Here is a 143,832-nt window from a genome sequence, read left to right as displayed (position 1 = left end):
AAAGTTTACACGGAGAAGGGGGAGAATGGGGTTGCGCGAGTAAATAAATCATGATTGAATGGCGTAGCAGACTCAATGGGCCAAATAGCATTATTCTGCTCCTTTGTTTTTTTTCCTGGTTGGCTACCGGTGACCGATGAAACAGAAGAGTGCAGTTGGAAACACTGAACAGGCTAGGCAATGTCTGTGGAGAAAAAAAACAGAATTAACAAGTCCAGCACCCTTTGTCTGACCTGAATCCATTAACCCAGTATCTCTCACCACAGTTGCTGCCTGACCTGCTAAATATGATAACCATCTTGTAGCAAAAGCATTATTAGTTGGAGAGGGTTATTGCTTAAGACCCTGGAAGAAATCTATTCTCTGGGATCTTTCAAGTTGCTTGATTAATGTAGCCCTGGTTTTATTGTTTGCGGTAATTGAATTCAATCACGTGTTGATCTCTGGGAGGGAAACCTGTGGCAAAGTTGATTCCACTCTTTAACAAGGCATTTTCCTGATAAAACTCCACCTGTTTTGTCTCCATTCAGTGCCACAAATGAAGCCTGGAGGCTGCTGTCCTCTTACCTTGACCGCTTCCAGTCTAGCAGTTCACAGTACCATCGATGTGTAATTAATAAACTACTGTCGCATGGAGTGCCACTTCCCAACTGGCTTATTAACAGCTACAAGGTAAAATTGCTGCTCACTTCTCATTTTGTCTCAGGTGACTTAATGAGTTACTTCCTTGCTGGAAGGTAGAGGATGGATTGTGAGACTCCAGTCATTTCTAATATCTGTATATCAATGTATAGCAAAGGAAAAGATTCAAATGTAATGTTTAAGAGAAATTTGCATAGATACATGAACAAGAGGGGTATAGGACTATGTTCCAGGTGCAGGTAGATGGAACTAGGCCGAAGACCGGGTCAGCATGGCTAGATGGACCAAAGGGTTTGTTTCTATCTTGTTGTGCTCTGTGACTCTTAAGATTTCCCTTTACAGCTGATTAATCTGTATCTATCTTGTATTTATAAATTTAAGATTATGAGCAGGTCACCAAAGGGCGCAATATGTCACCAGGACGGCATGATATAATTGTAGGGAATGGGATTTATAATCTGTAAAATAATGTACACGTGGACGCAAGAAAATAGAAATGGGAGTAGGTCATTCAGCCCTCATGTCTGCCCAGTGCTAGCCTCAGCTCCTCTTTGCTATTTCTCTATACTTCTCTGTTCATCAGTCTGTCTGCACTTTAAATGCTTCTAATGGTTCTGTTTCTACTGTATACCGGTGCAAAAAATTCCAAAGATTTACCATACTCAGCTAGAAGAAATTTGGACTTAGCTGTTCTAAATCTTTTAATCATGTCCCTTGTTCGAGGCTCATTATTGAAAACATTTCAACATTACCCTGCAAAACTTTGCATTTTTTTTGTTTGAATAAAGTTATCCCTCATTCTTCTAAATTCCATAGAACACAAGTCGAAACTATTTGATTTCTTGTATTAGGACAACACTCTCACCCTAGGAATTATCTTGGCAATTCACAATCACAATTCAAAAGATTTTCCTTGGCTGGGAAGACTTTGGGCGGACATGAGAAGTACCATTGAACTCCATATCTGTTTTAATTCTAATGTTCAGCATGTAGTTAGATTAACTACAGACAGAGTTATCTGTACTTTGGGTGCTTGTGATCAAGTGTAAACAAATGTACCAATTTAAAGGAGTTTTTTTAAACCAGAAAGAGGATATGGCTGGACTCCTGCGTCTATACCTGAACTACGACCTATTGGAGGAAGCAGTGGACCTGGTGCTGGAGTACATCGATGCATTAATGGGGAAGGGGCACCAGTACTTTGGCATTGAGGTGAGAGTGGCGTATGCCCATGGGGTTGTCTGTGTGGCAGCTCTGGGGAATTTCCTTTGGGTGCCAAGATTGCATGTAGCAGATAAATCCAAGCTGATCACCCTCTCTAAATGAGTAATCTCGCCTCTGGACTTACTGCTAGTCCCCTTCCCATTATTAACCCAACAATGTTAGGGATTATTGCATTCATAATAGCAGGCTCACTGTGTAGGTCTTTAGAAAGTTGTTGCTGACAACCTTTCAGACAACTCATTCCCAATGAGAGCAGCTGTTCCCTGTTGACCAGTGTTTAAACTGCCACCAGTAAGTCAGCCAGTTCTTCCATCTACTTTCCATTTCACTTCTTCCATTTCGGATTCTCTTTACCATTGCCTTGAGGCAACAGCCAGTTTGAGCTGACAGTTCTTTTTCAGCTGCTATTCTACTGTTTTAGGTATAATTTGATATAATCAGGTATAAAACTGAGATAGCTACACTGACACTCACGTGTTAGCCTTGTTCTATACTGGAACAGTTCTGGAAGTCAGTTTTTTCTACAGTTTCTAAAGCACAAAATTAATTTGCAACCTAACAAATTAACTGCTTTTTGGAATAATTCCTCAAAATATCCATGGTATTTCTTTGTCTGACCAACATGTTATTGTGTTTGTTACATTGATAGCTAGGAGAGCCATTCTGTTGAAGTGGAAGGATATGTCAGCTCCCACTCTGTCACAATGGTTCTCTCAAGTGATGCTATGTCTTAATTTGCTCGTTACTACCATTTGAGTTAATTGATAGATTTCCTCCACGATCTAATTGTAAATTTTGTTTTTTTTTTTGCTGGCAGTTTGACGTTTATCTTTAGATGCTTTTCATCTGACGCATGGCTCTGGGGTTGAACACCTAATGGGTTTTTTTTCTCACATTGCTTTAGTAGGGTTTTTTTTCCTTTTTTTTGTCAGCAAAATTTTTAAGTCTTTAAAACAATGCTTTTTTCCCTTGAGACAGTGTAAGTGTTACCTACTTTGATGTATTCTTGTTAATTTTGGATAATAATAAAAAGATTTGAAGAAGAAAATATATAATTTGGGCCATAAAATGTCATTGTCCTCTCCTCTTCCTCCACCCTCACAACCTGCCTGTCACTTCCCTTAGGGTCCCCCCTTCTTTCCTTTATTCCATGGTCCTCTATCCTCTCCTGTTAATTTCCTTTTTCTTCAACTCTTTACCTCTTCCACATCACCCCCACCAACTTCTTGCTTCACCCCCCCCCCCCCACATCACCTGGTTTCATTTAACACATGCCGGCTTGTACTCTTTCCACCACCCCCCCCCCAAACCTCCTTATTCTGGCTTCTGTCCCCTTCCTGTCCATTCCTCATGATGGATCTCAGTCCAAAACATCAACTGTTTATTTCCCTCCATGGATGCTTCCTGGTCTGCTGCATTACTCAAGCATTTTGTGTGTGTTACTCAATCCACAGTATCACTTGGTCTCATAGTCTGTCTAACTCTGACTCTACAGTGTGCCAAACATAACTAATTTCATCCGATGCCAACCCCCCCTTAGATTGTATGTTTTCAACATGTTCCTTTAGTTGAGTGAAAGTACTCAGTTGACCAGATATTGTAAAAGCCCTTTTTAATTTCTCCTCCCCACGGCATCTTCCATCGCACTGATTGGGGCCATGACACTGGAGATGGAGCGTGTACTGATAACTCAATGTCTTGAGGCATCTTCCAAACCGCAGTGATCCACAGCAGAGAATAGGCGGACAGATCAGAGCACAGGAGCCATCCACAAACTCACTACTCAAACCTGGAGCACATCCACCGGGCCTGTGGTCTTAGCTGAAGCTAGTAATTAACATAGAGCTTTGGCCATTTGGTTTACGTGCAGGAGCAGTTCTTCTAATGTGTCATGCACATCCTCTCCCTTTCCCCCCAGTTTCACAGTACTGTGGGTTTTGGACAGAGGTGGAAGAGAAAGCTACTTCAGTGGCTTGTCAGAAATGGAAGTCTCAAGTAAGTAGGGTGTTATTAATGAACATTCTGAACGAAGGGTCTTGAACACAGCCGACTGTGTTTCCCTCCAGATTCCAGCATCTGTGATCCCTTTTGTCGTCGCTTCAATTAGTCTGATAGTGTGCTGAGAATATAAAGCAGACACCCAGGTGTCAAAGACTCACTGGAGATTCCGGAGCCGCCCTTGTGCAATACTTTCCACGCACATTATGGTCTCAAGAACTACAGCCCACCCTTCATTGATTGAAACTTGCACTTTCACGTAAATTAAAATCAGGTGGCAAGACAGCAGGATTATATAATAGGACATTAGCAGTAACTGCATAGAGCACATGGTTTGATCCACTCAGTTTCTGAAGGGAGGCAGATTATTTTTAGTACATGAAGCTAATGGTTGCTGTGGATGTAATATTCATTGGTTTCTACAGGATATCACTGCTGCACTCTGCTTTATTTCAATACTGGTTTGTCAGATTTAGGGTTCCCCAGACACACCAGTGTTGTGTGCAATTGTTCTTTTCTGTGGAGCATCAGAGGCTGAGGAGTTTATAAAATTGAGAACCATAAATGGGTTTCACAAAATCTTCTTCCCAGATTTCCCAGTACTGTCAAGGACATGGATTTAAGGTATATATTATGGCTTTTAGATGGGCACAGGATATGCAGGGAATGGAAGGATATGGATCACATGCAGGCAGAAGAGATTTAGTTTAATTTGACATTGTCTTTGTCACAGACCTCTTGGGCCAGAGGGCCTTTTCCAGTGCTGTACTGCTGTATGTCCTAAGTAACCCTCCTTTGGCTGGCACCATTTTCCTTCACCAAGTCCTCTTCCTTCATCCCATGAACTTTATCAGTGTATTGTCTCTTTTATTCTGAATACTGACTGCTTATTGCTATTTTTCCCACCATAATGATACTTTTATCAATGGAACATGAGGAATAGAAACCATTTAGGCCCCACAGTCCCTTCCCCAAACGATGAGCAAGACTAACTATCACTGATGTTCAGAAGCAAACATTCTGTTCCCCTAACACCAGTTGTCCTTGCCTTGCACTGGAAATGACTTGCACTTTGAGTAAGGATTAATGAACTGAACTGTGTTTGCAGAGACCACTATCGGCAACAGCCCCACTCATCTGGCTCCCTTACACTGCCATCGACCAGCTGCTGCAAGCACTCAGAGAGAACACAGGCAACCTGAGCAACATGAGGGTGAGTGTGAATCAGACCGCCTACTGGAATTGACCAGTGGTGTGATCAGTAGAGCTGGTCAGGGAAATGGCAACCCAGGCATTCTCTCGGCCGTAGACGAGCGGAAGTATTGTCATACGCATCAAGATTCAGTGAAGGCCTTTGTTTTGCCTGCCATCTATACATCACAACATTGAGGTAGTACAAAAGGGAGAAACAGTAACAGATTACAGAATATAGTATTAACAGAAAAAAGTACACGTGCAGGTAGATAATAAAGAGAAGGAGCAAAACTTCATCTTTATTGTACAAGTGGTCCTTTTATAACAGTGGGATTGAAGTTGTCCTTGAGCCTGGTAGTATGTATTATCAAGCTTTTCTATCTTCAGCCTGATGGAAGAGAGAATCTCTGGGGTTTGGAGGGGTCCTTAATTATGTTGGTTGCTTTCCTGAGGCAGGGTCCATGAAGGGGAGGCTAGTTTCTATGATGGGAAATGTGTGCACAGCTCTGCAATTTTTTTGTGGCCATCTAAGTAAAGATGTCATGATGTTAAGGTCCATGAGTGAATGTGTCCAGTATTTACCCTGGCACATTAATGATATGCTGAGCCACACTAATATCGGGAAGTGTAACAGGCCTTTCCCTTTGTTTCCTCAGTTGTGTGAAAAGCTACAGATTAAGCTGGAGGATTACCATCAGAAAGTGGACCAGGCAACCCGCGACATGAACACCTACCGCAGGCAGCAGTAGTTGTGAGGGACAGGCATCCCCTGAGAGCCAGCCTGATTGCCAAGGCTGCATGATGAGCGATGGCAATGGGCACCTCGGGATGCTCCCCTGTGCAGAATCTCAATCAACAGAAGTGTCTCATCCTGCCATTACGCCATAAATCACTGCTTTTAAAATGTCCTGATGGCCAGCCTGTGTTTTCTGACCACCTGACGGGAGGGGAGTATTCACACAGAAGGGCTCCTCGAGACCAGTGTAACTGCAGCTTGGACTCTAACTCAGCTTAGAGCTTTGGATTCCCTAGAGCTGTCTGGGTGGCCTGACCGGTAGAAGACGGGTGTCCAGAAGTCCCTTCTCTATGACGTAGGGAAGGCAGTTTTCAAGAGAACACTAGGGGTGGAGGGGTTAGATGGGAATTGGGAGGGTTTCCAGGTCACACATGCCCTCTGAATATCTCTGAACCAGAAGTGCTCTGGGTAACAGGAGCTGCAATCCTGTTTCTTTTTTTGTACCGAGGATGGGAGGTTAGCACAGAGTTGGTCTCCAGTGCTCTCTTGATAGGGAGTGACTTTTTGTATTGTACATGATTGCTAAAGATTTGCCTTTTTGAGGTTTTTATTTATTGGATTTTTTCCAATCACATTTAATAAAATAACATTCTAATTTGTTTCTCATTTATTATTTGTCGCATGGAAAAGCAGCTGACTAAACCACAGTGTACAGCACAAACAGGCCCTTTGGCCCATCTACTCCATGCTGAGCCATTTAAACTGACTACTCCCATCAATCTGCAACAGGACCTTAGCCCTCCACGTACCAATCCATACTTCTCTTAAACATTGAAAGCAAACTCATACGCACTATTCCACACTCTCATGACCCTCTGAATGAAGTTCCCCTCACTTTTCACCCTTAACCCACAACTTTGGCTGTATTCTCACCCAACTTCAATGGAAAAATCTTGATTGCATTTACCCTATCTACACCCTTCACAACTATACCTCTATCAAATCTCCCCTCATAAAGTCCTAACCTATTTATTCAATCTTTCCTTATGACCCAGGTCCTCCCGTCCCAGCAACATCCTTGCAAATTTTCTCTATACTCTTTCAACCTTATTTATATCTTTCCTGTAGGTGGGTGACCAAAACTGCACACAATACTCCAAAATAGGCCTCACCAATGTCTTACAACTTTAACTCAACATCCATCTCCTGTACTCAATACTTTGCTCTATGAAGATCAATGCGTCAAAAGCTTTTTATGATCCTATCAACCTGTGGCATCACTTTCAATGAATTGTGGACCTTTATTCCCAGATCCTTTTGTTCTTCAGTACCCTGCCGTTGGCTATGTTAGACCTACCCTGATGGTCCTACCGAGGTGCAACACACCTTGCACTTGTCTGTATTAAATTCCATCTGGTCCAGATCCCACTGCAAGCTTTGATAATCTTCCTTGCTGTCAACAACAATGGACCTGCAGCACTCTACTAGACACAGGCCTCCAGCCAGAGAGGCAGTCATCTGCTACCACTCTGGCTTCTCCCACAAAGCCAATGACTAAGTCAATTTAACCATCTCATCTTGAATGTCGAGCAATTCAACCTTCTTGACCAACCTTGTCAAATGCCTTCAAGTCCATGCAGACAACATGCACTGCCTTGCTTTCATCAACTTTTATTGTAATTTCTTCAAAAAAAAACAGTAAGATTGGTTAGTCATGACCAATCAGAGAGTCATGCTGACTATCCCTAATCCATATCCCTATCCATGTCTATCCAAATACTTGTATATCCAGTCCCTTAGAATACCTTCCAATAACATTCCCACTACTTGGGTCAAGCTCATGGGTCTATAATTTATTTTTAGTCTGTCTGAAACAACATAAGCTATCCTCCAGTAACTCACCTGTTGCTATGGATGATTTAAACACCTGCTTGGGCTCCTGTAATTTCTGCACTTGCCTCCCACAGGGTCTGACAATTTATCAACCCTGATTTGTCTCAAGCCAGCGAACGCCACCTCCTCTAATCTGTATCGGGTCCATAAAGTTGATGCCGCTTTGCCTCACATATTGACTGTCTGCCTCCTGAGAGATGAAAAAACATCAAGATCTTTTTTGACTCCACAAATGAATACCATTCTGGTCTTCCAAAGAACCAATTTTGCCCCTTTCAATCCTTTTGTTCTTAACATAACTAGAATCCTTTGGGATTCTCCTTCACCTTGTCTGCTAGGGCAACCTTGTGCCTTCTTTTAACCCTCCTGTTTTCTTAAGTGTTCTCGTGCATTTCATATACTTCATAAGCACCTCATTTGTTCCTACCTGCCGATACTTGCTATGCACCTCCTATTTTTTTCTTAACCAGGGTCTCAATATAGATAACCAAGGTTCCCTGAAACTGTTGTTACCTTTTATTCTCAGTTACATACAAGCTTTCTACTCTTAAAATTCACTTTTGAAGGCCTCCCACTTATCAAGTGCATCTTTGCCAGAAAACAACTTGCTCCAATCCACACTTGCCAGATCCTTTCTAATACCATCTAACTTTCTCCAAGTTAGAATCTCAACCTGTGGACCAGACCTATCTTTTTCCATATTTACTTTCAAACTAATGGCATTATGATCATTAGATATGAAGTGTTTCTCTGCACAAATTTTTGTCACTTGCCCTGTCTCATTCCCTAGTTGCAAATCAAGTATCACACACTCTCCTTGTACTGATTAAAGAAACTTACTAAACACATTTGATTAACTCTATCCCATCTAGACCATTTAAAGCACTGGAGTAACAGTCAATATGTGGAAAGTTAAAATCACCTATAACAACCATATGTATCTTGTAACCATCTTTGATTACCATGAGCTCATCTGCCTTTTCTCTGAAACTTCTTGCATTGAAATACACAGCTCAGGACACTAGCTGCACCATGCTCAACCTTTTGATTCCTGACTTTGTCTGAGGGCTTAACATTTCTCCACAACCTCTTCCCAGACTGTTAATGGCATTCTGGTTCCCATCCCCAGCAATTCTAGGCATGTTTCTCTAGACTGGAATCTGTGGAGGAAGGAATTAAGTACGAGAAGATACTCCACCAACGTTGCTCCGGGGTTTAAGGGGGCTTGTGTGGTGAGTTTTGCCAGAACCTATGATGGACCAGATATTTGCAGGGACAACTGTTGAAAATGCTAATTCCCTTAGATCCTTTTTAATTCTTTCCCTTCTCACTATAAATCTCTGCCATCTGGTTGTAATCTCCCCACCCCAGGGAAGTGTGTGAACATTTACCTTACCTACACCCATCATGATTTTATAAACCTATCAGGTCACCCGACAACCTTCTGCACTCCAGGTAATAAAGTACCAGCCTCTCCTCATAATTCCAGTCCCAGTAACAACCTTGTGAATCTTTTTTGCACTTTTCCTACCTTAATGGCATCCTTCCTATAGCTGGGTGACCAGAACTATGCACAATAGTCCAAGTACTGTCTCCCAATGGCTTATACAGTTGCAACATGACACCCAAGCCTATACTTGATGTCCTGACTGATGAGGGCAAGATACCATATACCATCTACACCCAGTCAGTGTGAGGAGGTAAAAATGTAAGAGCTGAGCCTTGGGCTTGAAGATTATTAGATGTACTGGAGAGGCAGGATATTGCTCATCTATGAGAAGTCTAATAATCATTTTTACTTTGCTGAATTTGCTTTTATTTGTTATCCAAGATCAGAATTCCAAAAACATGTCCAGGTCGTATTAGTAACAGACACCTCTACTGTGGTCTATAACAATCTACGTAACATAGAAAACCTACAGCACAATGGCCCTTTGGCCCACAAAGCTGTGCCAAACATGTCTTTTGCTTAGAACTTCCAAGGCTTACCCATAGCCCTCTATTTTTCTAATCTCCATGTAACTATCCAGGAGTCTCTTAAAAGACACTATCATTTCCACCACAACCACCATCACAGGCAGCCCATTTCACACACTCACCACTCTGCATAACGAATTCACTCCTGACATCTCCTCTGAACCTACTACCAAACGCCTTAAAACTCTGCCCTCTCATGCTAGCCATTTCAGCCCTGGGAAAAAGCCTCTGACTATCCACATGATCAATGCCTCTCATTATCTTGTACACCTCCATCAGGTCACCTCTCATCCTCCGTCACTCCAAGGAGAAAAGGCCGAGTTCACTCAACCTATTCTCATAAGGCATGCTCCCCAATCCAAGCAACATCCTTGTAAATCTCATCTTCACCCTTTCTGCAGTTTCCACATCCTTCCTATAGTGAGGCGACCAGAATTAATCACAGTACTCTAAGTGGGGTCTGACTGGGGCCCTTTACAGCTGTTACATTACCTCTCAACTCTTAAACTCAGTTGGTGAAGGCCAAGGCTCTGTATGCCTTCTTAACCACAGAGTCAACCTATATAGCAGTTTTGAGTGCTCTATGGACTCGGACCCCAAGATTCCTCTGATCCTCCACACTGCCAACAGTCTTACCATTAATACTATATTCTGCCATCATATTTGACCTACCAAAATTAACCACCTCACACTTACCTGGGTTGAACTCCATCTGCCACTTCTCAGCCCAGTTTTGCATCCTATCAATGTCCCACTGTAACCTCTGATCCCCGGCCTCCATGCAGAATATGACCCAACTACAACCACTCTTTGCCTTCTGTGGGTATGCCAATTCTGGATCCACAAAGCAATGTCCCCTTGGATCCCATGCCTCCTTACTTTCTCAATAAGCCTTGCATGGGGTACCTTATCAAATGCCTTGCTAAAATCCATATACACTACATCCACTGCTCTTCCTTCATCAATGTGTTTTGTCACATCATCAAAAGCTTAATTCAGGCTCGTAAGGCATGACCTGCCCTTGACAAAGCCATGCTGACTATTCCTAAACATATTCTGCCTCCCCAAATGTTCATAAATCCTGCCTCTCATGACCTTTTCCATCAACTTACCAACCAATGAAGTAATTGGTCTATAATTTCCTGGGTTATCTCTTTCTTGAATAAGGGAACAACATCTCCAGTCCTCTGGAACCTCCCCCATCCCCGTTGATGGTGCAAAGATCATTGCCAGAGTTTCAGTAATCTCCTCACTTGCCTCCCACAATGGCCTGAAGTACATCTCATCCAGTTCCAGAGACTTGTCCAACTTGATGCTTTCCAAAAGCTCCAGCACATCCTCTCAATGTATATATGCTCAAGCTTTTCAGTCCGCTGTAAATCATCCCTACAATTGCCAAGATCCTTTTCTGTAGTGAATACTGAAGCAAAGTATTCATTAAGTACCTTTGCTATCTCCTCTGGTTCCATACACACTTTCCCACTGTCACACTTGATTGGTCCTATTCTCTTACATCTTATCCTCTTGCTCTTCATGTACTTGAAGAATGCCTTGGGGTATTCCTTAATCCTGCACGCCAAGGCCTTCTCATTGGCCCCTTCTGGCTCTCCTAATTTCATTCTTAGCTCCTTCCTGCTAGCCTTATAATCTTCTAGATCTCTATCATTACCTAGTTTTTTTAACCTTTCATAAACTTTTCTTCTTGACTAGATTTACAACAGCCTTTGTACAACATAGTTCCTGTACCCTACCACCCTTTCCCTGTCTCACTGGAACGTACCTATGCAGAACGCCACGCAAATATCCCCTAAACATTTGCCACATATCTTCCGTACATTTCCCTGAGAACATCTGTTCCCAAGTTATGTTTCCAAGTTCCTGCCTGATAGCCTTATATTTCCCCTTACTCCAATTAAACATTTCCCTGACTTGTCTGTTCCTATCCCTTTCCAATGCTATGGTAAAGGAGATAGAATTGTGATTACTATCTCCAAAATTCTCTCCCACTGAGAGACCCGACACCTGACCAGGTTCATTTCCCAATACCAGATCAAGTACAGCCTCTCCTCTTGTAGGCTTATCTACATATTGTGTCTGGAAACCTTTCTGAACACACCTAACAAACTCCACCCCAACTAAACCCCTTGCTCTAGGGAGATGCCAATCGATATTTGGGAAATTAAAATTTCCCGCCACAACAACCTGTTATTATTGCTCCTTTCCAGAATCTGTCTCCCTATCTGCTCCTCGATGTCCCTGTTACTATTGGGTGGTCTATAAAAAACACCCAGTAGAGTTATTGACCCCTTCCTGTTCCTAACTTCCACCCACAGAGACTCCATAGACAATCCCTCCATGACTTCCTCCTTTTCTGCAGCCATGTTATTACTGACATATGTCATGAAATTTGTTGTTTTCTGGCAGCAGTACAAGATATAAAAAATACAGTTACAATTGGAGTAAGGGGAAATATAAGGCTATAAGGCAGGAACTTGGAAGCATAAATTGGAAACAGATGTTCTAAGGAAAACGTACAGAAGAAATGTCGCAAATGTTCAGGGGATATTTGCGTGGGGTTCTGCGTAGATACGTTCCAATGAGACAGGGAAAGGATGGTAGGGTACAGGAACCATGGTGTAAAAAGGCTGTTGTAAATCTAGTCAGGAAGAAAAGAAGAGCTTTTGAAAGTTTCAAAAAACTAGGTAATAATAGACATCTAGAAGATTATAAGGCTGGCAGGAAAGAGCTTAAGAATGAAATTAGAGAGCCAGAAGGGGCCATGAGAAGGCCTTGGTGAACAGGATTAAGGAAAACCCCAAGGCATTCTACAAATATGGCTTGGGATAAGACATGAGAGAATAAGACCAATCAAGTATGACAGTGGAAAAGTGTGAAAGGAATCAGAGGAGATAGCAGAGGTACTTAATGAATTCTTTGCTTCAGTATTCACTATGGAAAAGGATCTTGGCCATTGTAGGGATGACTTGCAGCGGCCTGAAAAGGTTGAACATGTAGATATTAAGGAAGAGGATGTGCTGGAGCATTTGGAAAGCTGAAGGGCCTGTATTGTGCTGTAGGTTTTCTATGTTTCTAATAAATAAACAAGTAAATAGCACTAAGGATGAATAACGAGAAAAATCTTCCTGGACCATTCAGATGTCTGATGGCAGAGGGGAAGAAGCTCGTTCTAAGCAGTGTGGCTCTTTAGGCCTCCATATCTCCTCCCTAATAGGGGTAATGAGATGCTGAGGGTCATCAGCGATCATGCTGCCTTCTTGAGGATGTCCTCAGTAGGGGGAGCATTGTGCCCGTGATAGAACTGACTGAGTCTACAAACCTCTCCAGCCTCTTGCCATCCTGTGTCAAGCAGTCGGAATGTCTCCACCGTACATCTCCCCAGGAATCGCCCCGGCACTGTGTCAATGTGTGAAATAAGTGGAGAAATAACTTCCTGTGTTGCAAGAGGCAAAATAGTTGCTTCCCGTTTTCTCGGTCACAACATCAAAGCGGAGCCTGAAGATCTCACACCTGCTTCATTTGGGCAGCAATCGTATCAGTGTCTGTGAAGAGCAGGGTGAGCTGTCTCAATGACTACCACCCACATCTATTGTAATTCAGTGCCTTAAGACGGGGTCACCAACCTTATTGCACCGTGGAACGGTTTAATATTGACAATATTCTTGCAGACTGGCTGACGGGGGGGTGGGGTGTTGATCATGACCGGAATATAGGTGTTAAGTCAACTATAAGTCACTTATAAGTGGCTAATACACTCAATTTCGTTTCTAAATGAGTTTATCTAACAAATTTAATATTAAACACAGAGCATATTTTCCTCACATGAACATAGTGATAATTCAATTGTAACTCACTTATAAGTCAATAGCATCTTAACATTTTAAGTAACATTTGGATATTAAACACACAGCACATATTTTCCTCGCATGAACGTATAAGATCATTGCAACACACCAGACAGAGGACAAGGTAAGGACCGGAAGTCCCCACGGCGGTCGCAGTCCGGAGAGAGCGACCGACTGAGCGAGGAGTGCCTGCCCCTCTGTATCTATCAGCCGAGAAAAGTTTGGCTCAAGGGATGACTTTCAGTAGATCGCAGCAAGGTAGCTGCTCTGCTACTTATGAAACCCTGAGCCCGAATTAGGTCATTTGTGAATATTTTAGCACCGGGTTCCCCACGAACGTTCGGTGTGCTGAACAGGTTTAGAGGCGGCACCCATCTGTCTGTGCTCCAGGCCAATAGCAACGGTACTTCTCGCCGGCCACACAAGGCTGCCGGTTACCTGAGGCCAACCAGTGATCCCTGGTGCGAGGGTGTCACTGCGTTTAGGCGACTGATGACCTCACGTGCATCAAGTTCAACAGTGGGCATGACAGGGAATGTGGAAAGGTGCAGCTGACTCATATCGCTTCATATCGTCAAATCATATCGTTTCCTTATGGCCCGGTGGTTGGGGACCACAGCCTTATGAAGTTAGTCATGGCTAGAACCAACTGCTGCCTGAGCAAGGGCAAGGACACTTTTGCCTACTGTGGCAATAGGCCTGTCGTGGCTGTAACCTCACTGGCTCTCCACTGGGCTTTGGGGTACCTAGTCAACAGCAAAACATATGTCAGGCTACTGTTTATCAACTACAGCTTGGCACTCAATAAGATTATGTCCTCAGTACTAATCTACATGCTTCAAAACCTGCACTTTGTAATTCCCTCTGCAAATGGATCCTTGACTTCATCATTGGAAGACCACAGTCAGCATGGATCAGCAATAATGCTTCCATCTCACTGACAATCAACACCGTTGTGCCTGAAGGATGTATGCTTCGCTCTCTGCTCTGCTGTCTCTACACCCACAAGGCTGTGGCTAAGCACAGTTCCAATGCCATCTGTCAACACTATTGGTAAGATCTCAGAACAGACAAGGGGAGAGATAAATCATCTGGTTCAGCGGTGTCGCAAAAACGCCCTCGCAGTCAGCATCAGCAAGACCAGGAAATTGCTCATGGACTTTGGGAGAACATACACCAGTTCTCACTGAGGGGCAGTGGTGGAAAGGGTTTTACAGCTTGGGGCATTGGAGTTTGGCGTTCAATCTTGGTGACCCTGCAAGGAATCTTTGTACAACCGCCCCGTGGAATTTGTGGGGTTTCTCAGGAGCCTCCAGTTTCCAAAGAAGAACCAGGTAAGTTAATTGGTCATTGAGAATTGTCCTGTGAGTAGGTTAGGATTAAATTTGGGTTGTCGTGGGCGCCAAGCGGTGCAACTCAAAGGGCCAAAGGGGCTTGTCCCATTCTGTGTCTAAGTAAAATAAAATAGAACATCTCAAACGATCTGAGCTGGGCCCAACTCATTGATACAGTCATCAAGAAGGCACCACAATGACTCCACTTTGCTAGGACGTGTATGTTGTGGTTTGTAACTTCAAATGAACGTACAGAGTCAGTAACTTCCAGTTTATTTGAGATGTGCATGTTATCACGTGATAGTGTGATGATATATACAATTCATGTATTTATACATATAACCTGTAATTAATTATTTAAACAAACAAGAATGCTTAATCAAGCAATATATATTCAAGATCACTCAAATCTTACTGAAATATTAAAGACACAACACTCCTCCCTGCTTAGCCATGAACTCCAACTCAACAGAGAATGCATCTCATCTCTATACACAGTATATTATATAACACAACTAGTGTATACAGACACAAAATGCTGGTGGAACACAGCAGGCCAGGCAGCATCTTGGAGAAGCACTGTCAACGTTTCGGGCCGAGACCCTTCGTCAGGACTAACTGTGAGTGGCAGATTAATTAAAATAGAATTGGACACTGACTTGGCTGTTTCAGTCGACCACAATATGAGTTGGAAAGGCATTTCAAAGAAACTGAACAGAAACCTGCAGATATCCAATGAAGAACTTACATTGGAGAAACGATAACTCCTTTATGACAGTGAAATACTATAACCACCAAACCACAGAGAGCTCGGATGTGGTAAAAACAGGAGAACCAGCATTGTGGGGACACGATTGGCTGAGACAACTACAACTTGATTGGAGATCCATCCATCATTTGCATGCCACATCCCCTGCAATAGAGTCAACTGAAAGTGGCTACTGATGATGCCACAGCTGTCTGCATGCCGAATGTCTGCCCAACAGACAGGTGTTGGTGCCACCCTCTGTGCCTCTGGTTGCAAAGCATTTTGGACCAAGGAAGGACCATGCTGCTCAGAGGGATTGTGAAAGTGATGAAAGCAGTGGTCCCATCTTGTAGGTGGCCCATGTCGGCTCAGCACACTTCCAGCAATGGGGGAGTGCAAGTGCAGGGGATAGACGTGATGTGTTCCAGGCAGAGGCACAGAACCGTGAGGATGAATTGAAGGCAGTGGAGCTGGGGTCACAGGATGCTTGGATGAAATGGGATCCTCCCATGTACAAGATCACTTGGGCAAAGCTTTGGAGACTGCAGTCCTTCTGCATTTCTTTCCTCCAGCAGTCTTGTGTACGACACTCTCCCTACATCGTCACTGCTGCACCCATGGGGGGCTGAGAGAGAACCCTATCTGCAAGCTTTGTGCTCAGCAGGGTTCACTGGCACACACACTGTCAGGATGCAATTCAGCTTTAACACAAGGATGGTATAGGTGGCACCATGACAAGATCCTGCTGTCCCTTGCTGACACACTGGAGCGGGACACAATGAGACCAGTTGGCAGGGAGGCAAACAGGGCAGTCATTTTCATCAAGAAGAGGGCCACACCAGTCATTTCAAAGAGGCCTAAATCCAATCTACTGCAAACTGCCAAATCATGGGAGATGAGGGTTGATGTGGGGAGGAAGCTGCAGTTCCCGGAGGTGGTGCAAACCACACATCATACTGTGGTCCATCAAAGACAAGAAAATCATCCTGGTGGAGCCGACAATGCAAAAATCTATCCAACCTTGTCTTAATCTATTTACTGAGGTAGCCTACACTGCTTCATTGGGCAGGGAGTTCCACAGATTCACCACTCTCTGGGAGAAGCAGTTCCTCCTCATCTCCATCCTAAATTTACTTCCCCAAATCCTGAGGCTATGTCCCCTAGTTCTAGTCTCACCTACCAGTGGAAGCAACCTTCCTGTCTCCATCTTATCTATTCCTTTCATAATTGTATATGTTTCTATAAGATCGCCTCTCATTGGTCTGAATTCCAGTGAGTACAGTCCCAGTCCCAGGTGATTCAATCTCTCTTCATAGTCTAACCTCATAGACAATAGACAATAGACAATAGGAGCAGAAGTAGACCATTCGGCCCCTCAAGTCTGCACCGCCATTCTGAGATCATGGCTGATCATTCACTATCAATACCCATTCCCTGCCTTGTCCCCACATCCCTTGATTGCCCTATCCATCAGATGTCTATCTAGCTCCTTCTTGAAAGCATCCAGAGAATTGGCCTCCACCGTCTTCCAAAGCAGTGCATTCCACACCTCCACAACCCTCTGGGAGAAGAAGTTTTTCCTCAACTCTGTTTTAAATAACTGACCTCTTATTCTCAATCCATGCCCTCTGGTACTGGACTCTCCCAACATCTGGAACATATTTCCTGCCTCAATCCTATCAAATCCTTTAATTATCTTAAACGTTTCAATCAGATCCCCTCTCAATCTCCTCAATTCCAGTGTGTACAAGCCCAATCTCTCCAATCTCTCTGCGTAAGACAGCCCTGCCATCCCAGGAATCAACCGAGTGAATCTACGCTGCACTTCCTCAATTGCCAGAATGTCCTTCCTTAAACCTGGAGACCAAAACTGTACACAATATTCCAGGTGTGGTCTCACCAGGGCCCTGTACAAATGCAAAAGGACATCCTTGCTCTTGTACTCAATTCCCCTTGTAATAAAGGCCAACATTCCATTTGCCCTCTTCACTGCCTGTTGCACTTGCTCATTCACCTTCATTGACTGGTGAACTAGGACTCCTAGGTCTCTTTGCATTTCTCCCTTACCTAACTCTACACCGTTCAGACAATACTCTGCCCTCTTGTTCCTGCTTCCAAAGTGGATAACTTCACATTTATTCATTTACTCATCTCTGGAATCAACCTGGTGAACCTCCTCTGCACCGTCTCCACAGCCAATATATCCTTCCCCAAGTAAGGAGACCAGAACTGCACACAGTACTCCAGGTGCAGCCTCACCAGTACCCTGTACAGTTGCAGCATAACCTCCCTGCTCTTAAATTAATCCCTCTAGCAATGAAGGCCAACATTCCATTGCCTTCTTCTTGGCCAGCTGCACCTACAAATGAACCTTCTGTGATTCATGCACAATCACTCCCACAGTGTTTGCAGGACATTCTGCACTGACCACTGCCTGATGGACTTGTGGTCCAAAGTGTTTAATTGGAAAAACTTTTTCACAAAGTTTAGCAACGACCCACTGACTGGGGAGCTGCAATCAGTAGAGGGGCTAGGCCTAGGCCTATCTTCTACAACACCAGGAACAGGTAGAACGTAAAAACATAGTTGTACTTGGTGCCCATCTACTTTGGGCCAAACACCACCTGTACAGCTAGCTGCACACGGAAGTAGTCATCAGGATGGGGGCAATGTTGGGTACACTTCACCCCAGTTCACTGGGAAATTGCGTATCATGTCCAGTCCATCAGATCTGGAGCTTACCATCAGCTTCCTGATGCTGGCCCAGTATGCCAGTGGACTGTCCCTCAGAGCTTTCTGAGGCATGATGTGTTGAAATCCTTCACTGAGAGCACCTGGGCCTGTAACTCCCCCATTTACCACTTCCAGTAAGACGGTGGTGTTTGGTTGCAGCAGCTTCGACAGGGCTAACCAAAGTAGAAGCTGAAAGCGCCGGACTTGGTGCAGATCGCGGTACTGCCTGTGTTGGAGGAGTCAGTAATCGTCTTACTCACTTCTCCTGTGATCGCAACATCGTTGGATGATGCTGCAAGTCCCATTCATTAATTTATTGTCCGACAGCAGGGAGCGTGGCTTCGGTCACAGTGAGGACTAGGCACAGCCACAAAGGAGATGGGCATTGGAGGGGTTGTGCTGGAGTCTGTGCTGACTCCTCCTCCAGTGTTCAGTCAGAAGAAGATAAGCTGTGTTGTGTTTGACTGCTGAATCATTCATAGGACCCGTGGTCTTGGACTATATTCCTTTTGTGTGACTGTATTTTACTGATCTTGCATGAGCAGTGTGTGACTGTAGGTTCTGTGTTTTGCATCTTGGCCTAGGAGCAACGCTGCTTGATTGTATTCACATACGGTTGAATGACAATTGAGCTTGAGCCAGATGTGACATGGATCGCTTGGTTAGTGGAGAGGGTCATTAGTTAGTCTTGCTACACCTTTTCACAGCTGCTGCCATCTAACAATGTTCAGAATCTAAGATTCTTTTGTCTCCTTGATTTTTTTTAAAAAAATCCTGCTATTGGGGAGCACTGTTTTGTGGCAGCATACAATGCAAAGACAAAATTACAGAAGAAAGAAATAATGCATAAATAATTCTTCGTGGACCATTCAGAAATGGACTATTGGGAGGATTTGGCCTGGGCCCAGCACATGGGCATTCATAAAGAAGGCATGTTAGCAGCTCTCTTTCATTACGAGTTTGAAGAGATTTGGTGTGTCACCAAAGACTCTTGTAATGATGCATCACACTGGTACACAGGATCGCAGGAGGGTTGTAGGCTCAGCTACTTCCATCAAGCAAACGTTGCTTCAAGAAGCTGTGCTCTAAGGTAATGGCATCCATTACCTCCCCAGAAAGTACAGGATACTGAACATCAAGGTTTGAGGAACAGCTTCTTTCCCTCCATCAGATTTCTGAAAGGTCCATTAACACTTATTTTTCCACTATTTATTTTATGGTAATTTTACTTCTTCGAAAGATACTGCAGCTGCAAAACTCATTGTGTGTTATACAAGACAGTAATAATAAACTTGATTCTGATTCAAAAGGGTGCCCGGGATACAGACATGCTCAAGGCTTGCTCATCGAGCATGCCATATGCCTTCTATACCACTGCCAAGGAACAATTTGACCCACAATGTTGCACCCATCTAAAATCAATCTAACCCTCACACCACCTACACTCTCATCCAAACCATTCACATACACGGTAACTATGACTGGTGTGAGGCATCTGCTCACACCGTTAGGTTATGGGGGAGTACAAGTTTACTGACAGTGGCTCACAGCCCAGTTTTGAGCTGTCCCATCCAGTGCTGTGTCATCAAGAGATTTTTCAATGCCCCAGCAAGGGGCAGGATAAAAGGGATTCTCCTTCATCTTCCGCAAGCCAACAATGTGACTACTGCAGTCTTGTCACTATTATTCTGAATACGCCTTCGGTTACCATAACCACACAGAAAACCCTGCTTTCCCCAAAAGGCTTTTATTTGTCATCAATATTGCAAAATACAGTACAAAAGCATCAGCCAAGTGTTTCTTACAATGTACAAATCATTTTTACCCCACATCATTGTAAATTAATAAGCAACCAAGCTATGATTAGCTGCTGCTTATACTTCTGGGTTAGGCAGAATGAGGACAGATTCAGTCTGTCCATTCCAGTTACTAGTTAAGTCAGCCTTGGGATTACAAGCGAGAGGGGGTAGTAAAATAAACCGCAATGGGATGGTTAGATATCATTAGCACAAGCCTGGGCTGGGCCACATGACAAAAGCCATTCACACTCCCAAATGATATGGAGTTAGATGCTGTCCAGTGCAGGGAAGCAGGCTGTGTTGGTTTACTGGCAGCAAGCACATGACCCCGATCTTCTGGACAGGGACAGTGCTGGCTCTTTTCAGCAGCAGGCCAGATGAGAAAATGAGGACAAACACAATGCTGCCACAGAGACCACATACGCTTACTGGCTTATTTGTAACTCAGCACAGGACAATTCTTCCTTCCTTCATTGTGAATTGGAAAATGTGATTACAGGAGGGAATGGAGCGTTTTCAGCTTCTGAAGCAGAACAAATGCAGACTGGCAAAAGTCGAGAGCAGCCCCAGCAAGGAATGTACAGGAGCTCCGGGGGCGACACCACTCTTGGAGTTGCAGAGGTCCCAGCTGCAGCAGGATAAACTCAGACCCGATTCGATATTAAACTCCGATTGGATATCTTTGATGTTGCACTTACTCTTGTTCCAGCAGCGACGGAAAAACTGTTTGGCTTTACGGAAATAAGAAGAGATGAACAAGCTTGATTACCGACAGGGCAATGAAACTGGCCTAGGGCCCAATAAGTTTCTGAACATGTCCCAACTCAACATATACTTCAAAACTCTTATACTTCAAAACATACTTTAGCCATGAAAAACAATCCAAAGTGATGAACCTACTGATCAAGAAGTGTAGCAGGCTGATGAAAGCATGGCAGGAACCACTCTCTGGCTGAAAGTGAATGATGTGAGGATGGGGTGGCAGGAAGTCTAACATGAGGTGGGAGAAACTTTCTGGCCCAGTTACATCTAAATGAAGGCATTGGTTAATTCTGATCCACAGAGACCAAGTTAGCAACACTATGGAAATCTGCAGGAAGACACCTGGCTCGATATTGCAAACAGAAAGGGAATTCCACTGACATCTCTTACCTTGCTCACTGATCTGCAGCATTATAAAAAAACATTTTCTCTACTAATTTGCAACTTACTGGGAGCTGAATTCTCCTGATGTATACAAGGAATCAACTTCCCCAAAGGCCACTGATATTTGCAAGATAATTGAGGTAATTATGCAAATGACACAACACCCAATGATTTGAGAGTCCCTTATTATCAAATTTATGCCTCATGATGATTATCTGACTGACAGTGATCTTTGACATTTCATTGTCCTTTCAGAAAACCTTAATGAAAACTTCCACTTTTCCAGCACATTTGAGTGATTATGATCCTCAGCTGAATCTCCTCCACCCCATCTGATGCCCCACAGGCGGTAGCAAGCAGTGCTGAATTACTTCTAACAGTAAGAGATCAACATTGCAGCATTGGAAAGAATCCAAAGCATTACAAGGCAGAATCCGCAGATTTCTTTCACACTTGACGGAATGTCTGCAGAGTTGGCAGATCCTGAAATACTTACTGTGGAAGGTGACGTTGAGGCAGGCATTCTGGCCAGTGATACATGACTGTGTTTTGCACAGAGAGTCTTCCTCAGTTTCACACACGTAGCACTGCAGGGCAGACCCTGTCGACAAAAGAGGGAATCTGATTTACTGAAGCAGTGTACGTGTGTGTGTGTATACAAAAACACACACACACACAGGAATATCCAGCATAACCCACAAAGAGTCTGCACTCTCTAGGTATACACTGCCTGGTGTGGAGGCTATGGTCCCACTAACGGGGTTTATACTGTCAGAATATATATATATATCCATTGCAGGTGCACAGCTTCTGCATAAACACCCACAGGAAGTGTTCTCTGTAGATACAATGGCCTCCCAGAAAGTCTATACTACGTAAGTTTACAACCCCCAGTCACAGATGGGTACACAACCCCGCTCACACTAGAGACAAATACCTAGCTCCAATGCCCACATTGTGTATGTATGCACTCATTCCAGTGACCAAACTGCTAAAGGATCCCTACTCTTTAGATATGCGATGAGTACATGGGTCTACAGACAGTCTGTGCTCTTTGGGTATATGGCCCCATCCAGCACAGGTACAGGCTCCTTGGGCCACGCCAAACAGCCTCAAGTCCAACGCAACTTACCAAAGGCTGAGCAGAGTGAGACGAGGAGCAGAAACTTCAGAAAGCTGTGTTCCATGGTTCTTGAGCACCTAAACAAAAGATGTCATCCATTGGTACAAGACCATATGATATAGAAGCAGAATTAGGCCACTTGGTTCCTTTACCATAAACTAATTCCAGTTCATTGCACAAAACCCAATCCAGAATAGCCGACCCCCTAGTAGACTCAACCACGAACTGCTTTAAAAAGCCATCTTGTAGACATTCTACAAACCCCCCTCTTGGAATCCAAAATCAGCACCAACCGGATTTTCCCAATCTACCTGCATATTGAGATCCCCCATGTCTTTCGTAATATTGCCCTTTTGACACGCACTTTCTACCTCCCGTTGTTATCTGGAGCCTACATCCTGGCTACTGTTCAGAGCCCTGTATACAACCCCATCGTGGTCTTTTTACTCTTGCAGTTTCTTAGCTCAACCCATAATGATTCTACACCTTCCAACCCTATGTCACCTCTTTCTAATGATTTGATTTCATTTTTAACCAAAAGAGCCCTTTGGCCTAACTACCTGCATGGCCGTTCAATACAATGTGTATCCTTGAACGTTAAGTTCCCAGCTATAATCATCTTTCAGCCATGATTCAGTGAAGCCCAGACATACATGCCAGTCTGTAACTGTATTACAAGTTCAACTACCTGATTCTGTATACTGTGTGTACTCAAATATCACACTGTCAGTACTCCGTTCATCACCCTTTTCGATTTTGTCCCCCTTTCACATTGCAACCCATCCTGTTGACTGCAATTTTGCCCTATCAAAAGCCTCTCCTTGCTAGCAGTCTCACTACACACTGCTTCTGTTTGTAAACCAACTGCCCCACCCTCAGCCCTATAAGTCTGGTTCCCGTCCCCCTGCCAAATTAGTTTAAACCTCCTGAACAGCTCTAGAAAACCTGCCTGCACGGATATTGGTTCCCCTCGGGCTCAGATGTAACCTGTCCCTTTTTGTACAGATCATTCCTTCCCCCAGAACAGATCCCGATGATCCAGAAATCTGAACCCCTGCCCCCTGCGCCAGTTCCTCAGCCATGCATTCATCTGCCAGATCGTCCTGTTCGTACCCTCACTGGCATGTAGCACAGACAACAGAGATTACTACCCTGGAGGTCCTGATTTTCAGCTTTCTTCCTAATTCCGTAAAATCTCTCTTCAGGGCATGCTCACCTATGTCATTGGTGCCAATTTGTACCAAGGCTTCTGGCTGCTCACATTGTGGACCTGATCCAAGATATTCCTGACCCTGGCAAGTGGGACAACAGAATCACATCCCTATTCCCCTCACTACAGAATCTCCTCCCACTACTGCAGTCCTCTTCACCTCTCTGTGACCTGCCTCCTGCAACCTCGGGCTGACTACCTCCCCGTAGCTCCTATCAATCACATCCTGAGTCTCTCATATGAGCCGAAGGTCATCAAGCTACAGTTCCAGTTCTTTAACACGTTCTCTGAGGAGCTGCAGCTCGGTGTACCTGGTGCAGATGTGGCCATCCGGGTGGCTGGGGGTCTCCCAGCCACGGGAGCCAATCTCACTACTTTAACTATGCCCTAACAGGCAAAGAATATAGAATAAAATTAGAAACTTACCAGATACTTGCCTCTCCCAAGCCTGATGAGGCAAAGTGACCAACACCAGCCAGCTCATACAATGGCATTGTTATTTTTAATGAATCCGTCTCACTGGCTGGATGCAGTCCCACTCTAAAAACTGTCAGTTCTGTACATAGTCCCTTGTAATACTACACACACTTGCCACCTCAGAGCAGCAGCCTTCCAGTGAGCACTGCACCCTCCCCCTGTTCCTGTTTGGTGATCTTACAGGAGAACCTGTCCAAGCCAGCTCTATTAATTCCTCCCTCCTCAGTGAATGGGGAGGACATGGGCATGGGAGGAATGGCGATAGGGTGTTTGATGCTGGGGTAACACCAGCACAAGAGGTGAGTAGGGGCAGTGGCAAGGGCAGGGTTGCTGGCACACTGAGGCCAAATTTGCTGTAAGGACATGTTTTGTTCCAGATATACCAACATGAACTGCCGGCTGGTGGTGTAGAGGCACTGGCTCCACACTTCAAAGCGAATGGTCCTGAATTCAAATCCAGTCGGCTCCCAACACACGTTCCATCGTGCTAGCACTCAGCCTCATAAAAACAGTCAAATGCTACAGAAATGGCAAAAATGCTGCCTGATGTGTGAGAAAGGAACAATATACCAACATGAGGTTCAGGCGCTACAGTTAAAGGTCACTGAACTATCCTGGGTGCCATGGTAGCAGTGTAGTTAGCATGATGCTGTTCCAGCTCAGGCCACTCCAGAGGTCGGACCTCACCACTCCATAAGGTGTCTCCGTACGTCCTCCCCGTTGAATGCACGGGTTTTCCTCTCACTGTCCAAAAATGTACCGGGTAGGTCATTGTAAATTGTCCCGTGAAGATTTGTCAGAGGTTGCTCAAAGAGCCAGAATAATCTACTCACACTGTTTCCAATGTGGAGAGAAACTGTGTTCGAGAACAAACTTTCAAAACAATCTGCAAATATATGACAGGGATTCATACCAAGAACAAGATTAACTCAAGGCCACAACATGTACTTCTCTCCCCCCACCACAGTCTCTGCATATCGACATACAAGGAGTTAAGTGGTTAGAATTTTATACAGTGCTGATATCTCTCCTATCAAAGCAACTGAAAATTGTCTACTAAATTTGCAAGTTTCCCGGTCATTAAAATAACTGATCATATAACCAAAAGGATTGGATCGCATTACTCAATATAAGATTTTTAAGTATGTACAGTGGATTTGATTCCATGTTATTTAGTCCCCCATGTGAATGTACAGTGGAAATGACAAAATCTCCAAGTATTCAACATTCTGGGATAATCAAGCTGTAGTACATGGCACACTGGATTTACAAGGGATCGGCTCCAGTTTACAGAAGAAATGGAGATTGCATGGAGAAATATGGGAACGCCTGGGGAAGGGCTCGTGCTTCCAAACCTGCCCTCAGCAAACAGTGCAGCTTGTTATCACTCTCTAATCTATCGTTTTCAAGCTGATTGCTAATGTTTCAGTAAGTAGCACTGATTTCCTTCATGTGTTCCCCAGAAAACCTGCGACACTGCAGACGCAACCGTGTCCCAACGGCCTGGCAAGAGATTGCTGAAATCCAGTGCAGCATCTAACCAAGTGTGGTTTCCTGGGTAAACTGGTCAACGGGCAGTAAAGGCTATGGGTGGTTCTGTACCTGCCAGTCATCCCAAAATGTTCTCAAGCCAGCCACCTTCTGCTGCTTCATCAATAATCTTCTGCAAGGTGAGAAGTGAGGACGTTTGATGCTGAGTACAAGATTCCTCAACAGCAACCCATGACACACAACCATACCTGAACAACTTGGGCTGATAACGGGACAAGAAAGTAGGTGAGTTTACGGATGGCACCAAAATTAGTATAGTAAGCAGTAAAGGGCATCCAGGTTACCACAGGATCTACAGCAATTGGTAAAGAGAGCAAAGGAGGGGTAGATGGATTTAAACTCAGACAAGTTAAACCAGGGCAGGATTTGTACAGTAAATGACTGGGACTGAGGAAGTGTCGTAGGACAGATTTGGGGGGGGGGGGTGGGAGGGAGTGTGAGGGGGTACAATCATTGAGTTCCCTGAAAGTAGCCCACATGGTAGTGATAAAGATTGCCAGCAGATGCTAAAAATCCAGAGGGACAAATGGAAAATACTGGAGGAACTCAGGAGGTCAGGCAGCATCCATGGAGAGGAATAAACAATCACCATTGCAGGCTGAAACCGTTTGTTCACATGGTAGTGAAGTGCCTCATCACAATTTTCAAGGTGAGAGGGGAAACATTAACAAAGGCAAGTTTTTCCAAAGGTGACAAGGAGCCAGAGGAGGGTACAATGACAACATTTGGACAGCTCCAAGGTTTAGAGGGGTACAGGCCAAATCGATGAAAGCCACCTTAGTCAGCATGGACAAGTTGAGCCCAAGGGCCACCTGTAAACCGTTCAATGATAAGCAGCCCGCTCTTACCCAGCTCCAACAAAAGTCTAATCTACCCCTTCCTGCCATCAACTGCATGGTCACTGCCCAGTCGTCCACGGTCAAGAAAGGGGGTGGGGGGGGTCATCACTGACCAGAAGGACTAAGGAGAGCAAATCAGAAACTTGAAATCCTGCAGTAACTCAGTCCGAACTCCCCACAGCCTGACCGTCATTCACGGGGTTAAGTCAGAAGTGCGAGGGACACTCTGCATTCGCTTGCACGCAGCTTCAGCAAGCCCAAGACACCGCACAGAGTACAGAGCCACCGCCAAGTCTACCAGATGAACCCGCCATCACCACCACCATCGCTCACCTACATGGAGGGGCACCTGTCACCCCACAAGAGCGGGGCGTGAGGACGGGACGGGGGGTACCTGCAGCTCTTCCTCTGATCCCACTGCATCGCCGTCAAGGGAGACGGTCAGCACCGCACAGCCGAGACCCCGTCACCCAGCTGAGACCCCGTCACCCAGCACCGCACAGCCGAGACCCCGTCACCCAGCACCGCACAGCCGAGACCCCATCACCCAGCTGAGACCCCGTCACCCAGCACCGCACAGCCGAGACCCCGTCACCCAGCCGACACCCCGTCACCCAGCTCCGCACAGCTAAGACCCCGTCACCCAGCACCACACAGCCGACACCCCGTCACCCAGCTCCGCACAGCCGAGACCCCGTCACCCAGCTCCGCACAGCCGAGACCCCGTCACCCAGCACCGCACAGCCGAGACCCCGTCACCCAGCCAACACCCCGTCACCCAGCACCGCACGGCCGAGACCCCGTCACCCAGCCAACACCCCGTCACCCAGCACCGCACAGCCGAGACCCCGTCACCCAGCACCGCACAGCCGAGACCCCATCACCCAGCTGAGACCCCGTCACCCAGCACCGCACAGCCGAGACCCCGTCACCCAGCCGACACCCCGTCACCCAGCTCCGCACAGCTAAGACCCCGTCACCCAGCACCACACAGCCGACACCCCGTCACCCAGCTCCGCACAGCCGAGACCCCGTCACCCAGCTCCGCACAGCCGAGACCCCGTCACCCAGCACCGCACAGCCGAGACCCCGTCACCCAGCCAACACCCCGTCACCCAGCACCGCACGGCCGAGACCCCGTCACCCAGCCAACACCCCGTCACCCAGCACCGCACAGCCGAGACCCCGTCACCCAGCTCTGCACAGCCGAGACCCCGTCACCCAGCTCCGCACAGCCGAGACCCCGTCACCCAGCTCCGCACAGCCGAGACCCCGTCACCCAGCTCCGCACAGCCGAGACCCCGTCACCCAGCACCACACAGCCGAGACCCCGTCACCCAGCCGACACCCCGTCACCCAGCACCGCACAGCCGAGACCCCGTCACCCAGCTCCGCACAGCCGAGACCCCGTCACCCAGCCGAGACCCCCATCACCCAGCACCACACAGCCAAGACCCTGTCACCCAGCACCACACAGCTGAGACCCCCGTCACCCAGTTGACCCCCCCGTCACCCAGCACCGCACAGCCGAGACCCCTGTCACCCAGTTGACATCCCCGTCACCCAGCACCGCACAGCCGAGATCCCTGTCACCCAGTTGACACCCCGTCACCCAGTACCACACAGCCGAGACACGTCACCCAGTTGACACCCCCGTCACCCAGCACCGCACAGCCGAGACCCCGTCACCCAGCACCGCACAGCCGAGACCCCGTCACCCAGCCGACACCCCGTCACCCAGCACCGCACAGCCGAGACCCCCATCACCCAGCACCACACAGCCGAGACCCCTGTCACCCAGTTGACACCCCCGTCACCCAGCACCGCACAGCCGAGACCCCTGTCACCCAGTTGACACCCCCGTCACCCAGCACTGCACAGCAGAGACCCCTGTCACCCAGTTGACACCCCCGTCACCCAGCTCCGCACAGCCGAGACCCCCGTCACCCAGTTGACACCCCCGTCACCCAGCACTGCACAGCAGAGACCCCTGTCACCCAGTTGACACCCCCGTCACCCAGCTCCGCACAGCCGAGACCACGTCACCCAGCCGAGACCCCCATCACCCAGCACCGCACAGCCCAGGCCCTGTCACCCAGCACCACACAGCTGAGACCCCCGTCACCCAGTTGACCCCCCCGTCACCCAGCACCGCACAGCCGAGACCCCTGTCACCCAGTTGACCCCCCCGTCACCCAGCACCGCACAGCCGAGACCAGTCACCCAGTTGACACCCCCGTCACCCAGCACCGCACAGCCGAGACCCCTGTCACCCAGTTGACATCCCCGTCACCCAGTACCACACAGCCGAGACCCCCGTCACCCAGTTGACCCCCCCGTCACCCAGCACCGCACAGCCGAGACCCCTGTCACCCAGTTGACACCCCCGTCACCCAGCACCGCACAGCCGAGACCAGTCACCCAGTTGACACCCCCGTCACCCAGCACCGCACAGCCGAGACCCCTGTCACCCAGTTGACACCCCCGTCACCCAGCACTGCACAGCAGAGACCCGTCACCCAGTTGACACCCCCGTCACCCAGTACCGCACAGCCGAGACACGTCACCCAGTTGACACCCCCGTCACCCAGCACTGCACAGCAGAGACCCCTGTCACCCAGTTGACACCCCCGTCACCCAGTACCGCACAGCCGAGACACGTCACCCAGTTGACACCCCCGTCACCCAGCACTGCACAGCAGAGACCCCTGTCACCCAGTTGACACCCCCGTCACCCAGTACCGCACAGCCGAGACACGTCACCCAGTTGACACCCCCGTCACCCAGCACCGCACAGCCGAGACCCCCGTCACCCAGTTGACACCCCCGTCACCCAGTACCGCACAGCCGAGACCCCCGTCACCCAGTTGACACCCCCGTCACCCAGTACCGCACAGCTGAGACCCCTGTCACCCAGTTGACACCCCCGTCACCCAGTACTGCACAGCCGAGACCCCCGTCACCCAGTTGACACCCCCGTCACCCAGTACTGCACAGCCGAGACCCCCGTCACCCAGTTGACACCCCCGTCACCCAGTACTGCACAGCCGAGACCCCCGTCACCCAGCAGCCCAGCCGCACCGACCTTCGGGATCCCCTGCCCCGCCCCAGGCCGCCTCACAAAGGAAAGCCCCCCCCGTGACACGGCCGCCTGAACCCGCCCCAGGCCGCTGTCCGGAGCGCCGCGCCCTCGCTACCACTCACCGACCTCCGTCCCTCAGCCGCCACGATGATGTGCGGACACCGCCCCGCTCGGCAAGTGAAGCGGGCAATTGGACCCGCCCGCCGGAGCCGTTACCCCTGACGTCACTGCTACCCCACGTGTCCTAACCACGCCCTCTTCCTGCGGCACCACCTTCTGGTATCCATCTCACCGTCATTTCTCCTCTGACTGAGCTGATGATCTCAGCCCGCCTTCTTCCCTCCCACAGCGCCACCATCCGCCCGAGCGACCTCCCTGTACAGCGACCACCATCCAACAGCGCCACCATCCGCCCGAGCCACCTCTCTCCCACAGCGCCACCATCCGCCCGAGCGACCTCCCTGTACAGCGACCACCATCCAACAGCGCCACCATCCGCCCGAGCCACCTCTCTCCCACAGCGCCACCATCCGCCCGAGCCACCTCTCTCCCACAGCGCCACCATCCGCCCGAGCCACCTCTCTCCCACAGCGCCACCATCCGCCCGAGCCACCTCTCTCCCACAGCGCCACCATCCGCCCGAGCCACCTCTCTCCCACAGCGCCACCATCCGCCCGAGCCACCTCCCTGTACAGCGCCACCATCCGCCCGAGCGACCTCCCTCCCACAGCGCCACCATCCGCCCGAGCGACCTCCCTCCCACAGCGCCACCATCCGCCCGGGCGACCTCCCTGTCCAGTTCCCCCAAACACCAACGAACACCTTTCTTCCCGTAATCACAGCGCAGCTGGTCATTGTGTTTGCTAAATTAATTTATTATTGCAAAGATTTTATTTTGCATGCCATCTATACAGATGCTTTCATCACTTCAGTGCATTGAGGCAGTGGAAAGGAAAACAAAATGCAGAATAAAGTGTTAAACTTTCATAGTGCACGCAGTGAGGTACAAGGTCAACACGTCACCAGGATGTTCAATAGTCTTTTACAGTGGCGTAGAAGCTATACCTGAGGCTGGTGGTACCTGCTTTCCAGCGTAGGTATCTCCAATCAGACTGAAGTGGCAGATGTATCAGAGGGCACGGTCTGCAGGGGTGGGGGCTACTGCACAGGATTGTAATAAGCTGCAGGAAGTAATAAGAACCACCCACCACCCTGCTCCATCTGGCAGAACTGGCCCTCAACCTGAACAACTTTTCCTTTTGCACCTCACACTTTCTCCAAACCCGAGGGGAAGCCATGGGCCTTCGCATGGGCCCCAGCTATGCCTGCCTCTTCATCGGCAACGTAGAACAGTCTATGTTCTAAAGCTTCCCCGGTTATACTCCCCAACTCTTCCTCTGCTACATCAATGACCCCAATCATGTTCCCATGCTGAGCTTGTCAATTTAAAAATCTTTACCTCTGAATTCCACCCTGCCCTTAAATTCACTTTGTCCATTTCTGAAACCTCTCTCCCCTTTCTCAATCTCTCTGTCGCCATTTCTGGAGACAAACTGTCAGCTGACATCTTTCATAAACCTACCAATCCCACGGTTATCTCAACTCTACCTCTTCCCTTCCTGTCTCCTGTAAAAATACTCTTTCCTTTTTCTCAATTTCACCTCCGCCACATCTGTTCTGAGGACACAGCTTCCATCCCAGGAATCAGAGTTGTCCTCCTTCTTCATTGAATGGGATTCCCCTCCCTCTACAACTGATGCTGCATCTCCTCCATTTCCCAGACATCCGCAATCTCCCCATCTTCCCACTGAATAGAGTTCCTCTTGTCCTTACTTACCACCCCATCAGCCTCCACATCCAACACATCGTCCTCCACAACTTCCACCATCTCCAAAGGGATCCTGCCATTAAACCTATCTTTGCCTCCCTCCCCTTCCACTTCCCGCAGGGATCGCTCCCCCCACGATTCCCTTGTCCATTCGTCCTTCCTGGCACTTACCCTTGCAAGTGGCCTAAATGCTACACCTGCCTATTCACCTCCTTCCTCACCTCATTTAGGGCCCCAAACAGCCCTTCAAGTGAGGCAACACCTCACCTATGAATATGCTGGGGTCTATTGCATCCTGTGCTCCCAATGCGGGCCTTGGTGAGACCCGTCATAAACTAGGGGACCGTTTCGGCGAGCATCTCTGCTCCATCCGCCATAAGCAGGACTTCCCAGTGGTCAAGCAGTTTTATTTCCATTTCCATTCCCATTCCCATGCCCATTCCCGTTCCCATTCCCATTCCCGTTCCTGTTCCAACGTGTCAAGATGAGGCCACCCTCAGAGTGGAGGAGCAACACCAGATATTCCATCTGGGATCTGGGTAGCCTCCAACCTGATGGCAGAGATATTGATTTCATCTTCTGGTAAACAAATTCCCCACCCCCCAACCCATTCCTCTGTTCTCCACTCTGACTTCTTAATTCTTCTCCTCTGCCTATCACTTCCCCCTGGGTCCCCTCCTCTCCTACCAGATTCCTTCTTCTCCAGCCCTTCCCCATCCACCAAGCTTCACCTGTCACCCTACAGTTAGCCTTGAAGATTTTATTCTGGCATCTTCCACCGTCCTTCTGTCCCGAAAATGGGTCTGACCTGAAACATTGACTTTTCCAGAGATGCTGCCTGATCTGCTGAGTTCCTCCAGCATTGTGTGCGTGTTGCTTTGGATTTCCAGCACCTGCACTCCTTCTCGTGTTTAAGGGAGCTGTAAACTAAATCCGCTCTATAATGGGCACTAGTCTCCATTGTATCAGAATCAGAATCAGGTTTATTATCACCGGCATGTGACGTGAAATTTGTTAAATTAGCAGCAGCCCTTCAATGCAATACATAATATAGCAGAGTGAAAAAAATAATAATAATAAATAAAATAGAACATATTAAATAAACAGTAAACAATTATGTATATTGAATAGATTGTTTAAAAAATGTGCAAAAACAGAAATACTGTATATTAAAAAAGTGAGATCGTGTCCAAAGCTTCAAAGTCCATTTAGGAATCGGATGACAGAGGGGAAGAAGCTGTTTCTGAATCGCTGAGTGTGTGCCTTCAGGCTTCTGTACCTCCTACCTGATGGTAACAGTGAGAAAAGGGCATGTCCTGGGTGCAGGAGGTCCTTAATAATGGATGCTGCCTTTCTGAGACACCACTCCCTAAAAATGTCCTGGGTACTTTGTACGCTAGTGCCCAAGATGGAGCTGACTAGATTTACAACCTTCTGCAGCTTCTTTCAGTCCTGTGCAGTAGCCCCTCCATACCAGACAGTGATGCAGCCTGTCAGAATGCTCTCCACGGTACAATTATAGTTTTTGAGTGTATTTGTTGACATGCCAAATCTCTTCAAACTCCTAATGAAGTATAGCCGCTGTCTTGCCTTCTTTGTAACTACATCGATATGTTGGGACCAGGTTAGATCCTCAGAGATCTTGACACCCAGGAACTTGAAGCTGCTCACTCTCTCCACTTCTGATCCCTCTGTGAGGATTGGTATGTGTTCCTTCGACTTACCCTTCCTGAAGTCCACAATCAGCTCTTTCATCCTAGTGATGCTGACTGCCAAGTTGTTGCTACGATGAGGTGCAATGCCTCAAAAAGGTGGTGTCCATCATTAAGGACCTGCATCACCCTGGTCTGCCTTGTTCTCATTGCTCCCATCAGGAAGGAGGTACAGGAGCCTGAAGGCACACACTCAGTGATTCAGGAACAGCTTCTTCCCCTCTGCCATCTAATTTCTGAATGGACATTGAACCCCAAAAAAACTCAATACATTTTATTTCAATTTTTGCACTTATTTAATTTAACTATTTAATGTACACATACTTACTGTAATTCACCTGGCCAAACAGCATCTATGGAAAAGTGTACAATCAATGTTACGGGCCGAGACCCTTCATCAGACTGGAGGAAAAGATGAGGGTTTAGAGTAAGAAGGTAGGGGAAGGGGAGGGATAAGCATGAGATGATATGTGAAACCAGGAGGTGGGGGGAGGGAGGGATGAAGTAAAGAGCTGGGAAGTTGGTTGGTGAAAGAGATACAGGGCTGGAGAAGGGCGGAAGGTCATGGAAGGATGAAAAGGAGCGGAGCTCCAGAAGGAGGTGATGGGCAGATAAGGGGATAAAGGGGGAGAGGGCACTGCGTTGTGCCTGTGATGGACCTGGCTGATTCTCAACCCTCTGCAGCCTCTTGCAGTCCTACACATTGGAGCCTCCACACCAGACTATGATGCAATTAGACTGCTCTCCACTCTTGTATGTTCAGTATTTCTATAATATTTAAGTGATCTTGTATATATATTGTTTGGTTAGGTGTTCTTGTTCATTTAAATAATTAATTATGTAAAATACATGAATTGCATTTGTCATCACACTATCACGTGATACCTGCGCGCCTCACTGAAGGTAAACCCGAAGTTACACCTGCATTTCGGACTTCGTATCTTCCTTTGAATTAATTTCATGTTTTGAAATTACAAAACATAACATTGGTGATGAGGTATTTTTAAAACGAACCCGACTCGGAGATTGACCTGTTGCAGAGAAACGTTCAAACTAAACAAAATGCAAAGGAACGGTCAGTAAAAGATGGAATCCAGCACGTGTAGTGAAACAGTTGAGTTAAAAAAAACAGCGTAGCACATATTCTTTGAAAGGAAAGACATGATAGAGATTTATTTTAAAAAGGCCATGAACGGGAAAATTCAGGGTTCATAAAGAGTGAGCACCAGGTGATAATAATCAAAATAAATCGGAAATGGCTGGCTGCATTGGAAAGATTGACAAGCTTGATAACACAACAGATAATTGGCTCATGAGTACTGAGCTGTTGGAACAAAATTTTGAAGTAAATAAAATAGCCAATGAGAAGCAAGTGCCAATTTTGCTGAGTGCATTTGGGTTAAAGGCATACAGTATGCTTCAATGTTTGACCAACCCAACAGAAACGAACTTTGCTGATATTGTCAAGGTAATGCAGCAACACTTAGAACTAAAGCCACTGTTCAGCTTTTGTAAGCAGAATCAAGAAGAAGGGGTGTCTATTTCAGTGTATGTGGCTGAATCGAACAGGTTGACCAATCATTGTCAGTTTGACAATGAGTCAGTGAGAGATTGTTTAGTTTGTAGAATCTCAAAAGAAAACATTCAGAAACAGCACCTAAATGAAGCACAGTTTACATTCAAACGAGCAGTGAAAATCACTGTTTCAATGGAAACCCCACACAGAGGTGCAATTGGGTCAGGAATGACAGTGAGCTTGAACAAACTTGCAAACATCAAAATAGAAACCAGCCTGGCTGAACAAATTGTGTTGGCATTGTGGCCGGGACTCACATACACCAAACAAATGCAAATTTAAAGGTGGAACTTGCAGAAAATGCAACAAAATAAGACTCACATAAAGAGCCTGTCGGGCAGACAAAAATATAAATGGGCTACACAGGGAAGATAAAAAGTCAAGTTTCCGCTTCAAAAAGAGTGCACACTATTGTTGAAAAATCTGATAATGATGAGAGTGACACAGGACTGCGTAGCTTTGAGATTTTCAATGTGAAAAATAACAAAAGACAAGCAATATGGCTTACACCACTGACTTGGCTGTTTCAGTCGACCACAATATGAGTTGGAAAGGCATTTCAAAGAAACTGAACAGAAACCTGCAGATATCCAATGAAGAACTTACATTGGAGAAACGATAACTCCTTTATGACAGTGAAATACTATAACCACCAAACCACAGAGAGCTCGGATGTGGTAAAAACAGGAGAACCAGCATTGTGGGGACACGATTGGCTGAGACAACTACAACTTGATTGGAGATCCATCCATCATTTGCATGCCACATCCCCTGCAATAGAGTCAACTGAAAGTGGCTACTGATGATGCCACAGCTGTCTGCATGCCGAATGTCTGCCCAACAGACAGGTGTTGGTGCCACCCTCTGTGCCTCTGGTTGCAAAGCATTTTGGACCAAGGAAGGACCATGCTGCTCAGAGGGATTGTGAAAGTGATGAAAGCAGTGGTCCCATCTTGTAGGTGGCCCATGTCGGCTCAGCACACTTCCAGCAATGGGGGAGTGCAAGTGCAGGGGATAGACGTGATGTGTTCCAGGCAGAGGCACAGAACCGTGAGGATGAATTGAAGGCAGTGGAGCTGGGGTCACAGGGTGCTTGGATGAAATGGGATCCTCCCATGTACAAGATCACTTGGGCAAAGCTTTGGAGACTGCAGTCCTTCTGCATTTCTTTCCTCCAGCAGTCTGTGTACGACACTCTCCCTACATCGTTCTACTTTTTGTAGATTGAACCAACACAAAAGTCCTCCTCCCAGATCATAAACTTTCTTTGATTCTGCAATAAGAGATGGATGATGATACTTGAGCATTCAAAGCAGAATTTGTTTTGGCTCCAGCTGTTTAACAATAAGGAGACTGTATCAGTGCCAAGAGCTTTCTGTGAGCCAGTGCACAGTGGGAAGGACACGGAGGAAAAAATGTGGAACCAAATTTCAGAAACATCTCCGAACAATCAAACTGTGGATGCGGAACACTTCATCGATTCTAACTGTAGTCCGAGGGAAGCAGAAAGATTAAAAGGGCAAGGAGGGGGAGGAATTCCTGACATTAGTACAAGATGTATGTTTGGGATGCTTCCAGGGCAGGGGTGGATCAAGTTCGGGAAACCACAATAAATCAGGCTTTAAATTGTTCTGGACAGGGCCCTGTAAACAGGGCAGACTTACTGAAGCTGGATATGGCAGAGGGTGTAGATAGATATGGTGACTGTGGGCTTCAGAGAACAAACAGATGAGGTCCAGATCAAGCCCATCCTTGCCTGACTCTGGGCACAGCAGATTCAGTGAAGTTCTGATAGTCCACTGTCCAACTGTTCAGGAACCCGATGTTTGCTACAGCACACCAAGATACATCCCCCCCTCCTCTCTCACTCTGCGAGCTCCTCTCTGTGCCTCCCACCAGGACCCCTTCTCCTCCCTCTCACCAGGACACATCTCCTCCTCCTCAACTCTGACACTGGGAACCACCCCCTCCCTGCCTCACATTGAGCTCCGTCTTCTATCCCTCGCCCTGGGACTCCTCCCTCCCTCTCTCACATCAGAACCCTCTCTCCCTCTCTCACATCAGAACCCTCTCTCCCTCTCTCACATCAGAACCCTCTCTCCCTCGCTCACATCAGAACCCTCCCTCCCTCTCTCACATCAGAACCCTCCCTCCCTCTCTCACATCAGAACCCTCTCTCCCTCTCTCACATCAGAACCCTCTCTCCCTCTCTCACATCAGAACCCTCTCTCCCTCGCTCACATCAGAACCCTCCCTCCCTCTCTCACATCAGAACCCTCCCTCCCTCTCTCACATCAGAACCCTCTCTCCCTCTCTCACATCAGAACCCTCTCTCCCTCTCTCACATCAGAACCCTCTCTCCCTCTCTCACATCAGAACCCTCTCTCCCTCGCTCACATCAGAACCCTCCCTCCCTCTCTCACATCAGAACCCTCCCTCCCTCTCTCACATCAGAACCCTCTCTCCCTCTCTCACATCAGAACCCTCTCTCCCTCTCTCACATCAGAACCCTCTCTCCCTCTCTCACATCAGAACCCTCTCTCCCTCTCTCACATCAGAACCCTCTCTCCCTCTCTCACATCAGAACCCTCCCTCCCTCTCTCACATCAGAACCCTCTCTCCCTCTCTCACATCAGAACCCTCTCTCCCTCGCTCACATCAGAACCCTCCCTCCCTCTCTCACATCAGAACCCTCCCTCCCTCTCTCACATCAGAACCCTCTCTCCCTCGCTCACACTAGGTCGCAGCTTTAAAACATGAACTAACATCCAGTAGTCCGTAAATTCCTCCCGTCCAGTACCACCATGGTCTCGAGTGTGCCAGATTACCGAAGTTTGCGGAGGCTGAAATCTCTCCTGTGCACAGTTGGTTGTGCTGAAGTGACAATGCAAAGGTAACGCAGACTGTTTCTGATTCTGGTGGAAGCGCGTAATTCCCCGCACAACAGTGAAACCAAGGAATCGATTGTGGACTTTAGGAAGGGAGACTCACACCAGACCTCCCTAAGGAGTCAGTGGTGGAAAAGGTGAGCAGATTTAGGTTCCTGGGCATCAACACCTCAGAGGGTCTAGTCTGGTTCCAATGTACTAATGCAATGATGAAGAAGGCAAGCCAGTGGCTATACTTCATTTGGAGTTTGAGATCTGGTATATTACCAAAGACTCCAGCAAACTTTGACAGATGTACAGCGGAGAACATTCTGACTGGTTACATCACGGCCTAGCATGGAGGCCCTGACGCACAGGATCAAAAGAAGGTTGTAGACTTGGCCACCTCCATCATGGCCCTTCCCACCTCCCAGTGGGGACACCTTCAAAAAGCAGAGTCTTAAGAGCCAAAGATTCAAAGTGAATTTATTATCAAAGAATGTATAAACTATACAACCTTGAGATTTGTTCGCTTACAGTCAAAGCAAACAAATCTCAAGGTTGAACATGAGGAAATCTGCAGATGCTGGAAATTCAAACAACACACACAAAATGCTGGTGGAACGCAGCAGGCCAGGCAGCATCTATAGGGAGAAGCTCTGTCGACGTTTCAGGCTGAGACCCTTCATCAGGACTCGAGGTTGTATAGTTATGTGGTGAACTATGTGCCTGTCTGGACACGCCCCCTGCTGACTGCTCCTGTGGCTCCTCCCACAGACCGCTGTATAAAGGCAATTGAGGCCTGACGCTCGGCCTCAGTCTCCAGGACATAGTATGATAGACACTCACTCCTGGTTCCTCCTTCCAGTCAATAAAAGCCGATATCTCGCCTTACGTCTCAGTGTGAGTTATTGATGGTGCATCAAGTTAATACATTCTTCTGGTGAACTACATATACCTGTCTGGACACGCCCCCTGCTGACTGCTCCTGTGGCTCCTCCCACAGACCCCGGTATAAAGCCGGTTGAGGCCTGAGCCCGGCCTCTCAGTCTCCAGGATGTAGTATGGTGGTCACTCACTGTTTGTTCCTTCTTCCAGTCAATAAAAGCCGATATCTCGCCTTACGTCTCAGAGTGAGTTATTGATGGAGCATCAATTCTCAAGAAGGTAGTATCGATCATTAAGGACGCTCACCGTCTGGGACATGCTCTCTTCTCATTGCCACCATCAGGGAGGAAGTGCAGGAGCCTGATGACTCACACTCAATGTGTCAGGAACAGTTTCTTCCCCTTCACATCAGATTTATGAATGGTTCATGAACCCCATGAACACTACCTTGCTCATCTTCTTTTTTCACTATTTATTAATTTTATTTCTTATTGTAACTTTTAGTAATTTTTATATCTTGTACTGCACTGCTGTCACAGAACATCAAATTCCAGGACGTATGTCAGTGATAATAAAAGTGATTGAAGGAGCACAGGAGGTGCAGCTGTTTGGTTACCCGGAGAAACCAGCGGTAACAGAACATGGCTTTTTCAGCGACGATAGCACTAACTTCAACGGCACCAATCTACTGTGCCGAACCAATGGCTTTTGAGACTCTGGTAAACGAAGCCATTGAGATAAAACAGAGGGAAAGAATTTTATCAAAGACGAAGGTCTCACTCTAAGTAAGAACTGGAATTTGATTGTAAACAAGGTGGGACTGCAGAAAACTGATTGGATAAGGACTAACCAATCAGGAGGGACGGATTACAGGGGTGTAAATACCACCGGACTAAAGATGTCCAGGCATCATCCCTGATGAAGATGGCAGTGTTTGTCATTGAAATGTCGGTTATAATCAATACTTGTACCCGGCTGGAAGCCTGAGAAAAATTTATTCGTAATATACGCCGGGAAAGCACTAAATCCTTTTTCAAAACTGATTGTGATGAATCCTTTCCATTGGGACAGGCACCATTGTTTTCTGAATGTTTGTCCTATAAGCATGGGTCAGGAAAGGTACACCACACACCCCAGAGTGTTAATCTGCACCATTTAACACTCTCAGAGAGGACAGGACTGGAACATTATGGTAGCGTGCTTCTGAGGGACATGGAGTAGGTTCCAGGACCACCAAGAAATGAATCAGCCTGCAGGGGAGATCCACAAGGGATGAAAATCCCGCTTCGGGAGAGGTGGGACCAGCTGTATTTGTTTCCCCTGGAGCAGAAGAGGCTGAGAGGGGAGACCTGATGCAAAGCTCCAAGAAGCACCAATGAGGTGGAGCAAGGAAGTTAACATTAGACGGTACTCAATACCTTTCTGGTGAGGGGTGAGAAGGTTTCGAGATCAGGGAGAGGGGCTGGAATCTGAAGCACTCTCCGAGAGGGCTGTGGAGGCATTGAAGAATTATCTGACAATCATTCAAATCAGCATTGCACAAAGGCTGAGAAATTCTGCAATCTCTCCAAGGCCTCCGCCTCCTTCCTGTAATGGGGCAACCAAAACAGCCTTTAGTCAGTGCAGCTGGACTAAAGTCTCATCTAGCTGCATGTACTGATCTACGGTGAAAGGCTGCTGTTTACATCCATCCAGGCAAGATCATTCCATATATAAGCACAACACTGTAGTACACAAAGGGAAAAAAATCACAATGTCAAATGTACTGTTAGAGTTACAAAGAAAGCACAAGAGGTACGACCAGGTTGATTGAGAGATTGTCATCGCACAAAGTCCATTATAGCTGTGCCTTATAACTGTAGGATAAAAGCTGTCCTTGAGTTTGGTGCTGCATGTTTGCAAGTCTTTATGATGTCAGGGTGAGAGGGCTTGTGACTATGTTGGCTGCTTTCTGGACGTAGCGAGAAGCATTGACAGAGGCAATGGTGGATGTCGACAGGGACAATGGAAGGGAAGCTGGTTTCCATGACAGACTGGGCTGCGCTCTCAACTCACTGCAAGGTCTTGTGGTCATGTGCTGCATGAGCCGTATTGCATTTGTGTACGGTTTTCTGATAAACGCTGGTGATCAAATGGACATGACAAACCCTTCAGGAAGCAGAGGGTGCTGGTGAGCTTTACTGACCGTGGCATCAGCGAGCTCGGAATTAATGTGTCCAGCTTCTTGGCGAATTTCTTGATAGTGGATGTCAGAGCACCAGGCAGCAGTCGCTAAGGCACATAATCTTGATTTACTTAGGTACCAGCATGATAGTGGCTTACTTAAAGCAGACGGGAACCTCCAACTGAAGCAGGGCGAGGTTAAAAATGTCTCCCTCCAGCTGATCTGCACAGGATCTAAGGACACCATCTGGGCCTTACAGGATCACCCTCCAGGAAGCTGATCTGCAGCGCTGACTGGTACATACAGGGATGTGAATGCCACCCCACTTCCTGAACTTAAGGACTGACTTTTTGTTGTGCTGACGCTGAGGAAGGGGCTGTCTTCACCTTCCTGATAAGGAAATGAATGGATATGGAGTAGTATAGAGAAGTATGGCTGAGGTAAAAGAATCTTATCAGATGGTGGAGCAGGTACAAAGAGGGTTTGGCCCCTCCTGCTTTCATTTCCCATGTTGCTCTGCTGTCCGTGACAATCAAAGTTATGACTTGATCATAGCTGATTCAGTCCCCTTTTTGACCAGAACCTTCACATCAGACTGTTGCCCCCACATGGCACTTAGGAAGATGGCTGATCTGATAGCCCTATTCCCACTGTGCAGAGAGGAACAGAGTGAATGTTTTGTCCAATCCTTCATCAAACATTGACTTACTTTCAGCACAGAGCCTGACTGACCTGTTGAGAAATTCCAAACACGAGGAAATCTGCAGATGCTGGAAATTCAAACAACAACACACACAAAATGCTGGTGGAACGCAGCAGGCCAGGCAGCATCTATAGGGAGAAGCGCTATCGACGTTTCAGGCTGAGACCCTTTGTCAGGACTAACCGAAAGGAAAGATAGTAAGAGATTTGAAAGTAGTGGGGGGAGGGGGAAATGCAAAATGATAGGAGAAGACCAGAGGGGGTGGGGTGCTGAGAGCCAGACAGCTGATTGGCAAAAGGGATACAGAGCTAGAGAAGGGAAAAGGATCATGGGACGGGAGGTCTAGGGAGAAAGAAAGGCGGGGGGGGGGGGGAAAACGCCAGAGGGAGATGGAGAACAGGCAAACAACTAAATATGTCAGGGATGGGGTAAGAAGGGGAGGAGGGGCATTAATGGAAGTTAGAGAAGTCAATGTTCATGCCATCAGGTTGGAGGCTACCCAGCCGGTATATAAGGTGTTGTTCCTCCAACCTGAGTGTGACTTCATCTTGACAGTAGAGGAGGCCATGGATCGACATATCAGAATGGGAATGGGACGTGGAATTAAAATGTGTGGCCACAGGGAGATCCTGCTTTTTCTGGCAGACCGAGTGTAGGTGTTCAGCGAAACGGTCTCCCAGTCTGCGTCGGGTCTCACCAACATATAAAAGGCCACACCGGGAGCACCGGACACAGTATACCACACCAGCCGACTCACAAGTGAAGTGTCGCCTCACCTGGAAGGACTGTCTGTGGCCCTGAATGGTGGTGAGGGAGGAAGTGTAAGGGCAGGTGTAGCACTTGTTCAGTTTACAAGGATAAGTGCCAGGAGGGAGATTGGTGGGAAGGGATGGGGGGACGAGTGGACAAGGGAGTCGCGTAGGGAGTGATCCCTGCAGAAAGCAGAAAGGGGGGGAGGGAAAGATGTGCTTGGTAGTGGGATCCCATTGGAGGTGGCGGAAGTTATGGAGAATTATATGTTGGACCTAGAGGCTGGTGGGGTGATAGGTGAGGACAAGGGGAACCCTATCCCGAGTGGGGTGGCGGGCGGATGGGGTGAGGGCAGATGTGCGGGAAATGGGAGGAATGCGTTTGAGAGCAGAGTTGATGGTGGACGAAGGGAAGCCCCTTTGTTTAAAAAAGGAAGACATTTCCTTCGTCCTGGAATGAAAAGCCTCATCCTGAGAGCAGATGCGGCGGACACGGAGGAATTGTGAGAAGGGGATAGCATTTTTGCAAGAGACAGGGTGGGAAGAGGAATAGTCCAGGTAGCTGTGAGAGTCTGTAGGCTTATAGTAGATATCAGAAGATAGGCCGTCTCCAGAGATGGAGACAGAAAGATCAAGAAAGGGGAGGGAGGTGTCGGAAATGGACCAGGTAAATTTGAGGACAGGGTGAGAGTTGGAGGCAAAGTTAATGAAGTCGACGAGCTCAGCATGCGTGCAGGAGGCAGCGCCAATGCAGTCCATCCCGCAATGCAATCCCGTCCACCTAAACCGAGAGTGAGGTTTGATTGATTCAAGTGCCGGCTCGATTTGGAGGGGTCAGGTACGGGCCGAAACGTGACAGCGGGCCCAGGCCCAGAGCGTGTCACGCGACAGGGCTCGGGCCCTACAGCGAAGAACAACCAGGTGTTTGGGCAATTCTAACTCTGTAAATGCAAGAAAGTCTGCAAGTGCCAGTAATTCAAAGCAAAGCACACAAAATGCTGGAGGAACCCAGCAGGTCAGGCAGCTTCTGTGGAAATGAATAAACAGTTGATGTTTCAGGCCCTGACCTTTCATCAGGACTGAGAATAAACGGGGAAGATGCCAGAATAAAAAGGTGGGGAGAGGGGAAGGAGGCTAACTGGAGGATGATAGGTGAAGCCAGGCGGGTGGGAAAGGTAAAGGGCTGGAGAAGAAGGAATCTGATAATGCAGAGTGAGGATTAGAGGAATTGGCGGAGCGGGGAGATTTGTTTATCAGAAGGAGAAAACAGTATTCACGCCATCAGGTTGGAGGGCACCCAGGCAGAACACAAGGTGTTTCTCCTCCACCCTTAGAGCGGCCTCAACTCGACACAAGAGAAAGTTGTGGACCGACACGTTGGAACAGGAATGGGACTTGGAATTTAAATGTCTGGCCACTGGAACACCCACTTGTGGTGGATGGAGTGGAGATGCTTGACAAAGGACTGCCCGAGTGGAGGTGAGGGAGGAGGTGTAGGGGTAGGTGTAGCATTTCAGCCACCTGCAGGGATAAGTGCCAGGAGGAAGATTAGTGGGGGGGGGAGGGGGAATGAATGGACAAGGGAATCGCAGAGGGAGAGTTGCCTGCGGAAAGCGGAGGGGTAAGGAGGTAAAGATTTAGTAGTAGGATCCCTTTGGAAATGATGGAAGTTGCAGAGGATAATGGGTTGGACTCTCAGGCTGGTGGGGTGGTAGGTAAGGACACGAGGAACTCTATCACTGCAGATGTTGGGAAATAGAGGCGATGTGGGTAAGGACAGCATCAATGGTGGAGGAAGGCAAACCCCAGTCTTTTATGTCCCTGAGTTAATCTCATCCAGTCTGATTCTAGTTCCTGATATTCTGAGCCAAAATCATTCCTTGCTGCTCTTTCCCTGTGGCTTTTTATTAGAGCTGGCCCAACATTGCTTTCTGAGCTTACATTTTCTGAATTTCTTCACAGGTAAAGTACTTGGAAGTACTTAGTCACATACAACTGTGGCTCTGTAATGGCCAAGAGACCATCCATTAATGTCCAATTATCCTCTGCCTTGTAATAAATGCTTAATTTATTCAGATGATGATCTTCAATTTTAACTGCTGAGTGTTTTATTTGACTTCTAGCAGTTGTAGTTTCTTTTTATTTTTCCTCACCATAATCAAAGTTTATGCAGCATTTATAAAATTACAAGAGGCAGAAATAAGTGGAGAATCATTAAACATACAAAGACCACCCTCTAAACATACAACTTTTCTCTCAGCCATACCTTTCCCACCTTTTTCTCTAGTAAAAGCCCTGTCTCGGGGGTTTGAGATACCCAATTTATCAAGTTGTTGTCTCAGCCTGGTTTAATTGCAACAACTTCTTTGGCCAGAGCTGGGGGCAATGCTCCGTAACCTGAAGTCCCTATCTCCCCTACTTCCCTCTGAGCCTGACACTCACTTCTCTGATCTCTTTGACTATCTGCCAACTAGCGTTGGCTCATCTAACAATCCAGAATTGTTCGCTGTGCTGTCCTCTGTTCTAACTTGAACTCTCTCACCAGAGCTTTAGTCCTGTTCCTGTTTGTTTTATCAGAAGCAATGACAACTGGATGGTTTTCAGCTCAAGTGATTCTTGAGGAGGCATCATTAACCCTAGCATAAGAAGCAACACAATAGTAATGTTCAACAGAGATTTAGGCAGGCACAAGGACCGTCAGGGAATGGAGCAATTTAGACCATGCACAGGCAGAGGAAATTAGCATCATGGTTAGCACAAACATGATGGGTCGAAGGGCCTGTTCCTTCGCTCCACTGTTCTGCATTCTAAGTTCTAACGTAGCTTTGTGGAAATGCCTATAAGATCGTAACAGCAGACGATATAGGAGCAGAAATTAGCTTCTCAGCCCATTGAGCCATTCAGTCATGGCTGTGCTTTATTCACACCACCTACTTCTGCCTTATCCCCATAATACATAACCCCCTTACCAATCGAGAATCTATCAATCTCTGCCTGAAATACATCCAATGACTTGGCTTCCACAGCCCTCTGTGGCAATGAATTCCACAGTTTTACCACTCACTAGACAAACATTTCCTCACCTCAGTTTTAAAGACAGTTCCTTTTATTCTGAGCCTGTGCCATCAGATCTCAGAATGTTTACGTTTATGCTTTCTGAACTCCATAGAACACAGTCCCTTGTCAAATGCTTGTCAAGTTATAACGTGGGACCGATATTCGTCGTTGCTTGCACTGCGACCTGCGCCTCTTCACCAACCCTTCTGGTATGTCCTTCTGTGCTGTTGTTGGACTGCGACCTTCTGCAGTTTTGTGCTTGGCCTTATGCCTGTGAAGAGTTTACACATTCTCCCTGTGATCATGTGTGTTCCTCCCACATCCCAAAGATGTACAACTCATTTCCTGAATTTCTTCACAGGGCAAAGACAAGTGACATTCTCTGTGTCATCCTCCACTGCTCCAGGCATGTTGATGAAGGTCAAGAAGGTGTCCCTCAGATTCCACAGCCTCCAAAACACACCTTTCACATGCCGCATCCTTGCCTCATGGCTGTGATTTTGGCGGCTGAGATCAAGACCCAGGTGAAGCTGGCAGTGAAAGATCAACCATTTCAAGACTTTGATGTGGGAGCCGAGATCACCAGGGTTGTGGGTAGGCTGAGGGATAAGGAGTAATAGTTGTAAAGGGGATTAGAGCAGCTGACAACAGAAGGTATGGGGCAGTGAATATATCAAGCAGAATGCCCAAACAGTTAGAATCTCAAAAGTGGATGTGTCTGTACGGACTTCAGTAAGGCCTTTGACAAGGGTCCGCATGGAAGGTTAGTTAGGAAGGTTCAATCGTTAGGTATTAATATTGAAGTAGTAAAATGGATTCAAAGTGGCTGGATGGGAGATGCCAGAGAGTAGTGGTGGATTGTCAGGTTGGAGGCCGGTCACTAGTGGTGTGCCTCAGGGATCTGTATTGGGTCCAATGTTGTTTGTCATATACATTAATGATCTGGATGATGGGGTGGTAAATTGGATTAGTAAGTATGCAGATGATACTAAGATAGGTTGTGTTGTGGATAATGAAGTCGGTTTTCAAAGCTTGCAGAGAGATTTAGGCCAGTTAGAAGAGTGGGCTGAAAGATGGCAGATGGAGTTTAATGCTGATAAGTGTGAGGTGCTTCATTTTGGTAGGACTAATCAAAATAGGACATACATGGTAAATGGTAGGGCATTGAAGAATGCAGTAGAACAGAGTGATCTAGGAATAATGGTGCATAGTTCCCTGAAGGTGGAATCTCATGTGGATAGGGTGGTGAAGAAAGCTTTTGGTATGCTGGCCTTTATAAATCAGAGCATTGAGAATAGGAGTTGGGATGTAATGTTAAAATTGTACAAGGCATTAGTAAGGCCGAATTTGGAGTATTGTGTACAGTTCTGGTCACCAAATTATAGGAAAGATGTCACCAAAATAGAGAGAGTACAGGGAAGATTTACTAGAATGTTACCTGGGTTTCAGCACCTAAGTTACAGAGAAAGTTTGAACAAGTTAGGTCTTTATTCTTTGGAGCGTAGAAGGTTGAGGGAGGACTTGATAGAGGTATTTAAAATTATGAGGGGGATAGATAGAGTTGACGTGGATAGGCTTTTTCCATTGAGACTAGGGGAGATTCAAACAAGAGGACATGAGAGTTAAGGGGCAAAAGTTTAGGGGTAACACGAGGGGGAACTTCTTTACTCAGGGAGTGGTAGCTGTGTGGAATGAGCTTCCAGTAAAAGTGGTAGTGGCAGGTTCGGTATTGTCATTAAAAAAAAATTGGATAGGTATATGGACAGGAAAGAAATGAAGTGTTATGGGCTGAGTGTGGGTCAGTGGGACGAGGTGAGAGTAAGCATTCGGCACGGACCAGAAGGGCCGAGATGGCCAGTTTCTGTGCTGGAATTGTAATATGGTTATATGGACTGTTGTGGATATATCAGCAAAGATTTGGCCAAGTGAGCGGATGCAGAAGGAAGCAGGAGAATGGAAACAACGGCAGAGATCTAATCGAAGATGCTGGGAGAAGCAAGTGCCCGGGAGATGTCAAACTGAAAAAGATTAGTGTGAATACAAGACAAATATCTGCAGGAGGCAACATCTATCATCAAATCCAGTGCAAGACATCTTCTCTGCTGCCATCAGGTCAGGCTGGAGATACTGAAGGCTGAAGCCCCATATCACCAGGTTCAGGACCAGCTACTTCCTTCAGTCATTCAGATCTTCAGTCACCCTGCACGGCCCTGATCACTACAGTTTAACACTGTGACCACTTTGCACTACAATTCTCAAAGTCCAAGTCAGGTTTATTGTCACATGCTCGAGTACACGTATGTGTACATTAGTAGCAGCATCACTGGCACGAGTAAAAACTAATTAAATGTAAACTATGCATAATTTTTACAAGAAAGAACATGATTGGAACAGAAAACATTTTAGAGAAAAGCAGACATAGTGTTACTGAACTATTGTGATTGGGGTTCTGCTATTTGGCCCAAGGACTGAATGGTTGAGAATGTAGCTGTTCTTTTACCCGGTGGTGTGGGGCTTCAGGCTTCTGTATCTCCTGCTTGATGGTAGCTGAGAAGATGGCTTGGCCTAGATGGTGAGGATCTTTGAAGATGGGTGCTGCTCTTTTGAGGCAGTGCCTCCTGTAGATACTACCGATGGAGGGGAGGGGTGTGCATGATGTATTAGGTTGAGTCCACTACGTTCCAGTGTATTTGAAATTCTGTAGCAGACCATGATGCAACCCGGCAGGATACTTCCAACAGTACATCTGTACAAGTTTGTTAGAGTGTTGGGTGACAAGCTGAACCTCCTTAACTTCCTAAGAAAGTAAAGCCTGCAGTCCTCATGATTGCTTCGATGTGCTGGGCCCAGGGCAGGTTACAGAATGTTCTTTCTTGTATCATTTTGTATAATGTATGCATAATATGTTTTTCTTGCTTTTTGTCTGCAAGGCAAAACCTAATATCACAAATGGCTGTGTTGCTTCACTCCCAGATGAATTCAATGCTTTTTCTGCAGGCTTTGACAGGGAGAGTAAAACTACACCTGTGGGAATCCCTGCAGCAGCTGGTCACCCTGTTATCTCTGTCTCAGAGGCCGTTGGCAGACCGTCTTTCAGGAAGGTGAACCTCACAAGGCATCAGGACCCAATCGGGTACCCGGTAGGGCACTACAAACCTATGCCAACCAGCTGGTGGGGGCGTTCAGGAACATCTTCAGTCTCTCAATACTGCAGTCGGAGGTTCCCACCTGCTTCAAAGAGGCGTCAATCATACCAGTGCCCAAGAAGAGCAGGGTGAGCTTCCTCAATGGCCATCACCGAGTTGTGCTCACATGTATTTGTGATGAAGTGTTTGAGAGCTTGGTCATGGCCAGAATCACCCCCTGCCTAAGCCAGGACCTGGGCCCACTGCAGTTCGCCTATTGCCACAACAGGTGTACAGCAGGTGCAATCTCATTGGCTCTCTAATTTGCCTTGGGCTGTCTGAGCAACAGCAATACCTACATCAGGCTGCTGCTTATCAAAACACAAAATACTCTGCAGATACTGGGGTCAAAGCAACATGCACAACATGCTGGAGGAACTCAGCATCCGTGGAAATGAACAGTCAACGTCTCGGGCCAAGACCCTTCGTCAGGACTGAAGAAGGAGGGGGCAGGGGCCCTATAAAGAAGGTAGGGGGAGGGGGAAGGTGCCAGGTGAAAAACCAGTGAGGGGAAAGATCAAGGGGTGCTGCTTATCAATTTCAGCTCAGTGTTCAACACCATCATATTCTCAGTACTAGTCAACAAGCTGCAAAGCCTGGGCCTCTGTACCTCCCTCTGCAACCGGATCCTTGACTTCCTCATCAGGAGATTGCAGTCAGTGCGGATTTGAAATGACATCTTCTTGCAGATGATCAACTCCTATGCAACGCATGCACTACTCTCTCTACACCCATTATTGTGTAGGCACAACTCAAATGCCCTCTACAAGTTTACCCAAGACACAACTATTGTCGGCAGAACTTCAGTTGGTGACAAAGAGGCATACAGGAGCGAGATAAATCTGCTGGTTGAGTGGTGTCACAACAACAACCTTGAACTCAATGTCAGTAAGACCAAGGAATTGATTGTGGTCTTCAGGAAGGGGAAGTCAAGGGAGCACAAATCAGTTCTCAGCGAGGGATCAGCAGTGGAAAGGGTGAGCAGTTCCAAATTTCTGTGTGTCAACATCTCTGAATATCTATCCTGGACACAATATATTGACGCAATTACAAAGAAGGCATTGCAGTGGTTAAATTTTATTTGGAGTTTGAGGAGATTTGACATAGAAACATAGAAAATAGGTGCAGGAGTAGACCATTCGGCCCTTCAAGCCTGCCCTGCCATTCAGTATGTTCATGGCTGATCATCCAACTCAGAGCCCTGTACTTGCTTTCTCTCCATATCCCTGATTCCTTTAGCCGCAAGGGCCATATCTAACTCCCTCTTAAATACAGCCAATGAACTGGCCTCAACTGTTTCCTGTGGCAGAGAATTCCACAGATTCACCACTCTCCGTGTGAAGAAGTTTTTCCTCATCTCAGTCCTAAAAGGCTTCCACTTTATCCTTAAACTGTGACCCCTCATTCTGGACTTCCCCAACATCGGAAACAATCTTCCTGCATCTAGCCTGTCCAATCCCTTTAGAATTTTATACGTTTCAATAAGATCCCCCCTCAATCTTCTAAATTCCAGAGAGTATAAACCTAGTTGATCCAGTCTTTCTTCATATGAAAGTCCTGCCATCCCAGGAATCAATCTGGTGAACTTTCTTTGTACTCCCTCTATGGCAAGAAAGTCTTTCCTCAGATTAGGGAACCAAAACTGCACACAATATTCTAGGTGTGGTCTACAACTGCACTAGAACCTACCTGCTCTGTACTCAAATCCTTTTGCTATGAATGCCAACATACCATTTCGCCTTTTTCACCACCGGCTGTACCTGCATGCCCACTTTCAATGACTGGTGTACAATGACACCCAGATCTCGTTGCACCTCCCCTTTTCCTAATTGGCCACCATTCAGATAATAATCTGTTTTCCTGCTCTTACAACCAAAGTGGATAACCTCACATTTATCCACATTAAATTGCATCTGCCATGAATTTGCCCACTCACCTAACTTATCCAAGTCACCCTGCATCCTCTTAGCATCCTCCACACAGCTAACACCGCCACCCAGCTTCATGTCATCTGCAGAGTTGGAGATGCTGCATTTAATTCCCTCGTCTAAATCATTAATATATATTGTAAATAACTGGGGTCCCAGCACTGAGCCTTGCGGTACCCCACTAGTCACTGCCTGCCGATCTGAAAAGGTCCTGTTTATTCCCACTCTTTGCTTCCTGTTTGCCAACCAATACCATACCCCCAATACTGTGTGCTTTTAGTTTGCACACTAATCTCCTGTGTGGGACCTTGTCAAAAGCCTTTTGAAAATCCAAATATACCACATCCACTGGTTCTCCCCTATCCACTCTCCTAGTTACATCTTCAAAAAATTCTATAAGATTCGTCAGACATAACTTTCCTTTCACAAATCTATGCTGACTTTGTCTGATGATTTCACCTCTTTCCAAATGTGCTGTTATCACATCTTCGATAACCGACTCTAGCATTTTCCCCACCACCGATGTCAGGCTAAGCAGTCTATAATTCCCCGGTTTCTCTCTCCCTGCTTTTTTAAAAAGTGGGGTTACATTAGCCACCCTCCAATCCTCAGGAACTAATCCAGAATCTAAGGAGTTTTGAAAAATTATCACTAATGCATCCACTATTTCTTGGGCTACTTCCTTAAGCACTCTGGGATGCAGACCATCTGGCCCTGGGGATTTATCTGCCTTTAATCCCTTCAATTTACCCAACACCACTTCCCTACTAACATGTATTTCCCTCAGTTCCTCCATCTCACTAGACCCTCGGTCCCCTACTATTTCCGGAAGATTATTTATGTCCTCCTTAGTGAAGACAGAACCAAAGTAGTTATTCAATTGGTCTGCCATGTCCTTGTTCCCCATGATCGATTCACTTGTTTCTGACTGTAAGGGACCTACATTTGTCTTAACCAATCTTATTCTTTTCACATATCTATAAAAGCTTTTACAGTCAGTTTTTATGTTCCCTGCCAGCTTTCTCTCATAATCTTTTTTCCCTTCCCTAATTAAGCCCTTTGTCCTCCTCTGCTGGACTTTGAATTTCTCCCAGTCCTCGGGTGTGCCGCTTTTTCTGGCTAATTTGTATGTTTCTTCCTTGGACTTGATACTATCCCTAATTTCCCTTGTCAGCCACGGGTGCACTACCTTCCCCGGATTATTCTTTTGCCAAACTGGGATGAACACTTTTCATAGTTCATCCATGCGATCCTTAAATGCTTGCCATTGCATATCCACCGTCAACCCTTTAAGTATCATTTGCCAGTCTATCTTAGCTAATTCACGTCTCATACCTTCAAAGTTACCCTTCTTTAAGTTCAGAACCTTTGTTTCTGAATTAACTATGTCACTCTCCATCTTAATGAAGAATTCCACCATATTATGGTCACTCTTACCCAAGGGGCCTCACACGACAAGATTGCTAACTAACCCTTCCTCATTGCTCAATACCCAGTCTAGAATGGCCTGCTCTCTAGTTGGTTCCTCAACATGTTGGTTCAGAAAACCATCCCGTATACATTCCAAGAAATCCTCTTCCTCAGCACCCTTACCAATTTGGTTCACCCAATCTATATGTAGATTGAAGTCACCCATTATAACTGCTGTTCCTTTATTGCACACATTTCTAATTTCCTGTTTAATGCCATCCCCAACCTCACTACTACTGTTATGTGGCCTGTACACAACTCCCACCGGCGTTTTCTGCCCCTTAGTGTTATGCAGCTCTACCCATATCGATTCCACATCCTCCAGGCTAATGTCCTTCCTTTCTATTGTGTTAATCTCCTCTCTAAACAGCAACGCTACCCCACCTCCTTTTCTTTCCCGTCTATCCCTCCTGAATATTGAATATCCCTGGATGTTGAGCTCCCATCCTTGGTCACCCTGGAGCCATGTCTCTATGATCCCAACTATATCATATTCATTAATAACTATCTGCACATTCAATTCATCCACCTTGTTACGAATGCTCCTTGCATTGACACACAAAGCCTTCAGGCTTGTTTTTACAACTCTCTTAGCCCTTATACAATTATAATGAAAAGTGGCCCTTTTTCATTTTTGCCCTGGATTTGCCTGCCTGCCACTTTTACTTTTCACCTTACTACTTTTTGCTTCTACCCTCATTTTACACCCTTCTGTCTCTCTGCACTTGTTTCCCCCCCCCCCCCCCGCCACATTAGTTTAAATCCTCCTGAACAGCAGTAGTAAATGCTCCCCCTAGGACATGTCACCAGAGACTCTAGCAAATTTCTACAGATGTTCCGTGTAGAAAACTTTACCGGGCTGCATCACCATCTGATACAGAGGGCCACTGCACAATATCAACAAAAGGCTGCAGAGAGTTGCAAACTCAGTTGGCTCCATCATGGGCACTCGCCTCCCCAGCATCCAGTGCCCCTTCAAAAGCCTATGCCTCAAAAAGGTGCATCCGTCATTAAGACTCCATCATTCAGGACATGGTCTCTGCTTATGTCTAACACCCAGGAGGAGGTACAGGAGCCTGAAGACACACACTCAACAGCTTCTTCCCCTCTGTTTCTGAACAGACAACCCATGAAACACTGCCTCACTATTCCTGGCTCTTTTTCTGCACTACTTATTTGATTTACATGCAGTAAATATAGTTTTTATGTACTGCTGCCGCAGAACAACGAATTTCATGACATACAGTACCCCAGTGATATTAAACCTGATTCTGAACTGGCTTGTGGTAAGCCTTACCTTTAAAATTGACATCCTTGTTCTGATTTCCCTTCACGCGGTTGATGTCTCTGCCTCTGCAACCCGCTCACATTCCCTGAAATCCCTGTGCTTCTCCAAATCTAAACTTCTGGACTCTCCAGTTTTTCATTGCTGCCATCTTCAACTGGCAGTTTTCTGTGCTCTGAGGTATTCCCGTTGTAAATCCGCGCCCCCACCCCCAATCTCTGACCTACCACAAAGCCTCAACTCTTCTTTCCACCTTTAAGGCAATGCTTAAGACCTCCCTCTTTGGTGGATGAGATTCTGAGAGACAGGATCTACAGTCATTTGGAAAAGCAAGGACTGATTAGGGATAGACAGCAAGGCTTTGTGCATGAGAAATCATCTCTCATGAATTTAGTTACATATTGGGAAGAGGTGGCCAAAAAGATAGCTGAGGAAAGGGTGGAATGTGGAATTTCATGAGTAATTGTCTTCAATAAGGCCTTTGACGAGGTATGACACGATAGGTGAGTTCAGAAGTTAGATACAAGGGATCCGTGATGAGCTGGCCAACTGGATACAAAGTTGGCCTTACAGTAGGAGACAGACTGGAAGCCTATGCTACAGGCATTGATGCTGGATCTGTTGCTTGTCTTTTAAATTAGTGCTTTGGATGAGAATGTAGGTGGGATTGATTAGTAAATTTTCAGATGATATTAAAATTGGAGGCACAGTGAACATTGAAGAAGGTTACCTAAAGTTCATTTATTATCGAAGTCTGTATCCATATATAACTCTGAGATTCATCTTCCCCAGATAGTCACGAAACAGAAAACCACAGTCAGTCAAGAAAAACATCAAATCCACTACCCCCGCATGAAAAAGAAAGACAACACAATCATCAATCCCCAAAGCCTCCCTGTCCAAAAAAAAACTGACAAGATGCACCAGCAACAAGAACAACCACACCCCCATATGAAAAACTAACAGGCTCACCAAACAGCAACAAGAAAGAATGAGTGGGAGCACAAAATATAAAAACCAAATAGCTGAAAGAGTCCATGGTCCATAAATCACAGAACTTCAGTAACAACATCTGACAGCACAGAGAGAGAAAGGTGGGGGGAGAGAGGGAGAGAGGGAGGGAGAGAAAGAGAGAGAGTGAGAAAGGGGGAGAGAGACTGAAAGAGAGGGAGAGAGGGGGAGAGAGAGAGTGAAAGAGAGGGAGAAAGAGAGAGAGTGAAAGAGAGGGAGGGAGGGAGAGAGAGAGAGGGAGAGAGAGGGGGAGAGGGGAGAGACAGGGAGGGGAGAGGGAGAGAGAGAGGGGAGAGGAAGGGAGAGAGAGAGGAAGGGAGAGAGTGAGGGGGAGAGAGAGAGGAAGGGAGCAAGAGAGAAGAGAGAGAGAGAGGAAGGGAGAGAGAGAAGAGAGAGAGAGAGAGAGAGGGAGAGAGAGAGGGGGAGAGAGAGGGAGAGCCGGGAGATCCGTTACAGCATCAATCATGAGGCAGGTATTTGGCATTGAACCCTCACTCGTCTTCCACATTCACCTCAATGTTTCAGTCTTCCTCAACATTTTAATTGACGACTAATGAACGCTTTAATTGGGGAACTGAAGTCGATCACTGGCTCAAGCCACGTCTCTGAGCTTCTTTGCTTTGAGACCATTTGCTCTCACTTCCTGGAATCTTCTCAGAGAGAGCAGAGCACAAGGTCACTCAACCAATATCCAAACTGTAAACTGGAGGCTCTGACAGTTCCAGAAACACACTCAAGATAAAAAGCAGACTTACGAGAAATTAAATTAATAGCTTCAAGGATTATCTGGAAGATATTGACCGAGGAAGCATTGTATTTCGGCTCCATCTTGACCAGCCAACTCATTGTAAAATTTTAAAGTTATACCATTACTAAAGGATATTTATCAAATAGGCCAGTTGGCCAAGGAATGGCAGATGCAGTTTAATTCAGGTAACTGTTAGGAGTTGTATTTTGGTGAGGTGAACCAGGGCTGGATTACATAGTCAATCACAGGGCCCGAGCCAGCATCTAGTAGTGCAGGTACATAGTTCCCTGGAAGTGGAGATGCACGTAGATGGGGTGGTAACTTTGGTGTTGGCATGTTGGCTTGCATCGGTCAGGGCATTGAACTTGCTGTTACAGCTGTACAAGATGTTGGTTGATTCACATTTGGATTGCCTGCTATATAAAGTGTTTCATTAAGATGGAAAGTAACAAAGATTTATGAGGATGTTACTGGAACTAGAGGGCTTGGGTTATAAAGAAAAGCTGCTTAGGCTTTTTATCCCTTCAAGTGTAGAAGGAGTACAGAGGCTTATAAAATCATGAAAGGATAGGAAAAGGGACTACCAAAGCCTTTTCTTCAGGGTGGGGGCGTGTTTAGAGTGAGGAGGGGAAGATTTAAAAGTGCTGACAGGAGAATTATTTTTCACACAGAAGGTGGTGAGTATGTGGAATGAACAGCCTGAGGAAGTGGCTGTGGTAAGTAAAACTGCCACTGTAAATGTATCTGGAGACTTACAAAAGATAGAAGAGGTTTGTGGGCCAAATGCAGATAGACGGAAAGGGCTCAGTCAGGCAAGTTGGAACAGAGGGCCTGTTTCCATTCTCTTCGTCTTTGTGAGTCAGGCTGGCAGGTTGAAACTAATAAAATATCACAGGCTCTGGTGCTTGGACCAGTTATTCACAAACTGTATTAATACTTTGGCTGAGGGAACCAAATTACATAGTTCCAAGTTTGCTCAGGATACTATACTTTGTGGATTTATACTTTGTACTAAGTATGGATGGACAGGATGCAAAGAGGCTTCAAGGGAACGGAGATAAGCAGAGTGGGTAAGGGCATGGTAGAGCGTGGAAAATTGTTACACCACCACACCTACACACGTCATGGAAGGCCAATGCACATGTATTAGGTGATTAAGAGAGCAAGTGGTGAGTTAGCCTTTATTAAGAGATGATTTGAATACAGGGGTAGGGAAGTCTAATACAGTTGTATTAGTGAGGCCGTGCCTGGAGTATTGTGTGCAGTTTTGGTCTTGTTAACTAAAAAGGGATGTACTTGGTGGATGGAGCACAATGAAAGTTCACTGGATGGGTCCCAGTAATGGGTCTGATGTGTGAGACGTAAACTGGGGCCATGTTCCGCAGAGTTTAGAAGAACAGAGATCTCATTGAAACAGGTTTGATTCACAGAGGATGTTTGACCAGGTCAAGGAGTCTCAAACCAGTGGGTATTGAAATCAGAAATGGAATTGGCTTATAATTGGCACATGTACTGAGATACAGGGAAAAGCTTGTCTTTGCATATTGTTCATACAGATCAGGTCATTACACAGTGTCACAGACAAGAGAGAATCTGCAGATGCTGGAAATCCAAAGCAACACACACACAAAATGCTGGGGGAACTCAGCAAGCCAGGCAGCATCTATGGAAAAGAGTGAACAGTTGACTTTTTGGGCCGAGACCCTTCTTCAGGAAAGGAAAGGAAGGCGAGTAGTCAGAGTAAGAAGATGGGGGGGAGGGAGGAAGAAGTACCAGGTGGCAGGTGATGGGGGAGGGGTGAAGTAAAGAGCTGGGAAGCTGATTGGTGAAAGAGAGAAAGGGCCGGAGAAGGGGGAACCTGGTAGGAAGAGGACAGAAGGCCATGGGAGAAAGGGAAGGAGGAGGGGGAACCTGGTAGGAGAGGACAGAAGGCCATGGGAGAAAGGGCCGGAGAAGGGGGAACCTGGTAGGAAGAGGACAGAAGGCCATGGGAGAAAGGGAAGGAGGAGGGGGAACCTGGTAGGAGAGGACAGAAGGCCATGGGAGAAAGGGAAGGAGGAGGGGGAACCTGGTAGGAGAGGACAGAAGGCCATGGGAGAAAGGGAAGGAGGAGGGGGAACCTGGTAGGAGAGGACAGAAGGCCATGGGAGAAAGGGAAGGAGGAGGGGGAACCTGGTAGGAGAGGACAGAAGGCCATGGGAGAAAGGGCCGGAGAAGGGGGAACCTGGTAGGAGAGGACAGAAGGCCATGGGAGAAAGGGAAGGAGGAGGGGGAACCTGGTAGGAGAGGACAGAAGGCCATGGGAGAAAGGGAAGGAGGAGGGGGAACCTGGTAGGAGAGGACAGAAGGCCATGGGAGAAAGGGAAGGAGGAGGGGGAACCTGGTAGGAGAGGACAGAAGGCCATGGGAGAAAGGGAAGGAGGAGGGGGAACCTGGTAGGAGAGGACAGAAGGCCATGGGAGAAAGGGAAGGAGAAGAGGGAACCTGGTAGGAGAGGACAGAAGGCCACGGGAGAAAGGGAAGGAGGAGGGGGAACCTGGTAGGAGAGGACAGAAGGCCATGGGAGAAAGGGAAGGAGGAGGGGGAACCTGGTAGGAGAGGACAGAAGGCCATGGGAGAAAGGGAAGGAGGAGGGGGAACCTGGTAGGAGAGGACAGAAGGCCATGGGAGAAAGGGAAGGAGGAGGGGGAACCTGGTAGGAGAGGACAGAAGGCCATGGGAGAAAGGGGAGGAGGAGGGGGAACCTGGTAGGAGAGGACAGGCCATGGGAGAAAGGGAAGGAGGAGGGGGAACCTGGTAGGAGAGGACAGAAGGCCATGGGAGAAAGGGAAGGAGGAGGGGGAACCTGGTAGGAGAGGACAGAAGGCCATGGGAGAAAGGGAAGGAGGAGGGGGAACCTGGTAGGAGAGGACAGAAGGCCATGGGAGAAAGGGAAGGAGGAGGGGGAACCTGGTAGGAGAGGACAGGCCATGGGAGAAAGGGAAGGAGGAGGGGGAACCTGGTAGGAGAGGACAGAAGGCCATGGGAGAAAGGGCCGGAGAAGGGGGAACCTGGTAGGAGAGGACAGAAGGCCATGGGAGAAAGGGAAGGAGGGGGAACCTGGTAGGAGAGGACAGAAGGCCATGGGAGAAAGGGAAGGAGGAGGGGGAACCTGGTAGGAGAGGACAGAAGGCCATGGGAGAAAGGGAAGGAGGAGGGGGAACCTGGTAGGAGAGGACAGGCCATGGGAGAAAGGGAAGGAGGAGGGGGAACCTGGTAGGAGAGGACAGAAGGCCATGGGAGAAAGGGAAGGAGGAGGGGGAACCTGGTAGGAGAGGACAGAAGGCCATGGGAGAAAGGGAAGGAGGAGGGGGAACCTGGTAGGAGAGGACAGAAGGCCATGGGAGAAAGGGAAGGAGGAGGGGGAACCTGGTAGGAGAGGACAGGCCATGGGAGAAAGGGAAGGGGGAGGTGCACCAGAGGGAGATGATGAGTAGGTAAGGAGATAAGGTGAAAGAGGAAAATGGGAATGAGGAATGGTGAAGGATAAGTGGGGGGCAAGCAGTTACCAGAAGTTTGAGAAATCGATGTCAATGCCATCAGGTTGGAGGCTACCCAGACGGAATACATGGTGTTGGTCCTCCAACCTGAGCGTGGGCCCATCGTGGCAGTTGAGAAAGCCGTGAATTGACATATCGTAATAGGTATAGGAAGTAGAATTGAAACAGGGAGATTCCTATTTTCCTGACGGATGGATTGTAGGGCTCAGCAAAGTGGATTCACTAATATGCAGGAGGCCACACCAGCAGCTCTGCACACTATGGACGACCACGACGGACTCACAGGTGAAGTGTCACCTCACCTGGAAGGACTGTTTGGGGCCCTGAATGGTGGTGAGGGAGGAGGTGTAGGGGCAGGTGTAGCTCTTGTTCCACTTGCACAATGGGTTGAGGTAGAACAAGTTAGAACAACAATGCAGAATAAAAGTGTAACAGTGACAGAGAAAGTGTAGTTCAGGTGAACAGTGAACTGCAAGATCATAACGAGGTAGAGAGTCCATCTTATCGTACTGGGACCATTTAAAAGTCTAATTACAGCAGGGTAGAAATCTCTGAACAAGGAGTAACTGTGAGAAGAAGAGATTTCTTCACTCAGAGCACTGTAGGGGCTCAACTGTTGTGTCTGCGTAAAGAGGTTAATAGATTTCTGGATAATAAGGAAATCCAGGGGTAAGGGTGCTGAGAGAGACAATCAGCTGTGGGCTGTTGAGAGATTGAACCAGGATGGGCAACCCTTGCTCCTGGCTGTGCCTTCTGAATTTCCCCCTATCTAGTTGGGATCTATTGTTGTTGAATTCTTCTGTGAACTGCCCTAAGGCATTAGTCACTTTAAAAGGACTGTGTACATAGTTATTAAGGAGGGTGGGAGCTGTCCACAGCAAGGTTTATTCTGAGTGATATAAAATGTGTTTCTAATCTATCAATCTCAATTTCTGTCAGTCTGGAACTTTCCATCTACCTCTACCTCTCTGTCTCTCCTTCCTCCCAGCTTCATTTTTCTCATTATTGTTCACCTGCCCTTACATTTTTCTCCATCTCTCTTTGCCACTTTCTATCTCCCTGGTGCCTCTTTCTATTTGTTTCTATTCTCCACCCCCTCCTTTGATTTCTCAGTCCCGCCCTCCGTCCTCTATCTCATTCAGGCTCCATGCCCCCAGTGTAGTTTGTACATTAGTTAAACTATTGAGATGCAAACAAAGGACATCATTGTGATTTCTTGAAGAAGCAATCTACACACTGATGGTTTTGTTCCTGTGGTGAGCAGCAGGGATGTCTCCTGTAAAGGCAGTGTTTGTTTGACTCTCCAATACTGCAGGGAAACAGCAGAGCAAGGAGGTGCTGGGGGGTTTGAGCACACAACTTCAATGGGGTTTTAGTAACCAACAAACAAGTGTTTCTTCACAGGCTGCCCTACCCTGTTCACTGTCAGCCACGTCTAGTTTTGAGCCTCTGTGAGCTGCGGAGGATAAGAAGAGGAAGTAATTTGTCCTCCACCACCTGATTAGGGTTTACCTGCTCTGCAGATTCCAGCTCCCAATGCCCTTTCTAACAAAAGTCCTGATCACTGTCTGGGAGTCTTGGAGGTGGGCCTGAGGAAGAAATGTTCTCATCCCCAGGCTCCTTGTAATGTGGATCATGCTGTCATTATAATATGTCAATGTCAGTGGCTCCTCTCCAGCTCCGATAGCAAGTTCACCCCTTCCACTGTTCATGGTTCCCTACCAGAGAAAACTGCTTCACAGTGTGAGCAACACACACACAAAATGCTGGAGTCACTCAGCAGGTCAGCAGCCTCTGTGGAGTGAAATGGACAGTTAACATTTCAGGTGGTCCTGATGACCCAAAACACTGACTGATGTTTCTGTGGATGCTGCCTGAGCTGCTGAGATCCTGCAGATTTCATGTGTGTCGCTCAGGATTTCCAGCAACTGCAGAATCAGTTGTGTCTGTTACCTTGAGCACCTTGTCAAATCCACCCCCCTCCACCTCACTCGCTCTGGCGAATAGAAAGCAAATTCCTGCAATGTATCCTGCTAATATAAATAACTCTATAAAACCCAAGACTTTCTTGGAAAACAATGTAACTCCAAAGCAGCAGACAAGACTAGTCGTGTCGTTACACAACGAAGCCTCTCGTACAGGTGAACACAGCTGTCCAGTGGTTAGCACGGATCCAAAGACCCTGTTCGATCCTAACCTTACCAGCTGACTGCATGGAGTTTGCAGCCTCCCTGTAACAACGCTGGTTTCTCCCCACTTCCTAAAGACGTGTGTGCTGGCAGGTTAACGGGGCACAGTAAGCTACAAATAGTGCAGAACGGATGGAAATGCGAGGCAAATAGTTAAACGGGAAATTAATGTGGGGTGCGAATACTCCGAGAGCTAGAGATGGCCAAATGGCTTCCCTCTATTTCATAAGGAAGTATGAAATGGTTGTCTTCTCATTTCTGCTGAGCTTTCAACAAATCGACACCATCCCTTCCTACAGACTCAGCATTCCATCCTGACTCTATCATAGACCACGCATTCTCCATCCACACATTCCTCAGCTGAGTTCTGTTCTGCTTGCTCTTTGCAGAGAGAAGTTCCTTTCTTTGGTGTCGGTGCATGCTCAGTAGCTACTCTTGGAAGCAGGTCCCCCCCTAAGTAGAGTAGTTTTGTATCTGGCCAAGCACTTCCCACCTCCTCCCCACTGCTTCACATGGAATTGAATTTCCAGCTAAAATGGACACTGGGGAATCTGTGAACTGAATTGACTTTATTACTCACATCCTTCACAAACATGAGGAGTAAAAATCTTTACGTTTCCATCTCAATGTGCAAATTATAGTAATTTGTCGTAAATACAGTAAGATAAACAACACAACACTCAACATAACATAGAAATACAATTATATCAGCATGAGTTCATCAGTCTGCTGGCCTGGTGGAAGGAGCCGTCGGAGCCTGTTGGTTCTGGCTTTTATGCTGCGGTACCGTTTCCTGGATGGTAACAGCTGGAAGAGTTTGTGGGTTGGGTTGATGAAAATGGGTGGGGAATAGGTCCCTGATACTGTACTTAGCAAAGGAAAACGAACCCAACAGATGCACTCATAAGTAAAAACAACATTAAAATGCAACAGATTCTTTCCCCCTTACATCAGGCATGTTTATTCAGTGATTACAGCACTGCCTTATTAAATAATTCATGATTCACACTATTTACGGTGTCAATTACACCACAGTCACCTCTATCCAGAACGTACTCGTGTTCCTGTAGATCCACCAGTCCTGGAGACCCCTCGGTAATGTGGATACTGTACTGCGTATTCTTTCTCCAGGGACAGACAGGCACGGCTATGATCCCAGAAGGGGCAGGCCTGCCGCTAAACCAAAGAATGGGCACTTTGGCCAGGTACGGGAACAAACAGCCCAGATCTCCTGACCCACCTACATCCTCCTCGCTCTGCACTAGGTGACCAAAGATCAGGAGCAGGCAGCTAGTGCAACCAGAATCTCAGAACCAGCTCTTACATACACCCAGATAGAGGGTGATCTCCCGCACTCACCACTGATTCAATCCAACAGCAGCAATGGCAGAGCCCGTAAAGTGACTCAAAAAGCTGCTACAGCTCTGTACAGAACTTTCCGCTCAGATCCCCAGGGTAAAGGGGGAACCGGTCACAGATCCCCAGGGTAAAAGGGGATTATGGTCACAGATCCCCAGGGTAAAGGGGGAACCAGTCACAGATCCCCAGGGTAAAGGGGGATTACTGTCACAGATCCGCAGGGTAAAGGGGGAACCGGTCGCAGATCCCCAGGGTAAAGAGGGATTAGTATCACAGATCCCCAGGGTAAAGGGGGAACCGGTCGCAGATCCCCAGGGGAAAGGGGGAACCAGTCACAGATCCCCAGGGGAAAGGGGGATTACTGTCACAGATCCCCAGGGTAAAGGGGGAACCGATCACAGATCCCCAGGGTAAAGAGGGATTACATTCACAGATCCCCAGGATAAAGGGGGATTAGTGTCACAGATCCCCAGGGGAAAGGGGGAACCAGTCACAGATCCCCAGGGTAAAGAGGGATTACTGTCACAGATCCCCAGGGGAAAGGGGGAACCAGTCACAGATCCCCAGGGTAAAGGGGGATTACTGTCACAGATCTCCAGGGTAAAGGGGGAACCGGTCGCAGATCCCCAGGGTAAAGAGGGATTAGTATCACAGATCCCCAGGGTAAAGGGGGAACCGGTCGCAGATCCCCAGGGGAAAGGGGGAACCAGTCACAGATCCCCAGGGGAAAGGGGGATTACTGTCACAGATCCCCAGGGTAAAGGGGGAACCGATCACAGATCCCCAGGGTAAAGAGGGATTACATTCACAGATCCCCAGGATAAAGGGGGATTAGTGTCACAGATCCCCAGGGGAAAGGGGGAACCAGTCACAGATCCCCAGGGTAAAGAGGGATTACTGTCACAGATCCCCAGGGGAAAGGGGGAACCAGTCACAGATCCCCAGGGTAAAGAGGGATTACTGTCACAGATCCCCAGGGTAAAGGGGGATTACTGTCACAGATCCCCAGGGTAAAGGGGGAACCGGTCGCAGATCCCCAGGGTAAAGAGGGATTAGTATCACAGATCCCCAGGGTAAAGGGGGAACCGGTCGCAGATCCCCAGGGGAAAGGGGGAACCAGTCACAGATCCCCAGGGGAAAGGGGGATTACTGTCACAGATCCCCAGGGTAAAGGGGGAACCGATCACAGATCCCCAGGGTAAAGAGGGATTACATTCACAGATCCCCAGGATAAAGGGGGATTAGTGTCACAGATCCCCAGGGGAAAGGGGGAACCAGTCACAGATCCCCAGGGTAAAGAGGGATTACTGTCACAGATCCCCAGGGTAAAGGGGGATTACTGTCACAGATCCCCAGGGTAAAGAGGGATTACTGTCACAGATCCCCAGGGTAAAGAGGGATTAGTATCACAGATCCCCAGGGTAAAGGGGTAACCGGTCACAGATCCCAATTAAACTTCCCACTCTTCACAGCTTTGTTTTATTGAAAGGAGGACTCGGGATATTTCAATTTTTGATCTTTATACAGTGTAATTTAGTTTTGTCTGATTGCAAGCTGCAGGGTTGCGTTGACTGTTCAAGACAATGTTTCTCAGAAGGGTAGGATCAAAATTTCAGACTAGAAACCCAAATTGTATAAAATACCACGGTGAACGTGTTTATTTCTTACCATCTGACAGCTGCGCATATTTCTGAATGTTACTCGCCCCGTGACGCTACTGTCCAAGGTTTCCATTGGCAGCTTGTGTATACTGTAATAGGTTGAAAGGCCAAACAACAGTTTGCTAGTCTTCTTGAAGAGACTCAGCCGAAAACGTTGTTTATTCCCTTCCACAGATACTGCCTGACTTGCCAAGTTCTTTCGGCATTGTGTGTTTGTTGCCCTGGATTTTCAGCACTGACAGAATGTATCTTTCTTTGTTGGTGGGGGTTTTTATCGGTGATATTGATTGAATTTGGGTTGGCATTTTCATAATTTTACCGTAACTGCTTCCAAAAAAAAAACCTCAAGCCCTGTTTATAATGTACTGACAGCAGTTCCAAGAGGGGCAAGTCGGAGCCAGGTACACGGCCCCTCTCGCACTCAGCCGGCACAGCAGCTGCTGAAGATGGGCCCTCTGGGGAAGGACTGGAACCCAAAGCCCTCCGGCCCCTGTACACTCGGGTCGGGACACATTGTTCAAAGAGTGGAAGTGATGTTGTGTACGCAGAATGTAACAACGTGATAACACTATGTACAGACCGGACAACATTTCGAGAGTCCTGTGCTATTCTGTATGTCTTGTAGATAACTTGAAGGAATAGAGTTTATCCACAATCTGTAAGGCTGCCGGGTGGTGACCAAGACCCGAATGGCGATTCACATCCTCGCCCCATGTTCTTTCTCCACCACTTTACTACTTCTCCCCAGCGTGCCCCTCCCCACAGGGGCGAGCGAGCCGGATCGGCGCCGTGGGCCGGGTTCAGCGATGGGCCAGCCCCGGAGCGGCCGGTCCCTCCCCTCCCCTCCCCGCCCCGCCCCGCTGCGCTCGGCTCCGGGGGCTGGGCTTCCTCGTCTCCTTTGTCAGCCGCCTCGCTTTCCAGCCAGTCAGTTTCGCTGCGGCCCGGGACCGGACGAAGAACTCGGGTAAGCGCCGTGGGGAGCTGGGCTGGGGCGGGGCGGGTTGCCGGTCGGCCCCCGCCGGCGATCGGAACTTTGGCTCAGCGACGCCAAACTCCGGGCTCCCATCTGTTGCTGCGCTGCGTGCGGTTTTGTTTTGTCGGCTCTGGCGCTGGGATCGTTTCCTGCAATGCCTGGCATTCGGGATCCTCCGTGCATGTATTAAACAAGCCGGTGTATTGGTGTGTGTGACCCTGGGGAGATCTGCTCCCTGACCAGTGTGTGTGTGACCCCGGGGAGATCTGCTCCCTGACCAGTGTGTGTGTGACCCTGGGGAGATCTACTCCCTGACCAGTGTGTGTGTGTGATCCTGGGGAGATCTACTCCCCGACCAGTGTGTGTGTGACCCCGGGGAGATCTGCTCCCTGACCAGTGTGTGTGTGACCCCGGGGAGATCTACTCCCCGACCAGTGTGTGTGTGACCCCGGGGAGATCTGCTCCCTGACCAGTGTGTGTGTGTGACCCTGGGGAGATCTGCTCCCTGACCAGTGTGTGTGTGTGACCCTGGGGAGATCTACTCCCCGACCAGTGTGTGTGACCCTGGGGAGATCTGCTCCCTGACCAGTGTGTGTGTGACCCCGGGGAGATCTGCTCCCTGACCAGTGTGTGTGTGACCCCGGGGAGATCTGCTCCCTGACCAGTGTGTGTGTGTGACCCTGGGGAGATCTACTCCCCGACCAGTGTGTGTGACCCCGGGGAGATCTACTCCCCGACCAGTGTGTGTGACCCCGGGGAGATCTGCTCCCTGACCAGTGTGTGTGTGACCCTGGGGAGATCTGCTCCATGGCCAGTGTGTGTGACCCTGGGGAGATCTGCTCCCTGACCAGTGTGTGTGTGACCCCGGGGAGATCTGCTCCCTGACCAGTGTGTGTGTGTGACCCTGGGGAGATCTACTCCCCGACCAGTGTGTGTGACCCCGGGGAGATCTACTCCCCGACCAGTGTGTGTGACCCCGGGGAGATCTGCTCCCTGACCAGTGTGTGTGTGACCCTGGGGAGATCTGCTCCATGGCCAGTGTGTGTGACCCTGGGGAGATCTGCTCCATGCCAGTGTGTGATCCTGGGGAGATCTACTCCCCGATCAGTTTGTGTGTGACCCTGGGGAAATCTACTCCCCGACCAGTGTGTGTGTGACCCTGGGGAGATCTGCTCCATGGCCAGTGTGTGTGACCCTGGGGAGATCTACTCCCCGACCAGTGTGTGTGATCCTGGGGAGATCTGCTCCATGGCCAGTGTGTGTGACCCTGGGGAGTTCACATTCTGTCAGAGTGTTGCTCTGGGTTGTTCTGGACAAAGCCCGGTGAGACTGGGGGTGGGGAGAATGTGGGCCTTTCACAACTCACTCTTCCCTAGTCACGGTACAGATGGCTGAAGGTCTGCCGCTGATCTTCTGACCCAACCATCCCAGGGTGATCCTGTGCTGTTTCCTCACCCACAACGTTGAGGGAGGCCATTTGGCCCATCAGGTCAACACGGGCTCTCTTTACCTGGTTTCTTCCACACCCCTGAGCCTCTTTCACTTACTCAGCAGCTTCTGATGGGCAATTACCCTCAACCAGATTTATGTTGAGGCCCATCCACAGCTTCGTAGTACCAGCAGATCCCATTGGGTGGTGCGTCAGTGGAGATGCTGGTGTAGAGGGGATGCCATGCTACATCTCATGCCTTGTTGCAAGACTGAAAGAGTGCATGTTGTCCCATTACCATCGGTACAGTCATTGTTCTGTTGTTCCTGTGTAGGTTTAAGTGCCCCCTCATCTGATGGGAATTACAGCAAGCACTGAGGGCCCATTAAACATTGTTATGTTTTTCCCAGGGAGAATTTGTGTCCTCTTCCACACTTGCCTCCGTCCACAACCACCAGGGCCTACTGGAGGTTGTCGGTATGGAAAGGTGTGTTTAGGGTTTGTTTGGTCTGTCCTGTGTCTCAGCTTTGAACATGTTGCCAGGAGTATTGTGAAAGCAGGCACAGTTGGGGCATGTGATAGACAGTGAGATATGCAGGGAGTCAAGAGGTATACGTATAAATGTCCAATACTAGAGAACATTCATTTGAAGTCAGAGGGGGGAAACGTGAAAGGGAAGTTCTTGCACCAAGTGGTGGGTGTTTCGAATGTGTTGCTAGGGATAGTGCTGGAGACAGGTACAATGGATGTGTTTAAGAAGCTCTTAGAGAGGCACTTCGGAGAAATGAAGGGGTATGGACCAGGGGCTTGGTGTGATTGGATTAATTAGTTTGATGCACTGTTACGTTCTGAAGGGCCTGTCTTGTTCCTGTCCGGAACGAGGTTTAATTTGGCATCATAGTTGGTGCAGACATTATGATCTGAAAGGCCACTTCCTGTACTGTACTGTTCAAACACAGTAAGGCATCGCGTTCTATTTTAGTTCAGATTTCAGTTTCTGGTGAAGAACTTCAGTGAGTGTAGTTTAATCTCTGACCTGTGAAGCAATATCTTGCTGCTTCTCACAAAGTGATTTGGAATCCGCTCAGTACAATGGACCGGCCGGCGTTATGTCAGCTGCTCTGCAACGGAAAAAAACTTGCCTGAGTCAACCCCTCAAGCCTGCTCCACCTCTCAATAAGATCATGACTGATCTTTCGTAAAGGTGAAATCTAAATTCCTGTCTATCCTGGGTAAATTTTACAGCCATTGCTCATCAAGAAACTATGTTGGTCCACTTTAAAGAGTACACAGGGGGATGGTTTCCTCTACCCTTTGAGGGAAATAAAAACACCTCACCTCAGTGGTGAATAGGAAACACCTTATTTTTAACAGTTTTGTCTAGTTTTAGATAAAGTCACAGCACAGAAACAGGCCTTTTGCCCACGCTGTCCACAGCAGCCATCAAGAACCTGTCCCAGTTGCCAGCACTCGGTCTATAGCCTTGTATTCCTTGATTCAAATGTTCAGATACATGTTGAATCACCTGAGGGTATCACAGACACAATAAATTCTGCAGATGCTGGAAATGCAAAATAACTCTCACAAAATGCTGGAGGGACTCAACAGGTCAGGCAGTGTCCATGGGAAAGAGTTTCAGGCCGAGAGCCTTCGTCAGGACTGGAGGAAAATGATGAGAACTCAGAGGAAGAAGGTGGGGGTGGGGGTGGAAGTACAAGGTGGCAGGCGATGGGTGAAGGTGGGAGGGGTGAAGTAGAGAGCTGGGAAAAGAGTTACAGAGCTGGAGAAGGAGGAGTCTGATAGGGGAGGACAGAACACCATGGATGAAAGAAAAGGGGGAAGAGCACCAGAGGGAGGTGATGGGTGGGGAAGGAGATAAGTGAGAGAGGGAAATAGTGAAGGGGGGGGGCATTACCAGAAGTTTGAGAAATCCATGTTCATGCCATCAGGATGGAGGCTACCCAAATGGAATACAAGGTGTTGCTTCTCCAACCTGAGTGTGGACCATGGTGAAAATAGAGGAAACTATAGGCTAGAGCAGGCATGGGCAAACTACGGCCCGTGGGCCATATGCGGCCCGTTAAGCTTTTTAATCCGGCCCGCAGAACTTGATGAAATTATATTAATAAACCTTGTTAACGTTTTTTCCCCGCAATTCTGGCGTTTTCCCAATAGATGACGCACTCTATATACATTGACCTTTGTTGAGGTGCAGCGTATTACTCCACATTTGCGCTTTACTTTGTGACCTTGTGGCGACCCATTTCCTGGCACATCCGAACCGGCTCACAATTAGCCAGCGTTCCGGCTAAGGGAGGTAGCCTGCGGGGATTTGCGAGCACAGAGCTCCGCATACTAGCGCGCTCTCACTGTTCTGTCATTGTGCGGGTTGTCGTTGAGTTTTGGCACAGGGGTCAATTGAATAAGAAGGAGCAGGACAAGTAGACCTGCATCTCCTACCGTTTTTGAAATAAAGACAGGCAGGAGGAGAGTGATGATGATAATATCTTGAAGGATAACAGAATTTTCAGTGCTTTAAAATAATAACTGTTACTATTAAAAAAAAGCTGTATTTTATTCATTTAATTTTCAGTGTTTTAAAAGTCATTTCAATAAATAGCTAAATACCATGGGACTTCAAAGACAGATATTTTGTTGTAATGCATTTGTTCATTTTCAATTGAAATTAAAGCACATGCTTTCTACATATCCCATGATATTTTATTTTCTCTTATGAGGTGTATTACCAAAACACTCCGTCCATCTGCTCCTGGTCCAGCCCCCCTGTCAAATTTTAGAACCCTTTGTGGCCCTCAAGTCAAAAAGTTTGCCCACCCCTGGGCTGGCCCATGGGAATGGGAAGTGGAATTAAAATGGGTGGCCACTGGGAGATCCTGCTTTTTCTGCGGCAGGACCATGGGTACTCGGCGAAGCGGTCTCCCAATCTACGACATGTCTCACCGATATGCAGGAGGTCAGACTACAGTAGATTATTCCAAGAGACTCACAGCTCCCCTCCCTCTCCCCACTTCCGTCTGTCACCTAATCTCCTCATCAGCCCATCACCTCCCTCTGGTGCTCCTCACCATCTGTAATCTTTTCCCCATGGCTTTCTGTCCTCTCCTATCAGACTCCCCTTCTCCAGACCAATCAACTTCCCAACTCTTTACTTCACCGCTCCCCCTCCCGGTTTCACCCATCGCCTCGTGTTTCTTCCCCCCCTCCCCTGCCCCCACCTGCTAGTCCTGACTTCTCATCTTTTCTTCTGCAGTCCTGGTGAAGGGTCTCAGCTCGAAACATCGACTGCACTCTTTTCCGTCAATGCTGCCTGCCCAGCTGAGTTCCTCCAGCACTTTGTGTGTGTTCCTTGGATTTCCAGCAACTCCAGAATTTCTCTTGCTTACAGTGAAATACTGTTCATACAGAACAAATCGTTAGACAGTGCATTGAGGCAGAACAAGATAAAATAATTACGATGCAGAATAAAATGTAAAACTGTCTTAACAGAAGAAATGAGTGGATCTGTAGGGAGCAGTATGTAACGAGCCATCACGTTCCAGTGCTCTGTAACACAAAAACACTTGAGAGAATGTAGAGAAAATTTACAACGATGTCACCGGGTCCGGAGGACCTGAGTGAGACTGAAAAATTGAATTGGTTAGGACTGTATTTTTAGAATGTAGAAGATTGAGAGGAGTTTTAATAGAGGTATGCAAAATGATGAGGGTTATAGAGAGGGTAAATGCAAGCAGGCTTTTTCCACTGAGGTTGGTTGGGACTACACATAGGTCATGGGTTAAGGGTGAAAGGTGAGGAGTTTAAGGAGAATGCAGAGGGTTGTGAGAGTGGAATGAGCTGCTAACACAAACTCTATTTCGACGTTTAAGAGAAGTTTGGATAGGTACACGAATGGTATGGATACAGAGGGCGATGGGAGGAGGTAGTTTAAATGGTTTCAGCATGGACTAGACGTGTGGAAGGGCTTGTTTCTGTGCTGTACTTCTCTATGATTCTATCCATGCCCCCCCACCCCAGGAAACACACATTCCACATTCACCCAGTCAACATCTTTAAAATCCTTTTTGTTTCGATCAAGCCCTCTCTCACTCGGCCTGGCCCAGCCTGGCCTGGCCATCCCCAGGTTTGCAGGCCTGGGAGGCACTCGTTCTGTGTGTGGATCGATGTTAGTGTTACCTTCCGACAGGGGTGTCTGGCTGTCTGATGCATAGGGTGTGGGGAAACCAGAACTCTCCTTCTGACTGTCTAATGCAGCCACTGAGCCGATAATCACCTGTCTGTGGAGATGGAGCATTCAGACTGCGACTCGGGGAGTGTAGGGAGTCAACTGGAATCTCTGGAGTTGCCCTTTTCTTGCCAAGTCCTGTTTAAGTGGATGTAAACAGCCAAAAGCAAGACTGGCACAGCAAATCTGTGCTGCATAACTTTCTGCTGGCACGCTTCGCCACCCCTCCCTGATCTCCCCTCACAGCAGCAGCACGATATATCAACTCTACAGGAGTTCTGTGAGACCATCTCTCACTCGCTGGTGTCTGCTGTAAGTTTCTCTCCCACACTTCCTCCAGCAGATAGTTTCTTGGCCAGAGGCCCTGCCGTGCAGTGATTGGGTGACTCGTATCTTCCAGAGGTATATCTTCCTGCTGCTCCTTGCTAAGTGAAGTTTAGAATAATCCAGCATGGAAACAGGCCGTTCGGTCCAACTAGTCTGTTGTGACCTTCCATTTTAACCCCGTCATGCATCGCCACCCATGCCTGGTGCTCATCCGATCCTTGCTTCCATCACTGTCCAGTCCAGCAGATAGTCATCATTCTCTGAGTGAAAGGGGTCCCTCTCTGAACTCCTTCCCCCTTATCCTACATCCTTGTCCTCTCTCTCTCCAGCAATCTTCTATTTCTGTACACTTCAGTCATATCCTGTCTTAACCAGCTTCTCTCCAGACTCAGCCTATCTGATCTTTCCTCATAACAGAAACACTGCACCCTGGAGAACACACCGGTGAACCTCCTCGATCCCCCTTCCAGTGCTTTCGCATCCCTCCTACACCTTGGTGTCCAGATGATAGACTATCTGACATAAGGTCAGAGAATCTTTGTGGTGGAGTTAGAAACTGAAAGGGTTAAAATGCAAATTATATAGAGGCCTCCAAATAGTAGTCAAGATGTCGGGTTGAGATTGCAAAGGTGCTGGAAAGGGCATGTAAGGATAATGTCATAATTGTAATGGGGGATTTCAATATGCAAGGGGATTGGGAAAATCAGATTGGAGTTGGATCACAAGAGAGTGAGTTTGTTGAATGCCTACAAGTTGGCTTTTTAGAGCTGCTTGTGCTTGAGCCTTCTCAGCAAAAGACTACCTTAGATTGGGTGCTGTGTAATAACCCAGATCTTATTAGGGAGCTTAAGGTAAAAGAGCCCTCAGGAGGCAGTGATCATAATATGATTGGACTCGTACTGAAATTTGAGAGAGAGAAATACAAGTCAGGTGTATCAGTATCGCAATGGAATAAAGGAATTACAGAGGCATGAGAGAGGAGCTTGCCCAGGTGGATTGGAGGGGGATGCTAGTGGGGATGATGGCAGGGCGTAAGATTCTGGGAGTAGTTCACAAGGCGCAGGGTAGATGTGTCCCTCAGAAGAAGTTCTCAAATGGTTGGTGTAGGCAACTGTAGTTGACAAGGGAAGTTAAGGACTGCATAAGAGCCAAGGAAAGGGCATAAAATGTAGCAAAAATTAGTGTGAATTTGGATGTTTGGGAAGTTTTTAAAATCCAACAAAAGGCAGCTAAAAAACCAAGAGGAGTGAAAAGATGAAATATGAGGGCAGACTAGCCAATAATATAAAGCAGGGTACCAAAAGTTTTTTCAGTTACGTACAGAGTGAAAGGAAGGTGAGAGTAGATATTGGACCACTGGATATGATGCTGGGGGACAAAATTGGCAGACAAATTTATTAAGTTCTTTGCATCAGTCTTCACTGGAAGACACGGGCAGTGTGTCAGAAGCCCGTGAGTGTCAGGGAGCAGGAGTGAGTGCCATTGCTATTACAAAGGAAAAAGAGTGAGGTCTTAAGGTGGATAAGACTGCATACCAGAGTTCTGAGAGAAGTTGCTGAAGAGATAACGGACTCATTGGTCATGATCTTTCAAGAATCACCTGATTCTAGCATGGTTCCAAAGGTATGGAAGATTGCAAATGTCACTCCACTGTATAAGAACAGAGGAAGGAAATTATAGGCTATTTAGCCTCACCTCAGTGGTTGGGAAAGTGTTGGAGTCTATTATTAAGGATGAGGATTTGGGGTGCTTGGAGACTAATGATAAAATATGTCAAAGTCAGCACGGTTTCTGCAAAGGGAAATTTTGCCCAACAAATCTGTTAGAGTTCTTTGAGGAAGTAACAAGCAGGGTGGACAAAGGAGAGGCAGTGGATGTCAGTTACTTGGATTTTCAGAAGGCGTTTGCTAAGGTGCCACACACGAGGCTGCTTAACAAGATAAAATCCTATGGCGTTGCATGAAAGATACTGGCAAGGATAGCAGAATGTCTGACAGGCAGGAGACAGTGAGTGGGAATAAAAGGAGCCCTTTTCTGGTTGGTTACCAGTGACTAGTGGTGTTCCTCAGGGTCAATATTGGGACTGCTGCTTTTCACATTGCTTTGTCAGTGATGTGGATAATGGAATTGATGGCTTTGTGGCAAAGTTTGCAGATGATACGAAGACAGATGGAGGGGTAGGTCGTGCTGAGGAAGCAATGTGATTGGAGCAGGACTTAGACAAATGGGCAAAATAGTGGCAGATGGAATACGATATTGGGAAATGTATGATAATGCATTTTGATAAAAGGAACAACAGTGTGGACTGTTATCTAAATGGGAAGAAAGTTCAAACGTCAGAGGTGCAGAGGGACTTAGGAGTCCTCGTGCAATACTCCCCGAGTGTTAATTCACAGGTTGAATCTGTGATAAAGAAGGCAAATGCAATGTTGGCATTTATTTCAAGGGGAATAGAATATAAAAGCAAGGAGATAATGCTGAGCTTTAATAAGACACTGATCAGGCCGCACTTGGAGAATTGCCAACAGTTTTGGGCCCCATATCTCAGAAAGGATGTGTTGTCATTGGAGAGATTCCAGAGGAGGTTCACAAGAATGATTCTGGGAATGAAGGAGTTAACATATGAGGAGTCTTTGATAGCTTTGGGCCTGTACTCACTGGAATTTAGAAGAATGCGGAGGGATCTTAATGAAACCTACCGAATGTTGAAAGGACTTGATAGGGTGGATGTGGAGAGGATGTTTCCTGTGGTGGGGTATCCAGAACTGGAGGGCACAGCCTCAAAAATTGAGGGGTGACCCTTTAGAACAGAGATCAGGAGGAATTACTTTTAGCCAGAGAGTAGTGAATCAGTGGAATGCTCCGCCACAGTCTGCGGTGGAGGCCAAGTCCATGGGTATATTTAAAGTGAAAATTGATAGTTTCCTGATCGATCAGGGCATCAAAGGATATGATGAGAAGGAAGGTGTATGAGGTTGAGTGGGAACCGGGATTAGCCATGATGGGATGGTGGAAAAGACGATGAGCTGAATGGCCTAATTCTGCTCCTATGTCTTGTGCTCTTATCTTGTGGGGAGTCACCTCCTCCCAGTGTTAGTCAGGGGTGTGGTCCTTTAATATGCCTGTACGCATCCAGTCTTACTGCAGCCCACCATTCTGGCCAGTCTCTTCGTACTGGAGGAATGCTTGGAGTGGGGGTAGGTGCAGGAAGCTGGTACACAGATTGCTGCTCGCGGGTAAGCGAAGTGGCAGCATGGCCCAGCTGTACGGGTTACCCTCAACACCTGTTCCAGCCCACTGCCCCATCCCTTGACCCTGACGCCACATCGTAATGGTACTGTGCTGTCACCGTGCTGCCTGTAACAGTACCATTTTCACGTGCACTCCAGACCTTCAGTGCTCTCTCCTTCCATTTCCCGCCTGGCAGTAATGGAATGGCAGGTCTAGCCTTCAGCTGCAGTGCTATTGGTGACAGTGTCATGGGCTGATGGCTGTAGTAATGACACAGTGGGTCCAGTCTGTCTCGCCCGGTGTAGGACTTCTCAGTGACAGCGTGGTGTCAGTAATAGCAGGGGCCTTGCTGAGTCCTGCTACCCATTGAAATGGGCCTGCTTGGGTAGGGCAGCCCAGTCGCACAGCTGATACATCTTGGGTTTGATCCAAGCCTCTGGTGCAGTGTCTCTGACTCCTCCTCAATTCCCAAAGGTGTGCAGGTCGGTAGGTTCGCTGGTCCCTGTGATTGCCCCGAGTGTATGAGCGAATAGAAGAATGTGGGGAGAATAAAATGAAATTGGTGTGTGTGTGTGTGTGTGTGTGTGTGTGGGGTCAGCACGGACTGAGTGGGCCAAATGTTCACCCCCGACTCTCTGACAGCATTCCTCATCGTTAGCTCAGTTGTCCACTGAAAACTGCACCAAACGAGTGGCCAAGTAAGAGGGACAGAGAGGTCTGAGCGAGACGGTAAGGGATGGGTGGGATTGCTACCCTGGGCACCCTGCGTCTGAAATGTAATGGGCATTGATAGCGAGTATTCTGGAGTTAAGTGAATATAGCTGGTACTGTAAATGTATATAATTTCAGGAAGCTTGCAATTAGCCTTCAGTTTTTTGTAAGTTGCAAGCAGTAAATTAAAGTTAAACCATAAGCTGCTGCATGCTGCAAGGCAATGGGGCTGTGTTAATTAGCTTGCATCAAACCAGTTAACATGGTTAAGTTACTTGTACCATTGTGACTTGAGTGCAATTTAGCATACCAGATGGATGTTGTCATTTAGCATATCAAACATGGTCACACATATAGGCAATCTAGTGTTTGTGTACTCACAGACAGCCCTGACAACATTGAGTTTTGGTGTCTGGTTCTCTGGTTTTAGAACATTTTTGTTAATTAGTTTCTCCCAAAGGCATTTGGGCCTTCAGAGAGGTCTTACAATGATAATGATGCCCGTGTGTTGTGCCAAATAAGGACATCTGGATCACCAGCTTCAGTGTCTCTCTGGTGGCTGTGATCACAGTCACAATGTTTGGGCACTTGTGCAAGATGTTTGTGACCCACATTGTGGCCGTGACTTCAGCATTCTAGGGAAGGGATTATGTTTTTAAGAGTAGCACCCAGTTTAGAGCTTGTTTAGATCAATGACCATGGGATCATGGAGTATCAAAGGACATGACAGAAAGCTGAACTGGTAGATATAAAAGTGTAGTGTGTGTGTTTCTGTGTGTTGTGTAAAGGACCAACTACCAGACAGCTGTAGATAGTTTGTCGAGACAGTTGCAAAAGCTGGTTACTGAACTGTCAGGATGCTCTTTCAGTGGATTAAGTATAGTGTGACTGGTGAGAACTTTTGGGTTATGTGGGAGATGCTGTTTGGGGCACCAGAAGATGCATGTATATCCGTTTGTGCGTGTCTGTGTGTGGGAAAATCTCAGAATCAAAGCCTAAGATGGGCGATAGTGCAGAAACATTTAACTCTCTGTATAAAAGGGACACAGCAACGTCAGTGGCTCAATTATGAAGAGGGGAGAATTGGCAGTGTATTGGGAAGGGAATGGATAAAGCTTGGTGAGTGAAGAGCTCGAGCCCAGAGGAACACTGACTATCGGAGAGGAAAGGAGATGTCTCAGCAGTCCTTTTATGTCATGTGTTTTTGTGAGAAAGAACATCATGTCAGAACTCCGGAACTGATTACCTTATTTGTGAAGTGGGGTGCTGTGCGCAATCATAATCGATTGAAAACAGACGTGGGAGCACGGAGAAACATCGGAAAATCCAGGAAGACCTTCTTCGTTGCTGCTGCTGCTGTGAGGTCCGGGACTCTGCTGGGAAGAACAGGCCCCCAGTCCTCGGGGTCACGTTGCCGATGGCCGTTGGCGGGACCGTCTTAATACGCTCGGCAGAGGATGGAGCTCGGAGAAGCTGTGCCGGAGGGGATGGTTGTCGGCTCGGAGGTTCGATGGACTCAGGTTGCTTTCGGTGTGCAAAAGCACACCTTTAGTTAATCTGTAATATCTCATATCTCTAATATGTCTGCGATGGTTTCGATGGAGCTTCCATTGTGTGCTGCGTCTGCGAGGTTGAGTCGGACGGCGCCGTGGAAGTCCATAGCGGGGGTACTCCCTTCTGCTGCCAGCGTGGGATGGCGAGTCTGTCGGGACCCTGGGGACTTGTGGAAACTGTGTGGTGATTTCTTTTGAACTTACAGTCCTTTAACATTTGTTAAATGTTAAATTAAGTCTGTTTTTACTGTGCCCATAGTCTTTTTTTTATCAATTATGCTATTGTTTGCACTGTTGTAACTATGTGGTTTTGTGCAGGTCTTGTAGCTTTAGTTTTTGGTCTTGTTTTGTCTGGTGGATTTGGAGCTCCTTCCCAGGGAACGCGATAGACGGTAGTGCGATATTAATACACAGCAGCCTCTCTGGACTCTGGATTGGGGATTGCCAAACGTTATGTGGATTTTCTGGTGTAGTCTGTTTTGTCGTGTGCTTTTGTGATATCATTCTGGAGGAAGGTTGTCTCATTTTTTAACTGCTTTGCATTTGTGGTTTCTAAATGACAATAAACTGAACCTGAATGGTACAGTGTGTAGATAGTAGAGCTACAGAGGAAAAGGATGACTGCAGGGAACAGAGAGACAGTGTTACAAGCAGAACTGGACAGACTGAAGGAGCAGTTACGGGCAGAGAGAGACGTGGGTGAAAATCAGGCTTGAATCAGAGAGTGGTCTGGGCAGGCTGAGAGGTAAATGGGATAAGGCCCTGCAGGTGGGTAGCAACTTTGGGAATAACTGTCAAGGAAGGCGATGAGGTTAAATGAGAGGCACTGGACCAGCGAGTTGATCAAGTGGGAAAGTACCCACAAACAGGAGAACTGCCTGTCAGAGTGGCATCCATAGACAACAGACTCGGAAACCCGGTGATCACTTGCCCTCATCACCCTCTGCAAGCCCTTCACCCAGGGGAAAAGCAGAGCATTCTACCCCAACACACCCAGAGTTGTGTGCGGCAATGCAGAATGTTGGCTGGTGGAGGAAATGATAGACATTGCTGTGATTAAAGAAAGGGGAATGAGTGGGCAGAGATCATAGCAAAGGGCAGCAAAGAGGCAAGTGTGCAGGAAGGACTATTAGAGCCAATTTCGTAAAATTAGATGCAGAAGCAGAGGCAGAGGAGAAGGAGAGAGGGAGCAGAGGTAGGACTGGAATGGAATTGGGCCCAAGGCGAGGCAGGAGCTGCAGTAGAACCACTGTGTACTAGGCAGACACTACAGGGTTATATCATGGGGTGTTGCATGAGGGAAAGCAGGGCACGATCACAGCCATCCAGCAGGACTGGTGCTGGCCAGGGATGTTGAGAAATTCTGTTGCTGTTTTATTATTTGTGCCCAGCATAACCCCAGTAAGGGCATAGAGATGCAGTTGGCAAACCAGCCACGACTGAGGGACCCCGGGAAAGATGTCCAGATAGACTTCATAGGACCCTGCCAGAAAGCAGAGGCTTCCTGAACCAGGAGATTGTATTGCAGCAGAGCAGACAGGAAACTCTGTCTGGGCGGGGGCACGCCAGCTCAGAGAGCACATTTCACAGGGAAAGTCACAAAGGAGTTGTGCAGGCTGTCATTTGACTTTTCAGGAATGGCAGACAGGGTGACCTGAGCAATCAGTACTGCCTGAGCAAAAGTGATAACAGAGATGGGAACGATGGCTTGATGTATTGCTAGGAATTGTGATGAGGTTGTGAATGATCCCAAACCGTACGCTAGATCTGAGCCCCTATGAATTACTGACCAGCAAGTAGTGTGACTCCACATGGGGTGCAGTGAGCCTGGAACTTGTAGGGATAAAATAACCCAGTACGTAAAGGGCATCTGTAACTGGCTGAAAGGGTTGAGGGACTGAGCATCACATTGCTGATCAGAGAGAACCAGAAAAAGAAAAAAATAACCCACCCACAACTGGATGACCGAGTCATGGTAAGGGAGCTGTCTGAAGAGGTAGGCTTTGCTCCCAGGTGGATAGGACCACAGCTGGTGCATCCGACAAGTGACTCTGTGTCTGTGTACAGGCAGCCTGTGGAAACGCTGGACTCGAGTTAGACTGTGTGACTGGCCCGCTTATCACCCTCAGACAGAACAAGGGTCAAGTCCTCCCATAACAGAGAATCTAAGAGTTGAACGTCTGACCACACTCTATGAAAGTAAACACGCAAGTGGGAGGCAGACAGACAGAGAGACCTTGTCAGCGATTTGTCAAGAAAGTTTAAGTGTAAGGATAACTATATAATAAAAGCTGGTTCTTGGACACAGATGATTAGTTGTATGGATCAGAATAGGAAGATGGGGGGAATCGATGGGAAGCGATCGAGTTATGCTAGAGACATCAAGTTCTGCAGCCTCGATGGCCTGGCAGAGAGAAGAAATCGAACATGGCGTGTTCTCTCCAGGTGAATGGGAAGTGAGCTGGGCCAGAGATGATAAGGACATCGGGGAAGGGGGTCTCATTGGAGTCCGCTCCTTGCAGTTGTTCGAGTAGAGACCACTCCAAACTCTCCTGCAGATCGATCAAATAGAATGGTTGTCAAATTATTCTGATGATCTGGTATGTGACCTGTTGCCCGTGACCTCGCTGCGACCCTGCCCACAGAGTATGTACTGACAGCCACTACTGATGGTTTTAGCTATCAGACATTGAAGAGGCGAATTTCTGGAACGTTTGATTGCCATCTCTGCACATCACCAGTCAATGTCAGATAGTGTAGATGGAGATAAGAGATTTAAGGACACATACACAGCTCGGGTGCCGAAGCCCTTTGCTCAGTTTTAGTCAACCTGGTGCAGAGAGTGAGTTTGTAAATCTGGTGGGAGGCAAGGAATGGTGAGGGTGGCAGGGAAGGTGTGCCAGGGCAGAGGATGGTGGTGCAGGTGCAGACTCACCCAGCGCTGAGGCACTAGGCAATGTCATTTGATTCCAAACAATTGGTTTATTGATTATTATGGGATGCCTCTGGTGCTTCCTGCTCCCACCCCCTCCCTTCCCCTTTTCCAGACCATGTTTGCCCTCTCCCTGCCCCCTTCTCACTCTCAGTCCACAATAAAGACCGAGATCAGAATCAGGTTTATCATCACTCACATATGTCATGAAATTAGTTCTCCTTCTTTGCAGCAGCAGTACAGTGCAACATGTAAGATTACTACAGTACTGTGGAAATGTCTTCAGCACCCGAGCTGTATATTTGTGCCTAAGGCTTTTGCACAGTCTTGTAGGTTAGTAATTGGGGAAAAGATCTGAAGTGAAGGCCATTTTTTCACTGTTCTGCTGTTTCAGATCCTCATTAAAGTTTGGCTTTCCTGGGCCAGATCTTGTCCAGGGGTCAAGAGAAGGGTATGTTAGGGAGTATTCTGGAGTTGTGTGAATATGGCAGATTCAAGCAAGAACTGGGTCTTCAGTTCTTATTGTAAATGCAGTGTTAGCATTCATTTCAAAAGTGCTAGCATATAAAAACAAGGATGTAATGTTGAGACTTTATAAAGCACTGGTGGCACCTCACTTGGAGTATTGTGAGCAGTTCCGGGCCCCTCATCTTAGAAAGGATGAGCTGAAACTGGAGGGGGTTCAAAGGAGATTCACAAAGATAATTCCAGGGTTGAATGGCTTCTCATATGGCGAATGGTTGATGGCTCTGGGCCTGTATTCACTGGAATTCAGAAGAATGAGGGATAATCTCATTGAAACCTATCGAATGGTGAAATGCCTTGATAGAGTGGATGTGGAGAGGATGCTTTCTATGGTGGGAGAGCCAAAGACCAGAGACAGGCTCAGAATAGAGGAGTGTCCTTTTGGATCGGAGATGAGGAGACATTTCTTTAGCCAGAGAGTGGTGAATCTGTGGAATTCATTGCCACAGGCAGCTGTGGAGACCAAGTCATTGGGTATATTTAAAGTAGAGGTTGATAGATTCTTGATTAGTCAGGGCGTGAAACAATATGAGAAGACAGGAGATCTGGTTTGAGAGGAAAAGTAGATTAGTCATGATGAAATGGGGCAGTACACTCAATGGGCCAGATGGCCTAATTCTGCTCCTATATCTTGAGGTCTTAAATGTAAATGGGTTCAGGAAGCTTGCAATTTGTCTTTAGGTTTTTGTAAATTTCAAGCGGTAAACAGAGGTTAAAAGCACAGGCTGCTTCACAGACCAGGAGATTGTACATGCAAGAGCCAAACCTTAAGACAATGGGGTTGTGTTAATTGGCCTGCATCAAACTTGGCAATATGGCTAAAGTATTTGTACCATTGTGATTTGGGCTCAAGTTGGCACCCAAGGCTGATGTTGTCACTTAGCATATCAAACATGGCCACAGATGTAGGCAATCAATAGTTTTTCTATACTTGTCATATTTGTGTACTCAGCCCTGACAACATTAATTTTGTATGTCTGGCTCTCTGTTGTCAAAAGGTTTTAAAATTCTTCTGTTAATTAGTTTCTCCCAAAGGAGTTTGGACTTTCAGAGATGTCTTATTAATTACAATGTGCATCCACTATGTATCTCGGAGGAACCTTTGTCAACCCAAAGTATTGAAGTAAACAATGTCATTGTAGCTCTTGATATTGTATTGGATCATCTACCTCTTATACCTTTGGTTTGTGAGACTCTGCCAAGAGGATCTCCAGAAGACTTGTATGCCTCCAGCTTCTGACTTTCTCCAGTGACTTCGATCACAGTCACAACATTTGGAGGCCAGAGAGACGGTGGAGCTGGTGATATAGAAGTCAAACCAGGCAGGAGTTATCAGATGGAGACACCTGTGGTTTCCGAGTGGGTATGCTTGCTGTTGAAGCTTACAAGAACGATGGATTTCGTGGCTGTGTTGACTGATGAAGAAAGGGTGGACAGGCTGGAGCTTAAAAGAGTTACTGAGAAAGATCCCGACGGGTCCTGATGGTGTGGGTGTTTCCTTGTGTGGGACAGGCTAGAGAAGGGGTTCCCAACCTGGTGGCCATGGACCCTGTTGTAATGTGAGTGTTATTAAAAGTAAGTTAATACTAATCGGGAAGCTGTTGGTAACAAGAGGTGGGATCCGGGGTTGGCGGGGTCTTTACTTCCGCTCTTTTTACTCCCAGTATGCATTGTATATAGTTCCTCCACCCAGGCCGCACGAGGTACCTGGAAGCCTCTGCATTGTAAATATCATTTACCGTCCCAGATGCTCTTTTGGCCATCAAATTGTCAAGTGGTCTTTTTGTAAAGTAGAAAGTTACCACAGACCCCTTAGTTAATGGTCGGGTTTCATGGTGGAACTCCTGGTCTAGAACTCAAAGGCCAATGTTTAAAAAAAATACTCATTTAACTGTGAGGCAAAGAGAAATATTCTCTGTGTTCAAGTCTTTCTAACCCTTTTCCTCAAAGGGCATTGGAATAGAGTCTTTAGAGCAGGCATGGGGCTTTTTGATAACCCAGGGACCGGGGATGGGGTTACAAGCACACCTGCCATCATCTTGTTGGATAGCAGGCTCGAGAGGCAGAGTGATCTCCAGGCTCGCCTGTCCAATTGGGGGGGGGGGAGAGGAAAGTGCGTGGCCAGTGGGGGGGGGGGGAAGGTGTGGGGTTGTCCCTTTAGCAGAGGGGACCCTGACCTCCGGGACAGAAGCAGTGGATCGGTAATGCCCAGCCCATTTCCAATGGCTAATGGTTTTAACACAGTGTGGTACAGCAGTGGTGCGCTAAGTGTGTGTGAATTGGAATTGACACGACTTACATATTGTTGATACAGGTGAATTAATTACACAGTGTGTTGAGGTAGAACACAGCAGAACAGTTACAGAATAAAGTGTAACAGCTACGGAGAAAGTGCGGTAGCTCAGTTGTCCACACCAAATGAGTGACTTACTGGTGGGAAAGTAAGAGAGAATGTCATAAGGTTCAGGATCTTATGAGGTAGATTGTGGGGTCCAGTGCCCACAATAGGGAACTGTTCAATAGTTTTAACGGGGTAGAAGCTGTCCTTGAGCCTGTTGGTACGTACATTGGAGAGAGAATCTGGAGTGGGTGGGGTCTTTGGTACTGGCTGTTTTTCTGGGGCAGTGAGAAGTATGGAGGAGAGGCTGGTGTCTGTGATTTGCTGACCTGTGTCCACGACTCTCTGCAGTTTATTGTAGTGTGTGGGTGGAGAGGCTGCAGTTTCCATACCAACCCGTGATAATGTTAGCATGATCTGTTGTTCCCCTCTCCCTCCTTTGGGTGTTTGGTCCTTTTAATGGGTTCTTTTGGGTTTTTTGTGGCTGCCTGTAAGGAGGTGAATCCCAAGGTGGCATAATGTACACGTACTACAATCATAAACTTACTTCGACATTGGTGCATCCACCTGGGATGGGGGGGAGGGAGCGAGAGGGAGAAAATGAACATGCAGTGTGTGGGGTCGGGGCTATAACTGTATGTGTGGTGGTGACCATAGAACCATAGAACATTACAGCACAGTACAGGCCCTTCAGCCCTCCATGTTGTGCCGACCCAAATAATCCTTTAAAAAAGTACTAAACTCACACTACCCCATAACCCTCCATTTTTCTTTCATCCATGTGCCTGTCCAAGAGGCTCTTAAATACCCCTAATGATTTAACCTCCACCACCATCCCTGGCAATTCATTCCAGGCACTCACAACCCTCTGTGTAAAAAACTTACCCCTGATGTCTCCCCTAAACTTCCCTCCCTTAATTTTGTACGTATGCCCTCTGGTGTTTGCTATTGGTGCCCTGGGAAACAGGTACTGACTATCCACCCTATCTATGTCTCTCATAATCTTGTAGACCTCTATCAAGTCCCCTCTCATTCTTCTATGCTCCAAAGAGAAAAGTCCCAGCTCTGCTAACTTTGCTTCATATGACTTCATATGACAAGATAGAGGCAGGAAATATGTTCCAGAAGCTGGGAGAGTCCAGTACCAGAGGGCATGGTTTGAGAATAAGGGGTAGGTCATTTAGGACAGAGTTAAGCAAAAACTTCTTCTCCCAGAGAGTTGTGGGGGTCTGGAATGCACTGCCTCAGAAGGTAGTGGAGGCCAATTCTCTTTATGCTTTCAAGAAGGAGCTAGATAGGTATCTTATGGATAGGGGAATCAAGGGATATGGGGACAAGGCAGGAACCGGGTATTGATAGTAGATGATCAGCCATGATCTCAAAATGGTGGTGCAGGCTCGAAGGGCCGAATGGTCTACTTCTGCACCTATTGTCTATTGACTTGTTCTCCAATCCAGGCAACATCCTGGTAAATCTCCTCTGCACCCTCTCCATAGCTTCTACATCCTTCCTATAATGAGGTGACCAGAATTGAACACAAAACTCTTAAGTAAGATCTCACCAGAGATTTGTAGAGTTGCAACATGACCTCTCTACTCTTGAACTCAATCCCCCTGTTAAAGAAGCCTAGCATCCCATAGGCCTTCTTAACTACCCTATCAACCTGTGCAGCGACCTTGAGGGATGTATGGATTTGAACCCCAAGGTTCCTTTGTTCATCCACACTCTTAAGTAACTGACTATTAATCCTGTACTCAGTCTTCTGGTTTGTCCTTCCAAAATGCATCACCTCACACTTGTCCGGATTGAACTCCATCTGCCAGTTTTCTGCCCAACTCTGCAGCCTGTCTATATCCTCTTATAATCTTCGAGAACCTACAGCTCCATCCACAACTCCTCCAATTTTCATGTCATCCGCAAACTTACTCACCCATCCTTCCACCTGTACAGTGACAGTACTGGTGTTCTCAGGCTGCTGCTACGTTGTGTGGACCTGCCTTACCGAGCAGGCCCGGCTGTTTCTGCACAGGATAGTCTGCCTTACCGAGCAGGCCCGGCTGTTTCTGCACAGGATAGTCTGCCTTACCGAGCAGGCCCGGCTGTTTCTGCACAGGATAGTCTGCCTTACCGAGCAGGCCCGGCTGTTTCTGCACAGGATAGTCTGCCTTACCGAGCAGGCCCGGCTGTTTCTGCACAGGATAGTCTGTCTTGGAACAGCTCATGGTGTTGAGAGGGAGAAGCCGTCCTCAGTGAATGCCAGTACAAGAATTTAAAAACAAGAGCATGGATTTGTCTATGGGCGAGGAGCAGGTACCCTCTGGCAGAAAGCTATGGGGTATGAGGCTTGTACCATGGAGGAGAGACCCAGTTTGGGAGCATAGAGTGGCAGGAAACTACCTTGTACTTCTGAGCAAGAGGTGAAGCAGTCGCCAAGGGAGTTCTGTGAAGGGCGTTGGAGGTTAAAGGTTGTCAAGAGTTGAGAGTTTGATGAAGATTAAAGGGAGCTTGTGGTAGGTCCACAGAAGCTCCAGTCACCAACATGGATGTATCTTGGAGGCTGTGGACGTGGTGAATTAGCTGCTTTACCTTTGTGAGTGTCCGTCTTGCTCACATGGCACGTGTGTACACACACCTTTGCATGTACCATTACACACATGCATCCTGCCTCAGCCTTCTCACATGGCATGTTTATGCACATATTGTACACACACAATATGTGCACACTTACACTGTCTTAAGGTGAGTGAAGTTCACCTCGTTCAGCGGAACTGTGCATAGTTACTCATGCCAGATACAGCCCCTACATTGCACAGAGATATCTAGCTACATTGCCGATCTAAACATCTCACTGCCCTTGGAAGTTTTCGTGTTTTATTGTTTTACAACACTGAATCACAATGGATTTGGTTCGGCTTTTTTTGACATTGTTAAATATAAAAAGATTCTTTTGTGTCAAAGTGAAAACTGATCTCTACAAAGTGATCTAAATTAATTACAAATATAAAACACAATATAATTGATTGCATCTTGTACTATTCTATGTTCTATAAGCATTCACCTCCTTTAATATGACACACCAAATCACCACTGGTGCAGCCAATTGGTTTTAGAGGACACATAATTAGTCAAATGGAGACCACCGTGTGCAGACAAGGTGTTCCAATTGATTGTAGTAAAAATACACCCTGATCTGGAAGATTCAACTCCTGGTGAGTCAGTATCCTGGCAAAAACTACATCATGAAGAGGTTAGAGGTTATTGAAAAGCACAAGTCAGGAGATAGATACAAGAAAATATCCAAGTCACTGAATATCCCTTGGAGTTGCAGTTATGTCAATTATCAAAAAATGGAAAGAATATGCCACAGCTGTAAATCTGCCTAGACCAGGCCGTCCTCAAAAACTGAGTGACTGTGCAAGAAGGGGACTCGTGAGGGAGGCCACCAAGAGACCTATGACAACTCTGGAGGAGTTACAAGCTCCAGTGGCTGAGATGAGAGAGACTGCACATACAACAACTGTTGCCCAGGTGCTTCACCAGTCGCTGCTTTATGGGAGAGTGGCAAAGAGAAAGCCACTGTTGGGGGAAAAAAAAACTCACATGAAGTCTTGGCTAGAAAATTGCCAGAAGGCATGTGGGAGACTCTTAAAGTGAGCTGGAGGAAGGTTCTATGGTCTGATGAAACAAAATTGAGCTTTTTGACCATTGGACTAAACACTATGTTTGGTGTAAGGCGAACACTGCTCATCATCAAAAACACACCGTCCCTACCATGAAACCTGGTGGTGGCTCCATCATGCCATGGGGATGCTTCACTGCAGCAGGCCCTGGAAGGCTTGTGAAGGTAGAGGGTAAAATGAATGCAGCAAAATACAGGGAAATCCTGGAGGAAAACCTGATGCCGTCTGCAAGAGAATTGTGACTTGGGAGAAGATTTGTTTTCCAGCAAAACAGTGATCCCAAGCATAAAGCCAAAACTACAGAGGAATGGCTTAAAAACAACTAAGTCAATGTCCTGGAGTGGCCAAGTCAGAGTCCAGACCTCAATCCAATTGAGAATTTGTGGCTGGACTTGAAAAGGGCTGTTCACTCACAATCTCCATGCAATCTGGCAGACATTGAGCAGTTTTGTAAAGAAGAACAGGAGGAAAATTCAGTGTCCAGATGTGCAAAGCTGATAGAAACCTCTCCACACAGACTCAGTCGAGGCTGTAATTGCTGCCAAAGATGCATCTACTAAATACTGACTTGAAGGGGGTGTTTTCACTTTGATGCAAATGAGTTTTTTAATGTTGATCAGTGTCAAAAAAGCCAAATTAAATCCACTGTTGTAATAATGTTGTAAAACAATAAAACATGAAATCTTCCAAGGAGTTTGAATACTTTTTACAGACGCTGTATTTCCATTAAAATAAGAGTTGTTTGTGAAATGCCACGAATAATCAAAGTGCAGTTTAATAAAAGCCCAGAAATACCGAGTGGACAAGGCATCGGCAGGGCAACCAGTCACTATCTTCGGTTGGTGGCCTTTCTTCCAAGTGGGACGCGTGTTTGCTGTGTTCTGTTCATACAGATCAGATTACTACACAGTGCTTTGAGGGAGACCAAGGTAAAATAATACCAGATTGCAGAATAACAGCTACAGAGAAAGTACATTGCAGATGACAGTAAGATGCAGGACCGTTACGTACAAGGTAGATTGCAAAGTCCTGAGTTCAGTTTATTGTACTAGAGAACTATTCAATTTGTATGACAGCAGGGTGGAAACCATCCTTTATACTGGTGGTAAATGCTTTCAGGTTTTAGTATCTTCTGCCCAATGGAAGAGGAGAAAGAGACAATTCCAGGATGGACGAGAGGAAGATAACGCTTTGTACTGTTGATGCTTTGGGCAATACTTGCCCTTACAAACTGGGGCGAGGAAAAAATGTAGCTAAAGGAAATCTAAAAGTGAAGCAGTAAATGCTGGTCAGGCAGATCCATGGAAAGAAAAGCAGTCAGCATTTCAGTTTGGAGACCCCAACACCAGGGCCAGAAGTTGTTTGGCTCCTTTTTCATTCTGAGGAAGGCTCTCTGACTGGACGTTGACTCAATTTCTGTACTCACAGATGTTGCCTCAGTTGCTGGTTATTTTTCCAGTATTTTCTGTTTTCTGTGTTTTGGGACGAAGGAATGTGGAGTTAGGAAATCATGGGACCAGGGAGCTGGGGAGGATATGGGATCAGTGGTGGGCATGGGGGATGGGGATGGTAATATTTGCTGTTGCCTCTGCTGAGGCTACAAGTGTCCTTGCTGTTGTCTCTGCCCACCTGGACGTGCTTCCTTGTGTTACAGAGTGACTAGCTCCGGTTTCCATACACTACCGCCCCCCATCGTCCAGCTGCAGCTCAGCCAAGTTCCCGTTGTGAAGTTCAGGTCTGCTGGCAGCCCGTGTGGTGTAGAGCCTCTCAGACACGGTCTGCCTTCCTGTAGGTGTGGTCTCTTCAGTATCATCAGCAAGATGTCCTGGCCCAGCCACAGCCAGGCTTCAGTTAATTCCCTACAACCCTCAACTCCGGAACTGGAGTGCTTAATTTCTTTCATCATTACTCTGAACTTACAGACTCACTTTGCAGGACTCTTTAAATCTCATTGTCTCAGTGGTGTTTTTATTTACACCGTCTGTCTTTTGCGTTATGAGTTACTTGTGATGTTTTTAGTTTATGTATTTTCATAAATTCTGTTGTATTTCTTCATTTGCTCAGCAAATGCCTACAAGAAAATTAATTTCAGTGTAGCATTGGGTAACGTATACAGGACTGTGCAAAAAGACTTAGGCACGTGTAAAAACAATTCTGTAATCCAAAGACACTTTCTATAATGAAAAGTTTTTATGTACCAAAAGATTTACGATGAAGAGCAGTAAACAGTTAAAAAAAAAACTTAATCAAATTAATATTTGGTGTGACCATGCTTTGCCTTTAAAACTGCATCAGTTCTCTTAGGTCATGCAGTTCTATCAAAAAATTCACTGGAAGGTTGCTCCAAGCACCTTGCCACAGTTCTTCAGCAGACTTTGGCTGTTTCGCTTGCTCCTGTCTCTCTAATCCCAGACAGCCTCGATGACGTTGAGATCTGTGGAGGCAAAACCATCTGACACTAGATTAAAAATCTGGGGTGCACAGTACTGTATGTACAGTGCTTTGATAATTACTGCCTCTGTTTCCTCAGAAGGCTAAGGAAATTTGGCATGTTGGTGATCACTCTCACCAGTTTCCTTTTCAATAGAAAGTGTCCTTTCTGGATGCATCACAGTTTGGTGTGGCGACTGTTGTGCCCGAAGGGCCAGAAGTCGCACTGAGTTGTGAATACCGTGTAGACCAGCCCCCTGCCGTGGACTCCGTCTACGCTTCCTACCAGCTCAGGAAATCAGAATCCCACCCTGGCCATTCTCTCTTCTCCCCTCTCCTGTCAAACAGAAAATGCAAAAGCTTGAAAATTTACCCCACTAGGCTCAAGAACAGTTCACTCAGTTATTATAAGACTTAACGAGGATGAGCTCTTGATCTCTCAGTTATCTCATCACAGCCTTTGCACTTGTCTTATCAGCAGTGTACTTTCTCTCTGTAACGCTTCTGCATTCTGTTTTTTCCCTTTTGCACTGTCTCAGTGTTGTGGGACGATCTGACTGAATGGTATGCAGAACAAAAGCTTTTCACTGAGCTCGAAACGTGTGACATTACTAATCCCCCACACCAACAACCAGTTCTGACCTCACCCCTTGCCCCAGTTGATCTGATGGTTGGCTCTGATACGGTGCTCACCTGACATATGGATTAACACCAGGGGCAGGCCACTCGGCCCATCACCCCTGCTTTCCCATGCAGTAGGAACACGGCTAATTTGGTTGGAATCTGATCTCCCTCATTGTTATCCTCTGATAGTAATCCTTCACCCGCTTGCCTGACAAGAATCTATTTCTTATAGTCCACTAGCACTTGCATCCACTCGGACAGAGTGCTTTGAGAGGCTGGTGATGAAACGTAGCAACTTCTGCCTGAGGAGTGACTTGGAACCACTCCGATTTGCCTACCATCATAACAGGTCAACGGCAGGTGCCATTTCATTGGCTCTTCATTGGCTGCAGCTCTGCATTCAACACCATCATCCCCTGAAATCTAATCAATAAGCCGCAAGACTTAGGCCTCACTACCTCCTTGTGCAACTGGATCCTCGATTTCCTTATTTGCAGACCCCAGTCAGTCTGGATTGGCAACAACATCTCCTCCACCATCGGCATCAGCACAGGTGCACCACAAGGCGGTGTGCTTAGCTCCCGATCTTCCACTTTACACTTACTATTGTGAGGCTCGGCTCAGCTCCAAAGCCATATTTGTTTGCTGATGACATCACTGTCGTTGTCCGAATCAAAAGTGGTGATGAATCAGCTGATAGGAGAGAAACTGAAAATCTGCCTGAGCGGTGCCACAACAACAACCTCTCACTCACTGTCAGCAAGACCAAGGAGCTGATATTTGACCTCATGAGGAGGAAATTGGAGGGGTCCATGAGCCAATCCTCATCAGGGGATCAGAAGTGGAGAGGGTCAGCAACCTTAGATTCCCAAGGATCTGTCCTGGGTCCAGCACGTAAAATGCCACACAAAGAAAGCATGGCAGTACCCTGCTTCCTTAAAAGTATGCAAATATTTGGCATTTAATCTAAAACTTTGATAAACTTCTGTAGATGCACAGTGGAGCGTATGCTGACAAGTTGTATCATTGCTTGGTTATTGAACACCAATGCCCTTGAGTGGAATAGCTCATAAAAAACAGTGCATATGGCCCAGCCCATCACAGCCTCCACACCACTGAGCATATCTACATGCAGGGCAGTTGCAAGAAAGCACCCTCACCACCCAGGCCATGAACACTTCTCACTGCTGCCATCAGGAAGAAGATACAAGAGGCTCAGGACCCGCCACCAGGTTCAGGAATGACCCACCCCTCAGCCGTCAGGCTTTTGAACCAGAGGGAATAACTTCACTCAGCCCAACACTGAACTGTTCCCACAACCTATGGACTCGTCTCCTCCACATTTATTGCTTATTTCCATTATTATTATTCTGTATTTGCACATTTCTTTGTACTTTGGCCGTTTGTCTTGCGTGTGGGTTTTCAGTGAGTCTATTGTGTTGCTTTGATTTACAATGTAAGAAATCGGAGTTCAGGGTAGTATTTATGTGCTTTGGTAATCCATTTACTTTTAACTGATTTTACCTCCACGTCAAAGGTTCAGATTAGAGGGAAGAGAGTTCCACAGACTAGCCCTCCAAGAGGGAAGCTGGGTGGGGGCCTATTATTTTAACCAGCTAGCCTAGGTTTGCAGAGCAGGTCACATGGCCCCTTTAACGCTGGAGAGTTTAGTGGATGCAGGGAGGTGGTGTGGAATGTGGGTGGGGCAGAACGGCATTGAGACTGAACGGGAAATGTGCAAAAGGAATCCTTGGTTCAGGCTGCTTAGCGGAGGCTTTGATCGGTGATGAGAGTCCGTCACCTCTCTCTCTCTCCCATGCACGTCGTCTCGGTACGGAAGGAAGGGTGTGGAAAGCTGTTTGCTGATATCAGTAAACTCTCTAGTGAGAGGCTGAAGATCTGTCGGCTCAGCAGTGCCTGATTTTCTTTGTTCGCTCCACAGGTCAACAATTGGTGAGGGAGGATGGGTGAGTACGTGGACAAGAGGGACACCTGTGGGACCATCTGTCTCAAATACCTGCTCTTCATCTTCAACTTCTTCTTCTGGGTAAGTCTGGGATCTCGCTGGGGATCTGTCACTCCCCCTCACTGGGGGAATGGGGGGTTTGTCACTGTCCCTCACACTGCTTCTGATTTCTGAATCTGCAGGTGAGGTCGAGGTGTGTCCAGTTGTCCCCTGGGCACCCTCCCGGGTGCTGTGACCATGTGGTGGGGTGAGCACTGTGGCTGCGGGGAAGGGGGGGGAAGAGATTCTGTGAAACATGGGGGAATGTCTGGGTTCCAGAGTGGCTCCTTTCGAGAGGTACTCAGCCTGACCAGGGCAGCACGGGGGTGGGGGGTGGTTTTCCACAAAATCCACACCAGATGCTCCCACCAATCTGATCCAGTCTGGCAGTCTGGGAACGGCCTCTGCTAGAACACAGTCGGAGAGGTGGGGAGATCTGCTGGAGCACGTGGAGGAGGGGAGAGAAGTGTTTGGGGACAAAAGGGTTAACATTTGACCAGCATTTGATGGCTCTGGGCCTGTACCCATTGGAGTGGATGTGGGGAGGATGTTTCCTATATTGGGGGGAGTCTAGGACCAGAGGACACAGATAGAATAAATGTGGAGAGGATGTTTCCTTCAGTGGGGGAGTTTAGGTGCAGTGGGCACAGATAGAGTGGACGTGGAGAGGATGTTTCCTACAGTGAGGGAGTCTAGGAGCAGAGGGCACAGATAGAGTGGATGCGGAGAGGATGTTTCCTATATTGGGGGGAGTCTAGGACCAGAGGACACAGATAGAGTGGACGTGGAGATGATGTTTCCTATATTGGGGGGAGTCTAGGACCTGAGGACACAGATAGAGTGGACGTGGAGACGATGTTTCCTATATTGGGGGGAGTTTAGGACCTGAGGACACAGACAGAGTGGACGTGGAGAGGATGTTTCCCTTAGTAGAGAAGTCTAGGATCTGAGGACACAGACAGAGTGGACGTGGAGAGGATGTTTCCTATATTGGGGGGAGTCTAGGACCTGAGGACATAGACAGAGTGGACGTGGAGAGGATGTTTCCCTTAGTGGGGGAGTCTAGGATCTGAGGACACACAGACAGAGTGGACGTGGAGAGGATGTTTCCTATATTGGGGGGAGTCTAGGACTTGAGGACACAGACAGAGTGGACGTGGAGAGGATGTTTCCCTTAGTAGAGAAGTCTAGGACCTGAGGACACACAGATAGAATGGACGTGTAGAGGATGTTTCCCTTAGTAGAGAAGTCTAGGACCTGAGGACACAGACAGAGTGGGCGTGAAGGGGATGTTTCCTATATTGGGGGGAGTCTAGGACCTGAGGACACAGACAGAGTGGACGTGGAGAGGATGTTTCCCTTAGTAGAGAAGTCTAGGATCTGAGGACACAGACAGAGTGGACGTGGAGATGATGTTTCCTATATTGGGGGGAGTCTAGGACCAGAGGACACAGATAGAGTGGACGTGGAGAGGATGTTTCCTATATTGGGGGGAGTCTAGGACCTGAGGACACAGATAGAGTGGACGTGGAGAGGATGTTTCCCTTAGTGGGGGAGTCTAGGATCTGAGGACACAGATAGAGTGGACGTGGAGAGGATGTTTCCTATATTGGGGGGAGTCTAGGACCAGAGGACACAGATAAAGTGGACGTGGAGAGTATGTTTCCTATATTGGGGGGAGCCTAGGACCAGAGGACACAGATAGAGTGGACATGGAGAGGATGTTTCCCTTAGTAGAGAAGTCTAGGATCTGAGGACACAGACAGAGTGGACGTGGAGAGGATGTTTCCCTTAGTGGGGGAGTCTAGGATCTGAGGACACACAGATAGAGTGGACGTGGAGAGGATGTTTCCCTTCGTAGGGGAGTCTAGGTCCTGAGGACACAGATAGAGTGGACGTGGAGAGGATGTTTCCCTTAGTGGGGGAGTCTAGGATCTGAGGACACAGATAGAGTGGACGTGGAGACGATGTTTCCCTTAGTGAGGGAGTCTAGGACCAGAGGACACAGACAGAGTGGACGTGGAGAGGATGTTTCCCTTAGTAGAGAAGTCTAGGACCTGAGGACACAGATAGAGTGGACGTGGAGAGGATGTTTCCCTTAGTAGAGAAGTCTAGGATCTGAGGACACAGTTAGAGTGGACGCGGAGAGGATGTTTCCCTTAGTGGGGGAGTCTAGGACCTTAGGACCTGAGGACACTATGGGTCATTCGGGAGGCAGAGGCAGAGATAGATAGGAGTTATCTGGAGGTAGTCACACCAAAAAACCAAGAAGCAGGCAGATGGGTGATGGTCCAGAGAGGCAGGGGGAGCAGGCAGAGAGAGCAGAGCACCCCTGCGGCCATTCCCATTAACAATAAGTATTCCGTACTGGATACTGTTGATGGGGATGACCTACCAGGAATGAGTTGTAGAGGTCCTGCCTCTGGCACAGAGGTTGAACACTCAACTAGACAGGGGAGGAGGGAAGAGAAGAGAGCGATAGTTCTAGGGGATTCTATAGTCAGGGGGGCAGATAGGAGATTTTGTGGGGCAGATCGGGAGTCTTGGATGGTTTGTTGCCTCCCTGGTGCCAGGGTCCGGGACATCTCAGATCGGGTGCAGGATATTCTTGAGAACGAGGGCATGAACCCAGATGTAGTGGTCCATGTAGGGACCAATGATGTAGGTAAGGTGAGTGAGGGAGTCCTGCTTAGAGAGTTCAGGGAGCTAGGAGTGAAGCTGAAAGGCAGGACCTCCAGGGTGACAATCTCGGGATTGCTACCTGTGCCACGTGCGAGTAAGGCGAAGAATAGAATGATTATGCACATTAATACGAGGCTGAGAGCATGGTGCAGGAAGGAAGGGTTCAGGTTTTTGGATAATTGGTCTTTGTTCCAGGGACATTGGGATCTGTTTCAAAGGGACGGTCTACATCTGAACCGGAGGGGTACTAACATTCTTGCAGGAGTGTTTGCCAGTGCTGCTCGGGGGGGGTTTAAACTAGATGTGCAGGGGGCAGGGATCCAGATCCAGAGGGTTGGTCAGAATGAGCATGGGGTTAAATGTGTAGAAGGTTTGGGTGATCTTGAGAAGGTCATCAAAATTCAGGGTGCAATTAGCCCAATGGAAGTTCAAGGAGCTGGGTTAGGTACAGTAGACAGTGTTTTAAGTAAAGAGAGGAGGAATGGGCTAAGAATTCTATACTTGAATGCGCTTAGTGTCAGAAATAAGACAGATGAGCTTGAAGCTCAGATGAAAATGGGGAACTACAATATTGTTGTGATAACGGAGACATGGCTGCAAGGGGATCAGGTCTGGGAATTGAGTGTACCAGGGTATACGTGCTATCGTAGAGACAGAAATATGGGAAGAGGGGGTGGGGTGGCCCTGTTGGTGAGGAATGAGATTCAGTCCTTAGCAAGAGGTGACTTGGGAACAGGGGAAGTAGAGTCTGTGTGGATTGAGCTGAGGAACAGTAAGGGTAAAAAGACCCTAATGGGTGTTGTGTACAGGCCCCCAAACAGTAGCGTGGATATTGGGTACGTTGATTAGGGAGTTAACATTGGCATGTGCTAAAGATAATGCAGTCGTTATGGGAGATTTCAACATGCAGGTGAACTGGGAGGATCAGGTAGGTGCTGGACCCCAGGATAGGGAGTTTGTGGAGTGTCTAAGGGATGTATTTTTGGAACAGCTTGTGCTTGAGCCAACCAGGAACGAGGCTATTTTGGACTTGGCGATGTGTAATGAACAGGAATTGATAAGTGATCTTGAAGTAAAGGAGCCATTAGGAAGTAGTGATCATAACATGATAAGTTTTTATCTACAATTTGAGAGGGATAAGGGCAGATCAGAGGTGTCAGTGTTGCAATTAAATAAAGGAGACTACGGAGCCATGAGGGAAGAGCTGGCCAAAGTTAAATGGGCGGATGCCCTGGCAGGAAAGACAGTGGATCAGCAGTGGCAGATATTCTTGGGGATAATACAAAAGATGCAAAAGCAGTTCATTCCAATGAGAAGGAAGGATTCAAACGGGGGAAGGGGCCACAGTGGTTGACAAAGGAAGTCAGAGATTGTATAGCATTAAAGAAAAAGAAGTATGACAGGGCTAAGATGAGTGGGAATACAGATGATTGGGAAGTTTTAAGGAACAGCAGATCTTAACTAAAAAAGCAATACGGAGAGAAAAAATCAGGTATGAGCTCAGTCTAGCCAGGAATATAAAAGGGGATAGCAAAAGCTTTTTTAGCTATGTGAAGAGAAAGAAGATAGTTAAGAACAATGTTGGCCCCTTGAAGAATGAATTGGGAGAAATTGTTATGGGTAACGGAAATGGCAACAGAATTTAATGCGTACTTTAGATCTGTCTTCACCAGGGAGGACACAGGCAATCTCCCAGATGTATGGATGGGCCAGGGTCATAAGATATCAGAGGAATTGAGACAGATTGACATTAGGAAAGAAACTGTGATGAGTAGACTGGTAGGACTGAAGGCTAATAAATCCCTGGGTTCAGATGGTCTGCATCCGAGGGTTCTAAAAGAGGTGGCTCAGGAAATTGAGCATGCATTGGTAATCATTTTCCAATGTTCCTTAGATTCAGGATCAGTTCCTGAAGATTGGAGAGTGGCTAATGTTATCCCACTTTTCAAGAAGGGAGGGAAGGAGAAAATGGAGAACTATCGCCCTGTTAGCCTAACGTCAGTCGTGGGGAAGATGCTTGAGTCCATTATTAAGGACGAAATAGTGGCACATCTTGATGGCAGAAATAGGATTAGGCCGAGCCAGCATGGATTTACCAAGGGCAAATCATGCTTGACTAATCTGTTGGAGTTTTTTGAGGGTGTAACAAGGATGTTAGACGAGGGTAAGCCAGTGGATGTTGTGTACCTAGATTTTCAGAAGGCATTCGATAAGGTGCCACATAGGAGATCGGTGAGTAAAATCAGAGCTCATGGCATTGGGGGCAGGGTTTCAACATGGATAGAAAACTGGTTGGCAGATAGAAAGCAAAGGGTAGCAGTGAATGGGTGTTTCTCAGACTGGCTGGAGGTGACTGGTGGGGTACCACAGGGCTCTGTATTGGGACCACAGCTCTTTACGATTTATGTCAACGATTTAGATGAGGACATTGAAAACTATATCAGCAAGTTTGCTGACGATACTAAACTGGGTGGCAGTGTGACATGCGAAGAGGACGTTAGGAGAATACAGGGAGACTTGGATAGGCTGGGTGAGTGGGCAGATACTTGGCAGATGTCATTCAATGTGAATAAATGTGAAGTTATCCACTTTGGAAGCAGGAACAAGAGGGCAGAGTATTGTCTGAACGGTGTAGAGTTAGGTAAGGGAGAAATGCAAAGAGACCTAGGAGTCCTAGTTCATCAGTCAATGAAGGTGAATGAGCAAGTGCAACAGGCAGTGAAGAGGGCAAATGGAATGTTGGCCTATATTACAAGGGGAATTGAGTACAAGAGCAAGGATGTCCTTTTGCATTTGTACAGGGCCCTGGTGAGACCACACCTGGAATATTGTGTACAGTTTTGGTCTCCAGGTTTAAGGAAAGACATTCTGGCAATTGAGGAAGTGCAGCGTAGATTCACTAGGTTGATTCCTGGGATGGCAGGGCTGTCTTACACAGAGAGATTGGAGAGATTGGGCTTGTACACGCTGGAATTGAGGAGATTGAGAGGGGATCTGATTGAAACGTTTAAGATAATTAAAGGATTTGATAGGATTGAGGCAGGAAATATGTTCCAGATGTTGGGAGAGTCCAGTACCAGAGGGCATGGATTGAGAATAAGAGGTCAGTTATTTAAAACAGAGTTGAGGAAGAGCTTCTTCTCCCAGAGAGTTGTGGAGGAGTGGAATGCACTGCCTCGGAAGACGGTGGAGGCCAATTCTCTGGATGCTTTCAAGAAGGAGCTAGATAGATATCTGATGGATAGGGGAATCAAGGGATATGGGGACAAGGCAGGGACTGGGTATTGATAGTGAATGATCAGCCATGATCTCAGAATGGCGGTGCAGACTCGAGGGGCCGAATGGTCTACTTCTGCACCTATTGTCTATTGTCTATTGACACAGATAGAGTGGACATGGAGAGGATGTTTCCCTTAGTGGGGGAGTCTAAGACCTGAGGACACAGATAGAGTGGACGTGGAGAGGATGTTTTCCTTAGTGGGGGAAGTCTAGGACCTGAGGACACAGATAGAGTGGACGTGGAGACGATGTTTCCCTTAGTGAGGGAGTCTAGGACCAGAGGACACAGATAGAGTGGACGTGGAGAGGATGTTTCCCTTAGTAGAGAAGTCTAGGATCTGAGGACACACAGACAGAGTGGACGTGGAGAGGATGTTTCCCTTCGTAGGGGAGTCTAGGACCTGAGGACACAGATAGAGTGGACGTGGAGAGGATGTTTCCCTTCGTAGGGGAGTCTAGGACCTGAGGACACAGATAAAGTGGACGTGGAGAGGATGTTTCCCTTAGTGGGGGAGTCTAGGACCTGAGGACACAGATAGAGTGGGCGTGGAGAGGATGTTTCCCTTAGTGGGGGAGTCTAGGACCTGAGGACACACAGACAGAGTGGACGTGGAGGGGATGTTTCCTATATTGGGGGGAGTCTAGGACCTGAGGACATAGACAGAGTGGACGTGGAGAGGATGTTTCCCTTAGTGGGGGAGTCTAGGATCTGAGGACACACAGACAGAGTGGACGTGGAGGGGATGTTTCCTATATTGGGGGGAGTCTAGGACCAGAGGACACAGACAGAGTGGACGTGGAGAGGATGTTTCCCTTAGTAGAGAAGTCTAGGACCTGAGGACACAGACAGAGTGGGCGTGGAGAGGATGTTTCCTATATTGGGGGGAGTCTAGGATCTGAGGACACAGATAGAGTGGACGTGGAGAGGATGTTTCCCTTAGTAGAGAAGTCTAGGATCTGAGGACACAGATAGAGTGGACGTGGAGAGGATGTTTCCCTTAGTAGAGAAGTCTAGGACCTGAGGACACAGACAGAGTGGGCGTGGAGAGGATGTTTCCCTTAGTGGGGGAGTCTAGGACCTGAGGACACAGATAGAGTGGACGTGGAGAGGATGTTTTCCTTAGTGGGGGAGTTTAGGACCTGAGGACACAAATAGAGTGGGCGTGGAGAGGATGTTTCCCTTAGTGGGGGAGTTTAGGACCTGAGGACACAGATAGAGTGGACGTGGAGAGGATGTTTTCCTTAGTGGGGGAGTCTAGGACCTGAGGACACAGATAGAGTGGACGTGGAGAGGATGTTTTCCTTAGTGGGGGAGTCTAGGACCTGAGGACACAGATAGAGTGGACGTGGAGAGGATGTTTTCCTTAGTGGGGGAGTTTAGGACCTGAGGACACAGATAGAGTGGGCGTGGAGAGGATGTTTCCCTTAGTGGGGGAGTCTAGGACCTGAGGACACAGATAGAATGGGCGTGGAGAGGATGTTTCCCTTAGTGGGGGAGTCTAGGACCTGAGGACACAAATAGAGTGGGCGTGGAGAGGATGTTTCCCTTAGTGGGGGAGTCTAGGACCTGAGGACACAGATAGTGTGGGCGTGGAGAGGATGTTTCCCTTAGTGGGGGAGTCTAGGACCTGAGGACACAGATAGAGTGGACGTGGAGAGGATGTTTCCCTTAGTGGGGGAGTCTAGGACCTGAGGACACAGATAGAGTGGGCGTGGAGAGGATGTTTCCCTTAGTGGGGGAGTCTAGGACCTGAGGACACAGATAGAGTGGGCGTGGAGAGGATGTTTCCCTTAGTGGGGGAGTCTAGGACCTGAGGACACAAATAGAGTGGGCGTGGAGAGGATGTTTCCCTTAGTGGGGGAGTTTAGGACACCTGCAGAACAATCCAGCTCCTTGACATATGGTCTTGTCTTGGTGAGAAGCTCCACCTGTGCCGAAACCCTGCTGGTGACACTGGTCCTGCCTGCTGGGCTAAGCGGACCACACAGAAGGGCAAATCGTGCTGTTGGGGTGAGCTGGTCCGGCCAGGGTGGCCCTGCTGCTGGCCTTGGTCTTTCTCGAGGAGTTTGTTCTCTGGGGGGGGGGGGTCAGTTCTTGCACTGCTGGGGTGGTGAAGGAGGGGGTGCAGCGCTGCGGGTGAGTGGGGACGCTGGCCCTGGTGGTGTTGGGAATTATTCCTCTGTCTCTCTCTGCAGCTGGCCGGGGGTGTGGTGATGGCTGTTGGCATTTGGACCCTGGCCGAGAAGAGCGACTACATCAGCCTATTATCCTCCAGCATCTATGCAGCCACCGCCTACATCCTGGTGGTGGCCGGCGCAGTTGTCATGCTGACCGGGATCCTCGGTTGCTGCGCCACCTTCAAGGAGAGGAAGAACCTACTTCAGTGGGTAAAGAGCTCGGTCTTCTCTTGACCTTTAGCCTGGCTGTGCTCCCAGTTCCTCCCGAATGGAAGTGGAAAGTCTGGGACTTCTTGAGCCTTGCTCGGTGTTCTGATGTGAGGATTTCGATGTGTGCCCTTCGCGTGAAACTAGGGATCGGTTTTCAGTGGTGATTTAACCGCTTCACATTGTGCGTTGCTGGTCTACCAAGGGAATCTTTGACACTGTACATTGGTATCGAACACTGTCTCTTGGTATCCCGTACTCCCCTGAAAGAGTGCTAAGACACTTCAGTGAAAGGCTGCAGTTCACTGCAGGAAGCACATACGTGTCAGCGAGTGGAGAGAGTTACCGGGGGTTAAACTGATGGGTTCTAGAGCTGGTACTGTGTGTGTATGTGAGTAAGCATGTACTCAGCAGTCACCATTTCTACAGCAGACCTGGGTTAGACCTCAAACCGGTTGAGAATCCTGTCTCTAGGTTTGATGCAAGACATTGCAGATGCTGGAATCTGGAGCATGCAATCTGCTGGAGTAACTCTGCGGTTGAGCAGATGCAGGGTTTTGACCCAGACCAGCGATAATTTCATTCCTTCCACAGATACTGCTCAACCTGCTTTGTTGCTCCCTATCCCTGACCAGTCTTGCAGTAGCATCATGGTTCCAGTGTTCACACTTGTGTTTCCATCACTAACACAATCAGAACTCTCTTTACACAGTCTATCTTCCTTCTCTCTCCCCTGCAGTCACTGCTCAACCCGAAACATTGACAGTTCCTCTCTCTCCTGCAGATGCTGCTCAACCCGAAACATTGACAGTTCCTCTCCCTCCTGCAGTCACTGCTCGACCCGAAACATTGACAGTTCCTCTCTCTCCTGCAGATGCTGCTCAACCCGAAACATTGACAGTTCCTCTCCCTCCTGCAGATGCTGCTCAACCCGAAACATTGACAGTTCCTCTCCCTCCTGCAGTCACTGCTCAACCCGAAACATTGACAGTTCCTCTCCCTCCTGTAGATGCTGCTCAACCCGAAACATTGACAGTTCCTCTCCCTCCTGCAGATGCTGCTCAACCCGAAACATTGACAGTTCCTTTCCCTCCTGCAGATGCTGCTCAACCCGAAACATTGACAGTTCCTCTCCCTCCTGCAGTCACTGCTCAACCCGAAACATTGACAGTTCCTCTCCCTCCTGCAGATGCTGCTCAACCCGAAACATTGACAGTTCCTCTCCCTCCTGCAGTCACTGCTCAACCCGAAACATTGACAGTTCCTCTCCCTCCTGTAGATGCTGCTCAACCCGAAACATTGACAGTTCCTCTCTCTCCTGCAGTCACTGCTCAACCCGAAACATTGACAGTTCCTCTCTCTCCTGCAGTCACTGCTCGACCCGAAACATTGACAGTTCCTCTCCCTCCTGCAGTCACTGCTCAACCCGAAACATTGACAGTTCCTCTCTCTCCTGCAGTCACTGCTCAACCCGAAACATTGACAGTTCCTCTCCCTCCTGCAGATGCTGCTCAACCCGAAACATTGACAGTTCCTCTCCCTCCTGCAGTCACTGCTCAACCCGAAACATTGACAGTTCCTCTCTCTCCTGCAGATGCTGCTCAACCCGAAACATTGACAGTTCCTCTCTCTCCTGCAGTCACTGCTCGACCCGAAACATTGACAGTTCCTCTCCCTCCTGCAGTCACTGCTCAACCCGAAACATTGACAGTTCCTCTCTCTCCTGCAGTCACTGCTCAACCCGAAACATTGACAGTTCCTCTCCCTCCTGCAGATGCTGCTCAACCCGAAACATTGACAGTTCCTCTCCCTCCTGCAGTCACTGCTCAACCCGAAACATTGACAGTTCCTCTCTCTCCTGCAGATGCTGCTCGACCTGCTGACTCCTCCCACAGATTGCTTGTTGATCCAGTTTCCAGCGTCTGCACTTTGTGTCTCCGCTATACACGAGTTCCTTGGAGAGTGTGTTGGTTTCCTCAGTTCTTTTCCAAGTTGCTAAGTTCTAGTTTACAGCTTAATGGGTCTCTCCCCACCCTCTCCTAGCCCCTGGGTCTCTCCTCCCCTCTCTATTCCCGGGGTTTATCAGGCCACGGAAACGTCGCAGTGGACTGTGGTGTTGTCGATGATCCAGCCCAGATGTCTGTACCCGTTCTCACTGTCACTCGCTGAGGTTGTGGTTTGTGTGTCCATTTCGCAGTGCCCGGAGCCATTGTGTGTGCTGAGAGGCTGGGATGTCTCCCCATGGACGATGGAGTGTCAGTTCCTCTGGGAAGATCAAACAGCATGTGCACTGCCAAGGCCCCCGTGTCTAAAAGCAGCAGAATGCTTCTATCCATAGCCTAATCTCATTGCAGCTGGCTCCATGTTAGGAAGTCGGGAAACCTTCAACACAGCAACACTTGTCCTCTGGCCATTGAGCTGTGCCCCTGCACCCCGATGAATCCACAGCCCGAATCTGCAACATGCCCACGTGTTGTTCATTCCCCCCATTTCAAATCTCTGCATCAGAGTTTAGGACAGCACACTGTAAGGGCTGCTGCCTCACAGATTCAGCGGCATGCTGAGGGTATGTCATTTCTCCCTGGGACCACGTCAGCACCTCTGGTTTCTGCCCACCTACAAAGGGTTAAATGACCCAAAAGTGTGTAGATGTGTGGCAAAATGAGGGCTGGCATAGGCTCAGTGGGCAATTATTAATATGTATTGTGAGAACATATGAAAAGGTAATATCAGAGCCAGTTGAACAGAGATTTAGCTGGCGAATTCCTGGCGTTAGAAGGTCGGCCTATCAAGAAGAGCAAACAGTTTTTGTATAAAATAAGAAGAAAATCGGAACAGGTGCAGGAGCTAGGTTCTCAGGCCTGCCCATCGTTCAGAATGATCATTTCTGATCTATGTTGCTGTTAACTCCTCTGGGCCAGTTTTCCATACCTGTCAATTCCTAGATCTTCCAAAACTTGTGTCTCCAAGCTTGACTATATCCTGATGAACCGGCCCCTGCCGCCCTGAGGCTGAGAATTCCGGAGTTTCACTACCCACTGAGATCTCTACGCAGCTCGGCGCTAAATACCTTATTGTGTCCCCTTCTTCATGTCTCTCCCACAATAGAAACATTCCATGTTCTACCCTGTCAAGTCCCCTTAGGATCTTAAATGATTGAATAAATTCACCCTTCATTCTTCTGAACTCCAGGCGAGACAAACAAAGTTTAGGTTCTCTGGATAGGAACACCCTCTCATCCCGGGAATCTGGAGAAGCATCTCTTCTGCTTCCAGTGTTACTGTAATGTCTGTATAGATAAGAGTATCCACATTCAGTTTAATATTCTAAGTGTGACCTCACCAGTACCCTGTACAACAAAACCTCATTCTTAAATCCCAATCCCTTTGCAATAAAGGCCAGTATATCCTTTGTCATCTTAATCAGTTGTTGGACTTGCCTGCTCAGTTTCTGTGGTTCGGGCATTAAACACCTCGATCCCTCTGACCTTCACTTGCTTGTGTCTCTGCCTATCAAAAGAACCCGCCTTGTGATTCCTGGTACGGAAGTGTGATGTTATGCACTTCCCTGACATTAAACTCCCTTTGCCAGGGTTTTGTCAAATTACTCAACCTTTCTGTTTCCCATTGTAGAGCTGCGACATTTCTGTACAGTACAGTCTTCATTGGCAACCCTTGCATCTCATTTCCTTCCAGCAGGTCAACAAACATTAAAAGAACTGATCTGGGGGCGGGTTCCGTTGGTCACATCCCTCTTGCCCATTTCTCCCACTGCTTTTCATTGTGAGAGCATTTCCTGTTTACTCAGCCTTGCCACTGTGCCCCAGGGAGGTGCTGTCAGAACCCCATGAGTGCACCATCCGGGGGGTACATGGAGTAGAACGTATCCTGCAGAGTTTGGCTGAAATGGGTGTGGTGTGAGCTTCAAGATCTTACTGAATGGGGATTGAAAGGACCCGGATTTCCCGTGTTCTCACACGCACTGGCCCTCCGTGCTTCTCTGCACTCCAATGATGATCTGCCCCGTGCTCAGAAAGTGGGTGAAACAGACTCGGACAGGAAGCTGGCCCCTCTCCCTGCCCCACCTTGGACAGGTGTCTCTCAGCGATAGTGACCGAGACGCAAAGGCACAGCTTTTGGCGATGTTCTGGGATACAAGCAAACTGGCCTGCCCAGGCTGTAGCTCCTGATTGTTGGCACATTTGGCTCAGGCCTGCTGAGTGAGGGATTAAGGCAGAACCTGCGGGCACGATGTCCTGAGGTTACAGGAGCGTAGCGGTCGGGTTAATAGGCTGGCAGTCTGAGTTCGAATCCCACCTCAGCAGCTGGGGAATTTGGATCCAAGTAATGAAATAAACTTGGAACTAAAAGGGAAATCTTTGCCTGATAAAAGTGAACTTGAAGCTACAGAATTGTTTAAAAGCCCACCTTGTCCCTCGGGAGGTAAATCCAGTCTGGTCTGTAGGACTGCAGGCACACAAAAAAGATTAATGCTTACCTGTCTCCTCGGTTAACGGGCAATTCAGTGACACCGACGTTCTGCCAGGGAGAAGATAACAACACGGGGAGAGGCAGATGGGCCGAGAATGAACGGCGTGACAGGTTAGGAGTTTTGGAAAAGCTAAAATAAGAAAGCCAAACCTGTTGCAAGGGCTCATCAAGTGAGAAAGTGTCTACAGAGGGAGTTGGTGTTGTTGGGGAGAGAACGTTCCCTCTTCTGGGTTAATGCTGTCCCTAGGGGCCAGCACTGCGCCAGAGGCCCGGGTTCGATCCTGACTTTAGGCGCTACGTGGGGTGGAGTTTGCACGTTCCCGTTACGACCTGCTTACTCTGGTTTCCTCTCGCATCCCAAAGATGTACTCATTGAGTACGTAAGTGAGCCGCGGTGCAGGTGAATGGGTAGGGTCTGCAGGGGGCTGATGAGGGTAAACTGGATTGGTGTAAATGGTTGGCATGGACTAGATGGACCAAAGGCTTTACGTCTACAACCCTGTTGGTGCTGGAGAACTCTGAATACACCAGGAGAACCCACAGCGGGTCCTGGCCATTTAAAGGGAAGCGGAGTGAATATGGGGCAGGAGGAACTGGACAAGCATGCTGACAAGTTTGATGTGAAGCTGTAGATGAGGGTAATTTGGGCTGGGCCTCAGGGTCAGGATAGCTTTGCATTTTGTCTCCTGGCTCTGGCCCAGGGGTGAGGACAGGAATGACTGGAGCAGAGGTTATGTCAGGGATGTGAGAGTAGCTTCAGCCTCCAACCCAGACGGTTGGTTTGTTGCCAGCCAGACTGTTCTGCAAGGTGCTTGCTCCTCATTGTGCGGCCACTGACGGAACTGTGTTCAGTCAGTGAGAACAGCGCAAATCAGCAGGGAGGATGTTGGAATGTAGGACAGGCCGGGACCTGCCTCAGTGAGGACAGATTTTGTAAACTCCAGTAATCATGACACATAGCAGTCCCGGCAACCGGAGGGCCCGCTGCCCTTGGCAACTACAGCACAGCAAACACGAGCCCTGACGCCTCCAGCATCCACAGGGCTCAAACCCTAGAGCCTGCAAGCCCCTGGAATCCACGACCCTGGCACGCCAGCACCCACTGGCCCCAACACTTCTGGCATCCTCAGGGCCCAACAGCCATGGCATCCGCGCGCTCTGAATCCCAGGCCCCAATACCCTGCCAACCTCAGGCGTAGCAACCCCAGCACCATGTGCCCTGAAATTTGGCTGGTGAGCTTCCTGGCCTCTGCAGGGCCTGTCGTTGCCTGGAAGCCCAGACATCAAACCCCCGGCAACACCCTTGACAACCGTGGGCCCCTGGCCAGGGACGGTCAGTGTCATCTTCTACCACTGGGAATGTATTTAATTCACCCCCACCCCACCTCCCTCTGCTTGGGGATGGTCACAGTCTGTGGATTAGTCTTGTCAGGCTAAGTGTAGTACAGTGCTCCTGGTTTTATTCAGAATGTTCTGGAATCAGTATCTCAGCTGCATTCCCAGCTGATGAGAAAGTTTGCACAGCCCGGGTGTGTTTACCTTGGAAATGGAAATGCTGCTGTGATATGGGGAGGGCTGGCCGTGTGCCCAGCCACCATGGTCAGTCTCAAATGGCCCCAGCCGTTGTTGTCTGGCCTTTCAGAGCATGGGTGTGGGCTGGTGTGTGACATGTGGGACTGTACACCTGACCCAGAGTGAGGTTTGATAATGTGAACAGGCACAACAGGAGGCTGGCAGCCTATCTTTGTGTTCTGTAGTCTGATTTATTTCTGAGACTTGAGCTCTGGGTTTGTGCCAGAAAACTAAGTCATTGTTCAGGACTTGTGTCAGTTCCTGAAGCCTGGCGTCTTGGGTTTGACGGTAAAGGCCTGGGTTTGTTCTCAGAGACCAGGGATCAGTTTCAAACTCATGCCCTGGGCTTGGCTAAAGATTCTGCGGCCTAAGGGAACGCCTGAAGCCTGGTTGAGTTGATTGTCACACACCTGAACAAACATCACTTGCTGCAGTGTCATGGGCACAGAGATCCAGCACACAAAGTTCACAAAAAAAGCACAAATGAAACATACATTATCCAAAAATCACACAGGCAGGGACACAGGTAAATTATCTAAAATCTCACAGGCAGGGACACAGGTAAACAAGAGGTTGGATTTCAGAGTGCCAACCGTTGTTGTACTGAGGTGGTGATTGGGGTTGTGCTGCCTGGTTAAAGAGCTGAGCAGCTGAAGGGGGTATCTGCTGTCAACCCTGGTGGTGGGGCTTCAGGCTTCTGTACCTCTGGCCGAAGGGAGCCTGGCCCAGATGGTGCTGAGCTTTGAAGGTGGAGGTGTGCTTCTGGAGGCAGTGTCTCCTGTAGATGCTGTGCTGCTGGTGGGCAGGGGTCTGACTACTCTGCAGCTTCTCCCATTCCTGGGAATTTTACTGGCCGGACACATCCAGTGCTTGCTCTGTGGGAGACGGGCTCAACCTCCTGGATTTCCCCCCCGGTGCCATCCTTGTGCCCACCAGCGGTGACTCGGAGGTCTGGAACACAATGGTGGGGGGGGGAAGGTGATTACTGTAAGGTGGGCTCAGTCTCTCTGGGGTTGAGTTGCAGCTTTGGCCAGGCTTGTCTGCAGATATCTACCTGAAGGAATGGTGACCATAGCAACAACCGGCCGGTGATTAATTTGTGTGTTTGTTTATTTATTTAGCAATATGAAGCAGAGTAGGCCACCAGTCCTTTGAACTTCACCACCCCAGCAACCCTACAACCCTGATTAACCGTAACCTAATCACAGGGCAATTTAAAATGACCAGTTAACCCGCCGGTACGTCTTTGGACTGTGGGCGGTAACCCATGGGGAGAATGTACAAGCTCCTTACAGAACAGTTCTAAACTGCCCCAAGCTGCAATTACATCACGCTAACCATTTAAAGCAGGAAACGCCCTGCAGTGTCCATACAAAGTACGGACACCCGTCCGGGATTCTGCAGCCCCCATCTCGTGCCGTGTCCATCTCTCCCCAAACCCCCACAGTATCCAGAGGATGCTTCACTCACCATGACTGATGCCATAAGATCATTAGGCAGAGGAACAGAAATAGGCCATTCAGCCCATCAAGCCCTGGTCTGCCATTGGCTGCTTTATCATCCCTCTGTCCTGCTGCTCCCCACACCCTGATTAATCTATCAGTATAGTCAAAAAAGGGAAATAGGCATTGTATTGAGCGATGCTTCGGGATTGGCATGGCGATAGTGTGCAACAGCAACGAACACCACCTGAATCAGAATATTCCTGTCCTCATCGTGGATCCGTTTAAGGGCTCAGAAATAGGAGCTGGGGTCGGCCATCGGCATGGCAAACCTGTCCCCCTGTGTAATTAGATCATGGCTGACTCTGCATTTTCCCCATAACTCCTAACATTAATGATCGACGGACGCCTTCATGGTGCCCAGCTTTGTGTTGATGGTCGATACAGTCCACTGTGCCATTGCAAGGGTAGGGTCATGTGCTGCAAACTCCCAGTATTGGGCTTGTACAACGTCTCCCTTAGCGGGTCTGTTTGATGTGTGTGCACACTTGCTCAGTGTTTGGGTTAGTACGGGTGTCTGTGTGGTCTTGGGGATGAGTACCGTATGGTGCGTTATTTGTGTGTGATGTTTCGGTCTGTCCCCACACGGTGTAGGAGCTGTGCGTCACCGGAGCACGGGTGTGTGTCTTTCTCACCGGAGGCTGCATCTCTAACTCGGTTTCTCTTCTCTTTCCAGTATTTTGCTTTACTGCTGTTCATCTTCCTGCTGGAGATCCTGGCTGGCATCTTGGCATACATCTATTACCAGCAGGTAAACCCTGTACCCATTCCCGGAGCGTGGGGCCCTATGCTTCGAGGCCTGAGGACTGAGAAGCTGGAGAAGGACCAAGTTGGTGACAGTGGTTCCATCTCTCCCAATGCCTCTGCCCTGCTTCACGAGGAATAGTGCTTGCTGTTTCTGAGCTCACAATTGCATCCCAGAGGACACAGACAAAGGCTGTATCTGACAGCAGCCGCACTCTCCCCACCCCCACAGGGTATTCCCAACCCACCCCAGCAGCGTAGAGACACCATGTCAGCCCTCACAGGAGCACCTGCTTTATAGAAACATAGAAATCCTGCTGAACAATACAGGCCCTTCGGCCCACTGTGCTGTGCCGAACATGTCCTTACTTGCTTGTATCAAACCCATTGAGCGAGACTCTCCTAGGGCAGTGTGGTAGCTAAAGAGGGAATAAAGCTCAAAGCTCAAGCAGGAACCTGACAACCAGCACACAGCAGCCTCCTGTTTTATATGTTTCTCAGCCTCCTGCAGCTCCACACATTGACCGCGGTCACGTTCACCGAACCGGTCCATTGGATCAGATTTTATAATGGAACATTAACTCTCTTGTTGTAAAACTAATTTTATATACATGCTTATGACATAATTTTAAATTACAACATTATTCCCCTCCCCCCATCCACTGCCTTCTGCATACTCTCCTTTCACCATGTGTCCCAACCACAGTCAACACTAGGGAGCAGCTCAGCCAGTGCCCGGCTCAGGTAGAGCGGGCCGGTACACTCTGCCACCTAGTGGCGGGGACCGATAGAGCAGGCTTACTGTCACGGCCTCTGAGGTGTGTTCCAGACAGACCATTCCACCGAGGTGGGGCGCGGGCAGCACAGACTATGAACTGCAATGCAGAAAGACGGATAAACTGCAAAGTATTCGTTTATTATTGTCACATTTACTGAGATACAGGGAGAAGCCCATATAGCATATGTGCAGATCAGATTATTACGCAGTGCATTGAACGCGAGTAATGGTAAAACAATAACAGCACAGAAAGTGTAACAGCTATTGAAAAAGTGCAGTGCAGGTAAATGATAAAGATCGAAGTGAGATTGTTAGGCCAGCATTCCTTCTTACTGTACAAGAGGGTTGTTCACGAATCTGATGACAGTGGGTTAGAAGCTGTCCCGAGCCTGGTGGTCTGTGTTCTTTTGTATCTTCTGTGTGGGGAGAGGAGAGAGAATCTCTGGGGTGGGAGGGGTCCTTGATGACTACATTCCCGAGACAATGGGACATGTAGACAGATCGATGGAGGGGAGGCTGGGTTTGTGATCAACTCTGTACTGTTTCAGTAGACTGTGGCATGCCTTGCTGATCAGCATTAATTTCAAATATTGCTGTTTCTCTCCCATCCTCGCCCACCTCCCACTCACTCCCTTGCCACTTCCCGCACAGCTGAGTGATGACCTGAAGACAAACCTGAGGGTGACAATGATTGAGAAGTACCGGGTAGCCGGGAATGAGAAGATCACCAAGGCCGTCGACAAACTGCAGCAGGAGGTGAGGGGTGGGACTGGACATCACACGGGGTGGGGTGGGGGGTGGGACTGGACATCACACGGGATGGGGTGAGGGGTGGGACTGGACATCACACGGGGTGGGGTGAGGGGTGGGACTGAACACGGCACAGGGTGGGGTGGGGTGAGGGGTGGGACTGAACACGGGGTGGGGTGGGGTGGGGTGAGGGGTGGGACTGAACACGGCACAGGGTGGGGTGGGGTGAGGGGTGGGACTGAACACGGCACAGGGTGGGGTGGGGTGAGCGGTGGGACTGAACATCACACGGGATGGGGTGAGGGGTCTGGGACTGAACATCACACGGGATGGGGTGAGGGTGGTACGGGACTGAACATCACACGGGGTGGGGTGAGGGTTGGGACTGAACATCACACGGGATGGGGTGAGGGTGGGGTGGGACTGAACATCACACGGGGTGGGGTGAGGGGTGGGACTGAACATCACACGGGATGGGGTGAGGGTGGGGTGGGACTGAACATCACACGGGATGGGGTGAGGGTGGGGTGGGACTGAACATCACATGGGGTGGGGTGAGGGTGGGGTGGGACTGAACATCACACGGGGTGGGGTGAGGGGTGGGACTGAACATCACACGGGGGGGGTGAGGGGTCTGGGACTGAACATCACACGGGGGGGTGAGGGTGGGGTGGGACTGAACACGGCACAGGGTGGGGTGGGGTGAGGGTGGGACTGAACATCACACGGGGGGGGTGAGGGTGAGGGTCGGACTGAACATCACACGGGGGGGGTGAGGGGTGGGACTGAACATCATACGGGGGGGTGAGGGTCGGGTGGGACTGAACATCACACGGGGGGGTGAGGGTGGGGTGGGACTGAACATCACACGGGGTGGGGTGAGGGTGGGACGGGACTGAACATCACACGGGGGGGTGAGGGTGGGGTGGGACTGAACATCACACGGGGGGGTGAGGGGTCTGGGACTGAACATCACACGGGGTGGGGTGAGGGTGGGGTGGGACTGAACATCACACGGGGGGGTGAGGGTGGGACTGAACAGCACATGGGGTGGGGTGGGACTGAACATCACACGGGATGGGGTGAGGGTGGGGTGGGACTGAACATCACACGGGGGGGTGAGGGGTCTGGGACTGAACGTCACACGGGGGGGTGGGACTGAACATCACAAGGGGTGGGGTGAGGGGTCTGGGACTGAACATCACACGGGTGGGGTGAGGGTGGGGTGGGACTGAACATCACACGGGGGGGTGAGGGGTGGGACGGGACTGAACATCACACGAGGGGGTGAGGGTGGGACTGAACATCACACGGGGTGGGGTGAGGGTGGGGTGGGATTGAACATCACACGGGGTGGGGTGAGGGTGGGGTGGGACTGAACATCACACGGGGGGGTGAGGGGTGGGACTGAACATCACACGGGATGGGGTGAGGGTGGGTCTGGGACTGAACATCACACGGGGTGGGGTGAGGGTGGGGTGGGACTGAACATCACACGGGATGGGGTGAGGGTGGGGTGGGACTGAACATCACACGGGGGGGTGAGGGTGGGACTGAACAGCACACGGGGTGGGGTGAGGGTGGGGTGGGACTGAACATCACACGGGGGGGGTGAGGGGTCTGGGACTGAACATCACACGGGGGGGGTGAGGGGTCTGGGACTGAACATCACACGGGGGGGGGGTGAGGGTGGGGTGGGACTGAACATCACACGGGATGGGGTGAGGGTGGGGTGGGACTGAACATCACACGGGGTGGGGTGAGGGTGGGGTGGGACTGAACATCACACGGGTGGGGTGAGGGTGGGGTGGGACTGAACATCACATGGGGGGGTGAGGGGTGGGACGGGACTGAACATCACACGGGATGGGGTGAGGGTGGGGTGGGACTGAACATCACACGGGGAGGGGTGAGGGTGGGACGGGACTGAACATCACACGAGGGGGTGAGGGTGGGACTGAACATCACACGGGGTGGGGTGAGGGTGGGGTGGGATTGAACATCACAAGGGGTGGGGTGAGGGTGGGGTGGGACTGAACATCACACGGGGTGAGGGTGGGGTGGGACTGAACATCACACGGGGTGGGGTGAGGGTGGGGTGGGACTGAACATCACACGGGATGGGGTGAGGGTGGGGTGGGACTGAACATCACACGGGATGGGGTGAGGGTGGGGTGGGACTGAACATCACACGGGGGGGGGTGAGGGTGGGGTGGGATTGAACATCACAAGGGGTGGGGTGAGGGTGGGGTGGGACTGAACATCACACGGGGTGAGGGTGGGGTGGGACTGAACATCACACGGGGTGGGGTGAGGGTGGGGTGGGACTGAACATCACACGGGATGGGGTGAGGGTGGGGTGGGACTGAACATCACACGGGATGGGGTGAGGGTGGGGTGGGACTGAACATCACACGGGGGGGGGGTGAGGGTGGGGTGGGACTGAACATCACACGGGATGGGGTGAGGGTGGGGTGGGACTGAACATCACACGGGGTGGGGTGAGGGTGGGGTGGGACTGAACATCACACGGGTGGGGTGAGGGTGGGGTGGGACTGAACATCACATGGGGGGGTGAGGGGTGGGACGGGACTGAACATCACACGGGATGGGGTGAGGGTGGGGTGGGACTGAACATCACACGGGGAGGGGTGAGGGTGGGACGGGACTGAACATCACACGAGGGGGTGAGGGTGGGACTGAACATCACACGGGGTGGGGTGAGGGTGGGGTGGGATTGAACATCACAAGGGGTGGGGTGAGGGTGGGGTGGGACTGAACATCACACGGGGTGAGGGTGGGGTGGGACTGAACATCACACGGGGTGGGGTGAGGGTGGGGTGGGACTGAACATCACACGGGATGGGGTGAGGGTGGGGTGGGACTGAACATCACACGGGATGGGGTGAGGGTGGGGTGGGACTGAACATCACACGGGGGGGGGTGAGGGTGGGGTGGGACTGAACATCACACGGGATGGGGTGAGGGTGGGGTGGGACTGAACATCACACGGGGTGGGGTGAGGGTGGGGTGGGACTGAACATCACACGGGGGGGGTGAGGGTGGGGTGGGACTGAACATCACACGGGGGGGGTGAGGGGTCTGGGACTGAACATCACACCGGGGGGGTGAGGGGTCTGGGACTGAACATCACACGGGATGGGGTGAGGGTGGGGTGGGACTGAACATCACATGGGGTGGGGTGAGGGTGGGGTGGGACTGAACATCACACGGGGTGGGGTGAGGGGTGGGACTGAACATCACACGGGGTGGGGTGAGGGGTCTGGGACTGAACATCACACGGGTGGGGTGAGGGTGGGGTGGGACTGAACATCACATGGGGGGGTGAGGGGTGGGACGGGACTGAACATCACACGGGATGGGGTGAGGGTGGGGTGGGACTGAACATCACACGGGGAGGGGTGAGGGTGGGACGGGACTGAACATCACACGAGGGTGTGAGGGTGGGACTGAACATCACACGGGGTGGGGTGAGGGGTCTGGGACTGAACATCACACGGGTGGGGTGAGGGTGGGGTGGGACTGAACATCACATGGGGGGGTGAGGGGTGGGACGGGACTGAACATCACACGGGATGGGGTGAGGGTGGGGTGGGACTGAACATCACACGGGGAGGGGTGAGGGTGGGACGGGACTGAACATCACACGAGGGGGTGAGGGTGGGACTGAACATCACACGGGGTGGGGTGAGGGTGGGGTGGGATTGAACATCACAAGGGGTGGGGTGAGGGTGGGGTGGGACTGAACATCACACGGGGTGAGGGTGGGGTGGGACTGAACATCACACGGGGTGGGGTGAGGGTGGGGTGGGACTGAACATCACACGGGATGGGGTGAGGGTGGGGTGGGACTGAACATCACACGGGATGGGGTGAGGGTGGGGTGGGACTGAACATCACACGGGGGGGGGTGAGGGTGGGGTGGGACTGAACATCACACGGGATGGGGTGAGGGTGGGGTGGGACTGAACATCACACGGGGTGGGGTGAGGGTGGGGTGGGACTGAACATCACACGGGGGGGGTGAGGGGTCTGGGACTGAACATCACACCGGGGGGGTGAGGGGTCTGGGACTGAACATCACACGGGATGGGGTGAGGGTGGGGTGGGACTGAACATCACATGGGGTGGGGTGAGGGTGGGGTGGGACTGAACATCACACGGGGTGGGGTGAGGGGTGGGACTGAACATCACACGGGGTGGGGTGAGGGGTCTGGGACTGAACATCACACGGGTGGGGTGAGGGTGGGGTGGGACTGAACATCACATGGGGGGGTGAGGGGTGGGACGGGACTGAACATCACACGGGATGGGGTGAGGGTGGGGTGGGACTGAACATCACACGGGGAGGGGTGAGGGTGGGACGGGACTGAACATCACACGAGGGTGTGAGGGTGGGACTGAACATCACACGGGGTGGGGTGAGGGGTCTGGGACTGAACATCACACGGGTGGGGTGAGGGTGGGGTGGGACTGAACATCACATGGGGGGGTGAGGGGTGGGACGGGACTGAACATCACACGGGATGGGGTGAGGGTGGGGTGGGACTGAACATCACACGGGGAGGGGTGAGGGTGGGACGGGACTGAACATCACACGAGGGGGTGAGGGTGGGACTGAACATCACACGGGGTGGGGTGAGGGTGGGGTGGGATTGAACATCACAAGGGGTGGGGTGAGGGTGGGGTGGGACTGAACATCACACGGGGTGAGGGTGGGGTGGGACTGAACATCACACGGGGTGGGGTGAGGGTGGGGTGGGACTGAACATCACACGGGGTGGGGTGAGGGTGGGGTGGGACTGAACATCACACGGGGTGAGGGTGGGGTGGGATTGAACATCACACGGTGGGGGTGAGGGTGGGGTGGAACTGAACATCACAAGGGGGGGTGAGGGGTCTGGGACTGAACATCACACGGGGTGGGGTGAGGGGTCTGGGACTGAACATCACACGGGGTGGGGTGAGGGTGGGTCTGGGACTGAACATCACACGAGGGGGTGAGGGTGGGTCTGGGACTGAACATCACACGGGATGGGGTGAGGGTGGGGTGGGACTGAACATCACATGGGGGGGTGAGGGTGGGGTGGGACTGAACATCACACGGGGTGGGGTGAGGGTGGGGTGGGACTGAACATCACACGGTGGGGGTGAGGGTGGGGTGGGACTGAACATCACACGGGGTGGGGTGAGGGTGGGGTGGGACTGAACATCACACGGGGTGGGGTGAGGGTGGGGTGGGACTGAACATCACACGGGGTGAGGGTGGGGTGGGATTGAACATCACACGGTGGGGGTGAGGGTGGGGTGGGACTGAACATCACACGGGGTGGGGTGAGGGTGGGGTGGGACTGAACATCACACGGGGTGAGGGTGGGGTGGGATTGAACATCACACGGTGGGGGTGAGGGTGGGGTGGGACTGAACATCACAAGGGGTGGGGTGAGGGTGGGGTGGGACTGAACATCACACGGGGGGGTGAGGGGTGGGACTGAACATCACACGGGGTGGGGTGAGGGTGGGGTGGGACTGAACATCACACGGGATGGGGTGAGGGTGGGGTGGGACTGAACATCACACGGGATGGGGTGAGGGTGGGGTGGGACTGAACATCACACGGGGTGGGGTGAGGGTGGGGTGGGACTGAACATCACACGGGATGGGGTGAGGGTGGGGAGGGACTGAACATCACACGTGATGGGGTGAGGGTGGGGTGGGACTGAACATCACACGGGGGTGTGAGGGTGGGGTGGGACTGAACATCACATGGGGGGGGTGAGGGTGGGGTGGGACTGAACATCACACGGGATGGGGTGAGGGTGGGGTGGGACTGAACATCACATGGGGTGGGGTGAGGGTGGGGTGGGACTGAACATCACACGGGGTGGGGTGAGGGTGGGACTGAACATCACACGGGGTGGGGTGAGGGTGGGGTGGGACTGAACATCACACGGGGGGGTGAGGGGTCTGGGACTGAACATCACACGGGGGGGTGAGGGGTGGGACTGAACATCACACGGGGGGGTGAGGGTGGGGTGGGACTGAACATCACACGGGATGGGGTGAGGGTGGGGTGGGACTGAACATCACACGGGGGGGTGAGGGTGGGGTGGGACTGAACATCACACGGGGTGGGGTGAGGGTGGGTCTGGGACTGAACATCACACGGGATGGGGTGAGGGTGGGGTGGGACTGAACATCACACGGGGGGGGTGAGGGTGGGGTGGGACTGAACATCACAAGGGGTGGGGTGAGGGTGGGGTGGGACTGAACATCACACGGGATGGGGTGAGGGTGGGGTGGGACTGAACATCACACGGGGGGGTGAGGGTGGGACTGAACATCACACGGGGGGGGTGAGGGTGGGGTGGGACTGAACATCACACGGGGGGGTGAGGGGTCTGGGACTGAACATCACACGGGGGGGTGAGGGGTGGGACTGAACATCACACGGGGGGGTGAGGGTGGGGTGGGACTGAACATCACACGGGATGGGGTGAGGGTGGGGTGGGACTGAACATCACACAGGGGGGTGAGGGTGGGGTGGGACTGAACATCACACGGGGTGGGGTGAGGGTGGGTCTGGGACTGAACATCACACGGGATGGGGTGAGGGTGGGGTGGGACTGAACATCACACGGGATGGGGTGAGGGTGGGGTGGGACTGAACATCACACGGGGGGGTGAGGGTGGGGTGGGACTGAACATCACACGGGGTGGGGTGAGGGTGGGTCTGGGACTGAACATCACATGGGATGGGGTGAGGGTGGGGTGGGACTGAACATCACACGGGATGGGGTGAGGGTGGGGTGGGACTGAACATCACACGGGATGGGGTGAGGGTGGGGTGGGACTGAACATCACACGGGATGGGGTGAGGGTGGGGTGGGACTGAACATCACACGGGATGGGGTGAGGGTGGGGTGGGACTGAACATCACACGGGATGGGGTGAGGGTGGGGTGGGACTGAACATCACACGGGATGGGGTGAGGGTGGGTCTTAACACGGCAGAATAGGAGAGTAGCAAAATTTAGAAATTTTGCTGTTTTCTAACTTCCCTAGCCATGGATTCCAGTGTTTTCCTAATTGCTAACGTTAGACTAACCAGCCTATGGTTTCTCACTGTCTGTCTCCTTCCTTTCTCAAATTAGGGTGTGAGGGTGCCAGTTTTGCATTTAGCTGGGGCACCCTGTCTCACTGCCACCATTCTCCAGGAAGCTTCCAGCCCTGTTGTCTGGTTGATTGCTTCAATTGTCTCCCTTTCGGTTCCTGGATTGTCTATACTTTATTTGGATGATTTTGCAGTCTTATATCAGGAGGGAAACACAAAATACTTGTTGGAAGTCTCTCCATTTCCTTCTTTCCTTGTATTAAATCCCCACACTCTTGCTCTTAAGGAAGAAATACTGACTGGTGCTGCTTATCCCTTTCAATCTTTTTAAAAATAATTCTCTATTGATTTCTTCTAAGCCATCGCTAATTCTTGCAGAACTATATACTTCTCCTTCAGCCTGATCCTATTTTTACCTTAATCACTTTGCCATTTGTTTCTTGGTAGAACGTTATGAAATATTTCCTTAAAAACCTGCTTCTCCCTGTCTGCTCAGTCTGTGGAAGGGTCGGGGGAGGCCGGTGGGGGGGAGAGCAGCTGGAAGTCGTGGGGATTGGGGTGTTGGGGAGAGCCTTGGGGTGGGAGGGAATAGAGTGAGGGTGGGTGTGGGAGTGAAGGAGCTGGAGGGCAGAGGGGCTGTGATTTTGGAGGGAGGAGGAGGGAAGCTCCAGATATGTGGTTCAGGTTGCAAGCCTGGTTATTGTAAGTAAGCCTGACAAAATCTGTCTTGTCACTGTATCTGAGAGTTGCAGCCCCTCCTGTTGTGACGTGTCAATTCCAGGGCCGTGGTTTAGGTCCAGGAGGTATTAGACAGGCCCTTGCCTCTCACTGCCGTCTCCTCTACCCCTCAGTTCCGTTGCTGTGGGAGCAACAACTCACTGGACTGGAATGACAGCGTTTGGGTGAAATCTTCCAACGCCGGGGGTCGTGTCGTTCCTGACAGCTGTTGCAAGACGAGAACCACCGGCTGTGGCAAGAGAGACCACCCATCCAATATCTACAAGGTGGAGGTCAGTACTGCAGCAGTGTGAATCCATCGTTGTCCGCGGCAGAGCTCAGCACCGTCGGGACACGCTGCTGGCGACCGACACTGCGCGTTCACTGGTGATTGGCATCAACCCCCGATTGCGTCCAGCTGTTGCTTCAAAGCTTCATGTGTGCCCACACAACTCTGAGATTCGTCTTCTCCAGATAGTCATGAAACAAAGACCTTCGGAGGGAAACCTAAACCCACCCCACCCCCGTACAAAACGGAACAGGAACATTGAAACTCCTCCAAAAAACAACTCCTCCTCACACAAAAAACCAACAAAACAGCCCAAGCACCCTCCCCTCACAGAACAAAACAAAAAGAACAGGTGATTAAAGAAACACAGAATATAAAAATCATGTCTGAAGAAATTCCACAGTCCATAAAGCACAATGGTCCAATCCATTAACACAAAACCACAATATCACCGACATTCATTGAAAGAGAGGGACACCACACGAGGCGGAGAGGCCTTCACGGTGATAGGCCACTCACAGACTCCTTCCCCCCTACCGCAGCAAGTCACAGAGTGATAGATCACTCATAGACTCCTTCCCCCCTACCGCAGCAAGACACACAGTGATAGGCCACTCACAGACTCCTTCCCCCCTATCGCAGCAAGTCACACAGTGATAGATCACTCACAGGCTCCTTCCCCCCTACCGCAGCAAGTCACACAGTGATAGATCACTCACAGACTCCTTCCCCCCTACCGCAGCAAGTCACACAGTGATAGATCACTCACAGACTCCTTCCCCCCTACCGCAGCAAGTCACACAGTGATAGATCACTCACAGACTCCTTCCCCCCTACCGCAGCAAGTGACACAGTGATAGGCCACTCACAGGCTCCTTCCCCCCTACCGCAGCAAGTCACACAGTGATAGATCACTCACAGGCTCCTTCCCCCCTACCGCAGCAAGTCACACAGTGATAGATCACTCACAGACTCCTTCCCCCCTACCGCAGCAAGTGACACAGTGATAGGCCACTCACAGGCTCCTTCCCCCCTACCGCAGCAAGTCACACAGTGATAGATCACTCACAGGCTCCTTCCCCCCTACCGCAGCAAGTCACACAGTGATAGATCACTCACAGACTCCTCTCCGGCAGTGATCCGAAGGCAGGCAGGCGGTGTTGAAGCTCTCCCTCGCCGTGGGTTGGTGCCCAGCTGTTTGGTGTTTACTGACATCCAGCTGTTGGCTGTGGACTGCTGAATAGCTGTCGATTGTACAGTCTCTTTGCTTCAGTTGGACTCTCTCTGTCGAACCTGCCCTTGCAACTTTACCCTGTTATTGCAGGAGAAGCCTCCCGTTGTGGTAAGGAGATACGTGCCTATGAATGTCCCAACCTGGCCCTGAATCATTCCTTATTTCCTCTTGGATTCTCTTAGATAGGCTTCCGCTGGCCCTGGTCGGAGCTGACAACCCATTGCCCTTGTTCTGCCTCTCGTTTTTCACAATCCACCTCACATCTTGCTCTTGTACCAGCAGCCTTCTGTCCCTGGAAGGAGAGCTTCTTTGAGACCTGTGATTTGGGAGGCTAGGACAGCTCTCTCCAACACAGCATTGCCCCTGCTCTGATGAGAGTGCCCCCCCCCCCCCGACCCCCCGAACCCACACTGGGACTTGTTGTCACAGGGCTGTGTTCTCTTCCAGGGGGGCTGTATCACCAAGCTGGAGGGATTCATCATGGCGCACCTGAAGATCATCGGGGCAGTGGGAATCGGCATTGCCTGTGTCCAGGTAGGGACGCGGCTGGTGGGTGCTGGCGCTGGTGACGGGGGTGGGCAGGTGATGCATGAGTGCCTGCAGGAGCTCATCTGATGCACCAGTGCTGCACGGCTCTGACACTATGGAGTTGAGTATTACAGACATGCATGGCACGGGTCTGTGCTTGTTCTGCACTGAGTGTAATGGACACGGTCTCAGGGGTCTGTCTGAGTGTAATGGACACGGTCTCAGGGCTCTGTCTGAGTGTAATGGACACGGTCTCAGGGATCTGTCTGAGTGTGACGGACACGGTCTCACGGGTCTGTCTGAGTGTGACGGACACGGTCTCAGGGATCTGTCCGAGTGTAATGGACACAGTCTCACGGGTCTGTCTCTGTGACGGACACGGTCTCAGGGGTCTGTCCGAGTGTAATGGACACGGTCTCAGGGATCTGTCCGAGTGTAATGGACACAGTCTCACGGGTCTGTCTGAGTGTGACGGACACGGTCTCACGGGTCTGTCTCTGTGACGGACACGGTCTCACGGGTCTGTCTGAGTGTAATGGACACGGTCTCAGGGCTCTGTCTGAGTGTAATGGACACGGTCTCAGGGCTCTGTCTGAGTGTGATGGACACGGTCTCACGGGTCTGTCTGAGTGTGACGGACACGGTCTCACGGGTCTGTCTGAGTGTGACGGACACGGTCTCAGGGGTCTGTCTGAGTGTGACGGACACGGTCTCACGGGTCTGTCTGAGTGTAATGGACATGGTCTTAGGGGTCTGTCTGAGTATGACGGACACGGTCTCACGGGTCTGTCTGAGTATGACGGACACGGTCTCAGGGGTCTGTCCGAGTGTAATGGACACGGTCTCAGGGGTCTGTCTGAGTGTGACGGACACGGTCTCAGGGATCTGTCTGAGTGTGATGGACACGGTCTCACGGGTCTGTCTGAGTGTGACGGACACGGTCTCAGGGATCTGTCTGAGTGTAATGGATACGGTCTCACGGGTCTGTCTGAGTGTGATGGACACAGTCTCATGGGTCTGTCTGAGTGTAATGGACACGGTCTCAGGGATCTGTCTGAGTGTGATGGACACGGTCTCAGGGGTCTGTCTGAGTGTAATGGACACGGTCTCAGCGATCTGTCTGTGTGTAATGGACACGGTCTCGGGGATCTGTCTGAGTGTGATGGACACGGTCTCACGGGTCTGCCTCTGTGACGGACACGGTCTCAGGGGTCTGTCTGAGTGTAATGGACACGGTCTCACGGGTCTGTCTCTGTGACGGACACGGTCTCAGGGGTCTGTCTGAGTGTAATGGACACGGTCTCACGGGTCTGTCTCTGTGACGGACACGGTCTCAGGGGTCTGTCTGAGTGTAATGGACACGGTCTCACGGGTCTGTCTCTGTGACGGACACGGTCTCACGGGTCTGTCTGAGTGTAATGGACACGGTCTCACGGGTCTGTCTGAGTGTAACGGACACGGTCTCACAGGTCTGTCTGAGTGTAACGGACACGGTCTCACGGGTCTGTCTGAGTGTGACGGACACGGTCTCACGGGTCTGTCTGAGTGTGACGGACACGGTCTCAGGGATCTGTCTGAGTGTGATGGACACGGTCTCAGGGGTCTGTCTGAGTGTGATGGACACGGTCTCAGGGGTCTGTCTGAGTGTAATGGACACGGTCTCACGGGTCTGTCTGAGTGTGACGGACACGGTCTCAGGGATCTGTCTGAGTGTGATGGACACGGTCTCACGGGTCTGTCTGAGTGTAATGGACACGGTCTCAGGGATCTGTCTGAGTGTGATGGACACGGTCTCACGGGTCTGTCTGAGTGTGATGGACACGGTCTCACGGGTCTGTCTGAGTGTAATGGACACGGTCTCAGGGATCTGTCTGAGTGTGATGGACACGGTCTCACGGGTCTGTCTGAGTGTAATGGACACGGTCTCAGGGGTCTGTCTGAGTGTAATGGACACGGTCTCAGGGATCTGTCTGAGTGTAATGGACACGGTCTCAGGGATCTGTCTGAGTGTAATGGACACGGTCTCAGGGATCTGTCTGAATGTAATGGACACGGTCTCAGCGATCTGTCTGTGTGTAATGGACACGGTCTCACGGGTCTGTCTGAGTGTGACGGACACGGTCTCAGCGATCTGTCTGAGTGTGACGGACACGGTCTCAGGGATCTGTCTGAGTGTGACGGACACGGTCTCAGGGGTCTGTCTGAGTGTAATGGACACGGTCTCACGGGTCTGTCTGAGTGTAATGGACACGGTCTCAGGGGTCTGTCTGAGTGTAAGAGACACGGTCTCACGGGTCTGTCTGAGTGTAATGGACACAGTCTCACGGGTCTGTCTGAGTGTGATGGACACGGTCTCACGGGTCTGTCTGAGTGTGACGGACACGGTCTCACGGGTCTGTCTGAGTATGACGGACACGGTCTCACGGGTCTGTCTGAGTGTGACGGACACGGTCTCACGGGTCTGTCTGAGTGTAATGGACACGGTCTCACGGGTCTGTCTGAGTGTAATGGACACGGTCTCACGGGTCTGTCTGAGTGTGACGGACACGGTCTCGGGTCTGTCTGAGTGTAATGGACACGGTCTCAGGGGTCTGTCTGAGTGTGACGGACACGGTCTCAGGGGTCTGTCTGAGTGTGACGGACACGGTCTCACGGGTCTGTCTGAGTGTGACGGACACGGTCTCACGGGTCTGTCTGAGTGTCATGGACACGGTCTCACGGGTCTGTCTGAGTGTGACGGACACGGTCTCACGGGTCTGTCTGAGTGTAATGGACACGGTCTCACGGGTCTGTCTGAGTGTAATGGACACGGTCTCACGGGTCTGTCTGAGTGTGACGGACACGGTCTCAGGGGTCTGTCTGAGTGTAATGGATACGGTCTCACGGGTCTGTCTGAGTGTGACGGACACGGTCTCAGGGGTCTGTCTGAGTGTAATGGATACGGTCTCACGGGTCTGTCTGAGTGTGACGGACACGGTCTCAGGGGTCTGTCTGAGTGTAAGGGACACGGTCTCACGGGTCTGTCTGAGTGTGACGGACACGGTCTCACGGGTCTGTCTGAGTGTGACGGACACGGTCTCACGGGTCTGTCTGAGTGTAATGGACACGGTCTCAGGGGTCTGTCTGAGTGTGACGGACACGGTCTCACGGGTCTGTCTGAGTGTGACGGACACGGTCTCACGGGTCTGTCTGAGTGTGACGGACACGGTCTCACGGGTCTGTCTGAGTGTAATGGACACGGTCTCACGGGTCTGTCTGAGTGTGACGGACACGGTCTCACGGGTCTGTCTGAGTGTGACGGACACGGTCTCACGGGTCTGTCTCTGTGACGGACACGGTCTCACGGGTCTGTCTCTGTGACGGACACGGTCTCACGGGTCTGTCTCTGTGACGGACACGGTCTCACGGGTCTGTCTCTGTGACGGACACGGTCTCACGGGTCTGTCTGAGTGTAATGGACACGGTCTCACGGGTCTGTCTGAGTGTGACGGACACGGTCTCAGGGATCTGTCTGAGTGTGACGGACACGGTCTCATGGGTCTGTCTGAGTGTGACGGACACGGTCTCAGGGATCTGTCTGAGTGTGACGGACACGGTCTCATGGGTCTGTCTGAGTGTGACGGACACGGTCTCGGGTCTGACTGAGTGTAATGGACACGGTCTCACGGGTCTGTCCCTGTGTAACGGACACGGTCTCAGGGGTTTGTGGGATGTGGGCACAGCAGAACCATGGGGAGTTGAGAGTCATTTGGGACTCAGAGCTTTGCAGCTGAGCAGATGCGGAGTTAATGTGTGGGAGCAGAAAGGGTGGAGGTGGGGTTTGATGGGGGGATTGGGAGTGTGGGGAGGTGTTGGGAATTGGCGAGGAGGGATTGGAAATTGGCGGGGAGGGATTGGGAATTAGTGGGGAGGGTTTGGGAGTGTGGGGACGGATTGGGAATTGGCGGGGTGGGATTGGGAATTAGTGGGGAGGGATTGGGAGTGTGGGGAGGTGTTGGGAATTGGCGGGGAGGGATTGGGAATTAGTGGGGAGGGATTGGGAATTGGCAGGAGTGTGCATTCTCACTGCTTGCTCCTGTCCACTCTGCAGATTTTCGGGATGATTTTCACCTGCTGTCTGTACCGCAGCCTCAAGGAAGACACACCGTACTAAAGCCCGGGCAAACCTTCCTAAGTTCCTCCCTTCCTAAAACCCAACACACTCCAGCCCCTTGCTCTCCTCCTGCCACTTCTGGCCCCACACTCTCCCTCTGCTTTCCTGGCGCCGGCCCCCTGCCCTGCAGCCATAAGGCACGGTTACGATCGGGACCCAGGATATGAACTGATGGCTCCTCTTCCGGGCTCTGAACTCCTGGGGGTCAAACCCGGCCTTCCCGGAGCGGGCCCCGGGATCCAGGCTACCGATTCCCTCGGGTCACACCGCTTCACCCATGAACTTTTGACCCACCAGGAGTGTCCGTGCCCCCAGAACAGGCCTGGCACTCCCTCCCCACCAGCCGATCCCCGGCCCCTCCTGGGACTGACTCCTGTTGATAGCACAGGTGGGTGGTGGGTGGTCTCGGAGCTCCTGGACGAGCGGGGGAGGGGGCGAAGAAGCGGCAGCTCAGGCTTGCCGTCCCCAGTGAAGCTCAGCCAGGATAGCAACCCTCATGCCAGCAGGCAGAAGGGTGTCAGGCTGCTCTGTGGGCTGGCAGAGGGGATGGGGGGTGGGGGCCACGCTGGCAGAGACCAGTGTGTCACTAACACAGAGCCTAGCTGTAGCACGAGTTGCCTCTGCTGGGAGTGTGGGAGCAGAGAACAGTATGGGCAGTGGAGAGCCTGTAACCCAGCTGTAACAGCATTGCTGCCCACAGGGACAGCTCACTGCCCCCCGCCTTGTATTTTTTTATATATATTTACTGAGGAGAATAAAACCAGATCTAACACTGCCTTGTCTCTCACTCCTTTTGCTGCAGCACACAGGACTCGGCCTGAGTTCAACAGTCAAATCAGGTTGAACATCACTGGCATGTGGCCCGAGATGTGTTGGTTTGTGGCACTCATACATTGTAACACACAGTAATAAAAACTCCAAATCACAATAAAAAGAAAATAGATAATTAGTGCAGAAAGAAGGTCAGAGTGGTGAGGAAATGCTTACAGGCTTGTGGACTGTTCAGAAATCTGATGGAGGACGGGAAGAATCATTGAGTGTGTGTCTTCCTCCTCCCTGATGAGCAGAGGGCATGGCAAACAGGAGAAAATCGGCAGGTGTTGGAGATCCGAGCCACACACACAAAACACTGGAGGATCTCAGCAGGCCAGGCAGCGTCTGTGGAAAAGGGTCAACAGTTGGCAATTGGACCTGAGACCCATCATCAGGAAAAGAAGAGGGGAAGACAGAGTAAGGAGATGGGTGAGGGGAGGCAGGTAGGTGACAGACGGAGTCGGGAGGGGGGAGGGATGAAGTAAAGAGCTGGGGAGTTGATTGGTGACAGGGATAAAGACCGGAGAAGGGGGAATCTGACAGGAAAGGGTTGAAAACCATGGAGGGAAGGTGAGGAGCACCAGAGGGAGGTGATGGGCAGGGAAGGAGAGAAGGTGAGAGAGGGAAATGGGAATGGGGAATAGTGTGGGGGGGGGGGTGAAATTACTGGACATTTGAGAAACCGATGTTCATGCCATCAGGTTGGAGGCGAGCCAGACAGAATACAATCTGTTGCTCCTCCAACCTGAGAAGCCATGGACTGACATGTTGGAATTGGAACGGGTAGCTGCTGGGAGACGCTGCTTTTTCTGCCGGATGGAGCATAGGTGTTCAGGGATGGGGTCCTGAATGATGAAAGCTGCCTTTTGAGGTGTCACCTTTGGAACATGTCCAGGACACTGGAGAGGCTGGTACCCATGATGGAGCTGGCTGAGTTTTCAACTTCCTGCAGCTTTTTCCGATCCTGTGCAGTGGCCCCTCCGTACCTCGCAGTGATGCAACCAGTTAGAATGCTATCCACAACTCATCTGTATTTACGAGAGCCTTTGTTGACATACCAAATCACCTCAAAACTCCTAATGAAATGTGCTTACTGTCGTACCTTCTCTGTAACTGCATCGATATATTGGGCCTAGGACACTTCTTCAGAAACTCGGAACTGCTCACCCTTTCCACTGCTGATCCCTCATTGAGGATTGGCGTGCTCCCTTGACTTCCCCTTCCTGACGTCCACAATCAATTCTTTGGTCATTGCTGCCTGGCGCTGGAGAGGCTAACTGGGATCCTTGTATAAAATCATGTAAGTGTAGGTGAACGGTCACAGTCCTTTTGCCAGGATAGGGGAGCCTCAAATTGGAGGGCATAGGTTTAAGGTAAAAGGACAGAGGTTTAATGGAGCAACTTTTCGCACAGGGAGGTGAGTATGTGACGTGAGCTGCCAGAGGAGGTGGTTGAACAGAGTACAATTAAAAGACATTTAGACAGGTACCTGGATAGGAAATTTTTAAGGTCTCTGGGCCTAACAGGCAAATAGCCCCAGCTTAGGGAGAGCCCTTGGTCGGTATAGATGAATTAGACAGGAAAGACTGTTCCTGTGCAGTGTAACTTTGTGATTCTTTCTGTTCTGAGAGATTGGACAGTGTTGGAGTGGAGAATTCTGAAGGGATAGCTGGTGTGGATAACAATCTTGTCCAAGGCATTGGTTTAAGACAAAGTAACAACTAGCTGGAGGAACACAGAGGGTCAGGCAGCATCTGAATGTGTGGGGATGGGGGAGAGGGTGGCTTTGATTGTTCCTCTCCCCCCACCAACTCTCACACAGACACTGTTTGGCCTGCTGAGTTCCTCCAGCAGGTTGTTTGTTGGACCAGTTCCACCACCTTGTGCCTCCATCGGTTTAGGGTGATGCGAGGGGAGTTTTCCACCCGGAGGATGGTTGTATTCAGGAAGGCTCTGCCTGAGGAGCCAGTGGAGGCGGAGGCATTCACAATATCCCTAAAGGATTTGGACAACCACAAACTAACGTGGATAAATGGGATCAGTGTGGAGAGGTACATCAGTTGTCAGTGATATAGTGGGTTAAAGGGCCTTTTTCTGAGCTGTACTCTCTGTGTCGAGGGTTAGCAATTGCCCACTGTTCAGTCCACGCCAAATCTCCAAACCCTGCATGAAACATCTGCGCAGATAACAGGATTATGGAGGGGAAGGACCACAGGGTGCCAATGTCTCGGTAGCTGAGCAGTGGGTGTTGGAGAGTACGGGCCTTCCACAGATAACGGGATTATGGAGGGGAAGGACCACAGGGTGCCAATGTCTCGGTAGCTGAGCAGTGGGTGTTGGAGAGTACGGGCCTTCCACAGATAACGGGATTATGGAGGGGAAGGACCACAGGGTGCCAATGTCTCGGTAGCTGAGCAGTGGGTGTTGGAGAGTACGGGCCTTCCACAGATAACGGGATTATGGAGGGGAAGGACCACAGGGTGCCAATGTCTCGGTAGCTGAGCAGTGGGTGTTGGAGAGTACGGGCCTTCCACAGATAACGGGATTATGGAGGGGAAGGACCACAGGGTGCCAATGTCTCGGTAGCTGAGCAGTGGCTGTTGGAGAGTACGGGCCTTCCACAGTTAACGGGATTATGGAGGGGAAGGACCACAGGGTGCCAATGTCTCGGTAGCTGAGCAGTGGGTGTTGGAGAGTACGGGCCTTCCACAGATAACGGGATTATGGAGGGGAAGGACCACAGGGTGCCAATGTCTCGGTAACTGAGCAGTGGGTTGGAGAATACGGGCCTTCCACAGATAACGGGATTATGGAGGGGAAGGACCACAGGGTGCCAATGTCTCAGCTGAGCAGTGGGTGTTGGAGAGTACGGGCCTTCCACAGATAACGGGATTATGGAGGGGAAGGACCACAGGGTGCCAATGTCTCGGTAGCTGAGCAGTGGCTGTTGGAGAGTACGGGCCTTCCACAGTTAACGGGATTATGGAGGGGAAGGACCACAGGGTGCCAATGTCTCGGTAGCTGAGCAGTGGGTTGGAGAATATGGGCCTTCCACAGATAACGGGATTGTGGAGGGGAAGGACCACAGGGTGCCAATGTCTCGGTAACTGAGCAGTGGGTGTTGGAGAGTACGGGCCTTCCACAGATAACGGGATTATGGAGGGGAAGGACCACAGGGTGCCAATGTCTCGGTAGCTGAGCAGTGGGTGTTGGAGAGTACGGGCCTTCCACAGATAACGGGATTATGGAGGGGAAGGACCACAGGGTGCCAATGTCTCGGTAGCTGAGCAGTGGGTGTTGGAGAGTATGGGCCTTCCACAGATAACGGGATTATGGAGGGGAAGGACCACAGGGTGCCAATGTCTCAGTAGCTGAGCAGTGGGTGTTGGAGAGTACGGGCCTTCCACAGATAACGGGATTATGGAGGGGAAGGACCACAGGGTGCCAATGTCTCGGTAGCTGAGCAGTGGGTGTTGGAGAGTACGGGCCTTCCACAGATAACGGGATTATGGAGGGGAAGGACCACAGGGTGCCAATGTCTCGGTAGCTGAGCAGTGGGTGTTGGAGAGTACGGGCCTTCCACAGATAACGGGATTATGGAGGGGAAGGACCACAGGGTGCCAATGTCTCGGTAGCTGAGCAGTGGGTGTTGGAGAGTACGGGCCTTCCACAGATAACGGGATAATGGAGGGGAAGGACCACAGGGTGCCAATGTCTCGGTAGCTGAGCAGTGGGTGTTGGAGAGTACGGGCCTTCCACAGATAACGGGATTATGGAGGGGAAGGACCACAGGGTGCCAATGTCTCGGTAGCTGAGCAGTGGGTGTTGGAGAATACGGGCCTTCCACAGATAACGGGATTATGGAGGGGAAGGACCACAGGGTGCCAATGTCTCGGTAGCTGAGCAGTGGGTGTTGGAGAGTACGGGCCTTCCACAGATAACGGGATTATGGAGGGGAAGGACCACAGGGTGCCAATGTCTCCGTAGCTGAGCAGTGGGTGTTGGAGAGTACGGGCCTTCCACAGATAACGGGATTATGGAGGGGAAGGACCACAGGGTGCCAATGTCTCCGTAGCTGAGCAGTGGGTGTTGGAGAGTACGGGCCTTCCACAGATAACGGGATTATGGAGGGGAAGGACCACAGGGTGCCAATGTCTCGGTAGCTGAGCAGTGGGTGTTGGAGAGTACGGGCCTTCCACAGATAACGGGATTATGGAGGGGAAGGACCACAGGGTGCCAATGTCTCGGTAGCTGAGCAGTGGGTGTTGGAGAGTACGGGCCTTCCACAGATAACGGGATTATGGAGGGGAAGGACCACAGGGTGCCAATGTCTCGGTAGCTGAGCAGTGGGTGTTGGAGAGTACGGGCCTTCCACAGATAACGGGATTATGGAGGGGAAGGACCACAGGGTGCCAATGTCTCGGTAGCTGAGCAGTGGGTGTTGGAGAGTACGGGCCTTCCACTTGGAGCAACCATCCTGTTGTGCAAAGAGGCCTGTGAGACACCACCTGTGAACGCACATCAGGGAGGTATCGTCTCACCTACGGTCATGCCAACCAGACTACAGTGAAATGCCTCCGGTTGCTCTCTCCACATTGCCAGAAAGGCCCCATGAAATCAGCAGGCAAAATGGGGAGTAGTGATTTGGGCAGGGATAGCATCTGGGAATGTTTTGTGGATGGCAAAGCTCACTTCAGTGTTACTTCAACTGATAACAAGTTTATTGTCCGAGTGACAGAAGAGCATCACTCTGTACAGTTCACTGTTTCTTCTCTCCATGGATGCTGCTCAGCCGACCAGGATTTCCAAACTTTGCACTTATTTCAGAGTTAGCTCTCTTCCTTCTCCACCCTCTACCTCCCCTGTCCTTGCCCCACTTTGATTCTCGTTCCCCCTCTCCCAACAGCAACAACTGATTTCTCCAGCACTCTTTGTGCAGATGGTGTAGTTCGAGATGCTTTACAATGGCATAAGGTGCACATGAGACTGAAAGACAAGTTAAATCGGTTTTGAGAAACACACAAAATGCTGGTGGAACGCAGCAGGCCAGACAGCATCTATAGCACTGTCGACGTTTCAGGCCGAGACCCTTCCTCAGGACACGGTTTAAATCGGTTTTGAGCTGGCGTTTAACGGGTCAGCTGAGCCTGTATCCCCTATAGTTTTAGGTATAGAATTCCACAGTTTAGGAGCATAGTTCAGAAAAGCTTCCCTGCCATTTATCTTTTGAGGGAGAATGTTTAAACTTAAGAGACCGAAGGAACAAGACCCGAGAGCTTGACAAAAGCGACTCTGTGATGTACTACCGTCCCAGACCATTGGAAGCTTTAAAGATCATTCTGGAAGTGACAGGAAGCCAATGCAGAGTAGTTCAGATGGGGGACATGGTCGAATTGCTGGTTTTAGTTTGAAGTCTTATAATGGTGTTCTGAATGAGCTGAATTTTGATTACTTTGGAAGGCCAGTACAAAGTGCATTACAGTAACCTAGTCTATTTGATGTAAAGACCTGAATGAGTTTCTCAGCATCATTATGTGACAGAAACTGACATACCTTTGCAATATTTCTCAAGTATAAAAGTGCTGCTCTGGGATGCAAGTCTATGGGATTTAAAATTCAGATTTGGCTCAGGGATAACTCCCAGGCTTGTTACTGCAGAGTTTATAAGCACAACTAAATACCTATGCTTATCAAGACATTTATCTCTCTTTTGGCTTTGGGACCAACCAAAAATGTTTCAGTTTTATCTTCATTGAGTTTTAGGAAATTGTTGCACAACTATTTGCTTATTGCAGCCAGACGAGACGTCAGAGAAGGTCAGGTGCTATCTCATCAGGCTTAGCTGAGATGTGTATCATCTGTGGGAATCACCAACGCTGCCCCTAAAGGAGAGGAGGGGACTGAGACAGCTTTCCTGGCCATGCTTACTGATGTTTCTATTAAAATTCCAAGTAAACTCTGTACATGAAGATATTGAGGGTGAATCGCAGGAGATTCTTCAGGTGCTGGACACCCAGAATAACACATACAAAAAGCTGCAGGGCAGGAGAAAGGGAGAAACAGCAAACGTTTCAGGCTGAGGCCCTTCCTCAGGACACCCTGCGTATTTACACAAGAAAATCTGCAGATGCTGGAAATCCAGAGCAACACACACACACAATGCTGGAGGAACTCAGCAGGCCAGGCAGCACCTGGATGAAAGGTCTTGGCCCAAAATGTTGACTGTTTACTCTTCTCCATAGATGGCCAGCTGGCCTGCTGAGTCACTCCAGCATTGTGTGTGTGTGTTGTACATCGTATACCGGTCAGCTTGAGCAGGGCCACTGAGTTCTCAAAACTGCTTTCTGGGAAATACTCCAGATAATTTCCACATTTACTAAATCACATAACAGGTATATGTTGTCAACTCTAGGCACAAATGCAATCTTCTACTTTTGCTCCCTCTCACGTATACACACACAGAGACACCACACACTCACTCATCGCAGGCACTCTCAGTAACATTTTCCAATGGGTTTACTCTTTATTAATCTCTTGTAGTTCAGACCCTTGGTGTAAAGCCTGGACAGAGCTGGTAGTGAGTGAGGGAGAGAGGCAAAACAGGAGCCATTTAAAAAGAACAAGTTCCACTGGAAGTGAGCTTTATTCGAATCAGTAAAGGTAAAAGAGAGGTGAGGGTGGATATCGGACTATGCCGGAGAGGTACTAATGGGGGACAAGAAAAATGGCGGATGAACTTAATAAGTATTTTGTGTGAGTCTTCAAAGTGGAAGATACTAACAATCTGCCAAAATCTGAGAGAATTGGGCGGAAGTGTGTGCAGTTGCTAAGGAAAAGGTACTTGGGAAGCTGAAAGCTCTGAAGTTAGTTAGGTCACCCCAGGCCAGATGGACCACACCCCAGGGTTCTAAAGGAGGTAACTAAAGTGATCGTGGAGGCATTAGTAATGATCTTCCAAGAATTATGAAAGGGAGCAAGGCAGAAGAAAGAAAATTATAGGCCAGTTATCCTGACTTCAGTGGCTGGGAAGATGTTGGAGTCCATTATTAAGGATGAGGTTTTGGGATGCTTGGAGGTGTATGATAAATAAAGCAAAGTCAGTATGATTAACTTAAGGGGAAATCTTGCTTGACGAATCTGTTGGAATTCTTTGAGAAAGTAACAGGCAGAGTTGACGAAAGAGAGTCAGTGGGTGTTGTTTACTTGGATTTTCAGAAAGACTTTGATAAGATGCCACACGTGAGACTGCTTAATGAGTTAAGAGCCCATGGTATTACGGGAAAGATACTAGCTTGAATAGAAGATTGGCAGGAGGCAAAGAATGGGAATAAATGTTTTTTTCCCTGATTGGCTGCAGGGGTCTAGTGGTTCCACAGTGGTTGGTGTTGGAACCATTTCTTTTCACATTATACATCAATGATTTGAAAGACAGAATTGATGGTTTTGTGGCCAAGTTTGCAAATGATGGAGGGGCAGGTAGTGTTGAGAAACTGGAGTCTGCAGCATGACTTGGACAAATTAGAACGGGCAAGAAAGTAGCAGATGGAATATAGTGTATGGTCATGCACTTTGGTGGAAGGAATAAAGACGTAGACTATTTTTTGAAAAGGGGAGAAATTCAGAAATCAGAGGTGCAAAGGAACCTGGGAGACTTTCGAGGGTCAACTTGCAGGTTGAGTCGCGGTGAGGAAGGCAAATGCAATGTTGGCATTCACTTTGAGAGGACTAGAACATAAAAGCAAGGATGTAATGTTGAGACTCTACAAGGCACTGGTGAGACCACACTTGGAGTATTGTGAGCAGGTTTGGGCCCTTTAAGAAGGGTTATGCTGGATTTGGAGAGGGTCCAGAGGCGTTACACAAGAATGATCCCAGGAATGAAAGGGTTAAGGTATGAGGAGCATTCGATGGCTCCGAGCCTGTGCTCAATAGAGTTTAGAAGAATGAGGGGGCTCTCTATTGAATATTGAAAGACCTAGATAGAGTGGATGTGGAGAGGATGTTTCCCATGTGGGGGAATCTAGGACCAGAGGACGCAACCGTCGAGAAAAGGACATCCCTTTGGAATTCCTTTAGCTAGAAGGTGGTGAAACTGTGGAATTCGTTGCCACAGATGTCTGTGGAGGCCAGGTCATTGAGTATATTTAAAGTGGAGGCTGATAAGTTGTTGATTAGTCAGGGTGTCAACTGTTAAGGCGGGGAGGCAGGAGCATAGGGTTGAGAGGGATAAAAAAAGTCAGCCATGATGGAATGGCGGAGCAGACTCTGGGCTGAATGGCCTAATTCTGCTTAAATTATCTTGGGTCTAAGAAATAGGCCACTTAGGCTGCCAAGCCTCCACTGCCACTTAGAGCTGAGTTTCCTTTACTGTGTTCCACAGATCCCCAGGGTTCTGTGAGAAATCATGATTTAAAAAAATAAACATAGTTGTAGCCCAATAGGCTTTCCCGCACATTCGGCTAGGGGAATCAGCTTTCGGTCCCACCAAATCGGGCATTCGAGTTTATGTGGAGGCTGTGTAATGTACCCCACAAATGTACTCACAACACAAATGTCAGACAGCACACAATAAGCGATTAAATGATTACACTTTATAACTCTTATTTTGTTGTGTGGTTAGTAGAGAAACAAAATAGAAAAGACAAAGGTGCCACTCTTATTAAAGTTAACAGTTCGTGCACAAAAATCGTTGGAGTTCACTCCTCTGGTGTTCCTCCTTAAGCGACCTCTGCCGAAACGCCACCAGCCTCTGGACCCTTGGATTCCCGTGGACTCCGTCTGGTGATCACCGAGCACTCCCCACACTTGTTCTCCCTCTTCACTCACCTCCGCTGAAAAAAACCCATGAAAAGCTCAGTTCCCAGATATACAAGATTGAATAACATGTCTCCCATTGGTTAGTGGCCCGTTATCTGTCGTTATAACCCAAACATCGCAGCTACAGAGAAACCATTACCTCAGCAGCTGGCATTACAGAGAAGGCATTTCATTAGCCTTAGCAGTTAACATTACTGAGAACCCTAATAATTTTTTGAACTTTGTGCAATGCATGATGCTAGCGCACGTAGAGTGGACAGAGACCGAGGAGTCCCATTGGAGGTCTCAGATGGTTGTGGCAGTGCACAGTCAGGCCACGTTTACTTGGTTGAGTCCACTCTCAGTTTTTGACATGAGATAGGGGAGGCTGTTGATAATCGGTGAGCGCTGTATTGCACGGAGGAGAGGACAGGTGGCTGAAGAGGAGCATGATGTGTGCTTTCCGAGCATTGAATGGACCAGCCCAATTTGGGCTGTGATGTCAGCCTCTCCCTCCTGAAACGGCTCCCCCAGCTTCGCCTTACTTACATGAGTGAACCAACTCTACCGGTGTAGTTGAAAATTAGAGGGAGGTTGTAGCGGTGTGCTACACGCAGCGCTAAAATTACGACATGGAGTCGGTAACTGCAGTCGAAGGAAAAAACTTTATTCGAAAACTTCAGCCTCACTTTTAAGCCTCTGTCAACCGGCCCCCCATGGCGCGGAGGCTCCAAAGCTCTGTGCTCGCAAACCCCCGTAGGCTATCTAATTGTGAGTCGGTTCGGATACGCTAGGAAATGGGTCGCCACATAACCCCCCCCCCCCCCAGAACCGGCGATACACCCCCCAATGTCCACAGTCTGGGCCAGAACCTGCTTGGGAGGTCGGCCTCTGCGCCGAGGCGCCGGAAACTCGGCCGGTTGCGCCAGGTCCACATGGGCCGGCTTGAGGCGGTCCACCGTGAAAACCTCCTCCTTCCCCCCAACGTCCAGCACGAACGTGGACCCGTTGTTCCGGAGCACCGTAAACGGCCCCTCGTATGGCCGCTGCAGCGGTGGCCGATGCCCGCCCCTTCGTACAAACACAAACTTACAGTTCTGCAGGTCTTTGGGTACGCAGGTCGGGTGCCGCCCATGCTGTGAAGTGGGTATGGGGGCCAGGTTACCGAGCTTCTCACGTACTCTGCCCAGGACTGCTGCGGGATCTTCCTCTTGCCCCCTTGGGGCTGGTAGGAACTCCCCGGGGACGGCCAGGGGCGCGCCGTATACCAACTCGGCTGACGAGGCGTGCAGGTCGTCCTTGGGCGCTGTGCGGATGCCGAGAAGGACCCAGGGAAGCTCGTCCGCCCAGTTGGCTCCTCGCAGGCGGGCCATGAGGGCCGACTTCAGGTGACGGTGGAAACGCTCCACTAGCCCGTTCGACTGTGGGTGGTAAGCAGCTGTGTGGTGCAGCTGAGTCCCCAAAAGGCTGGCCATAGCTGACCACAGGCTGGAGGTGAACTGGGCGCCTCTGTCGGAGGTAATGTGGGCTGGTACACCAAAGCGGGATATCCAGGTGGCGAGCAGGGCTCGGGCGCAAGATTCGGAGGTGGTGTCGGTGAGCGGGACCGCCTCTGGCCATCTTGTGAACCGGTCCACGATAGTCAGGAGGTAACGCGCTCCGCGCGACACTGGCAGGGGGCCCATGATATCCACATGAATGTGGTCGAAACGCCGGTGGGCGGGATGGAACTGCTGCGGTGGGGCTTTGGTGTGCCGCTGCACCTTGGCCGTCTGGCAGTGCATGCACGTTCTGGCCCATTCACTGACCTGTTTGCGGAGTCCGTGCCAAACGAACCTGCTGGAAACCATCCGGACAGTTGTCCGGATGGAGGGGTGCGCCAAGTTATGAATGGAGTCGAAAACGCGGCGCCGCCATGCTGTCGGGACGACCGGACGGGGCTGGCCGGTGGCGACGTCACAGAGTAGGGTCCTCTCACCTGGGCCTACGGGGAGGTCCTGGAGCTGCAAACCGGAGACTGCGGTTCTGTAACTCTTGATCTCATCTGCCTGCTGTGCCTCTGCCAGCGCCTCAAAGTCTACCCCTTCGGAAAGGGCATGAATGGTAGGGCGAGAGAACGTATCCGCCACGACATTGTCCTTTCCCGGGACGTGCTGGACATCCGTTGTGTATTCAGAGATGTAGGAGAGATGGCGTTGCTGGCGGGACGACCAGGGATCAGACACCTTCATGAACACAAAGGTATGCAGTTTGTGGTTCGTGAATGCAGTGAAGGGCCTACCTTCTAAGAAGTACCTGAAATGCCGGATTGCCAGGTATAGCGCCAACAGTTCCCGGTCGAAAGCACTGTACTTGAGCTCGGGTGGCCGCAGATGTTTGCCGAAAAAGGCCAGGGGTTGCCAATGGCCCGCGATCAGCTGCTCCAGTACCCCACCGACTGCCGTGTTAGATGCGTCCACTGTGAGGACGGTAGGGACGTCCATTCTGGGGTGCACAAGCATCGTGGTGTTCGCCAAGGCTTCCTTCGTTTGAACGAAAGCGGCGGCGGACTCCTCGTCCCAGGTAATGTCCTTGCTCGGACCCGACATCAGGGCGAACAGGGGGTGCATGATCCGGGCAGCTGAAGGGAGGAAGCGGTGGTAGAAATTGACCATACCTACGAATTCCTGAAGGCCTTTGATCGTGGTGGGTCGGGGGAAGTGGCGGACCTGCATCTACCTTAGCGGGCAGAGGGGTTGCCCCGTCTTTAGTAATTCTGTGGCCCAGGAAGTCAATGGTATCGAGTCCGAACTGGCATTTGGCAGGGTTGATTGTAAGACCGTACTCACTCAGTCGGGCGCAGAGTTGACGGAGGTGGGACAGATGCTCCTGACGACTGCCGCTGGCTATGAGGATGTCATCCAAATAGATGAACGCTGTCAGAAACACACTGAGTCTCAGCAATTTGCAGAACGGTAAACTTTATTTTTCGAGTCTGCAGAGTCGGACCCAACCAGCTCCTGCTAGATTGAGTGCCGAATTACACTTTGCACAGTTTTTTATACCCTACTTGTTTACGACTTTGTGAGTTGCACCCATGTGAGGTGCAGACATTCTTCCTTAATCTCATTACAAAATTACAAATGTGATTACCCTTTGGCCCACTTATCAGCCTCAGGCGCATTAACACCGTTATTGTTCAACCGTTAAGCATGTCTTCCCGTTACCCGTATCGCTTCTTTAATCAGCAAGCTATTGTTTCATCCTCATTTTGCAAATTGGTTTATACGTTGCCCTGCAAGTTGCTTTGCACGCTCTTTCTGTGTCAGCACATTCTAAATGGACTCCTTAAGTACCGTCTTTAATTTAATCATTTCTCTCAAACGCGAAGTCCAGGTCCCGTCCCACCGCGTCCATTAACCGCTGGAACGTCTGTGCGGCATTCTTCAGGCCGAACGGCATGCGGAGGAACTCGAAAAGGCCGAATGGGGTGATGAGAGCCGTTTTGGGGACGTCGTCAGGATGCATCGGGATTTGATGGTATCCCCGGACGAGATCTACCTTGGAGAAGATCCGTGCGCCGTGCAGGTTTGCTGCAAAGTCCTGAATGTGCGGCACAGGGTAGCGGTCCGGTGTGCTAGCCTCGTTCAGCCTGCGGTAGTCGCCGCACGGTCTCCAGCCCTCCGTCGCTTTGGGCACCATGTGCAGGGGGGAAGCCCATGGGCTGTCGGACCGCCGGATCCCCAATTCCTCCATCCTCTGGAACTCCTCCTTCGCCAGTCGGAGCTTGTCCGGGGGAAGCCGCCGAGCACGGGCATGGAGGGGTGGTCCCTGGGTCGGGATGTGGTGCTGTACGCTGTGCCTGGGCATGGCTGCTGTGAACTGCGGTGCCAGAACCGATGGGAACTCCGCCAGGACCCTGGTGAAGTCGTTGTTGGACAGCGTGATGGTGCCGAGGTGAGGGGCCGGCAACTGGGCTGCACCCAGGGAGAACGTCTGAAAGGTCTCGGCGTGTACTAGTCTCTTCCTGGGCAGGTCGACCAGCAGGCTGTGAGCCCGCAAAAAATCCGCACCCAAAAGCGGTTGGGCTACGGCGTCCAGTGTGAAGTCCCACGTGAACTGGCTGGAGCCGAACTGTAGCTGCACATGGCAGGTGCCATAGGTCCTTACGGTGCTGCCATTCATGGCCCTCAGGGGGGGACCCAGTGCCCTGCTGCGGGTGTCGTAACTCGTCGGAGGTAAAACGCTGATCTCAGCCCCAGTATCGACCAAAAACCGGCGTCCCGACCTTCTATCCCACACATACAGGAGGCTATCCCGATGGCCAGCCGCCGTAGCCATCAGCGGCGGCTGGCCCTGGCGTTTCCCGGGAACTCGCAGGGCGGGCGACAACGGCGGGCTTCTGCACCCCACCGCTGGTGGTAGAAGCACCAGTGTTCATTGGGCCGGGGGTTGGCGGGCTCTGCGGCCGGGCCTGGACTGGTTTGCTGCCGGGAGTGTGGCTGGGAGATCCGTGCGATGGACGCCCCGCTCACCTTCTTGGCATTCCACAGCAAGTCTGCCCGGGCTGCCACCTTCCAGGGGTCACTGAAATCCGCGTCGGACAGCAGCAGGCGGATGTCCTCGGGCAGCTGCTCCAGGAATGCCTGCTCAAACATGAGGCAGGGTGTGTGTCCGTCGGCGAGAGACAACATCTCATTCATTAAAGCCGATGGAGGTCTGTCGCCCAAGCCATCCAGGTGCAGTAAACGGGCAGCCCGCTCACGCCGTGAGGGTCCAAAAGTCCTGAGGAGCAGGGCTTTGAATTCCGTGTACTTGCCGTCTGCCGGGGGCGTCGGCCACGCTGCAGCGGCCATACGAGGGGCCGTTTATGGTGCTCCGGAACAACGGGTCCACGTTCGTGCTGGACGTTGGGGGGAAGGAGGAGGTTTTCACGGTGGACCGCCTCAAGCCGGCCCATGTGGACCTGGCGCAACCGGCCGAGTTTCCGGCGCCTCGGTGCAGAGGCCGACCTCCGAAGCAGGTTCTGGCCCAGTCTGTGGACATTGGGGGGGGTGTATCGCCGGTTCTGGGGGGGGGGGGGGTTATGTGGCGACCCATTTCCTAGCGTATCCGAACCGACTCACAATTAGATAGCCTACGGGGGTTTGCGAGCACAGAGCTTTGGAGCCTCCACGCCATGGGGGGCCGGTTGAGGGAGGCTTAAAAGTGAGGCTGGAGTTTTCGAATAAAGTTTTTTCCTTCGACTGCAGTTACCAACTCCGTGTCGTAATTTTAGCGCTGCGTGTAGCACACCGCTACAATTGGTGACCACGTAGTAGTAGCGGGTGTCTTCTGAGGTGATCTGGCGAACGTGGAATTGGGCTTCGGCTTGCTGGAACCATAGGTCCGGGCGCTGTGTCCAGAAACCCGGCAGTTTCAACGAAACCGCATGAACAGAGGCGGCGTCGGTCATTTCTGGTCCAAAAATCGTTTGGACCGTCGGGGTCACCAATTGTAGCGGTGTGCTACACGCAGCGCTAAAATTACGACACGGAGTCGGTAACTGCAGTCGAAGGAAAAAACTTTATTCGAAAACTCCAACCTCACTTTTAAGCCTCCCTCACCCTGCCCCCCATGGCGCGGAGGCTCCAAAGCTCTGTGCTCGCAAACCCCCGTAGGCTATCTAATTGTGAGTCGGTTCGGATACGCTAGGAAATGGGTCGCCACATTATGAAGTTTTTGTATTTTTTGCAGTTTTCTCGTTTGATTATTTATTATGCCATTCTTCTACAGTCTGCCTTGACAATAAAAGCTACTTATCAATGGGTTTTACATGGACTGGTGATCCACGTTGTCCTGTTCCATTGAGCCTAGTCTGTGGCGAATGCAGATGCAGCAATGGCTCCAGCAAAATTGAAAAGACACAAATCACAGCCATATGACAGATAAAAGTGCTGATTACTTAAACAGCTATTGGAATCTCAAAACAAACAGTAAAATTTTTGCAGTAAAGTCACAGTGAGTAAAAAAGATCAGGAAACAACTTGTTTAGTAGCAGAACTTATTACTCAGAAAAAGGAAAAGTAACACAGATGGTGGGAACCTAATAATGCCAGCATGTAAAATTACAGCGGGTAAAATGCTAGGACAAGACTAAGTACAAGAAATTGAAAAGGATTCACTGTCAAACAGTATGATAAATTGATGTATTGATGACATATCACATGATGAAGAGGTTTTGTGTGATAAACTGGAAAACACAGCTTCTCTACCCAGGCTGACGAGTCAACAGATTTCACCAATAAATGTCATGTTGTAGCATTTGTAAGATTTATAAATGATGGTGAAATCTGAGAAAAATGTTTCTGTTGCAAAGAGCTGTCTAAAACAAGAAAAGGCCTAGATACATTTAATGTTTTGTCTTCATATCTGGAAGTAAAAGGTGTGTCTTGGAGGAACTGTGTTGGCATCTGTACTGTTGGTGCCTCGTCAATGGCCACCATGAGAGGTTTCGTTTCTCTTGTGAAAAAAGGAAATCCTGACACTGATACAACACACTGTTTCAACATTGCAAATAAATTTTTATGCTGTAAATAGCATTAATTAAAATCAACCTACCTTTATTTAAATTAAATCTACCGAGCCTACCTTTAGAAAAGTTGAATCCCTTTTGGCTTAAGCCAGTTATTTAACAGAAATGTATTATGTTTGCCTTATGAGCTTTAAAAATTTATGAAAGGGAAAGAAAGAGATTAATTTCAAGATAGGTAAACTAAGCTTAACTACTTGATTTTTTTCAAGAAAGGTTGACTTAAAGTTCATTCTCTACTCAAAAGAGCATTGGTAATTATTTTTGGATTATTGTAAGATACAGGAGCAGAATTAGCCCACATTCAGCCCACATTCTGCTCTGTCATTCTGTCCTGACTGATCCCAGATCCCGCCCAACCCCACACACCTGACTTCTCACCATATCCTTTCATGCCCTGACCAATCAGGAAATGATCAATTTTCACCTTAAATATACCCACGGACTTGGCCTCCACTGTGGCAGAGCATTCCACAGATACACTACTCTCTGGGTAAAAAAATTCCTCCTTACCTCTGTTCTAAAAGGTCACCTCTCAATTTTGAAGCTATGCCCTTTTGTTCCGGATAATTCCTCTATAGGAAACATCCTCTCCACATCCACCTTATCCAGTCCTTTCAACATTCAGTAGATTTCAATGAGATCTCCCCGCATTCTAAATTCCAGTGAGTACAGGCCCAAAGCTGCTAAACGTTCCTCATACGTGAACCCCTTCATTCCTGGATTCATCCTCGTGAACCTCCTCTGGACTCTCTCCAATGACAACACATCATTTCTGAGCGACATGGCCCAAAATTGTGACAATACTCCAAGTGCTGCCTGACCAGCGTCTTGTAAAGCCTCAGCATTATCTCCTCGCTCTCGTATTCTATTCCCCTCGAAATAAATGCCAACATTGCATTTGCCTTCTTTACCATAGGCTCAACCTGTAAATTAACCTTCTGGGAATCTTGCACGAGGACTCCCAAGTCCCTCTGTACCTCTGATGTTTGAATTTTCTCCCCATTTAGACAATACTTCACACTATTGCTCCTTTTATCAGACACTTCCCAACACTGTATTCCATCTGCCACATTTTTGTCCATTCTTCCAATTTGTCTAAGTCCTGCTGCAATTGCATTGCTTTCTCAGCACCACCTACCCCTCCACCTATCTTCATATCATCCTCAAACTTTGCCACAAAGCCATCAATTCCATGATCTAAATCACTGACAAACAATGTGAAAAGTAGTGGTCCCAATCCTGGCCCCTGAGGAACAGCACTAGTCACTGGCAGTCATCCAGAAAAGGCCTCCTTTATTCCCACTCGCTGCCTCCTACCTGTCAGTCATTCCTCCATCCATGCCAGTATCTTTCCTATAAAGCCATAGGATTTTATCTTGTTAAGCAGCCTGATGTGTGGCAACCTTATCAAATGCCTTCTAAAAATCCAAGTAAATAACATCCACTGTCTCTCCTTAGTCCGCCCTGCTGGTTAATTCCTCGAAGAATTCCATCTAATTTGTCAGGCAAGATTTCCCTTCACAGAAACCTTGCTGACTTTGACTTATTTTATCATTAGTCTCCAAGTACCCCGAAACCTCATCCTTAGTAATAGGCTCCAACGACTTCCCTTCCACTGAGGTTAGACTAACTGGCCTAAAATTTCCTTTCTTTTGCCTTCCTCTCTTCTTAAAGAACTCAGTGACATTTGTGATCTTCCAGTCCTCCCGGATCATTCCAGAATCAAGTGACCCCACTTGGAGTACTGTGCTCAGTGCTGGCTGCCTCACTACAGGAAGGATGTGGAAACCATAGAAAGGGTGCAGAGGAGATTTACAAGGATGTTGCTTGGATTGGGGAGCATGCCTTATGAGAATAGGTTAAGTGAACTCGGCCTTTTCTCCTTGGAGCAATGGAGGATGAGAGGTGACCTGATAGAGGTGTAAAAGATGATGAGAGGCATTGATCGTGCGGATAGTCAGAGGCTTTTTCCCAGGGCTGAAGTAGCTGCCACAAGAGGACACAGTTTTAAGGCACTTGGAAGTAAGTAGAGAGGAGATGCCAGGGGTAAGTTTGTCTGTTTGTTGTTTTTTTTATGCAGAGAGTGGTGAGTGTGTGGAATGGGCTGTTGGCAACTGTAGTGGAGGCAGATACGATAGGGTCTTTTAAAAGACTCCTGGACAGGTACATGGAGCTTAGAAAAATAGAGGGCTATTGGTAACCTAAGGTAATTTCTAAAATAAGTACATGTTCAGCACAGCATTGTGGGCTGAAGGGCCTGTGTTGTTTCTATGGTTTTCTATGTTTCTATGATTTGTGAAAGATCATGGCCATTGCATCTGTTATCTCTTCAGCAATCTCTCTCAGGACTCTGGGATGTCGTCCATCTGGCCCAGGTGACTTATCCATCTTAAGACCTTTCAGTTTACCTGCCACTTTTTCCTTTGTAATCGCAATGGTACTCACTCCTGCTCCGATACTCACAGACCTCTGCCACACTGCTAGTGTCTTCCACAGTGAAGACAGATGCAAAGTAGACATTAAATTCATCTGTCATTTCTTTGTCTTCCATTAGTACCTCACCAGTGGTCCAGTATTAACTTACCTCCCTTTTACTCTTCATACAACTGAAAAAACTTCTAGTATCCTGCTTTATATTATTGGCTAGTTTGCCCTCATATTTCATCTTTTCCATTCTTATAGCTTACATAGATTCCCTTGGTTGGATTTTCCCAATCATTCAACTTCCCACTCACTTCTGAGATGTTATGTTCTTTCCTTGGCTTTATGCCATCCTTAAATTCATTTGACCGCCACAGTTGCCTACTCCTGCCGTTTGAGAACAACTTCTGTGGGACATATCTATCTTGTGCCTTGTGAACTATTCCCAGAAACTTCAGCCATCTCTACTCTGTCGTCATCCCTAACAGTATCCTTCTTCAATCCACCTGGGCAAGCTCCTCTCTCATGCCTCTGTAATTCCCTTCATTCCACTGAGATATGAGATACATGTGAGTTATGCTTCTCCCTCTCAAATTGCAGTATGAATTCAATCATATTATGATCACTGCTGAAGGGTTTTGGCCCAAGATGTCGACTGTATGTTTTTCCATAGGCGCTGCTTGGCCTGCTGAGTTCCTCCAGCATTGTGTATGTTGCTTGGATTTCCAGCAACTGCAGATTTTCTCTTGTTTGTGATATTATGATCACTGCCTCCTAAGGGTTACAACTTTTTGATCACGCCAACAAACCATGAGCTGTAGATTTAATAATTTTTATGCAGGGGTTCCCACAGACCTGAAAATTATTTGAAGGGTCCCTCCAGGGCAAAAAGTTTGAGAAAGGCTGATTTAGTGTGACCATGGCTGAGTTAGCCCAAGCCCCTTCTCCCCTACCAGTTCTCCGCTCTCACAAATATTGGTGTATTCCCAATAACCCTGCTTTCAAGGGTAGAGGGAAGGCCCAGACCTGGTGGGAGTTTAGGGACAGGGAGACAGTCCAGGAACTATTGGATCTGTGTGTTAGTTTGACCCAGTGTTACTCAGTCACACCCAGACCCCTATTACAGGCAATGTTCGTGTCCACGAGGCAGTAGTTCAAATTGCATTCCAGTCTTTGAAACCTTACTTTTACCACTTATAATGCAAAAGGTGAAACTAGTAAAAGTGCCCTCCTTCCTTTCTCATTTTTTAAAAAATTAGCAGCTACAGACAGATGCATCTTATTACCAAATTATTACTGGTGCTGAGCTATCTACACCACAAAACTTACTGGTAAACCTTCCTCCTCTGCCTCTTTTCCACATTTTCCTTCTTCCTCTCTCTTCCTGATTTGGCTGGCCTTGTTGCCCTGTGTCTTTCCCTCCCTCTGCATCTGCCCTCACTCGTTCCATGCCCCACCATCTTCTGCAGGCCTTTGTCATTCCATCCTGCTACCTCCCATCTGCCTATCATCCTCTTCACCTCCTGTACTGCTCATCTTTTCAGTCCGGATGAAGGGTGTTGACCCGGGCCACCATTTCCCCCGCAGACACTACCTGTCCCATTGAATTCCTTCAGCACTCTGTGTTCCTCCTGTTTCCAGCATCTGCTGTCCCTGTTGACTACAAAGTCAACCAATGCACAGACAGACAGCTTTGTTTCAGCTAATTAACCCAAATTTTACAGCTATTTTCATAACTAATAACAGACTCTGTTGCAATTAGTGATTCCACTAATTTTGGAATGCCTTTCAGGATAATTAGCACCTCACCAGCTGGGTGTGACCTCCTTCCGGAGCTGTACATGATAATTCACAACGTTGTTATAGCGTGTGAAGAGTGCGCAGCTCCTGCCGGAGCTGAAATCATACACCGCGGTCTGATGCTGCAAATCCGAAATCAAAGCTGAGACTTAGTAGATCAGGCAGCATCTGTGGAGAGAGAAACAGTCGATGTTTCAGGTAAATAACTTAATTCTAATGAAAGAAAAGTATTTAAAAAAATAACATGAGACTAATCATGCTCAACTCTACTTAATACTCTTCCACTAAGAACAATAATTTCTACAGCCACCACGGAGTAGATCTGTAAAAAGGTCCTGGAGATCAGATAGTTGTTACAATCTGCCTTAAAACAGAATACAGCACAGGAACAGAGCCTTCGGTCTAGACTGTCTGCTCCGAATAGGATACCAAACTAAATGAAATGTCTTCTGCCTGCACACGAATCGTATGCCTCCATTCCCTGCATATTCACATGACTATCTAAAAGCTCACGGAACACCACCATCACGTCTGTTTCAGTGTGTTCTGGACACGGTACCTATCTATATTATAAAAAGACTTGGCTCACACATCTGCTTTAAGCTTTCAGTCACTCACCTAGAATGCATCCCCTCGAGTACTTGAGGAAAAAGATTGGCCTCTGCAAACTTTTAAAAACTTCTTTCAGGTCTCCTCTCAGCCTCTGTTGTTCCAGAGGAAGCA

General features: G+C 49.2%; 4 protein-coding genes across 6 annotated transcripts in view; 3 read left to right on the top strand and 1 right to left on the bottom strand.

Moving 5' to 3' along the window:
- nup160 (nucleoporin 160) overlaps positions 1-6,449 on the top strand; it is a 110,008-nt gene extending 103,559 nt beyond the window's left edge. Inside the window, exons 33-36 of the mRNA XM_059976364.1 lie at positions 531-672; positions 1,729-1,854; positions 4,973-5,077; positions 5,715-6,449. Coding sequence (XP_059832347.1) covers positions 531-672; positions 1,729-1,854; positions 4,973-5,077; positions 5,715-5,807 — 466 coding nt within the window. The 3' untranslated portion in view covers positions 5,808-6,449. The remainder of the gene's footprint in view (positions 1-530; positions 673-1,728; positions 1,855-4,972; positions 5,078-5,714) is intronic.
- A 13,614-nt stretch (positions 6,450-20,063) lies between these two features.
- Positions 20,064-29,841, bottom strand: LOC132397104 (CD59 glycoprotein-like). 2 transcript variants are annotated; one of them, XM_059975403.1, is made up of 4 exons: positions 29,696-29,778; positions 22,420-22,487; positions 21,784-21,888; positions 20,064-20,872 (listed from the first exon to the last, which is right to left on the bottom strand). In XM_059975403.1, the coding sequence occupies exons 2-4, from the start codon at positions 22,472-22,474 to the stop codon at positions 20,658-20,660; spliced, it is 375 nt and encodes a 124-aa protein (XP_059831386.1). In that variant the 5' UTR covers positions 22,475-22,487; positions 29,696-29,778; the 3' UTR covers positions 20,064-20,657. The 2 variants fall into 2 exon arrangements, with proteins under 2 accessions (XP_059831386.1, XP_059831385.1); XM_059975402.1 differs by having other exon boundaries at positions 20,065-20,872; positions 29,692-29,841.
- Positions 26,435-28,242, top strand: LOC132397534 (uncharacterized). The gene is made up of 2 exons (XM_059976363.1): positions 26,435-26,579; positions 27,381-28,242. The coding sequence occupies exons 1-2, from the start codon at positions 26,435-26,437 to the stop codon at positions 27,986-27,988; spliced, it is 753 nt and encodes a 250-aa protein (XP_059832346.1). The 3' UTR covers positions 27,989-28,242.
- A 34,471-nt stretch (positions 29,842-64,312) lies between the features above and the next one.
- On the top strand, positions 64,313-123,501 carry LOC132397103 (CD151 antigen-like). Of its 2 annotated transcripts, none has more exons than XM_059975400.1 (8): positions 64,313-64,452; positions 90,427-90,531; positions 98,647-98,838; positions 107,076-107,150; positions 108,573-108,677; positions 116,657-116,815; positions 118,493-118,579; positions 122,664-123,501. In XM_059975400.1, the coding sequence occupies exons 2-8, from the start codon at positions 90,448-90,450 to the stop codon at positions 122,724-122,726; spliced, it is 765 nt and encodes a 254-aa protein (XP_059831383.1). In that variant the 5' UTR covers positions 64,313-64,452; positions 90,427-90,447; the 3' UTR covers positions 122,727-123,501. The 2 variants fall into 2 exon arrangements, with proteins under 2 accessions (XP_059831383.1, XP_059831384.1); XM_059975401.1 differs by lacking the exon at positions 64,313-64,452 and adding an exon at positions 90,173-90,315.
- The last annotated feature ends 20,331 nt before the right edge of the window (positions 123,502-143,832 follow it).

Source organism: Hypanus sabinus, chromosome 7, assembly GCF_030144855.1.
Source record: "Hypanus sabinus isolate sHypSab1 chromosome 7, sHypSab1.hap1, whole genome shotgun sequence".
In the NCBI taxonomy this organism is placed as follows: Eukaryota; Metazoa; Chordata; class Chondrichthyes; order Myliobatiformes; family Dasyatidae; genus Hypanus; species Hypanus sabinus.
This window is presented reverse-complemented; position numbering and strand designations above follow the sequence as displayed.

What these genes read in the sequence shown, in the direction of transcription:
- LOC132397103 (XM_059975400.1), top strand. Translation starts at nt 90,448, where the DNA reads ATGGGTGAGTACGTGGACAAGAGGGACACCTGTGGGACCATCTGTCTC. An exon ending in GGAAGAACCTACTTCAGTGG is followed by an intron (nt 98,839 to 107,075) that starts GTAAAGAGCTCG and finishes TTCTCTTTCCAG; the next exon opens with TATTTTGCTTTACTGCTGTT. An exon ending in TCGGCATTGCCTGTGTCCAG is followed by an intron (nt 118,580 to 122,663) that starts GTAGGGACGCGG and finishes TCCACTCTGCAG; the next exon opens with ATTTTCGGGATGATTTTCAC.
- LOC132397104 (XM_059975402.1), bottom strand. Translation starts at nt 22,474, where the DNA reads ATGGAACACAGCTTTCTGAAGTTTCTGCTCCTCGTCTCACTCTGCTCA. An exon ending in CTCACTCTGCTCAGCCTTTG is followed by an intron (nt 21,889 to 22,419) that starts GTAAGTTGCGTT and finishes TTTTGTCGACAG; the next exon opens with GGTCTGCCCTGCAGTGCTAC. An exon ending in CCTCAACGTCACCTTCCACA is followed by an intron (nt 20,873 to 21,783) that starts GTAAGTATTTCA and finishes ATTTCCGTAAAG; the next exon opens with CCAAACAGTTTTTCCGTCGC.
- LOC132397534 (XM_059976363.1), top strand. Translation starts at nt 26,435, where the DNA reads ATGGACAAGTTGAGCCCAAGGGCCACCTGTAAACCGTTCAATGATAAG. An exon ending in GTCCACGGTCAAGAAAGGGG is followed by an intron (nt 26,580 to 27,380) that starts GTGGGGGGGGTC and finishes CACCCAGCTGAG; the next exon opens with ACCCCGTCACCCAGCACCGC.